The sequence below is a fragment of the Aphelocoma coerulescens genome, chromosome 1 (genome assembly GCF_041296385.1).
Source record: "Aphelocoma coerulescens isolate FSJ_1873_10779 chromosome 1, UR_Acoe_1.0, whole genome shotgun sequence".
NCBI classification, from domain to species: domain Eukaryota; kingdom Metazoa; phylum Chordata; class Aves; order Passeriformes; family Corvidae; genus Aphelocoma; species Aphelocoma coerulescens.
Window position 1 is genome coordinate 102,663,192 of NC_091013.1, and position 121,896 is coordinate 102,785,087.

At 39.5% G+C, this 121,896-nt stretch overlaps 1 protein-coding gene across 1 annotated transcript; it reads left to right on the plus strand.

The window, feature by feature from the left end:
• The first annotated feature begins 3,501 nt into the window (after positions 1-3,501).
• ALCAM (activated leukocyte cell adhesion molecule) lies at positions 3,502-121,695 on the plus strand. Its single transcript, XM_069022108.1, has 16 exons — positions 3,502-3,843; positions 86,061-86,161; positions 88,880-89,099; positions 93,121-93,185; positions 93,566-93,653; positions 94,490-94,672; positions 99,434-99,561; positions 101,226-101,355; positions 106,781-106,893; positions 107,764-107,899; positions 107,974-108,107; positions 109,551-109,683; positions 110,389-110,427; positions 110,710-110,827; positions 117,719-117,833; positions 119,398-121,695. Exons 1-15 carry the CDS (start codon positions 3,744-3,746, stop codon positions 117,804-117,806), a joined length of 1,776 nt encoding a protein of 591 aa, XP_068878209.1. The 5' UTR covers positions 3,502-3,743; the 3' UTR covers positions 117,807-117,833; positions 119,398-121,695.
• The last annotated feature ends 201 nt before the right edge of the window (positions 121,696-121,896 follow it).

Genomic DNA, 121,896 nt, shown 5'->3' on the forward strand with positions numbered 1-121,896 from the left:
CCTGGTGTTTAAAGGTATTCAAGGTACATCAGGGGACTGGAAGCACCTTGTGGATTTCTCCAGTGTCATAAAACATGAGCCAAGTCCCAGATGATTCACTAAAAATTCCTGTAGCTGTGTTGCAACCAGCAGTATGGATTACTATATGCTTAACCCTTGATGTTAGATAATGCTGAATCACATCTTAACACAAATGACAATAATCTATACCCACACAGGTCTCTTCTGAATTAAAACCTTTACCCCAGCAGTGCCCAGCCAAACTAACAGAATCATATTTGCAGAAATGCAAGGCTGGACATTGCATTCCATACTTGTCTCACAATTCACGGGTAGTTTCAACAACAGGTTTCCCCTTTGCAGACTGTATTTTGAGTGCTGAGCCAAACCAGCCTGCAAAGTTTCCTTGAAATAATATTAACAGTCCTCCACTCACTATTAACCACAGATTAAATTACCAGGAGTATTGTGCTCTATTAAACACTATTCTCTACTATTCTTGCTAGAAATTTGCTTCCAAAGTGTTTTATGCACCTGTTGTAAAAGGGAAATGACGTTTCAGCTTAACAAAAACTCTTTGTTATTATGCACAACCACTATTAATGGATTACACTTTTAATCCACTTTGTCACATAAATAGAAAATCTATGGTTTGATAGGATTAAGCATTTAACAAAGTATTATTATTATTGCTTTTCAAAAACAGTTATTTTCTACTAAAATTTTTTTGTACTAGTAAGTGTTTTAACTTCTTCAAAGTAAATGTTTATTTTGGTCTTTAAAGCCAGGCAGTTGCTTCTTTCCCAACAGATCAGTGCTTCACTCACGCTCCTATTAACTTCAATAGGAAGAGGAGCATGCCCCAAGAAAATAATCTGTAGAGAAACAAATCTATGTTCTATCAACCTAATAGACATTAAAAGAATTAATTATAAATCTCAGAACTGAAGATAGTCAAAATGACATAGCATATAAAGATATCTTTAATAATTATCTTAACAATTTCTAATCACATTTAGAATCCTGTAAAGTTATCAAAACCCTTAAGTAATCTGATCTTGAGATGTTTTCTATTTACTCAGAATTCAAAGAGCTCCTTTCATGTGAAAGGTAGAAACAGCTTTGAAGATAAATGACAAAGGAGTGAGGGAAACCCTAAACAAATCATACCTCTGATTAAAGTATTATGTCCTTAATGTAATCTCCCACATTTCTCATATTTCTTACAGACTTTAAACAACACATTCAGAGCAAAATACTCCTCAAATAACTTTTCTCAGTACTATCTTGAGCATAAATTGTAAAATTACTCTGTATGGTTTGCCTGCCTGAAATGTGTAGTTCTATAGCTTGCCTTTTAGTCTCTGCACCATGCTATTGGAAGTTATTTACAATATTCAGAAAGACTTCCTCATCCCTTCTCCCAGTGAGACAGAACATATACTATTCATTATGTTGATGCAAATGAGGCAGCAGTTAATCATCTGCTTTGAAAACAAGGTACTTGGGCATTATTTAATTTCCTAAACCAGCAAACCATGTGTTTGCATTTATACAAATTGTTCTCGCTATTGCTATGTTGAAAAAAAAAAAGCAAACATACTAAATGCAGAGTGAATTCTAGCCTATAAGCCTTTTCCTATGTTTATTTGCATTTAGATAATTTTTAGAGTTGGCCTTTCTGTCTTTTTTTCCCAGCCACAATTCTACTCACTTCAACAAGATTGTCCATATCAATGAAGAAGGCAGAATTAGGCCCTTAATTTGTAATGGAGCCCAAGTTATTGCAAAATCAGCACATAAAATTAAAAGATCTATAAATTAAAAAAAAAAAAACCTAGTAGAAATAAAAGTTTGAACTCCATTAGATGGTCATCTCAGTGCAATTCTATAGAAAGGCTCTCTGAAGATTTTGAGCGGGTCTCCAGGTCTGACAGCAATAAGAATATTAAATATCCCTACTAATGATTACCTTACCATATCTAAACACGCAAGAAAAAAAAAACCACAGAATGGGAAATACTAATTTGTTTCAACAGGTAAACAAAAAGATTATTGATCTTAAAAGTAGTATTTTTTAAATCTGTTTAGTAATACGCCCGTAAAGAGAAATCTGCTGAGAAAACAAAGGATGACAGAGCTCTGCTGAGCAGTAAGCCTAGAAAGTAAAATATTTTTCAAACTGATTGCATGGCATGCCTTACACAATAAGAAAGATAATAATAATAATGTGGAAGAACAGAAGGACTTTTTGAAGTGAAGACAATGCTTTAGACTTAAAGTTCTAAAAGCCAAATATTCTTACTCTGCTTTACAGAAAACAAGCATAATACACAAAAAAGTACACAGGCTGTGTTTTTTCTAAAGGTACTCTATCACTGTAATGTTTAAGTATTTTTAGTTGTTAGCCATCAAGAAAATTGTTTTGAGAATAGCACAATAGACAGGCTAAGTTTGTCTTTCATTTTCAGGAGTTTTGGGGAAGTTCCCGTCCAAGAATTCAAATCATCACATGGTGAAGTGAAGAAACACTTGACACTTCGGATTTCACTACTAGAAAGTCCCTCTGGAGAGACCAAACTATGTGCATTATTCATATTTCAGAGTTTGGACATCAGGTTTACTTCACATGACAGCGTGGGCTACATGTTGATCACGCAGTACTGCTAGCTGAGAAACTTGCTGTGCGGCTTCAGCGTGCTTATTTCCCTCTCAGTGAAAGAGCACTGCTTACTCAGACCGAAACCGGAGGAGAATAGAGCGCTGAGCATGAAAGCGCTGCTTCTGGATTGCATTACTTTGATGAGGAATCTTTTTGACCTTTAGGGCAGCCGACTTCCACAAGTGACGAAAGATCCCTCTTCACCCTGCAGTGCATTTCTTCATGCAGCTAGAGTGTTGTGAGCTCCCTTCTTTTGATCCAATCCTCTGCTATATCAATTAAATCAGATTAAGCTGATCGTTATTATCTTTGCTTCCTTTTCTTTCTTTTTTCATTTTGGCTCAGAAGAGGAACCATCTCGTTTCTATACATAAAACAGAACGGGCACTGCCATTATTATTTCATTTGTTTAGCTGCGGATTTGCAGTACTCGTAACCAACACGCATCCTGAACACAGCACCAGAAACCAGCCCATGCACCGAGCAGAGGCAAAACAGGGGTAGGTGAAGGGGGGATCGGTCTGTCCCGCATGCTCGCCGGCCCCGCCGCCCAGGCCCCCTCGCCTTCACAGCGCCGCCCCGGTGGCAGCGGCGCATCCCGGGGCTGCGGGGGAGGCACATCCCCGGCGGCAGGAGAGGCACATCCCCGGCGGCAGCGGAGGCTGTGCCCGGCGGGGCGGCAGCGGGGGCTGCCCACGGGGCTCCCCCCGCCTGCGCGCCGTGTGCCGGGAGGGGCGGGGGCTCGGGGGGCCGGGCCAGCCTCGCCGCTGCCGCCGCCCGGCTCCGCCTCTACTGCCGCAGCGCTCAGTCCTGGAGCGCCGCTCGGCTGCCAGAAGGGAGCCGCCACCTGCTCCGGTGCGGAGTCGCTCCTCGCTGCGCGCCGAGAGGGAGAGCAGCCGCCCCGCCGCCCGCGCCCGGGAAGTTACCGCTGCTCCTGCCGCCGGGGGAAAGCCGCCGCTGCTTCTTCCTGGCCTCGACGAGGGAGAAGTCGCCGCCGCGCTCCAGTGCGAGAGGGAAGAGCCCCCGCGGGCGCGCCGCCCCGCTCCGCCGCCGCCTCCCGGTCCCGCCGCGGGCAGGCGGGATGATGGAGCCCCCCGCCGCCGCCGCCTGCGCCTCCTGCCGCCGCCGCCCGCTGCCGCCCCTGCTCTGCCTCCTGCTCTCAGCACTCTGCCTGCCGCCAGGTGAGCGCCCGTCCGCCCGCCCGCCCGCGGGAAGCGATGGCCGCGGCCGCGCCGTCCCGGCCGCGCGTAACTTGGCGGAGGGGAGGCCGGGGTGCGAGTGGCGGTGCCCGCCCGCCGCTCCCCGGAGCGCCCCGGAGCGCCCCGACACCTACCGTGGGCTCTCTGCGCGCCGGGGGTGGCTCCGACCGGTGGTGCCCGCTGCGCTACTGGAGGAGAGCGGTCCTCTCCTGCCCTCCGAGGGTGTGCCGGCTGATGCCGCCTTTTCCTGTGGGAAAGGCAGGAGCTGTCCCAGCGGTGAGGGGGACCGAGAGGCGGCGGACTCATCTTTCCCCGTGGGAAGTGGAGGTGGGGTCCCCCCGGGGCGTTGTCAGCAGCCGCCTGGTAGCGCTGCCCCCGCGGGAGCGAGAGCCGAGCCCCGGCGCGGTGCCGGCTTCACTCGCAGGCTGAGCGGCACGTCTGCGCAGCGAGCCGCCTGCAACTTCGGCGCTTCAGCCGCTTCTCCCCTCCCCGCCTTCAGTGGCCGCCCGTGGCCGTGCCGGCAGCCCGCGGGGCCGGCGGCCGCCCGCCGCTTTCCGCTGCCGCTTGGAGCGGTGCCGGGCGCGGCGGGGCAGCCCCGCTGTCGGTGCCCCCTCCGCGGGCGGTCTGCTGGGGCAGCGCGGGTCCCGCGCCTGGGGGCAGCGCTGCGTGCCTCAGGCTGCTCCGGCGGATCGGGGTCGCGTGGGTAACTTCGCTTCCCCTCCCCGCTCAGTCAGTAAAAGCACTCTCGAGGCCCTACGGAAGTAGGAAGGCGCAGAGAGTGCTAAATACCCTAATTGTTCTGGGAATATTTTGGCTATGAGGTGTTTGTAGGCTTTGTTTTGTAAATATTGAGCGTGAAAGTGAAGTATGAGGGAAAAGCTGTGAAGTGAGTTCTGCATTCAGCGCGGGGACCGTCTCATTATTCTTGTAGAAAGAGCGTCAGCCTGTGGTAAAATTTTGTATTGCTTTAAGAAATGGCTTTGCCTCTATGTGCCTTTGCAACAACGGATGGTTTGCAGAAGTGTTGAAGTTGGTGGTGGTTTTTCATTCCTGGCCTCTGCCTGGTTGTTATGTGCTCTCCAGTTTACCATTTACGGCCAGCATGGTCTTGTCGAAATGGAAGAGAAGAGCAGACCTTTTTCACTAGATCATTTATGCTTGTGTTTTACAAGCTCCAAGTAGAAAACCAGCTAGAACAGTAAAATAAGGCTGCTGAATCTATACATTTCAAACAGAGTAGTAAAAAAGCTCCAGACAGAATCAACAGCAATACCGGAACCGTAAGCAGCGTGTCAGGCTGTGCTGCTTGGCTTTTGCTTTGGCAAATACAGTGTATAATCACTGTCGGACATAATAAATATCAGTCCCGGTGGCAGAGCTTACAAAGAATACTGGTTGCTGTGATGCAGAGAGAGTCTTCAGGAAAGATTGTTCATTTTAGGAAATCTTAAAGGCATGTGGATTATCGGAGGGATAAGGATCTTAGCTTCTAAGAAGCAAGACTTGGCCCCTGTGGAGAGATTTCACCCAGTAAATACAAAATGATCTTGCTGATTGTGTGACTGTCTACATTTTCCGTTTGAAGAAAATGTGAAACCGTAAAATATTTTATCTCAAAGGTTGTGTTCATGGAGCTGTATAAAAAGATGGGACTTGACTACCTATGGTCTTAATAGGTTGTCAGCAAAACCATCCAAATTGTTCTTTCTGCTCTTCATTCCTTCTTTGCCCCCTCAAGGAGAAACTCAGGCTTAAATGTAAGGAAACACATGTGGGGAGAAACCAGCCCCACCTCAGCTGGGAAACTTTCCCTGCAGTACTGAAAATACCTGGAAAGCCCAGAAGAAGATTTAAACCTCTAGTTCTCTGTTTATTCTGAGAAATATAAATGATACTTTGAATAAAAATACCTATTAAAAAGTCTTGATACTGCTGTAGTTTTACTCTTTCTTCCCCCTTGCTATCTCAGTGTTTTAGATGATAGCTAGTTTGCTATCATCAAAACAAATTCTGGATGTATTGCTCTGTCATGGTGCTTGGCTTTTGGGAGTTCCATTGGAGCTTTGGATCTAGAAAGCAGTAGATGAGCTATTAAAAGCATATTAAAAGTTTATGGGCCTCAGGTATAAATATCTCTGGCAATATTCATGATGGACTGGAGATCCTTATGAGAAAACGTGGGATTATTTCTTCACAGAACAACCTGCCTAGGAAGATACTCATCTTAAAAAGAGAGAAGTCCAATACACATTTGGTACTAAGAGACTAACTCTAGGTCAGATTAAGTGAGAACACCGATTATAATCTCATACTTCTCTAGAGGAAATGGTTGTATATGAAAAGAAAGTCAACTGTTAATCAGCAGCTAATCATGACCTTTGTAAAGCTTCCCCCTCCCCCTGCTTTCTGGTAGATTGTAACAATGAAGCTCTTAGTCTCTCGTTTTATTACTAGACTTGTTACATATTGCCATATTGCCTTAGCCTAGTGAGACTGAAACGTGTAATCTTATTCACGTGACACTCATTGTGTCCTCACCCCTGACTGCGTTTTTTCCCTGCTATACCTGGTATGGCTTTGAGCAAGGGAAACTGGATTTCTACATTAAGATCTGGAATTCACATGGGTTTTCTGAAACTGAAGTCAGAAAACATCTGCACCACGTGTATATGCTTCAGTGTGCCATGTGTTTGTGATCCAATATACAGGTTACAAACCAGACTCATTCCTAAGTGAGTTATAAATTGTTAAATTGATTGCTTTGGGAAGCATTTGATATATTAAGGGTTTTTTTTTTTTCTTTTTTGGTATAAAAGTCTTCCAACATAAGCTATTTTTTTTGTGCTCTCCTCTCTACTGTTGGGTTTGTAGCACTCAGAAGGCAGAGGGCAACAACAGAAATCATCCAGGTCTGTAAATCCTTGAAATTTCAGCCAAGTGATTTTTATTGAAGAAAATATATGTTGTTATGTTCATGAAATAAATGTCTGTCACAAGTCATATTTAATTTCAAGATATTTTATTTTCACTTTTCAACCTGTGTAAGAGTAATACCCTTTCTTACAGTACCATCTATTCTCCTTCCTAAAAGTAACCTGGGTTGTTAAAATTATTTACCCTGGCGTTATATATTATCTTTCTTTGTAGTAGAAGTCATTTGTTTACTTACTTCCAGCAGAAATTTTTGGGGAACAGAATCTCTAAATATTTATGCAGGATGATACATAAAGGGGAAAATAAATAGAATTAAGTGTTTTGCATAATGCAAATTAGATCTGTGTGATCAGGATAAAACTCTCTTCTCTATTTTCTTGCAACTATCTTACTTATGTAGTGTGGTTTACAGTCTTAAGCTGTAAGAGTGCTCACTGCAGATTTCCATGATGTCATACCTGATTCCGTATGAGATCCTTCTGTGCCAAATGAAAACAGGCATTTCTGTAGCAGCAGTAGCTTTAATGTATTGGCTGCTCATACCATATCACACCATGATGGGCTTTTTTAGGTTCCTACCAGAGGACTTTCTGGAGAGTATTTTTTGGTCAAAGTGTTTTTGGACTGCTTGGGTTAAACTTGAGCAGGTTGCTGAACAGGAAACCGACTACAAAGGAGTAACACTTCTGTATGTACCTGGAGCCTACTAACACTGGAGAGACTGAATGTGCTTATTTTGTAGGAGCTGTAATTTGTAATTGGATCTCCTAACCCTAGATTACCAATATTCAGTCTCCCCTTCTTGTGATCTGTACTATATGACCATAACATGATGATCACAGAAAAGCTGGCTCGAGGTCTGGTCTCCAGTGCTTATTCTGCTGCCGTTTCACACACGGGAGGTTTGTGGCTTTTTTTAATACTACCATGCTGATTGTTGAAACTGTTTTTCCTCATCACTAATAGTATGGTTTCTTAGTATAGTCTTGGTTAGTTCTGCCAACTCTCTTCAGTGCTACTCAAGGTTCCTCTGGGTTGGCTGGTGTGTAGCTTTTTCCTCTGGTAATACAGTCATTTTTTATTAAAAAACATGTCTGTAAACTGAAAGGCCACATTTGTAAGAGAATTGAGGACCTGTTGCAATATTCTGATTTCTCTCAAGTTCCTCTGTCTTCAGGAAAAATAGTTACGCTTCTATGCACTGATGCTCAAATGAGAGACTCTTAAAGAACTGTAAATGCTGTAGGGTGGTAATTAGAAATGACTCAAGCAGAACACCATTTTCCAGGAAAACCTGAATATTAACAACTCCCGTTGATATGAAATGGTTGAGTGTTATCTTCCCAGAAGACAAGGCTTTGACCTACATGTTCTTTATCTTGGTATATTTTCTTTAATGGGAACAGGATGAATATTAAAGGAAGCTGTACATTTCTGCCTTTAATACACTAGAAAATGAATATCATCATTTAGAGAGGAGATTGCAATTCACCTTGTATTCTGACAGTCCTCTACTGTCAGTGATCAAATCAAGTTTCTTCCTTTTTTTCTTCTCTGGTTTTGTTTCCTTTTTCTTCTTCCCCAGTGTGTTTTATTGAGGATGGCTTGAATCACAATCATTCCTACATCAGTGGATGTTAATCTACTGCTTCAAAGTGTTGGCTCTTTTGAGGAATTTCTGCCTAGCTTAAGATCAAATTGCATTTGTTATCATGCATATAGGTCTCCAGAAAGACAAATAAATATTTACTTATTAAAACACTACTACTTCTGCTGAACTAGTATTTTTATTGTTGATAAGAAATACACTTCTTTTGGGAGGTAAAAAATGGGAGAAAATGATAAAATAGTGTAGAGAGCAAGACAAAGCATCTGCAGCTTCAGGGTATGATTTTTAGAGGTTATCAGGGGTTAGAACAGTTCTGTAACATTTGGTTAGAAAGCATTTGAAGTGCTTTTGACAGCAATGGAAGTACTAAGCTGTTCCCTTGATAAGAACTAAAATGTGCAGTTGGTGATTTAATGAGTGTTTCAGTAGTCTCTATATCCATACATTTTGTTTAGGTTGTACTCTGTATAGTTAACCCCTGTTGTGAAGAAAAACTTCAAAAGCTTGAACTGCATGCATGTGTTGTGTTTTGTGCTGTGGTAGCACCATCTGTAGTACCTCCTGGCATCGTTAATCATGGGTGCTGGTCACAGCAATATTGGACCTGAGGGAAACCTCTCAAATAGCAGCCAAGGATAGCAGAAGTCCCCAGGGCTGGAGCCCTGGCACGCAGTGACATTTTGGCATGTGTCAAGGCTCTGTGTGGTGGCTGTCCCCTTCCCTTAGCTGTCTCTTGCATACAGTACATATGATGGGTCCCAGCTGCCCAGGCTGGAGGGTTTTGGGTTTTTAATAGAACATAGATTCTTACCATAGTTGGCATCTTTTAAACTTTGAAGAGATATTGGCAGCTAACTCAATAGAGGGAGCTCCGCTACTTTACTGTTAGAAGCAGCGCGTCTCAGCTTTTCCCAGACCTCTGGCTTCAGCCAGAAAGTTATATTAAAAGTCTTTGTTTCTTCACACTGTTTTGTAGTGGTAGGCTTTGTTACTGCAAGCATCTTACTTTCATCACAGCCTTCCTGTTGCATGAAGGGGAAGGAAGGGCAAAGCCAAATCACATACTAGACAGACCCAAAAAGATGACTCAATCAGAGACGTTCTCTTTTGCTGCAAGGCTTTGGGTGTTTTAGATGGATACACTACAGAGTCAGGTTTTTAAGTGACACTTTCTAGTTGGGGAGGCAGGTGGTGAGATTCATGGAGAAGAATTAGAATAAAAAGGGGGTATTTTCAGGGATGGAATGGGCCAAGAGTGGTGTGGCATGAAATAGGGTACAAAGAGGATAAGGGAACGATTGTACCAGACTTATTGTTGTGGTGAGAGAAAGCTAGAACACGTCCAGTAAAATGCTAGGTAGGACATTTGTTAAAAAAAAAACCTGTTTTTTCAGTAAGTTCTTCTAGGATTTTTTTAAAAGGGGAAGTGGAATATGTATGCCAAAGTGTAAACATGGTCATTGTGAAAGAAGCCATCTTAGGTGTGTGCTGGTATGCTTTTAACCCATTCCATGTCTTTAATGCAGAAAAGCATGCATACAGAAAGCTGATAACTGCTCTGTAAACTTCGGACTTTATATTTTTCATCAATACTTTCCTTTTTAAAATATTACTTCTTATCACATGGTTTTGAAACTAATTATGAAGTCCAATTAAAGAACAGCTCTCCTAAAAAAAATATTCTTTGAGTCACCTTCAAGTAGGCCTGTAATGAACTCAGCATTATTCTTCAATCAGATGAATCATGGACAAATGCCCTTTATTATTTCACTTGCTGCAGAAGTTGCATTTTTTAAATCAGTTTTTCTCCAATTTAACTAAAGAAACTAACCATAGATAGTGGAGAACAAAATAGATATAGCTTGTGTACAGCTTGATTTAAGTGTGGCATTTTATATACAACTGACTTATTTCATGATTTGGTTGTTTTGCCTTTTTAATGTGAGTTTTTGGTGGGGTGGGTTTTGGGTTTGTTTGTGCTGTTGTTGTTTGCTTGTTATTGTTAGAAAATGCAGTGATTTATTTTTTGAGAACTCACTGTTGAGCTGAGTGAGTTTTTCATGCTTAGGAAGAATTCCTAAGACTCATATTTTAAGGATTGGCACAGTTTATCTCTGAGGTGGAATGGTAAATGTTCACTTAAGAGTCAGTAAATGGGTACCTTGCAGAGAATACATGGGTTGAATTGGGCTTAAAAATGGGCCATTGAATGTAACTATGAGATCTCAAAATTATTTGTGAGATGCTGTTCTTTTAATTGCAGCTTCTGAATTATTTTGCTGTTGATGAGATAGCTAGAGTATTAATCTATGCATTTTTCCATTTTGGCACGGAATTTTATTTGTGAAACGTACAAAGCCCCATGTGTTTAGCAAAGTGAGTTCTGTGACTCATCCACATAAAATCATGGCATGTTGATTTATTCTAGTTGTTCTGGAGAGTAGAGATGAACTTAATGGCCTTTACCTACAAAATCATACATGGAACATGGAAAGGACAAATGGAATATTTAGGCAGGATTTGGGGAGCTTCAGTGTAGCTGTGTAACTTCAGAAGAGAGAATAATGCTGAATCAATTTCTTCATTCATGATACAGCACATCAAATGCTTGCCTATGGAGAGGATGATAGGGTAGGTATTATCTTAAAATCCACACAGTGACACCCCACTCTGGGATTTGCTTTCTAAAACTGGGGAAGGTGAAAATTTCTGACACTGACAGCAAAGTAGTGCCCTGACAACTGGTGATGTAAATCCAGAAAATATTTGCATCTTACACTTGACAGCTTTAAAGGTTAGTGAGGGGATAAGTTTTCCAAATTTAATTCGTGACTGAGACTTTTGTCAAGTATTTTTAATATTACTCTTCAGTTTTCAAACTGCTGCACAACTTGCTGCTAAACTTGAGCCCTGCCTACACACAGAAGCAATAAGGAAGTCAGTGTTATAAATGTCCCAGCAGCTTCCAGTTTGAGTGAATTATGTTTCTTACTATTGTGTTTCTGCACAGACAAGAACTTAGTGATTCAAAGCTTTACAGTTAGTAAAGTAATTCTAGTAATTATGATTAGTAATGGAGTCCTGTGGTTTGAAACAGTCACCAATGTATGAGTAAATAATGACAGCTACTTCGCATTGTTTATAAGTTTATATTTTGCACCTTTGTTTTCCACAATATTTTATGTTTTGTTAAATATTTAAAGCTTCTAGAAAATGGTTTGCTCTGGTAGTTTTGCTCTTGAAATGGTTTCTGTAACAGGACTTTTGGAGGGGTGATTATTCCATAGTTCAGTTTGACCTGGCACATCACACTGCTGTTGAATGATGCAACATGTTCTGTTTTACCTTTGAAGTTTAAGTCCTTTACCCTCAAGATTTAACCCCAGTTAATATGAGGTGCCCCACAGCAGCAAATTCTGAAGTGTCTATATGAATCTCGGAGCGTGCCTTCTGGAAGTTCACCTGCAGGCTTGGTAAGGGTCAGGTTCTGGTATTTCATCCAGACTCCCTTGTGTCTGTGGGTCATTTCTTGTCACTTTAAGTACCCTGGGGTTGTAGGAACCCAGAGTGCAGAGAATATTTCTCTCCCTGTTTTGAGGGGTTTCACTCCCCCTGAACAACACAAATTTCGACCTCTGCCTGTGGAAAAAACTGCCTACTCTTAGAGAAGAACTAGAAACTACACTAGTGTAAATTAGGTGATAGACTACTGTGTAAGGTTGTCACAGGGTGAAAAATTTAGAGGTTTTGGGTTTGTTAAGGTAGTAAATAGATAAAAGCAAAAACCATCAAAATGGAGGATTGTTGTTGTTCTCCAAACCTTCTTCTTTTTCTACTACGCCATATTCTGCAGTAAAAGTAGTTTGGGATGATTGGACGAAGAATTCCACAGTTTCTGGCTGTGTTACTAAATAATTGGTAGAAAAGTAAAAATAATGTATGTTTTAGTAACCATTGGTTGATTTACCTTTAAAAAGGCTGTGTAATCTTGATAATTCAACATTCTCCTGTATTCTCTGCTTTGTGCTATGTCTGGAACACGCTAGTGACTCTTTTTTTCTGATAAGACTTAATAAACAACTATCAAGAAGCAGAGAAGGCTGAGAGTCCCATTTGTCTCTGGAACCCCTGGCAAGGACTTTAAAAACTCTCTCCCATCAGGAGAGGTTTGATTACAGCACAATCAGTGTCATGGGGTGTTAAATCCAAAACTTCCGCACAGCTTCCAGGGGCAGCAGGGGGAGGAGCCTAAAACTTTTAAGATAGCAGGAAATAAGTGGTGTGTTGCAAAGGTGACTACCATGGGTATAGAGGCAGGTTAACCATTTCTTAGTAGATTCACAGAATATTTTCTCATCTTCTATGCCTCCTAGCATATTGCCTGCTCCGTAAGAAAGTTCTTTCCTTGTCTTGAAAGAGCCTTAAGCCCTTGGTATCTGCAGCCAGAAGGAAGGCAAACTTTCTGGCCTATGTATATAAACTGCTGGTGTATCTGAGGGCCATAAGAGATGCATTGTGTCTGCCTGAGAGCCAAAGGGATAGGAGCAGGGGAAATGAGAATTGTGGTTTTTTGGAGGTCTTGTGGGGGTGGGAATGTAGCTGGGTGTTGGGGCATGCCAGCAGTGTTAGGCTCTGCAGAGCCTGCCTGGCTGTCATCATCCTGCAAAGGGGGCCTTGGTTGGAATGCTGAGGCAGCCACCAGGGCAGCACAGCTTAGTGTGGGGAGCTTTGGAGTTCTCTTGGACAGCATGCAGCTCAAGAGCCAGCAGGCAGGATCTCCCTGGATTGGTGGTCACCTGTAATTCCATGGTGGCTGTTTCATTTCTGCTGCCTAAGAGGAGAAAGTTGTCTATTCCTCCCGAGCATGAGAAATTCCCACCTTTTGCTGGGGGCATGCTTGCTCTCTGACCTACTGCAGAGAGGTGTCTGCTTACTTTAGAAACATCTCACTTTTTTTTCCTGCTCTGAATGGTTCATGAAGCCCTCTGTGGCTCACTTTTTAATCATTATGTCCATCTGCAAGTACAGCAGTGATATGGAAAGATGGGTTTCAGCACATCCAGCATGCTCACAATCTTTGGCTCTCTTTCCATTGTATCAGTGGCACAGGGCATAGAGGAATGAATAACACTGTGTTTCTTTAGTGAATGCTGAATGGCTGAATGTGAGCTGCCAGCAGCTTTATCCAGAAAGAAGTGGGATATTGGGAGGAGCGATATCTGCACCCAGAGGAGGATAGGCAGGTGAATCATTTCTAGCTGGAATGCTCAGTCCAGTTTTATTTGATGTGGGAGTAGTTTTGAAGGCTGAGGTTGATGGCTCAGTCCAAAAGCTTGTCATTTTTTCTGGGCAGAAGTAGTGCATTCGAAGTGTTTCTCAAAATGATTTATTCTTAGTTTTACATATGGTTACTCCTGAGGGCCACATATGAGCTTCGCACTGGAAATTTTGTGTATTTATAAAAACTTACCCTCTTGGTATGGTGGGATGCCTTGTTTCTGGTGTGGATTCTAATACACAAAAGTAGCATCCATAGCTTGATTTCACTTGTGTTTCAACTGGTTTCTAGTCTTCCTGTGAGGCGCTGTCATCTGTAAACAGCAACAATTGTTCTGGGAAGCTTTTCATGTAAGTGTGAGAAAGCAGAGTGCTGAGCATGTGGGGACCATGACTCCTTGTGAGGAGGCTCTCTTCATGCAATAAAGTCAGTATTTGCTATTTTTTTGGACATGCTGTACAGTACAGATTTTTTTCATGACCACAGAAGGAGGTTGGTGTCTCACAGACTGCAAGTTCTGTGACAGTGTGATAAACTCTACATAAAACTTGAGGGAACTTGTTAATTAAAAATAGAAACTTTAAAAGGAATATTGCAATGAAAATCTCATTTTCTTGCTGGAGCTTTTCATGATGCCTGAAAGGGTTTTTTAGTTGGCTTTTAAGTCACTTCTAGTTCTGTTTTTTGCATTTTCTTTTCCTTCTTTAAAGCTGAACTGTGTCTTTAGGGAAGGATAGCTACTAGAAAACCAAAAGTTTTATTGGGACTTGCATTTAATTCCAGGTGTGAGGTTATGACCTAAATCTTCCAGCTGCTAATAAAATGCTAAGCTCTGCAGTTTTCCATTATCTTCCTCAACAGCAAATTGAAAGTTAAAAAGAACCCAAAACCCATAGTTTCTTTAATTCCCTCTGGCTGGGGAACACTGAGGACTGGACGTGGATTTGGTGTTGGATGGGGTTTTCTTGGTTGGTTTTGTTGGTTGGTTGTTTTGTTGTGGATTTGTTTTTTCCTTTAAGTATAACTTAATGAAAGAGGAAATTGATCAGTGTTCTCTGAAAACAGTGGCACTATATGCCAGGATTTTCAAACAGTGATATTTGTAGAAGCTTTTGTGAGCTGGGACTGACAGTGGCTTAGGAGAACCATTTTTCCCTTGGACATGTCAGCACTCCTGGGTTGTTAAGTCAGGGTGGAAGTACCACAGCATACATTTCATTTGAAAGGATTTGAGTGACCTCTGGTACTTTAGTGGTGAAAAAATTATATGAGATTTATGTTCCTTGTGGCATTTGCTTGAAGCTATGCTTCAAACATAATGGACACTTCACATCCTTTGGCTGCTTGGTAATGCTTCAGTTGCAAGTGCAAGGCTGGATAGTTTGTATGGTCTGCTTCTGCAATGGATGCACATCCTTGATAATTTCTATTGCCAACAAGCTGTTGGTGAGTCTGGAATGCTTAATCTTCTGCAAATCATGTTTGCAGATATACCAGATGAACTGGTACAACATCTGGAACAACCAGGTGTTGAAGAGCTCTCCCAGTGTCAGGGATGGGTGAACTTTGCCCTGCAAGGCTTGGAGTAGGGAAATTGCCTTGTGATCAGAACCTGAACAGTACATGTCCAGGTCAAAGAGCTCAGGGACATCCAGCTCCCACCACCATTTGCTTCAGGAGTAGCAATTCCTGTGAGACACTGTTTCTTCCCAGTGTTGCAGGAAGGGACTCGGCTGAGTATTTTGTGACTCTGGAGGCAGTCTGACAGTGTCAGCTGGTACCACCAGCTACTGCTGCAGCTGAGGAGCATCAGTGTCTGTGATTTAGCCTTGGACTGACTGTCATGTGGGCTTTAACTATGCCTTCTAGGTGCTGTATTTTGTATATTGCCACGTGATCTCTTCTACTGATGACACACACGAGTGAAGGTTTAAAATTTTGTAAAGTGAGTTGGATGATAAAGCTGTGCTTTACTGCCGTTTTATTTGGAGGAGAGTCTGAACCTGACTTTTCAAAATCATGGGAAAGGGAAAATGATGCAAAGATTACTTAAATTCTTACCCACCAATTTTTATTCTTTTGGCAGCTGAAGTTTAAGAGAAAAGGTCTAGATTTCTTGTTTAAAGAAAGCAAAATAACAGAGGTATTTTTGATTTATAAAGCACTTGAACATCAAAAGATATTTGAGAATGTTTCAGGCTGAGAAATAGAATTTTTTTTTTGCTAGCATATTGTTTGCTTAACTTCACTGTCATTGACTAGTGTACGTCTCTATGTTCTGTAGGCTTTGGAGAGTGAAGACTTTAGAGGTCGGAACAATTAAAGCTGGAGTATCTAGGATTGCAACAGCAGCACTTTGGATCTTTGACAGGGTGTATTAATGTGTCTACTTAAAAGTTCACTTTTCTGTCGCTGTTCTGTAAGCAAATATTTATGACTGGAACATTTACAGTCTAGAAAGAGAAGTTCGCTGTTAGTAGCGGTGATCATCGGGCCAAAGATACAGATCAGCCTCTCTCCAGAGCGGCATACCCAAATAAAAGGCAAAGAACTTACTTCCAGCATGTCCAACCAGGTATATCCCTAAAGCCTGTGAAAATAAATAAATAAAAATCATGGGAAGGGGTCTTTGCAATGCAGACCAGGGAGGATACAATGTCATTTGGGAAGCTGGGACAGAAGGGACAGACAGTGTGCGGACAGGAGGAGCTGTAGCTAGCGTGTGTGGGCCTTGCATGTCTTGTGGCTGTGAGTTTCTGGAGAACAGTCGGCTGAGTCTGAGGGCAGCCCTGCTTTTGGATCAGGGTTGTCATGTCCCCTGCTGCTACAGAGACAGGGGGAAGGAGTGTTGGTGGTGGAGAGCCTGGGATGGGAGAGCAGGCAGGGCGTGGCAGGAGGAAGGAAGCAGAAGGCCCTGGCACAGCCGCACAGAGCCAGTGTGTGCTTCCTCTTCCCCTTACGTGGATGGGGGAGGAAACTCCTCTGCACAGAAAGGACAGCTGGATTTGGGCTTGCGAGTGAAACAAGTTGTGACAGGGGAACAGAAAGCATTCTGAGAAATGGTGGGGTTGAGGAGAGCCCCTGATCAGAGTATTTTGAGGGAGAGGAGCAGGGGAGAACCCAGTTTCAAGGTAGGCAGTGCCTGACCTCCCCTGTCTGTATCTTCACGTGCTCCCCTGGGTTTGGCAGTCACACCCTTCCCTTTCACCTGCCATACTTTAGCAGGATGTCCCTTTTGGTAAAGATCATGTTACTGCCATGTCACCATGTCGTTCCTCTTCTGTCAGCCACACAGTTGAGTGATATTTCCTGTCTCAGGAAGCCATCTCTGCTTCCCTACAGGGATTTTGCAAAGCTGACATATTCTTGCACTGGGCATATATGGCTTGTGCTTGTAGGGGAATCACCTGGACTAACGCACCCTTTATAGACAGCCTCCCTTCTCCATCTAGGGTCAGGACAGATAAACTGAAAAGCTCTTCATACTGACAGTCTTTTTGGGGAGGAGGCCCTCAGTGATTTCTTCTAATTGTCATAAGAGTCTTGGTGTATGAGGTAATGTGTCAGGGAAAGGGTGTCATGTGCTGAGCATAATCAGTGGGTGACCTAAATGTCTGTCTCTGTCCTGTTGGGCCACCAGATGTTCTCTGGGGTGACTCACACCTTACAATGTGGGCATTCAAGATGGTCAAAAATCTCTCACTCATGGAAGGAAGCAGCCTGTGTTCTCACAATGCATTTTTACCAGTTCTAAAGAAATGTAACATTAGTTGTTTAGTAAGAACATTGTAATAAATGCAGATATATGATGTGCTGTTACTGAAATTGCAACAGTCAACTATTTTTCTGATCTAAGCCTGTTCATGCTGTGTCTGGACTGAGGTAGGGAGAATCAGCCTGTGGTAGTTGACAGGTGCTGTAAACCTATAACAGCAGCTTTGCTTAGTTACTAAATCCAGAAACTGAGCTAACACAGTAGTGTTGTGCCATGATCCAGCATGTGTTTGAACACCCAGCTTTGAAATTATTTGAGTATTTGAATAGATTCTTAAGGACCTAATTTTTAGGATTGAGATAGCAGGGCCCATGCAGAGGGGGCACAGGAGGACACAGTAAACCATGGTGTAGAGGCTGTTAAGATGCTAGATACTGGCTGTGAGTCATAGGATCTTCTGCTCCTTGCAGAGCCTGTTGAGCTATCATGACTTGCAGAGAAATAGTTTAGGTAGGGGATTGATCTAGTTCAGTCTTCCCAAGACTGATGCAAGTTCAGCTCTTTGGCTGACTTTTTAAAGCCTTCATTTTTAAATTGCACACACATGGTTTTCCCATCTATAAAATATAATGTATGAGAATGAATATATATTTTTTTGTGCCTGTCAGCAGGGAATAGGCAGCTTACTAAGCTTTCTTGAGTATAATTTTAAATGGAGAAAATGCTTCTATATAAACTGAGATTATCTCATCACAATATTTTTATGATAGTTAATTAAAATGTGAGAAAATCCTTTAGAGCAGATTTGCAGTTTTGTGACTTTTATGAGACTTAACATGAGAGATCTATTTTTATAGTTATGCCTTCTTATTAGTTTTGGGATTAGGATATGTTTAAATGCATGGCTATCAAATCCTGTGATGATTACTGTTTATTTTGCAGTGTAGACTAATTCAGTTATGGTCCCATTCATGTGGTTTTGTGTCCCACTTTTCAATGAGATATTGTAGTGCTTTATTGTTATTGCTATTTAAAATAAACTCCCTGAATAGTTTTAATTTCAGCTTGTATTTTTTTAAATATTAAGTTTCAGTGAAGCATATTTGATTAGATTGTTGTGAATAATGGTCATTTAGGTTGTTCCAGCTCCTGGACATCCATTTTCATTATACTGGAAGACTGTGAAATGTAAGTGAAGGAAGGATCACTGTGACTAGCTGCAAGAGACTTAAAAAGTTGTCTAGGCATAAATAAAATCCTGTAAAACCTTGGCTCTCAGTGCATAAAACTGTGATAGGAAGCAAGACCTATAGAAAATTTACTGGGATAAAGCGGGAGTTATTGAAGACTGGCATGTGCTCTGTTCCCTTTGCAGTGGACAGGCACGTCAGTGGAGGATTGATCTCTAGGCATGGTGCTCTCTACTTGAACTCATCCTCAGTCTAAAGAAAGAATGGGCTTAAACAAATACTTTTTTTGTTTTGCATTAACCATGCCTATGATAGCATGACAGCATGAATCTTTTAATCATAGGCTCATCTGTTATTTCAAATAACACCTGGGAGTTTTTTGCAGAATTTCTCAGTCTAGGAATCATTCCATCAGAAGTGAATGTGATGAGGATTCAAAGTCCTTTGCCTTGACCTATTTGTGTGAGTGACCATGGGGAGAGACTTGTGCTCTAGGCCAGCAGGAGATTATGCAAAGGACTAAAGGACACTGCTCTTTTCTCCCTGAGGGTCATTAAACACAAGCTTTAGGGGTTTTGGGACAATCTAGAGAGGAAACACATCAGATAAACATTAGGTAGAATTCTCAGGGCTAACTACCCAGCAGACTTTGCTCAATAGTATAATGCATGTTTCCCTGATGCTTCTATGCCAGCTCCGGTGTGAGCATAGATGTGCTTGCGTAAGCAGACTGCACTGTCAAAAGCAGAGCAAGGGAGAGGAAGAATGGAGAATTGTTATGCTGCCAGGAATACACATGCTAATGAGAGCTATGTTTATATTAGCAGACAATTCTGATACATCTAGTTAATCAGAATTTGTCTACCAAACTATGTCTTGGAGATCTAGAAACATGGGGATTATGAGATTTGCCAGATCTCTGTGGCACAGATCTTCTTGGGAGACTTGTGAAACCCTGACTAATGATTGCTTCTGACTCCTAGATTCCCTCCCAGAAAAGTAGAAACTTAAGATAACCTTGCATCTCATTTTGTCTCAGGCCATTTACCCAGTAGGAACACTAAATACACTGAAGTAGTCCATATAATTTTTTTATGGCAATTTGAGTTCAGTCTTTATTCATAGAGGGGAAAGTAGGCAGTGAAACAAACTGTTAAATAAAATACCAGCATTTCACATACAGGCTTTCATACCAGTGCAGTTGGATGCATACTGAAAGGGAGAATCAATTATATACCTGCTGCTTATCAGAAGTTAGCAAATAGTAAATGCAGTTTCATTTTTATAATCAATTACCTAGCCCTGAAACTTGTTAGCAAAGGTTAGGAGCTGTAATAATTTTCAGTGAATGCCTACACATTATCTCAGTGTATTTCTACATGCTGCATTTTAGGGAGATGAAGGAAAAATGTTTCTTTCCCGAAGTCTTTTAAACTGGCTTCTGAACGATGAGGGTCAAGCCCTTCAATTTCTAAGCTCAATTTACATTCATCCCACAACAAAAATGACGGTGTGTACTTTCTCATTAGTCAAACACCTTGTTTTTCATTTGTAAGCATAGATTACTTTACTTTCAGCTTTGTGAGTTTAAAGAATGCTTGCATCCCTGCATGGTTAGTTCAGCCACACCATTGTTCAGAATTTAAAGATGAGTGGGAGAGTAACAAAAGATAACTTTCTTCTTTTTTTGTTATTTTATTTTCCTCCAACGTTCTCAACCAGGATCCAAAATTCTTTGTATGCAGAAGTTATTTGTTGCTGGTGACAGGCTGTGAGTGCATTGTGCCATGTAATTGTCAATCTTTCAGTCCTGCTAGCCCAGTGTTTGCTGTTTATATGCAACCTTTCATGTTCTTATTTTTTAAGTACCTTCTTATCAAACACTCCTTTATTTTTGCTCAAATGTTCTATAGGTGATGTTTGATTATTAACTCTTCTATGATGCTATTTCTGGAGGCTTGTGCAGGCTTTGTTTCTGGTTTTCTGCTGGATGGCAGCATATCCTGTCAGAGCTGCACACCTCTGCATAGCTTGCTTCACTGAAATATTTAAAAAAATATCTTTTGTGCAGTATAATACTTGAGGGTGGTTTTTTTGTTGTTGCTGGTTTTTTTTTGGGGGGGGGGGATTGGTTGTTTTTTTTTTTTTTTTAAGTTCCTAATATCTGCAGCTATCAGAAATGGCTGGATCAAGTTTCTCCACTAGCCAGATCATGCCCAGTAGGGTATTTGATTTGTTTGTATTTCTTGGTTATTTTGCCCAAGATAAAATTAATTTTGGTGAAACTGGGTGTCTTGTACCTCTTCTTTGTTTATTTCTCTTTGAGCATGGTAAAATCTACTGAAACTGCTTGCTGTTACCAGTTGAGTTTTTGCTCATTTTTAATTACAGAAAAAGCATTCTTGCTCTGTTTTAATTTCATAGTTATTTAACACAACTATTTGTTATTTATTGTTCAAGGCTGATTTTCATAGACCAGTTAGTTTCTGAATCATACAGTATCATAGGCATCCTGTTTTTTCAAAGAGTGTTTAATTGGCATTAGTCAGGCTCTCATTAACTGCATTTTCTGTTTCAGTATTATCTTTTTTGGTAATTGACTTAGTGTCCTCACTGCATCTCTATTTTTAAAAGAGGTAGATAGCATTTGAATCTCTGGAAATGTCCAGTCATTTTAAGTTTGTGGAAGTTTTTCTTCCCAAGTCCTCATTGAGAAACTCAACTGCCAGCTGCAGATTGCAGCAGCAGTGAAAATGAAAACATTTCTTAGGTACTCTTGATACCTTTATTTAACTCAGAAATCTTTATTTAACGGGAAGCAATGGTAAGAATGACAACCTCCTCTAGTCTGACTGGCTCGATGCTCCTTCAGGCCTCGATATCTGTGGTTAGAGGGGCTATTTTTCTATTCTCCGAGATCATGCATGTCTTCTCAAGCTGTCCCAAGCTTCTGCACAAATTAGTCAGGGAATCCAGACCACACAGATGGTTTAACCAACTCTTCAGTGAGCAGGGGGTTGATTGCAGGGCAGGGCAGGTGTCTTCTGGCAATGGTGTTCTGGGGTGCTAAGTGTGCCTGGGGCTGTGCAAGGATCCTGGAATGAGCACAGCACTCTGGAGGGGAAAGATGTAGCTGTGGTACTGTGCTAGGAGTTGATTTATGAAGGTGCTGCTCAGTTGCATTGTCAACAAGGCAATTTTCCTTCTGGTTTTGTTGCTACCTTGTGGAACATCAGCTCAGAGGTGCCCGAGCCATACAAAAGGGGTTGGAGACTTGCAAGACTGTTTCTCAAAGTCCCGTGTGGATAGGACAGGGACATAAGAGTGAGCTCTGCCCTCTGCAGAGATGAGAGAAGGCTATTAGAATGAAACTGGTTTGTCACCATCACCCTCTTCCTGGCCAGGTGGGGTTGTCCCTCTAGCAAATGCTGCTGCACCTGAGGCAGTGCTGCTGCCGGATGCCTGGGGGAGCAGGAGCTGCTTGGTTTGCTGCTGGCCAGGTCGAAAACTCAGTGGAGCTCATTTGTATAATCATCTAAAATGACAGAATGAAAGAATTTAAGTAGCCTGGGAAGGACTCTGTTACTGCATGAAAGGAGAAATTGGATGGAGATGGCAAAGCTAAGTGTAAGGTAAAGGAAAAGAAAAGCAGAGGGAATGAGGGCTGTTGCAGAATTTTTTTTCAAAAATTAAAAAAAAAAAAAATTGCTTACTGACATTAAGTAATAAAGCCCAGGAATGGCTTCTTTGCTATTTTATATTTTACACAGCTTATAAAAATGATATAACTGTACTTCATTTATGCCTATCAATAATTGAGTCTGTAATTAAGGCTTTTATTACCAATAAACCCTTGTGATTCTGTGTGTAGTGAATATTATTAAAGCCCATTTTTCATTATAAATTCCTCCTGTTGATCAGTTATTAAAGTGGTATTTTTTAATTTTAAAATAAATTACATAAAGCATTTAGTTGGCAATTCTTTTTTTTTTTTTGTGAACAAAGAGTAGAAGAGAGTGATGCAACAGAGATGATGATCCAAACACTGCTATCTCCATTTTTTTGTCTCACTAAGAAAACATAGAATTATTTTCTTTTTCAACCTTTAAAATGGGCCTTGGGCAGTGTTGACTGAATGTGTTTTAATTCTCTGTTACTACATTGCAGTTCTTTGTTTTGCTTTATTCCTCAAAAGCTATGCAAGTTCAAATGCAAGGAAAATAAACTGTAGCAGAGGTTTCCATAAGCTGGTTCCTGCAGATTAACATGTACTTCTGCAGATGCCTTTTTCCTTGTGCTTTGTGCCCTATTACTGCACTGTAGAAACATCGTACAGAAGAAAAAAACATAGTGGTGTGAGTGGACTCCTGATCACTGTATTTTCATATAGTGTGACTGGTTTCCTCAAAATGAGGAAATAAAAATACTGCTTAATTATTTGCTGTTACTGTCTGCATTTTAATATTGAAAATACAGGTTAGATAATGTTTTGACTTGAAACTTGGTGAAAGAGAGCATGCTGTGCTGTACAGCAATGGTTTCTGCTCCAGCATGGGTTGTTTCTCAACATCCTGAGTATTTTTCCTCCTACCAAGTGACTTGTTGCTGAAGCTGGAGCTGCTGCTTTGAAGACTCTTGTCTTTAAAAGCAGATCTGTACTTCAGACTTTTTGCTCTTTTCCACAGTTCGAGGAAATTGGCACCTGACTGGGTTTTTTCATTTTCCTCTCCCTCCTTTCTTCCTTTTCTCCTGTCCCAGTCCATGACAGTCTTGGCTGTTTTATTCCTATTTCAGTACAGCTCTCATATTGCCTTGCCTCATCAGCCAAGGTAATGAAGAGGCACACCACACTACTCTCAGGATGCAGTTTCCAGCTAATTGTGTGCTCTTGAATTGTCCTCTTAAGATAATTATTTGCAAGATGGACTATATGTCCCTTTGTAGCCGGTTTCAAAAACACCTTTGGGTGTTAGAAGCTCTAAGGCAGCTGTCCAGTACCTTCTCTGGCTTTAATTCATTTACATGCTCTGGAAGTGGAGCAGCCCGATTACACCTCATCACTTGGAAGGTCACTTTAGCAGCTCTTCCAATTAAGTTGTCTGTATTAGTAAAGCAGTTCTTTTTCCTCAGATTCTTATTTGACTAGCGCTGAAGTCTCTCATGTCCCTTGGGCAGTTGCTGTAAAATATCACCAAGTGAAGAAAAATAGTGATTCCAGGATGTAATGTACTGTTCTTTCAGAACTTTTATGATGTCAAATTGCAGGGTTTGTTTAGTGTAGCAGTGGTGTCCTTAGTGGAAGCTAGGTGATGTGTAGCTTCTGTCAGCTGAAATCAAATCACCTGTCCTGCTGAGTTTTTGCTTGCTTTGTCTTAATTTCTTTGGCTGATCTTAGAAACCATTTAAATTTTTTCAGCAGTGTGAGTTTTCAAAGTGGAATGACTCATACATACATGTTGGTTAAGTTTCATCATTGCAAATAGCCAGGGTTCTTTGTTTTTACTGTTATTGAATGTGCTAAAAAAACAGGGAAGTCCCTGATTATTTCTAATGCTGACAGAGTAATTCTCTGCTGTTACAAGGTGGCAGCTCTGCCCCTGAGATCCCTGTGACCCAGTATCCGCTCTGTGTGTATGTAACTTCTTTATTAAACCAGTGAAGTTCTGTACTGGTGTATTTTAAACACAAAATGACTTTAAATGATACGTTTTTACGATTGTTTCTCTCTCTTCTAGTCTGGCATGAAATGTCTCCTCTAGGATTTTTAATGCTTAGAGCAGAAAGCAGAATAGCCTACCTGCTCTAATACATGCAAGAACATGCCTTGGTGGCTGTGAAAGCTTGCTGTGTTTGTGTAAGATTGATTGCTATACTTCACTTTTGAGTTCTTGTTTTAGTTTTGCCCTTCAGAAGTTTTACTAGAATAGTTTGTAAGTGCCAATATCGTACCTTAAGTGGGTGTGTTAGATATTCTTAGGTGCCATGTTCTTTATTGATGTTTGCAAGTTGCACTAAATATTGTTGGGGAAAAAATATAAAGCTAAGCACAAGAGACCTTTATGAATAATTGTATGCTTTGAGAAATGTTATGGTTAGCTTAATGCACACTTTAATTCTCCAGAAAGCACCCAAGCAAAAGACACAATGCAACAAACTTAATCTCCTTCCCTTCTCCCCTTCAAATTACATCTATCACAGCACCACAAATATTTCTGCTCTTTTTTTAATGCCAAAAAGGTGTGAGTAGATCATGGAGCTGTGGGAAAATTGCAAATTATCTTGCAGGAAGATTTGTGATTAAAGGACAGACGTAAGGAGGAGGATGTTGACGCAAATAAATGAAGTATAGAGAGCAGGAGAAGATACCTTAAAAGAAAGTACATTCATGAAACAGCTACTTACATAAATAAAAATTTATATGATAAAGTAATCTAACTGATCAGCAGGAAATCTGGACCATATGAAACTCTTCCATCAGAGTACAATTTGTCAGAAACTTGTATTTAATATGTAGTTGAGTTTGGTTGTATTCAGTTTGGAGTTATAGGCTAAGTGGAAGGCTGTGCTTAGCTGTTTAATCTTTAGTCTGTGGATAGACTTTTAGATGATGTAAAGCTAAGTTTCACTCATGGTGGATCATCAAATATGATCCATTTAAGTTCTGTAATGAACTCTATCTTTGCTTTTCTGTTTTAGGTGTAACCCTTGACCCTGAAAATCTGCCAAACTGTAACATTAGGCTTCTATGGCTACAGATCAGCTGAGACTATAAAGACATTTAAATTCAGTCTTTGGATAACACTGTAAACAGGATGTGTTTACACATCCTGTTTCATGTGTGTGTGATGGGAAGAGATGTATGTATTTTGCTTTTGATTTGGGTGCCCTTTCTGAAACAAAATGATCTGATATCTGTATGCTTCCAACACAAGATCAGAGCATCTTTTTGGGGATCTAGTGAAACATATTGATCTCTGAGCACATGGCACAGAGCAAGATTCACAGATTTTTGAGGGCAAGAATGGATTACTTAAGCTACTGCATTAACTAGGCTTGTTACTGTCAGGGCACACAGTCCTGGCTCTGCTGTCAGTCACTGGGCTTACAAGCAGATTGGATCAGTAGTGCTGGTGCACACATCTGTGAGCTGTGGTCTAAGTAGGATGATAAGTATTCCCTGGAGAAGGTTGGCTTTCTCTGAACCAGTATGGTGGGTTTTCAGGGCCAGGTTTTGGTATTGGTGGGGCTAAGAGGGTGGCTTCTGTGAGAAGATGCCAGAAACTTCCCCCATGTCCAATACAGCCAGTGTCACCCATGGAGCACATCAGCAATGGTGGCAATACCTCTGGGGTTATGTATTTAAGGAGGGGGAAGAATCTGCACAGTGGAGATTCAGCAGGAGAGAGGAGTGAGAATAGGTGAGAAACAGCTCCAAGGGCAGAGAAGGAGGGGCAGGAGGTGCTCCAGGCACTGGAGCTAAGGTTCCCCTGCAGCCCATGGTATGGCAGCTGTGTCCCTGCAGCCCATGGAGGTCCATGGGGAAGCAGAGATCCACCTGCAATCTGTGGAGAACCTCACAGCAGAGCAGAACCCAAAGGAGGCTGAGACCCTGGGGGAAGCCCACACTGGAGCAGGTTTTCTGGCAGGACTTGTTACCTCGTGGGGGAGTCACACTGGAGCAGTCTGTTCCCAAAGGACTGCACACCATGGAAGGGACCCACACTGGAGCAGTTTGTGAAGAACCTGTGTGAAGGTCATGGAGAACTGTCTCCTTTGGGATGGAGCAGGGGAAGAGTGTGCAGAATCCTCCTCCTGAGGAAGGAGGAGCAGCAGGGACAACATGTGATGAACTGACCATTTCCCATCCCCCTGCACCACTGTGGGAGTAGGTAGAGAATTCAGGAGTGAAGTTAAGGCCAAAAAGAATGGAAGGGTAGGGGCAAGGTGTTTTAAGATTTGTTCTTATTTTCTTATTATCCTACTCTGATTTGACTGGCAATAAATTAGATTAATTTTCCTCAAATCAAGTCTGTTTTGCCTGTAGAGGTAACTGGTGAGTAGTATCTCCCTGTCCTTATCTCAACCCTTGAGCCTTCAGTTGTATTTCTCTCCCCTCTTCAGCTGAGTTGGGGAGTGACCTGTTATCCAGCCAAGGTCAGCCCACCACAACCAGCCACATACCCTGTGGGAAAGAACTGCAGCAAGAAATGGGAGATGTGGGTTGCACTTCTGTGTGATTGGAGCCCTAGAGCACGGTGTTTGACTGCCGGGGTGGGTCAGTGTGTGGAATGGCTGGAAGCTGTTCAGTTCTGTGCATGGAACAAGCCTCTCAAAGTCTTTTGACTTGAGTATCTGCAGGAGTGCTCATTCAAAGAGATTCAGCTCTTAATTAGTTGAAATTTGAAAGGTGTTTATAGAAGCTAAAGGCATGAAGTACTTTTAAGTTGAGTAAAAGCTGCCATAGTTCAGATGAACAATCTCTTCCAACCTTTAATCTACCAGTGGTCATACCAGGAATACCAGTCTGAGGTCATATCTCTGGGCTGATGTCTGGGGTTACAGTTCTTTCACTGAGAGGAAAAGTCTTCACAAAAAGTGATAAAAATGGTCATACCTGTCTCTTAAAGTAGGAAAAAAATTAAATCCCAGAGCTCCTATTTGTCTGTTTTATTTGGCTTGTTCTAATTTATCATATACATAAGAACCATGAAGTTTAATCTGCATATGCCTCATCAGGGTTGTTGGGTTTTTTCTGTCTAGATTAAAATGTAAATATAAGTACAGAAAAGCATGCATATTAAGAATTCAGCGACTGACTTGTTATAATTGAATTTGTGTCTCAGACTGGGCATTTGTGCTTAACTGGTTTAATTTGCATTTGAATGAGTAAGTAGAAACTTTGAATTGGATACTCAATTAGAAAATGGTATGCCGGTACATTCTTCCTTACTGTAGCCTCCAGACACATTTCAAAGTCCAAGTTCTAGGTTTCTTATTCAAAAATTAGGTTTGAATTTAAGAAGTATTGTGAGGGTTTGTTAGTTCTGTTCTGTACCAAAATCAAATCTAGAACTACCAGACTTAAATTAGGACTTTGTTTCCAAAGTGTTGGGTTTTTTCTTTGCACTGAAGAACAACAGTTGTGATATTTTGCTTGCTGGTGGTCTTGAAAAACAGTAGTATCTGGTAAGAGATGTGATTTAAGCAGAGTTGATGCACTGACAAGCCCCAATCCACAGAATCAAATTAGATTAAATTTATTCCAACTGAGCAAAAGAAATATTTTTCTATATATTTAGAACACGTAGGAAAAGGTCTGTAATTTAGAAGTTTAATACCAATTTTATGGGGAGGAACCTTAGAGCTTGGCAACACCAGCATTAGTGCTAAGAAATTGCAGGTGGAAGATGCAAGCAAATAAGTACTTGCGATTAAACCGGCCTATTAAATGCTAAAAACGCCATGGTGTGTTGAGTCTAAAACCTCACTTCAGAATCATTTCTGAAAGAAATGTATTGCAGGGTAAAGAACAAAGGACAGGAAAGGGGAAGGAGAAGGCAGAGTGTGAAGTATGACCAAAGATGGATCTTCCCTCCCCAGTGCTGCATGGAGAGGTGTGAGGGTATCACGCACATCTGGTGCTCCTGGAAGCCTCTAAGGCTTCTGCCTCGACTACTGGGCTACAGCATGTTGTTATAGGCCCAGGAAATTCAGCAGGAATAAATGGGTATTTGAAACAAGAAAATGGTAAAAACACAGGAGAGCAGAGAGGCTACGGAAATTTTTAGTAGATCTATGTTAAATGTGTAAGGGGCTAGGCAGCAAGAAGCTCCTTATAGGGGAATTTGTTTAAAAATTCAGCAGACTGGAAAATTGAGATAGGCTCAGAGGAGTCTTGCATTTCCAGTTCAGGTGTTCAGTGCTAATTTCAGGCTAAAGGGCATGGCACATTTGGGTGAAGCAAGAGGTTTATGCCCACACTGGAATTTCCTTTGGGAAGATTTATACTGATATTACTGAGAGTGGTTCACATTTAAGACTGGAAGAGGCATCTTGGATCACTGAGTCGGTGCCCACATAGTTGCAGATGATAATATAAATTTTGCTTATGAATTGACTGACTCCCTTTAAAAATTATGTTTTCTGTCATTGTTTCTTCCATTCAGAAGGAAAGAAAACTTCAGCTTGTCAGAATGCATTAGTAATATGCATTAGTTTTTTGGCAGTATTTGAACTGTAGCTTAAACACTTCTGTCTCCAATAGGTTCAGATAATAAACTCCTCTCTTAGTCTTCCCTCATGTGATATACTCTTTCTTCTTGCAAGTAAACTATCATTTTACTTGTTCAAGTTAAATCAGGTCTTGAAGATACATTAACAGAAATGAGCTGTTGCGTTTAGGCTTCACTGTGGTTTTGTACAGTGACACTAATACTTTGTCCCTAGGTATAATTTAGGGGATTTTTTTTGTTGAGCTGTCTGACCATAGTTGCTGTGTCATTATCTGTCATGCCTAGACTTATCTACTTGTGCAGCACTTGTGAGATGTTCTGCAGAACTTGGGCTTTTATATCTTTTGTCCCATTTCTATTATTCTACTCCTAAGGCAATCCCAGATCTTCCCATGCAGTGTTCTTTGTTCTAATGGCAGCATCATAGCATCTCTCCACTCTGCTCAGCCTCCCAGTGTTCATCCTTGTCAAAATTTGCTTTGCAAATGAACACAGTGACAGGAGGAGCAGAGCTGTTGACTTGGTTATGAGCTGTAATGTGTCATTGTCTTGACTAAAGCTGTGGTAATTGACACACTGTTTTCTCCACATCTTAACTTTTAGAAGGTGGGTTCATTCATCTGGTATCAGATTCTAAGTGCAAATATGGTGGGGTTTTTGGGACAAAAAACATTGTATTAGTGGAGAAAATGACTGAACTGTGAAAATGTAGTGAATAAAGCAAGATGGATGTGGATAGAAAACTTGATGGAGGCACATGAAAGTGTTAGACTTTTATTCTAAAGACTTACTCATTTCTCTTTATACATGATTTTTCTTATAGCTGTGCAGAACTGAACCTAGTTCAAGTGATGCTGTTTATATCCTATTCATCATCAGAATTTTCATTTTCTGTTCGTTTGCATGCGTGCACGAATATATCCTTACTATAGCTGATTGAAAGGAGCAATCCAAACAAGGATGTCTTGGATCTTAGAACCAATGCCTGACAAGTTAGGACACAGTTTAGCTCATGGTCCTTGACATTACAATGTCCAAGGTGACCCACATCCCTCCTTGGTTTTTGTTTGTTTGTTTTCCCCATTACCTGCTGTTCATTGGAAATAGAAGAATTCACATAGCTGGAGGTACAAAGTTCAGGGAAGTTTTTTGAGACACAGAACATAAAGGAAGTGTGAAGGTAAAGGTGTAATCACTTTTCGCAGCATTTCAAAAGTAGGACATAATTTAATTGCTCTGACTTTATCATTAAAATTAATTTTTTATGCTTTAAAATATCAGTTGCATTAAGGGATAAAATTAACGCATAACTGTTTTATGGAGTGTAAACTCAGTAGAAAAGTAATATAGTGGGAGGCAAAAGAGGTAGACGAGAAAGAAAGGTGTGTGAAAACAGTGAAAAATACCACATGAAAAGTCAGTATGATGTGGTTTCCTACTGTCTGTTATCAATGTCAGATCTCCTGATTTCAGGCATAGACCACAGCATTTTTGTAGGGCAGGTAAGCAGGATCTAAGTAATATGGAAATTTTGATTCCTTGCAAACTTCTGAATTGAGTGAAGAAACCGAAACTGGTATTTCCAATGAGTGACTGTTCTGGGAGAAGACATGCGCTTCTTTTCACACACATCTAGCTCTCCCCCACCACTTGAAAAAGAAATTGTTGCTTTTGCTGCTGAGTAAGGAGACCCTGAGGGAGCAGAGCAGTGAAGTACTAATGAGAGAGGGGGTGGCTGCAGGACTGGCAGGAAGGAGGCTGGACTGAAGGATGCCCAGTACCTGAGAGTCCACCTACTCTCGTTGTCGTTGAGTTATTGTTTGTTTGTTTTCCCCACAAATGTAAGGATACAAGTATTGCACTAGCTGCTTATCTTTTAAGGAGGGGAAATATTTGAGATAGAGAAAGACAGAAAAAGACAGTGGAAGAATATTGATTCCCAACCAGCATCTTGTGAGTAGAATGATCCTGAATGGTTTTGCTCTGATATTCTGTATATTCACCAGTTACTTTGTCCTCGGTATTACTGAAAACAAGCAGTCATTTTTCAGAGTGCCAGTAAAGCAATGCTCTGCTATTTCTCACTTAGCTACTGGAAAGGTTGCTCATTTTATGCACATATGAACCAACACAAAGAGAGAGTTCAAAACAGCCAGGCTCTACTCCCTTGTAATTAGGAAATTAGAATGAATGTTTTCTATTTCTTCACATGCAACATTTCTTGCCATTACCTACACAGTGTAAATGCGGTGATAAAATGAAAGTGAAGGGGGGGAAATATCCTGTGCACTAATAGATTTTAATTAGGAATATGCATAATTCTTTGGAATGACACACAGCTGGACTTAGCTTCCAAAAATGGCATTGTAATGAGACCCATGCTAGCTTTAGCTTTGCCTGCCTCTAACTTACGGCAAAATATTTGTTATCGTATATTATTTCTATGAGACATCAGCTGACTCTGGCTGTTTTAGTGACATAATAAATTACAGAGGAAGTTATTTCTTTTGGATTTACAACAAAAAAACCAAAACACAAACCCTCAAGAAATAAACAACCCAAAAAACTAACCTAAGCCCTGGCAATGCTGTAACAGGGTGGTTGTAAGACTTCCTGCGCTGGAATTTAATGTTTGACTTTGGAGTTAGCAATCAAAACTCTTGTTTTTCATAAGGCATAGCAATATGGAAGATAAACGAAGATAAGTAGAATGTCTTGCTTTTGTATTCATTTCTCCCCAGCAGAAGGAAATTGGTGGTGAGATGATAAAATACAAGGCAGCCAAAGATGATTTGTGCTGCTGAAATCTCATCCTCTGGTTATGAAAGCTAGTTTCCTGCAATGCCAGACAGTGACAGCCCATGCATGTAGCATTTCTCTTAAAGCAGAGGGCATGTGGTCTTGAAGTGCAAAACTGGTTTATTGTAGTGTGTTTATTCAGTTTAGGGGGGTTTGCTGGCTTGGTATGGTTTTCTGTTTTTTACATAATAATGACAAATCCGAAGATAAATCTGAAAAAACATTAAAATATTTTTTTAATTTATATATTGACTTTCCTAGGAAGTGGTAAATATCACTCTTCATGAGGAAAAAATTTACATCAGGGTGGATGGTTTTGTTTTTCCCACGAAGAGTTTAAGAAAAATATCAGATTAGGCTATCAAGAAAAAAAAATACTTAAAACGCTATATTTTACATTCAGACATTAAGCTATAATATGAGCTATGTGACTTTTCAGTTTTTGGAGCTAGCTGATAAATTCAGTTACAATATTTTTTCTTACACTGCAGTAAATATTCAAGGGATAATGGAAAGGCAGGATATATAGTGAAATCACATCTGGCTTTAAAGCAAGTGTAGTGTTAATGTGCCAAACTTCCAAAACTATGTTTAGGTCAGAGAATCGCTTGGGTTGGAAAGGACCTTAAAGGTCATCTAGTCCCAACCCTCCTGCCATGGGCAGGACATCTTCCACTAGACCAGGTTGTTCCAAGCTCCATTCAGCCTAGCTGGTTGCTTCCAGGGATGGGGCAGCCACAGCTTCTCTGGGCAGCCCATGCCAGGCCCTCATTACCCTCCCAGTAAAGAACCCAAATCTCCCCTTTGTCAGTTTGAAGCCATTCCCCTTGTCCCATCACTACATGTCCTCATAAAAGTTCCCTCTCAACTCTCTTGTAGATTTCTGAGAGGCTGCTGTAAGGTCTCCCCAGGGCCTTCTGTCCTGCAAGCTGAACAGGCCCATCTCTCTCAGCCTGTCTGGGTAGGAGAGCTGCTCCATCCCTCTGATCACAGGGCTTAAAACATTCCCTGAAATGGAGCTTAAAACATGAAGGGCTAAAACTGGACGTCTTTCATGTTTAATATGATTGCAAGAATTTTTAGATAAGTCTTACTCAAATACTGAGATTATTAATTGTGTTGTTATGGTTGTGTGGGAAGAGACTGTTACAAGTATAAAGAGCTGTCTTACTGCCTTTATCCTACTCCCACCTTGTGTGGGAGGAACATGGAAGGAAAATGCAGGGACAGAGATGAAACTGGCAGAGACCATAAGTAACGCTATTGGGTTAGAGACTAGCCTGCTAAAAGGAATTATATCTGTTTGGTATCTATGGGGATGAAGACTTTTGGACTTCAGCTGTCTAACCCAGAAACTCAAAAAAATTAGAATCTTCCATGAAAATGAAAACCAATGTACTAGAAATGAGACAAAGTGTGAGCAAATACAAAATAAGTGACTTTGCAAAGCAGATAAAGATGTTCAGCTCAGAATTAGCGTGATTGCTGTTTGCAGTGGTGTGGGTTTTTTTGAGGAGCTGGAGATGTGAGTCTAAATCCCCTTTGCCAGCACCCAACTTGCAGGATAGGGAGGAAGATCTGTACAGCCATCCCATGTATATTTGTAAGTGTTCACTGCAGGGGAAGTGGATCTTGCATATGTCAACTCCTAGGAAGCATCTCAACCCCCAAAAGAAATCATTTTCGTACAGAAGAAGCATGTCAACAAGAAAGACTGAGGGGGTCATGGCTTTCTGTGATTTTCTGGTCCCACAGCTGGGCTTGCTACTGTGAGGTGCTGACATTGCTGCAGTCAGTCAAGGAAGCTGAACCCAAGAGTTGAGGGAGAAATGAAAAGTGCATGCCTATACCTATTTTCTGGTTGGTATTCTTTGTAATGAGCCTGTAAAAAAATTGGTATTGTTTTGGGTTTGTTTGGGGTTATTTTGTTTTGTTGTGGGGTTTTTGGTAGTTCTTGTTTTCTTTCGTTTATTTTTTTTGTTGTTTTTCTTTTGTGTGTGTGTTTTGGTTTTTCTTTAATCTAGTAGATTTTGTTGGGGGAGTCTTTACTTCTAGAACTGGCTTCTGTGTGTGAAGAATTTTTAAAGCATGAATCAATTATTGCCCGGCCATAGCTCCTCTTTCAAACCTTCTGTTTGTGCTAACACACATCCTGTTCTTGTTGCTGAATTGTGGATTATGGCTGTGGTGTGCAGCATGCTTGCATGAATATGGCATGAGAAAAGAGGTTTCTGCTGGGAGGCAAGAGCCTTAGGGATATGAGCCCTGTGCCTTTTTTTTTTTTTTTTTTTTTAGTTGCTTTTCTCTGTGAAAAGGGTGATCGCTTACTCACTATACTGACACAATGTGGAGGCTTTGTTGCCCCGGGAGAGTCCAAGGAGCCCTGTATGTTCCCATAAAGAAATGTGTTTTGACCTAAAAACTGAACAGTTCACTGTAGGCAGTGTTAGATTAACATATTGCTGTGGTTTTCTGATCTGTTGGTTCAGTGGCAGTTAATTTTTTTGTCTTTGCTTTACAAACAAAGGGCTTTTGGAAGTCTAGCCCACAGCTGTATCAGAAGAAATGCCTGTTAATTTTTTCTGTTCTCAGTGGTTATGAAAAAACTAATTTTTGGATGCTGTTACAAACCAATGAAGTAATGGGAGGATATTTCTTTCTCTGCCATCTGAAAGTTGCAAAAAACCCTTTTCATAAAATTAGAAACCCCACTAAAGCCTTAATTACTTGACATCCATCCCTATTAGTGAGCAGACGAGGCAGGAACTGGATAAAATTATTGTCTTACTACTGAGGATTTTTTCTCTTTTTATTTTTTTTTTTGCAGGCTTCAAATTCAGGAGTTGCTTAGATTACCTTTTGAAGGTCCAAAGATGTAATCTTCAGAATATAGGTGGGATTTTTTTCACACAGTTGAGTAGCAGAAGAAATACATTGTATGAAGGCGATCAGGATCAAGAGCATTAGACTGTTTTTTATTGGAAGTGTGAAGTTTTAATAGCCTTTTTAAAAGCTATTGTGAAGCACTATTCATATTCTACAAAGGTTAAGTTTTATAGCTCGCTAAAAAAGGTGTATGCTTAGGTTATAAATGCATTTTGAATTCTCTAGTACCATCTTAGTGTGGTAAAATTGGAACAGTTTTTTTCTGACCAATGACCAAAACAGTGAATTTTTTTTTTTTTTTCTCAATAGACAGTTTCTCCTCTTTTATAACAAGAAGTATAATATATTTTAATAGAGGAAATGGCCACCAGTATGTGAATACATCAAGTATACTGTGTGCTATGAATGGAAGCACTTCAAGCCTTAAATTTCGGTCTGTGAAAAATCGTGAGGGAGGAGATTACAGGCAGCTTTCTGGCAGACTTCTGGTCTGATCCCTTGACATCTGTATCACACTGGACAGGGATTGTGTTGGCCAGTTCTACCTGGTGAATGACTCTAAAATTATCAAGGGATGAAAAAAGGCACATAACACGTGGCTAACAGGGAGATACTTGTGTATCTCTGCAGTTCCTTGAGTGTTTTCAGTCTGAGGAGGCATCTTTGTATGTTCTTGCAGGGGAATTCACCTAAGCATGAGCTTATGAACTTGGACAAAGAAAAGGAATTCTGACTTGTGTCACCTAAGCTGCTTATTTAAGAAATGAACATAAGGGATTGGTTTGGTTTTTTAACTACACACTAGTGAAACATCAGTCTGATTCTAGTTACTTTTGCCAGTTTCCAGTATTTTTCTTAGGATATACATACACAAGATAAACAAGTGGAACTGAGATTGACAATATTAAAAGAGCCTGCTGGCTTTCTTGGACAGAATGTGCTGAAAGCCACAAGAATTCTGTTGTCTTTCTTTGAGGTTTTGTTTGTTTGATGGGTGGGATTTTTATGGTTTTTTGTTTTTTCAAAAAAAGGGGAGAGAGGCTATGCAAATAGTGGTTCCTGACAACCCCGAAGAGCATTTGTGACCTGACATGCTTTGTCCCTCTTCTTCTAGTGTATCCAAGTAACTACAAGTTGCTCCACTTCTCTAAGGCTGTGCTAGAATATGTTTGCTAGAATGCAAACAGTTATGAGTGATTAAAAATAAAATTTCATCTATGTGCACAGTGCTTAATTTGATTAGGGAAATTTTTCTTGGAAACATTCCCCTCAGAATGTCATCAGTCTTCATCTAGTCGTCAGTGTTGTTGCCTGCCTTGCAGCATGTACAGCTGTGTGGCTGACGGTGACTACAGAACTCATTAGCCCTTCTGAAGGGCAGGGTAGCAGTAAATAAAAGGAATTGGGTGTTTCTTTCCTCACCGAACATGAGCGTATCTAGAATCTGGCAAATTTTGTGGCAGATACCAAGAGATACACACTTTCTCTTACTTAGAAGCAGCTTTTCTGGCACAAAAACTTGGCAGCTTTTGTGTCCTCTAATGGCTCAAGTCAGGAGGGCTGGAGCAAAATATGCCTAGTGGGGGATGTCACTTGTAACACAGAAATAGGAAAGCAAACTCTCAAATACTGTTACTGGGCTCCCAACACAAAGTGCTGCTCTTGTTCCCTCTAACTTTTCTATCCTAAGCATTTTTTCAAATTAATTTTGCAAGCTGTAAATAAATCTAGGATTCTGCCACATGTCGAGAATCCTCTGCAAAAACAAAAACAGAAGCAAAACCACCATTTAAACAGGGTCTGACTTTCTGAAAAGGAACTCAGAATTTTTACTGTAGCTACAAATGACTGTGAATAACCATCTATTTGAACTGGTTGTCTGTTTCTAACAATAGATCTTTTCTCTTTCACGGTAACCATAGTGAAATGCCATTCAACTTTACTTGACTTCACAAGAAGTCTGGCATAGAACTTTAAACGGCTAAGCCATTTGTTTAATATAATCTTATGATTGGAGCAAAACTAAAATTCTTAGTTAGCAGTATGTTTTGTGATGCAAAACTTGCTCAGGAAATTCTTGTGAGCTTCTTAATGATTGATTTCATGTAAGTTAGCATGATAAAACTTCAAATATATATTCGTGTTACTGCTTTGAACAGATTCTGAGTTCTTTTCTATGTAATATCAGAAATGAGAATTATTGCCTAATGGGCTAGTCCAAACACTGGGAGAGAACTTTCCTAGCTTGGAATTTTCACATGTCTGTGTTTAGTCACTGGTTTTGTGTGTGACAGCAATTGGCTAATCCCAAGTGTGTGAACGTGTGTGGTTCATTAGGAAAGACAGGGAATAATATTTGGGGTTTTCTTCCTGTATGTTTCAAATTAAAGTAGGCCTGAGAGCTCTTACTGTTTGATGAAGCTGTGAACCTGTTTCTTGTGATTCCCTTGTTAAAAAGTGTACTAGTAGAACTACCAAGAGAAGCACTCAAGCAAGATGAGGTTGAACTGGAAGTATTAAACATGTAAAGGCAGTAATACATGAACTGGAGTGTTGGAACATGCCAGCAACTTTGTATAATTCTAAAAATTTGGTGTCACAGATTAAATTTTGGGTTACTTAGCTCCTTTGGTACTCAGTCTCAGCCCAATGAAGATTTTGCATTTCCTTTTTTTTTTTAAATTATGATGTAAAAAGACCATAAAAATGTCATGTACTAAAAAGTGTAGTACAGTTGTTATCAAGTCTCTAAAAATTGGGGGGAAATGTCTCTTAAGCCTGTAAATCTGCTCCATATTAATTTATGCCAAGTCTAGAAGTTTGATAAGCCCTACTTATGGGAATACACAAAGGATAAAGTGGTCCTGCTAAGATGTTCTCTGCTACGCTGACAAAGCAGCAATTTAAATTGCAAAGAAATTGTGCAGGTTTAGTTTATTACAAAAAAGTTAGTTCAATGCATCTATAATTCCCAATTTTTTTCTTTATTAACTCGTCCCAAGTCTGACCCAACCAGAGCTGGAGCTATTTCTTATTCACATGAAAATAGAGGGTTGCTATGGTTGTATTCTCAAATGGGATAACACCTATTTTTCCATTTTAAAACTCAAAGACCCAGATGGATCATACTTTTATGAGTAAAAATTTGTAAGATTTTTTTTTTTTCCTGCAAACAGGATTAAAGCATTAGTGTGGAGACATGGAGAAGGGAGGAAGGCTTTTAATGACTTTTAATCTCAAAGACTAAATATTTGAGCTCTGTTATCCAGCATTTCCTCATGTTTTTTATTCACCTCCTTTTGCTAGGGATGTGGTGTTTCCTACTGTGTTCCTGCTTTTCCCACCTGATCCCCATTAGGGTTATTGCTGTAATCTGTAGTCTCCCTGACTCCCTTCTGTGTCCACATCCATGCTAGCCAAGGAAAAGGGCAGGTGGTAGAGCATGGAGTGCACGTCCATCACCAAACATCCTGCTAGGAGCAAAATCTGGCAGGTGTAACTTTGCTGTTGTGCATTTGCAGTGGTGACATTTGGGTTTTTTGCTGGGTTTTTTTTTGACTTGTAGAAACCCATCAGTATACAGTCCTGCGAACATAAAAAAAAAAAAAAAAAAAAAAAAAAACAAAGGAAAGGGAAATACAAGACAAAGTTGAAATTTCTAAAGGTGTAAACAACACAATTTGCTCACAAACATGGCTCTTCTCTAGGGCGCTTGGGAGGTTTGCAAGTTTCCTTGATCAACAGAAGTTTCTCACTCACTAATGCTTAGTTCAAAATTGAAAATGAAATAAATTCCATTGCAAGTAGGAGGATTTTTGTTATGGTTTCAGTCCTCCATTGCAGAAGATACTATGTTGTTTGGATCTTTCTGCAACTCTTGTTTGTTTACAAGTTATTTTACAAATTGCAAATGCCTTCTAGCTTATAGTGGGAGTCTAGCATCATCATTAGAAGAATGGGAGGGGAACAAAAAAGCTGAAAAGCTCGAAGCCTTTTCTGTTTTCCCTGACAGTAGCACCACTGCTTGGACAGAAGACAGTTGTAGGCAACAACAGAAACCGTGCGCTTAAATGCTCAAATGCTGTGTGTTTTTAGCATTGTGTTAAACACTTTTGCACAAGACTAATTGTCCTGATCATCTATATGGAGTTTAGATGGTTACTTTCTGAGGCATTTATCCTATAAACCTATAATTAGAGCACTTAAGCACTTGCACAGGTGCGATGTAGCGATGACACAGTAAGAATAACTCTGAAGTTAATTTTGTGTTCAGAGGGTATTTTCACAAGGTTTCATAGTAAGACATATAATTAGATCTTTTGTTGCAGGAGGAAGGTTATGGGGTTAGTTCTAGGTTACAGTACACTGCATTCAATAATTGTACATTTCAGCTCATTTTTGGTTAATGAAAATGAACAATCTTGTGCTCAACAGTATCCTTTTCCTTAATACCTTTCTTGTCTTTATGATACATAATTCATCAAAAACACCCACAGATATGCTCTTTTGAAATTTCAGCATGGAAATGTCAAAACTTAAATACTTGAGCATAAATAGCCTTTCACAAAATTCTGCCTTCTGATCCATGTGAATGCCATCATGAATGTTTCTCAGATGTAATATTTGGGCTTTGCCATTGGAGGCTGTTAAGAAGGCATGGCTTGGTTGAAGAACAGTGACAACTTCATTGCTGTTTTGTGAGTGAGGATTGTGAGGAGCCTGTGTGTACTGTTCAGATTGTTGAGATTAATATGCTGTGTGCCTTGTGTTGATTCTTAAATACCATTGCCATCTTCTTAATACAAACCCTTAAGCAGGGGATTATTTTACCTACTCTTTTTTTTTTTTTTTTTTTTTTTGCCTGATTATGTGCTACAGGGATAATAAACTTTTCAGATATTCAGTGTAGAGAAGCTTAACACTTAGGGCACAGCTCCCTCTCATGCATCATAAAAGGAGCACGGAACTTGTTTCTTTTTAAGGGCTTGTCCAGGCAGGTTTGCTGGAGAAAATTAGGTCACGATAAACAGGTCAGCTCAAGAGCTCAGGGTCATTCTCTACCCCAGAATAGTAGAAATATGTGGAGATTTGCAGTTGTCCATATCAAATGTACTCATTCAGTTGTTTCACCATATTTTTTCTGGAAGTGCAATGGCCTCTAGGAAACAAGCCCTTAAAAAGTGCTTCGAAACCACTGAGTGTCACTAGGCATCTGAAATAGAAATGAGTCCTATCTGACACATTTTCTGGGGTTGTACTGACAGAGGAAAGAGCTCTTCTCTTAACTTAGTCTCCTGACTGCAGGTGTACCCTTCAGCAGTACCTGGGTGTAATTTGCTGAGCTGTGAACTCTTACCTGAGTGTTTTGGAATGTTATTGGTTCGGCATGTATGCTAGGAGAACTTCCATCAGCTACAGGGCATACTGATAGAGGCTTTTGAAAGGCCTTTGGTTGTGTGAACAGTTGGAATGATTGCCTCCAGTTACTTTTAGTTTTTGGAAATAGTCTATGACAAAGTAGGTGGAAAGCTATCTGAGGGAGTTGTGTTGTAACACAGTGTCATGGAAAAGGTGGAAGAAGGTGGTAGAGAGTTTTATTAGTCACAGAAATCTGGAAGATAATTAAAAATGTACTGGAATAAAAATTGCTGTATGATTGAAGGAAGAAGTAAGCGTGTTTGCTTACTATGAAATTAGCTTACCTTTCTGTGTCAAAATTGAGGAAACCAGTTAAACTTTCACTACAGCAAAAGTCACTATACTGCTAGCAGTACAGACTAAGTACCAATCTGTGAGAGAAAATAAGGAAAAAGCCCCTTATAATCTCTGAATCTGTACTTGTAACAAACATACTGTGAGATTATTTTTTTAATGTATTAATTTACTTTTTATTATTTTTTTAATGGCTGAGGATTGATATATTTCTGTTGTAAGAGTGATGGCCATTCAACAGCTTTTGCAATCAGCTGTTCCTTGCCTGATGGTTAATTAAATGTTTTATTCAGTGAGTGATAATTGTTACTGAAGGTCCAATGCCTGCTTTAGCATGTTGTTTGCATGTGTAGCACAGGTGCTCCAGATTCAAGTTTGATCTAAAATTTCACTACGGGGCACATGCTCTCATTTAACTTGGAAGTGCAGGATGCTGAAGAGATCTGTGCTCACATGGGTCAAACAGTGGGTTTGAGAGTCCCTGGTTGGAGAAATGTTGTTAGTACATGAGCATGAAATTAACACTTACAGGATTGGTACATACGTGAATGAAGCTCAATATTCTTAAGACATTCCTGCTGTTCTGTTTTGTTGGGTGATTTTTTTTCTGATGAAAAAAACTATTGCACATTTAAAGTTTCTTATGAAAATTAGCCTTCCAAAAGATAGCTCTCAAATGTTATATAATTAACCACTTTTGGAAACAAGGACAGACAGATTTTTGAATGTGCAATTTACACTGATGTCACAGAATCCATAATTCAGGAGATAAGGGATGGGCTTGTTTGTTCTTGATTGATTGTAATTGCAACCAGATTTAAAAAAAAAAAAAAAGGTTAAAGACAAATTCTAATGGTAATTTTAACATGGAAAAAATAGATGGTACTGGTATGAAAATCGTGACTTTTAACAATATAAATTGACTGAATCTTAATATTACAATATTCAGTGGTGGCATCAATCAGCTTTTGACCTTCTCTTTTATTTTATACTGATCAACCCTTTCTGAAGCTATTATATTTTCATCCCCCTGAACAGCTTTAAAAAGTAGTTATCTGGGGATAGGGGAAGATGAGCGTGCTGGAGCTGTCAGATCTCATGCTCACCAACTCATTGGAAAAAGGGAAATCCGTGACTGCCTGTGGATCTTGTTGCAAGCAGTCAAATGTGTGTAGCTGGAGGACACAGGATTAGCTGGCACGAGCCTCTTGTCTTACACCAGTCTTGTGGCAGGAAGTCCTTTCAAACTAGTGTAATATAGATGGGGCTGTTCAGACACAGAAGGAAAGTTTGAACTGTCCCCTCATAGCTGAGAAGTAGTTTAGTGGAAGATCTGATCTTGGTCATTTTGGGTAAATACAAATGGCTTATAACAAAAGTATAGTACAGGACAAGAATAAACATTTGTACTTGAACTGCTGTGCTGACTGTATTAAGAGCAGGCTAACAAAGGGCTCTGCCCTTTGAAGTGGCTAATAAAACTTTTTATGGCACAGTGAAAATTCTGCAGAAAGTACCAGGTAATGACTTGCTCAGTAATTGTTGCCTTTTTTGAGGCACAGCTTTTTTTCTTTCATTTTTATTCTTTTTTTTCTTCTTCAGAGGAGGAGAGAGGTGTATGGTGAACACAAAAGAGGCAGAGTCTGTTCATTGGCTTCTTGGTATGAATCAGACAGAACTGGCATATCTGGGAGGAGAACTGATGACATTTCTGCAGGAGACAAAGTTGTTTTCATTGAGTGGGAGCAAAAGAATCATTCCGGAGTTTCCATCTTTCAGAGCCTTTCCTTCAAAAGACCTCTCTAACAGTGGATAAACTCATCCCAGTGCTTGCAAGGAAATGTTTTATTTTGTGTTGTATGTGGATCACACAGAAACTATGGAGTGAGGACACATTTTAGTATTCATCTCTTGATATGGAGAAATGAGTTACGTGATAGATTTAGAGGAGGCCATGAAAATAGCCTTATGAGATGAAGTATTACAGTCTGGGATTGGAAATTCATACATTGAAGCAAAGATCTCTGAAATGAGAAATTTGCTGTTAGGTCTGAGAAATGTGAATCAGAGAAAGAGCTGTTGATCATCTCTAGGTGTAAATCTTGTCCTCAAATAAGGCTATAGTATTTAGAGTAGCTTGCTTGCTTTCTCTTAATGATGGCTAGCAGCTGTTTGCAATGCTGAATTTCAGCCCTTGGAGACATGCATAGCAACCAGTAGCACTCAAAAATATGTGATAAACGATTGTGGTGTGGTTTCTCGTTCAGCGTGTGTGCCTTTGTGATGACCATGCCTGAAGTAGGATTTATAATCATATGTTTCCCTTCCAGGGAAAACAGCCATAATAGCCGGCTGGGAAACGCAGTAAGTGATCCTGATCACCCTCCCCAGTGTTTATTCACATTAAAGACTGATGTATGGCAAGCAACCAGTTAAAAGTAAAACTATAAATAATTGTGTTAATCAGTGTATAATATATCTTTGTATTTGTTTATTGCCTTGGGTACTTGATTAGGCAGCTCTAACATACAATTAATCAGTAACCTTCAGTGTTAACTTCTCAGCGCTCTTTAATTAATCAGTTGTGTTGCAGAGGCTCTGCTGGCTTGGAAAGCCAGGAACTGTGCCATGTAAACACTTTTGTTAATGTCAAGTGAAGGTTGCGATATGCTTTTTTTATTATTATTATTAGCTCAATTGAACTAATCAGCTTTTCGGGGTCTAGGTGCAAGTTCTAGAGGTAATTGTAAACACTAGACAAGAAACATGGAAACAATGTGTCCTGTAAATGCTGGGAAGTTTTTGTGCCTTAACCATCATCATAAGTCTTTTCAAGTGTACTGATAAGGACATGTTTGTTAAGTGCCAATACAGCTATGTTGTAATAGCTGTGTATTTCATTAAGAAGAACAATCAGAGGGCTGATTTTTGCCTTTTCTAAACACAGAAAAGCTACCTGCAGATCAAGTAAGCATGGAAGGATTTCATCTTGGCACTGCAGATAAAAACATAGACACAGGTACCTGAAGCATTTTGGATATTGGGTCAAATAATTCAAAATGATTTGGGTTGGAAGGGACTTTAAAGATCATCTCGTTCCAACCCCGTACTGTGGGCAGGGATACCCTTCCATGAGACATGCTGCTCAAAGCTTTATCCCTTGAACCCTTCCAGGGATGGAAGGAGAGTTTGAAGTTCTTCTGCAGGTGTCCAGAAGACCATGAAGAAGCAGGTTCTGGGATTTTACAAAGAAGCTGTTTGTCAAAGTTGAGCCTTGGCTCACCTACAATGTTATTCAGACCTCAAAATAACAAGAATATAACCGACACTGATTTTAAGTGGCAAGTCTTGATTTTTTGTAACAGTTTTGTTAACTTGCAAGGAAAGTTTTACATTTCAGTCAATGCTTTGAATTTAGTTACATTTATCAAGATTGTATGAATGAAGTACCAGTGGAAGAGTTGTTTATATGTGTTTGTGTTTGTGGGAGCGCCAAAAGAAAGATCAGGGTGAGGACTGTAAGAACAGCCTGTCCTGCTAACAGCAGACACAGTTTGAGGATGCCACTCCCAGGACACCATTCCTAGTAGTAACACTGAAGAACATATGGTTTATATAGAGACCAGAAGACTAAGACCTCAACACAGATGAATGCTCAGAACACAGTGTCTTCTGCTGGCAACAGGACGGTGACAAGGTTGCAGAATATCATCTATGTGATTTTTCTTTCCTGGGAGCTTATGAGGAAAAAACAAACACATTTCAAACAAACAAGGGGTAATGGCCAACAAACAGCAACCTGTCCTAAGATTTATGAAGGCTGAAGTAATCAACACTTTGAAGCAAAGGACAGTGCCATAACAAGTGTTACCTCAACTGTTTACATGAGAATGATAATACAGGATGTTGCATTGAAGTCAGTGCTGCACACAAGATATATTGGCCAGACCACTTGGACACACAGGCTTGTGTGGGATTGCTGGAGTGTGGGTCAATGAAATCTTTGAGAAAATGAATCAGGTTGAATCAACTTGGGGATATGATAAATATCACATCACCTTCTCAGAGAGCTCTCTTACAGAATTTTCTGATTATATTTGTCAAGGGCAATCTTCCTGAGAAAGTACAACTCAGGACTTGCTACTGTCCATCTTGATCATGTTGGTTAGAATATACTGGTTAACATGTCAACGTGTTCATCTGCAGGGAGAAGACATAGTAAAGTCTCTTTTCAAACAGCACTGTATTGCCTATCTCACACCTCTCTTCTGCCTTCTCAAGGTCCTGAAACCTTGAGGTCATACCCATGATAACCCTGACCCACATCCAAGGAGAATCAGCCAGACATGAATTAATTTTTCCAAAGGGGAAAAATTAAATTAAATTAAATATGGGCTTCCTCATAGTACTTATCTCTGTTAAATGAGAAAATTGTAAGCACTGAAGAACTTTGAGGCTGGTAGCTGTGTATCAACTCCAAGATATTTTCCGGCCAAAGTAATTAGGGCTCAGCTGATGGATGGGCAGGTACACAGCTCACTATGTTTACAAAAGCTCTGTTTCGATAGGACACCAGGCTCCATATATGACAGTGTTTATTGTAGATGAGCAAAACCTATTGTGGCTTTCATCCAGCTGGATGATAGATGGGGATTCTTCACAGAAAGAGAATGAGAAATAACTGCCAGTACTGACAAAAATGCCAGACTGTGAACTGAAACAGTGAAAAGGTGCTATTGCAAAATCAATGCAGCTCCCATACAGGATAATACAGTGGGGTCATCTGTCTTCTTCCTAGCAGACAGTCATCTACATCAGATACAGCTGAATATGTTAAATGGAAGCCTCATCCAAAAAAAGTATCAAGGATGACAGTGCTAAAAAAGACTGATGTTACTCCTTCTGCCTGACAGTTAGGTTGGGCTGGTTGGTCTCTGTCACACAGAAACACTGCTGTCTAGACATGGGGGTGGGGGAAAGCCTTTTGCTAATAGTAAAGTGGTTATAGAGTGCTTTAGCTGTGAAGGAAATAGTCTCCTTTAGCCTTTCTCATTCAAAAGTTCTATTTATTAAAAAGAAGAATTGGGCAATTTTTATATTTGTTCTTTGAAGTTTAGCATGACCTACAAAACTACCATATATCCAAATTCAGGCAGAGGATTCCTTCCGCCAGTATTTGTGTACTCAAGTGTATATTTTTCTAATACTGCTGAAATGCTGCAAAGTAGACATTTTTATTCATTGCACGCATCTGGTTGCTTTAGATAAACTAAGTAAAAAGAACTAAAATACTGATGAGAGTATTTTTCAGCTCAATCTTTATTTTCCTGTGCTTTGCCATAAGCTTCAATACCGAACTATTTCTCAGCCTGGAAGTTCATATTACATTATCTTTCTAATAGTTGGAATAATATCCAGACACTGAAAGTATTACTGCCTTAAGTCTGGGTACAGTGACCACTGCTATCAAATGCAACTCTGTATCTGAATTCTTACTGTCCCAAGTGTGACTGTGCAAAGTCAAATCATTCAAGTACTAAAATACATTAAAGTCTAGAAGCAGTTTAAATGCATTTTTTCACAAAATCCATCATTTACACCAGACTTAATACCTTAGAATTATAGAATGGATATTGAAGTGGACTTAGAATTACTTTTTTTTGTTAACACTTACACTATTGGACCAGCTAGGGGTAATATTTTCCTAATCTGTAGCTCATGAACAATTAGAAACTGGTGGTGTAATCAATGACTGAAGCAACCACGAAATGATGGAGAGCTAGATTGTGAGGGGATATCAAGGTACCTGGGAAGTTCTTCATGCTGGTATTTTCCTTCCCTCCTTTGGGCTTTCTGCCTGTTAGTCAGCAAAAAAAGTAGGTAGATCACAACTGAGCTTAATTTTGAATAAGCTGTACTGGGGAGGTGGGAGCAGCAGCAGGCTGCAAAGGAGGGATTCAGAATTATTGCACAGGCACACAGTGATGGCGTTAGGAAAGCCAAAGCTCACCTGGAGCTGGAAATGGACATCAAGGACAACAAGGCAATCTTGTGCCACTCGATGGGCAGTAAAAGAATAAGCAAGGAAAATGCTGCCCTGTTGCTGAACAGGACAGATTGAGTGACTGCACATAGATAAGAAGTCCTCAGGCAGACCAAGTCTCCAGAACTTTCTTTTCCTGAGTTTTCATCTGGTTCTCCTAGAGATCTCAATAGGCAAACTGCCCACAAGCTGGCAGTGTGCCCTTGAAGCAGACAGCAAATGCTATATGGGACTTCATTAGCAGAATAGCACCAGCTCAAGTGAAGCAGTTACTTCCTTGAACTGGTATTCCTAGATCACATTGGAAAAACTGCACTTGATTTTGGGCTTGTAGATACAAGATAGATGTAGATAAACTGGAGCAATTGTGGTGAGGGGTCTGCCATGCAGGAGGGGCTCTTATGATTCTATGATCTGCCCAAATAAAACCTTGAGGAGCCTCAAGCGGTCTCATGGCTGACCCTGGTTTGAGCAGAGGAGCTGCACTAGAGGCCTCCTGGGATCCTGTTTAACTTGATTTACTCTGTGATGATTCTGTGAAATAGGTCACTCTCTGGATTATTGTCCTTCATTTGCTTCCCTCCTTCATTCATAGTCTTGATACTGGATATACCTGAAGATTGCGTGAAATGTGTATCATAAGGGAAGCAAGAGATCTTTTGATACCCTGGTTTGGGGGCTTGTCCAATAGTAAATTGTGTTTGAAAACTAGGTATTAGTAGTGAAATGTGATATGCTTGGAGTTGGTCTGAATTGTGAGGTTCTCTCCCTAATGGTAGCTTGTTAGCAATATTCAATCCTAGCACAATTCATTGATTTCCTTACTTATTTGGGAAATGTATTGTGTTCCCTTCTGACTTTTCTCTCCTTCTATACTTTACTACAAAGGCCTGTGTCACAGCATACATTTCTTGTTGACATAAAATAGCAGGAGTATAATGCCATGTACTTGGTAGGCTGTGTGTCATAAGCATTAGATACCAGACACACTGGTGCCAAACTAACTAACAAAATCATTTATCAGATCATTTCAGGGATTTTCCTGCATTTGCTTTACCACTCTTTGAAGTGATGTAATAGGCTCTGCTGACTTCTTGTCAGCAGGGAATGCACAATAAGATGTCTGGCTTTTGTAATCAAACCTCCAAGGGTCTCTATGCAGAGCTGTAATGCGACTCTTGAATTCTCAAATACAGACAAGTCCACTTTCATAAAAAGGCAGTTTAGTATGAATGACACATGCAGAGCACTAAAACTTCACATTCAGTATTCCCCCACTCCTTTTACTAAGAACCGTTTCTCAATTGTGCATTTTTCAGAGGAGGAGTGACTTAGGCCAGGTCCCTTGAATCATTTAAAGCAGACAAGGTGGAGAACTCATGCATGTGTTGTATACTTTGATAAGACAGTTGTGTTTTGTCAGGAGAATGCTCTAAATTGTTAAACTTTGCTCAGTGTGGCCTCTATTTTGTATATGAATGTGTAGTTGTGATGTCACTCCTAGCCAGCAATGAGTTCTTTGTATCTCCTTCCAACAACATTGTATGAAAACATCAATATAAGGAAAATCATATATGCCTTTTGATGCATTTATTCTGCAGGGATCTTTAAAAACCTTTACTTTCACTGAAAAATAGATCATCTAAGTATTTTAATCAAAACAAGCCATTATGTTGGCAGGTATTGTGTGCTTTGGCCTTTTAAGGAGAAAAAAAGTGTACTGAAGTGCCTGTTTCCTTGCTGGCTTTTTTTCCTGTGGCTTCATGAGTAGAGACTTCTGTTCTTGGGCTTTATGTCTCGAGGCAATGATAATTTAGAGGGCATAGTTTAAAACTCCATCTGCTAGAAAGCTTGACAAATTTCATTTAAAAATCTGTAATTTTTTGGTTGTTCAATTTCCACTCCTGAAACTTTTCTTATTTTATGATCTTCCTGAGAAGCTGATGACAACTACAATTAGAAGTATAATCACTAAAGACAATAGTACTCAGCATTCTCTAAATATGCCATTACTTTTTACCTTATTGTTCAAGGGTATTTGAGGAAATTCTGTATTTCAGTTGCTTTATCTCACTCTTACCTGAATTCAGCATCTAAGTAAGGTACCAAGTGTTGTGCTTCATTGCTAAACATCTGCTCAATCTGGATCATGATGATTTTGAACAACTGGAGCAAGATTTCCTGAGCTCTGCAATGTAAACTGGAAAACTAATTTGGCACCATAAATGGATTTATTGCCACATGGGCATGTATTGTCCAAAGTCTTCCACCAGCCTTGCTTTCTGTAGTTTATTATGATCTGTAGTTTATTATGAATATGGAAGCTGTGTTCTCAAGTTCTTGGCCTTTAATCTAGGGAGTATGTGATCTGGACAGGTTAACTAAGTATTCTGGGATGTCATTTTTTCATTTTGAAATGAAGTTTCACACGCTGTGGGCTAACTAATTAGGCCCATTTAGAAAGCAATGAATGATTTACTCCATTTGAAACAGGGTGTGAGGTTAAAGAACCTGATAACTGCTGAAACTAATGCAGAGTGGTTAGGTCCCATTAACTTCACCTTAAAAATGTCAGTCTGTTAAGTAACTTCCTTAGCACTTAGCTTTTGGTGATTACTTAGAGAGTCACCATTTGCATTCCTCTTCCAACTGCTTTGGAAGTGGGAAGAGCTGGGGCTGCCAGGGCTGCCAAGAGCTGCTGTCTCCTTTCAGTGCAGAGCCTGGCACCCATAAGGTCCTTCAGCTGCACCTCCCGTCATGCTTGCTTGTCCCACTGATGTCAGGTCGGTGACCTGAGGTGTTTGTGTGTCTGTCAGGGTGGTGATCCTGTACATAACCACCTTGAAATGAGGGCTGATACAACCTCTTTGTGTTCCATGTTTGGTTGCCAAGTTCATTACTCTGCTAGACATGAAGTCCAGGCTCTCTAAGCTCAAACCTGTGTTAAACAGTTGATTTTTCTCTTTTTATTTTGTTCAGCTTTTGTGCTTGAAAACCAGAAATGGTAATACTGCTTTTTCTGGGTAGTTTATGTAGATGTAGCAAAAATGCCTGTAAACTGGTTAATTTTAAAAAATCTTTGTTGTTTAAAAACAAAATCATATGGAGTATATATCAAATACATGAGGGTCCTTACATTTGCAAATTTTTATATTGACTTCAGCTTTTTTACACTACACTAGTACATGTTTTGCAATTAATTTCAAATGGCAAAAGGTTGAAAAGGCAATTTTTTTCCCCTTTGTCAGCTACTTCTTTTTCTCCAGCATTGTTGAAATCAGTGTAGCACATGTGTTATGTTGTCTGCTGGATTTATAAAGCAGGATGTAATTAATTAAGATGAATGTCTCCAGAGCCAGTTTGTAGATCAGGTGAAACCTCTGCCCTTGTCCTCTGTTTTGAATGTGGTTTTGGTGGGTGGAACAGAGACATCCACAGAAAACTGAGTGGCTTTCATTTTGTTCAGAGTGTCTAGTTTGTTGCTTGGGGAGGGCAAAGTGCAGGAGGAAGAGGGAATGTGGCCAGATGAGCTGTTTGCTTTTTTCTTGCCTTTCCCACTCTTATCTTGGAAACTTTATGGTGAGGAAGTATGGCCTGGGATCCTCTGAAGAGATAATAGGTAAATGTGTGATACTAAGAGCTGGAAAATGAGACAGGAAACACAGGACTCCCTGCTTGAAGTGCTTTGATGCTTCTGTGACCTAATGCTTTTCCTCTGTCTCCTCCCCAGCAGAGCTGGGAGGGTGAATACTTCCTACCAGAAACAGCCAGGATTAGTTATGCATTTGAAGTTCACCAGCAGGAGACCTTCAGGGCTTTCAGACAGCTGCTCTTGGAGCATCGATCATTCATTCAGGTTGTCCCACTGCATGACAAAAATAATTACTATTGGTGAGCCAGTAAGTAAGTATGCACTCTTTTCTTAATTTGCTTTTTGACATCTCTGAGGGAGCAACCAATACACTTAAAAGTGCCCCCAAAATATTTTTTAAGTGCCTCGTAAAGGTAGATGACTTTTAGTCCAGAGTTCTTATGACATGAGAAGACAGCTGTGTCCCAAGTCTCTGTAAAGTACTGTCTCTTCTCTCCTCTCATTTCCTTTAGCATTTCCCACGGTACTAAATTGAAGGGCAGGGGAGTGGCAGAGGCAGGCCCTGGTCTGTTTGCTCTCTTTTTGTGTTCAAAAGCATGTTATCCTGAGTTTGAAATAAAATGTTTCATTCTAATGACCATAAAGAATTGACTTAAAACAGTTATCTATACAACAAAAAATAAAAGCCTGTTCAAACCCACCCAGTCTGTCAGCCTTTGTGATTATCTTCTGTTCTGTACTCAAGAGATTTGCCCACAGCACAGAAGAAAAAGCCAGCTCCTCTTTGTGCATCTAACCCTTGTGGGAGACAGTGCTCTTACTGCTGTGCCTCATCCACTGAATTTAGAGTCAGAGTATAGCAATGGAAGACATCCAGGGCAAAATCACACCACTAAACCTTTACAGTCTGTTACATGTGCCTTACAAAGACAGCTTTCATACTGACTGCAGAAGGGATGTAAAACATGGGTTGTAACAAGGATTTGTTTGCTCTTGGCTTACACACAATTCTCACAAAATGACTGCACAGATATGGGGGAAAAAGGGAATAAAACTCTGGAGATAGTACATGTCCAGAGAATTTTAATACTGTATGTTAATATAATCTGCACCAACTCTGCTCTTTTCCTTGATTCTTGGATGATAGTACAGATTATGCTGAAGATAATCCTATTCAATTGTTACTTCTTTTGCTGTAGGAAGAAAATGCAGGCATAGGTCAGAGTGTGTGAAATCCGTTTTCATCTCATCAATATTATTTCTACCATCAGAATTAACAACACATGGTACCACGTAAGTTATCTGTGGTTGTAGAGGGGACATGACATTAATTTCTATTTGTTACTTTTGTGACCTCACAAAGAAAAAGAATGGCAGCATTTATCCTTCCCTGTGGAGGGCCACATACTGGTTAATAAAGTCTGTATCTACTGATAAGAATGACAGCAGTCAGTCAGTCTGTGCAGATGTGTGAGAAAATGAAATCCCTGGAAACGTCCTCCAGATCAGTAGATACCAGCTAATTTCCCTGTTCAGTAGAGCGGATAGATATCCATCCAAATATCTAGTATCGATATCATGAGAAGACAGAATAGCTGGATAGTCAAAAATGCAGATCCTTCCCCCATCATCTCTCCCCAAAGTGCAAAGGATGCTGATTCAAGTGATACTGATTCACTGGCAAAAGAAATGTGCTCGGGTGTGCTAGCACGGTTTTCAAAAAAGGACTTGTTACCATCAACAATGGCGCATTTAAACTTTGAAACTAGATGTTTCTTGGCTGTGCCTCAAATCAAGTTCCCTCAACTCTTCACTGCTGTGGGAGACAAGCTCATCCTAAGTGATTCTGACTGAAGGCTTCCTTGAAGAATTGCCTGAAAATTGGAAAAATTATGTGTATCAGAAAGTGACTTTAGATCATCAAGAGAAGATCACGAAATCACAAACAGCCTACAGTTCTGTAAAAGATAGTAGCAGCTAGAAAGTAGCAGCTTCCAATGCTTAAGGGAGAGCATGGGGAGGATCACTATGTTGCTTGGGATGGGAGCTAGAAATAGATAAATATTAAAATCTATTGTTAAAATTGCTAGTCTTGACAAAATATTCCTAGATAAATTTTGTCTGAAAACAAATGAGAAAAATTTTGGATTCTTCCCTTGAAAGAGAAACTCTGTCCTTCCTGTGAATTATAGTATCTTTCTACCTCTGTTTTTCCCTTGTGTTGGAGAGCACAATTAGGAGAAATTTTTTTGTTAATCCTGTCTTTCTCACATGAGCAGACTTTCTGTTGAAAAATCAGCTGTACACAAGTTCTTAATTGTTGCAGTCTTTAAACAGATTTTTTTTTCTTGTATACATTTATTTACTTACTTTAAGGGTCAGAAAAGTTCACTAGGAAATTAGTTTGGTAGTTGCTTACAAAAAAATTGTTTCAAATTCTAGTGATTATTAGTTGAAGCTATTAAATGAACTTGAAGAAGTAACATAAACCATTGTGTGCTTCTTTTAATCTTGGTGATTTATGGTAATGGTGATATCTTTTAAAAATTCTGTAGGTTTTTAATTGAGATATCTAGAGAATCTCTGTAAGTAGTTTGCTCAATATCAAGGTCTCCATGAAATAAAGTTTTATACATTGGTGTCATTGTTACATCCTCGAAACATTTTGAACGTTCTATTGCCACAGACTAGATTAAATGCCTGTGCAGTGTTCTCTTCTGTATGCAGTGTCTGGGAAATATCTTCCAATGTTTGTGGAAAGAAATCCATCACTTAACTTATCTGTGAAAAGTAATGCTCTCAACACTGATCTATTACATGATTTTGTAAATTTTTTTTTTTCTCTAGTTCTATAACTTTAAAAATATCAGTAATGCTTGGAGCAAGTTTATGTCAGCATTTTAACTAGAAAACCTTTACTTTTTGTCTGCAAAAATTGTAAAATACTGAAAGTGCTTATTCAGCATTTCATCTTGCAAACCAGTGACTAGAAAAGCAGCATTTGTACCAGTGTGGCAGAAATGAGGATGCTTTTTTTTGCAACCATATGAACCAAATCTTGATAGATATGTGAACAGTCCTTGAAGCTCCATTATGTTATGTGTGTTGGGACTTCCTCAGGCATCCAAAGTCACTTACCTAAGGGAGGAGATCTGCTGCATGTGTAGACCTGCAGCAGTGGCCAGTGTGGATTTGCTGGGTGTCCTTGCTCTGTGGGGAGGACTTCTGGTAGCTTTGGGTTTGTAAATGTTCCTGCCCAAGGGAGAGCTGGAACAGTTCCAGGCTTATGCACAGTATATTTGACTGTCAGCTTCTGCTGATGACTTCCTTAAAAAAATCTGTTTTCTGTTTGGATTGTTTTTGTTTTTGAACAAATATTTTGTGTAAAGTTATCACAGGAGTTTATCTGACCACTTGGGCAGGTGTGCATCTGAGCCAGCTGTGCATCTGAGCCAGCTGTTTACACAGCATCTGCTCACAATCAAGAGGGCATGATTCACTGTGAGGAAGAATATTCTAGTTCCCTAGAAATGCTGTTTTCCCTCATCTGAGCATAAAGGTGATGCTGAAGCCCACACTGAGTGTAATTACAGTTAGGTGAAATAAATTTTACCTGAGTTTACTGCTTTATTAATTTTTCCTATAGTCAGAGAATGGCTATAGATGGTTCTGTTGGGGGTAACAAAAATACAGTGAGATAAATATCCTGAGTTTATGACTTTAGGACTGTGTTTTAGTAACAAATGCTTGGTAAGCTTTACATCAGCATACAAAAAAATCAGTCAAATTTCTAAAAAGCATACTTAGCCCTGATAATACTTACCCTTAAAAGGAGATAAGTGGGAGTTGCTGAGGAGCTGAAATGGGAATTTTACAGCATGAATAGGTAAGCCAGGAGTGGTAGTCTATTCAGCTGCATTTTTTTGGTAGGTTTTCTGTATGCTTCAGATACTGGTGGAAACAACTTTGTACTCAGCTCAAGGACTGTTCATGAACCAAAATTAATTTGTATGCTAAAAAACCAGAGAATTTTGACATTGCTAAGACATATGGGCAACAACATTCAGAAATCCCAACTTACCAAATCACAGTTTGGAGAGATATACAAAAGATACTGGTCTTGATAATTTTCTAAGAAAACCTAACAAAGAATTTTTAAATGGCTTATAGTATCCAAAAGTCTCTTTACAGATTAGCAAGCTTAAGATCCTCAAAGTATTCAGTGATTTAATAGAGTCAGATTAAGCTAGGATTCTTAATTTTTTTCAATGTTCTTTGAAATTTGTTTTTTATGTCATGTAAAACAATTTTCATGGGCCATGTTAATTTTGCCAGTGTTTGGTATTGAATCACTTCAATTCAGTTAAAAATTAATCAGTTTAATTTTTTTTTCTATCTAACCTCTTGTTACTCAGTTGATTCTGCTTCCTCACCTTTTTTACTGGTATTTTTTTCTCAATGTTATGCTTCTTTCAGTGATATTTATGAGAGGAACCTTGACTAACAAGAACAGCAAATTTCACATCCATCTAGAGTGACATTACTTAAATAGTGAATCAGCAATTTTTTTCTCATAATTCTTTTGGTGATATTTTTGCTTTGATTTGTTGCAGTTTGTGTTACAAGAAATGTTACTTCTTAACATTTCCTCACACACACCTAATGGTACAGATCATGCCCTGTCTGCATAAGTGCTAGAGAATGATTTCTTTGATGATCAGCTGTTAAGTTCTTCATCTTTTGGGTGCAGAGTCTATTTCTTTTGCTTCTCAACATCAGGTTCAGAATAGTTAATCTCATCCTCAAGAGATGAAGTGCTCTCTCAGCAACTGCTGATGTGTTTTGGAGACTGGTGGTCTGGCCTATCTAATAACACTGGCGTAATTCTTCCTAACAAGTAGATGGTGATCCTGGTTTCCCACCAAAAGTCTTTGATAAAATCCACAGAGGTGGCTACTGAAAGGGCAAATAGCACCTATTTTAGCAATCAGATGCAGAGTTCAGGGCAGGGGGGAAGCCTTCTTTCACAACTTGAAATCACATTTCTTTCTCTTCTTTTTTTCCTAAAATACTCCTTTTAACAAAACTCACATTCAGAGGATCTTTCTTCCCTGTGGTCTTAATCTGATATTGAGTTTCTTAATGGAAGCAACCTTGGAGTGTTCTAGTTTTGATTGGTTGTAATTCTTCTTTTTCCAAATGCCTCTCCTGTAGTTAGCTGTTCTGCACAGAGAATTAGAGTTTCAGATCTTTCCTTATTCTTCAGGAGACAAATTTTCCTCCTCCTTTCACCTGTTTTTTTTCCAGTGTCCCAGGATTCAGTTGAAAAATTAATTTGCCCTTCAGTTAATCAAGACTCTGTTCTGCTTCCTTTCTCATCAATATCCGGCACATCTTAGCTGATTAGGGCATTGTTAAAACAGATTAACCTTAGCTGTAGATTAAGGACCTAAAGTGTTTGCTGTGATCCTCAAGGGAGAGCCTTACAAGTTTAAAAGAAAAACCTGTCCTCTTCAGTTAATGGCCAGATGCTTCTTGAACAAACTTTGGGATTGACAAAGCCTTAATTAAATTGCTTAAATTCTCATGTGTAGATCTGATCCAGCAGTTGTTGAAGCTGACTGATATCAGCAAGCTTTAGACAGACCCAAGTCTAACACAAATGAGGTATTCTAGTACTGTCTCAACTGTCACACAATAATTACAAAAAGACTCACCAGCTTCTTTCTGTCTCTAGCTGGAAAACAATATTGTGGCTTGTGTTTTACACCAAATGGCAACTGGAATACAAGGTCTCTAGAATGCTCTGGTAAATCTGGAGCTGCATTTTTATTGTTTGTTATCTTCATGTTATTATGAAACTCTAGAGCTAGAGGATACTGGGCATTTTGGAGCATCATTTTAACCTTGCACTGTCTTTCTGTCCTCCAAATTATATTAGAAGTTGTCGTTCCTTGAAGGAAAAAACTTAATATATGAAAATCAGTCAGAATGAAAGGCCTCCATTGAAGTCAACATCCGTCTGGCATCTGAGTGTTCTTCTTGCCCTTGTTACCTAATTTGAAGAGGATTAGACAAAAACATAGTATTTCACTGTAAATAGTTAAGAATTGGCTTGACAGGGCCATACATAATCTGATCTGGGCTTTCCTTTAAACAGAAGGTTGTGCTGGATGATTTCCAAACCCCCTTCAAGCCAGGCTTTGTTATGAGTCTGTGATTCTACACAGTGGGGGCACAGTGGGGACACATCTACCCAGAGCTGGCTAATACTAAAGATGTATCTTTGGCTGACTTTATGCTCATGCTGATCTGTATTCCCATCTCCTCCAAAAACCCCATAAAAAGCAAATCTATAAGTGATGAACATCAGAAGAACTGGGAGTGCTGCTTCTGTACTTGGCAAGAGCAAGCTTTTTAGAACATAGTGGTCTTTGCATCTTAGGCCTGCAAGTAATGAGTTGAAAACCAAAGGAGGACTGGGAGCAGTCCTCCTTTAATGGAGGTCCTGGAGACACAACAGGGTATCCCACTAAGCAGAGTGAGTAAAGAAGTAACTTATTGCTTTCTTCCTTTGAAAATTGTTTGCTGGGCCTTTTAATGGGACATAGAAGATTTCAAGTGTGTGTAACAGCAAAAAAAAAAGTATTTTACAGCTCACCTTTATAGCACTCAGTTTTTAGAGTGCCGTGAGATTATGTGGGAAGAACTGGCATTAGTGAAAAAGCACCTGGCTTGGGTCTGTGATGAGTCCCCTGTGCAGTTTTTTCCCCCATAATGTCCTGTCACGTGTTTCTTCCAGATGGAGATGAGTCCAAGTCAGGTTAGTTTCTAGCTGGGGAAATGTGGGCTGAGTTAACACCTGAACTTTTATTTTATATGCACAAAGAGGGAACACGTGGTGCTCTACACTTTTCTGCAACTGGGCAGGAAAGACAGAAGAGGGAGGGAAGTGTGGAGATTGCAGCTATGAACAACTTGTGTTGTGGATCCTGTTACAGTTGGGGAGTTGCCTGATGACACCTTATAAAAGCTGGGAAAAATCCTTTTAATTTACAGCACATATGTCTGTTTGACATACTTCTGAGGGCTTGTGCTCTTCAGCTGGCTCTGGCATGTTTTCCAAGATGAGGGATCTAAATTCCTCAAAAAACCCACAGACAAAGTTAAACTAAGAAACCCACAGACATAGTTAAACTAAATTTTAAATACCTTTTTACAAATCCTTGTTCAAAAGTTTTGATTTAAAAAATCGAATTTCTAAAGGTGTACAAGGATTTTGTTTGCTTTCCTCTTAAGAAATCTTCAGAGATCTCTTCAAATAATAAAAAAATTTGTTTCTTCAACAACTTGCAGCCATGAATTTGCTGAGTTGGGATGGATTTGGGATATTAGGTGTTTGATTTAGGGTTTTTTTTTTTAATGTCCATATACATTAATTGAAATTCTAATATGATGAATAGAGGATTCTGTAGGTTTGAACCAGTTTTCAGAATTTTGCTTACCCATAACAACAGAATTTTGGGGGGATCCTATGTTGTGTAGAGACCTGATAATCTTAAGCAGCAGTGCAACTGGTTGTACTCAGCCTTGGGATGTCAAGCTGGATATCTTCTCAGAGTGTGACTAAGGGGCAATTCAGGAAATCAGATTTCTCCATTATATGTCACTTGGATCACCCAAAAAGCAGTACTGACTTTCTAAATCAATGTCTGTACTCTCTTGCTCATACAGAAATGTGTCCCTGATGGAGTTAACGTTTTTGAGGACTCTGATTTATAAATGTTCTTTATTAATTTTTAACTCAAATAAAATATCTGTGGCTTATTAAGGCTTATTGTTCTGTAGTTTCTGCTACTTTTATTTCTTCCTCCCTATTAAAAAGAATAAGGTTACTGTCCAGGAGCAGCTTTACCAGCTGCATACTTTTCTGATAAAAAGCAGGAGGTTATGTGGTAAGGGGTGAGTGTTCAGACCTGTCAAGCAAACTGTACATCACTTGCTCATGGCTGATCATTCTGCACCAACAGACTCTGCATCTTTCCTAATGCTTCATTTTTCATAGCCCTTGGTAGCAGCATCCATGGGGATTTGTTAACAGGAGAACTTACGGGGAAACGTCATTTCTGTAAGCCAGACCTGGAAAAGCATGAAATAGCTGTTGCTCTTAGTGTCTCTTTTGTCTGGACCCCTCCAGAGGTGGCCTTTATGTGCTCACAGAGCTTGTGGCTGTGAGCCCAGGACTCAACAGATTTTAATATCTCTTGAATCTGTGAAATGTTCTGTCCCTAGGAAGAAAGCTGTCCCTGCCTCTTAGCCCTTCTCATCTCCCGCAGGCTGCCTTTTCACCATTTAAAACAAGCCAACCAAGGTACCACAGCAATGGCATATTTACAATTGAATTCCTCAGTTAATCTTGTTGGAGAAGGTGATTTCAGTCTCTGTCCCTTTGTGAGAGATGGCTCTACCCCCCTCTGCAATTTCAAGCCTGGATTTGAGGAAGATCATCTTAAAGACTGAGATTTCCATCTGCAGTTGAGGCTGCTGGTGAGCAGCAGGTGTGCCCTGTTCCACGGTGGTATTCCCAGCTCCATGGTACAGCTTCTCACCTCCAAAGCACATCAGTGTCTGCTCACTGGATCCTGCTTCCCATGGCTGCTTTGAGGGCAGGGAAGTGGGGAGAAGAAGTGGAAGAAGAAATGTTTTGCCCTTCATTTTGTCCCTCTGCCTTGCTTGTTTTGCAAGGATTTGTGGCAGTCTGCCTCCAGAGATGTGTAGTGCCTGGTACCATGCAGGCTGAGTCTTCAGGTTGCTTCATGCCACTGTAATAGAAGCACTAACAATTCCAACATTTGAAATGCAGAGAAAAATTGTGATATCTGAGCAGTATGGAAGATTGTAAATCTGTAATAACAGATAAAAATATGCTGACATCTCTAGAACCAAGTAGATTAGATGTGTTTTAATACTTACTCCACTAACTCCTTTTTGCTGTCACATAATTTTTGAACAGAAAATATACAAGAAAGTGTAAAGGAGTAATTCTTGTATTTGCACACAGTGATTTTGAGTATAGTGGAATAGCAAGTTTTTAGAAGGACTGATTACTGTGCTGTAGTGGAAAAGTTACAAAGTCTTGCTTTGTCTTCTCAATTTTCTGACAGGCAGCTGAGTCAAATTAAATTGTGTTTAGAACATGAGGTTAATACCCAGAAGACCTGGAGTTGCATTTGTAATTTAATGTATTATGGGTTTAATTTTCTAAGTAGCCGTGCCTCCAAGTGACACTTAAAAGCACCAGTTTAAAGCTGCTTCTTCCCACATTATGTTTCATGAAGAATGAGCTGAAAGCAAAATCTGTTTTGTTTTTCCAAACCAGAAAATGGTGGTTTTGTTTTCACAGTTGGGTGCCAAATGATAACAATTTTTTTTATTCATGCTATTAAACCTGAAGGTTAGAATTTCAGCAGCACTTTATAAGTTCGTATTTCGACTTGCAATATGTATAGAATGCCTTAAAGAATCATTTGAAAAATTATTACTGTGTTTATTCAGTTTATTTATTCCCCAGATATATAAGGAATCATAAATTTTATGTGTCATAAAAACCCTGAAAAGTCTCACAGAATTGTCACTACCACACCAATTTCAGATTTTTCTGTGGAAATTGGTGAACTTTTATACTAACTGTGCATTGAGAGGGATTATTTGTCAATGCCCATAGAAGCTGGATTAAATAGCAGGTTTTGTGGTTACTTCAGAGGCAGCTACTCCTGCAGTACCCATCCCTAGAGTGGAAATGCAGGTCAGCCAAGGGAGTGCGTGTGCTGTAATCCAATAACAAAGTGTCAGGTAAAACTCAATGTGCCTCGCTGGGCCTGGGCCTCTGACATTGCTTCCTGAGCTGTTCCGCTTTAAACCTGATTGTGTTGGCCTGTTTGGGCAAAAGTCAGCAAAATCACTTAGATCTCTTTGGTTTGTTGTGAAACAAAGACTTCATTAGCCTGAAAGGGACTCAACAGAGAGAGAGAGTCCTGTGAGTTGCTTGGATAAGCCTGAAGGCATGAGAAACCTTTGGGCAAAACTGTGGGGGCTTTTGTCAAGGTTTCTTTTGCTCCCAAAGGATGTGGATATTAGCAAGTTGTTTATTGTGTAAGTGTAAGCATTATGTTTAAAACCCAACCTGGTTTAGAGTTCATTTTGATGTTCAAGGATGTTACAGGACAGGTTTAACCTGGTTCATGATATGTAGGTAAAGCCAACATTCATTAACCAATTATCTACATGCACTGTATACATCAGAGGAAAGCATCAGATAAGAGAACTTCTGTCCAGCTTCCATCTGCCTACTTGGGCACCTGGCTTAGATATGAATATACTTAAATCAACAAAGTAAACGGCTAACCACATGAAGGTAGAGTTATCGCTTTGAATTACTGCTCTATTTTAAAAATAAGGGTTGGTTGTGTGTCTTGGTTCACTTGAATTTCTTATTGTAAAATACAACTTTGGCATTCTGGGTTGGATTTCTTTTCTAATTTTCATCATATAGCTTAGTAATCTTTTAACTCCATGTGTGTTGCATGGGTAACTAAAACCTCTGTGGGTAGGAAAAACTGAGCATAGTAGGCGAACTGTGAAGGAAAATTTTGGTTTCAACCAAAGACAGACTTACACAAGCCCAGAGGGCTCTATGAAGAGCTGTTCTGCCCCACTGGAAGCTTTCTCAGATCATGTGCACAGGATCTGAAGAGTGTGCAGTCAAAAGCAGACAGCTCTAAGCACAGGTGACTACTTAGGTAGATGTACTGAGCAAACCCTCCTGCATGGATAGCAATTGAAAAGTTTCTCCAGTGTAGGAAAGAGATTCCCTGTCAAGGAGCTTTAGCGTTTTCCTAACCCTATCAAAATATTTCTCACACAATGTTTCTTTTTTTCTTTATAATTTCTCCTCCATTTTTGCAGTGCACAGTGGGTGTCACCATTCTATTACTACTGCTAAGCTTTTCATTTTGGGAATGTGTTTTTCTCTGCATTCTAACTTCGGTCTGCTTTAGGGATGGTTTTTATGAGTTGGCTTTATAGTGCCTTGCATACTGAAACTCTAATGATATAGAAAATACAGTAATTGTTTTGCTGTATTGAAATACAAGTATTTGCCTTTATTTCAGAACAGTTTGTCATCATTTGTTATATAACTGCAGTGTTTAACCTAGCAGAGTTTAAAACTACATATTTCATATCAGTAGTCAAATGTTAGATCATTTAACAATATTATCAAAATAATTTTTTTTTATACAATGTATTATTATTTCATCACAAAATACTATAGAGCTGGTTTAAGGGTTCAAAAGTAATTTGCCTGATGCATATTTTATTTTTGGTGGCAGAACAAGAATACAAGTGTCCTTGTTCTTTATTCAGAGCTTTAGCCAAAAGACCTTCCTTTCTCTAGGTAGGTTGTGGTTTTCTATTGATACTTTGCTTGTTACTCCAGTTATAGAACATACAATTTTCCTAGCAGTAAATTATTGAAATTAAGATGTTTGGTTCACATAAAGTCTTTCACCCTGCTTTACATGAAAACTGACTGATGTGTTTAACAGAATAAACCTAGAAGCAGCTTGAAAGATAATGCTGGGTTGGTTGATTGGCTTTAGCAGGGAGAGAAGCAAGGACATACAGATTTGAAATAATTAGCTTTTAGTGCTTTGTTCTGGTGGCCATAACAGACTTTTCCACTGTGATTTAAAAAGTATACATGATGACATTAAAAACGTAGAGCCACATCTTAATTGCTCTAGTATAAATCTGGAATAACTTTTAAATTTCAGTGTTTTATGAAGCTGCAGCTGAAATCAGAACCCAAGCCACAGCTATTGCGTTTCATGCACTTAAAGGGAACTTGAAGGCTGAAATCTCAAGAAACTGTAATGAGTTCACTAACTTGGCCAGGCACGTTGGGTCTTTTTTTTTTAATTTGGAGTTCCAGTAATAAATGCTTGTGAGATTGAAAAGAAGATGTTGTGAAATCCGGCCATATTTATAGTGTGAATGAACACATAGCAGCTGTGTAGGTACATATATACTCTACATTTAACCCACTTTCTCTTTCCAGAAACCTGAAATATAAAATCTCTATTGAATTTCTTTTTCAATTGAGTGCACACAACCTTTTAATAATACTTTGATAAGTCCCATCTTCATCTGAATTTGAATATTTCATATTATTTGATTTGTCCTTTGATGATATCTTACAGGAATATGTAGGTGAAAGTATAATACAGAGATTGAATCCTAATAGATGAAAGGTTTAACATCTTTATAGGCTTCTGCATTGCTATAGATTGAGTTCTGCAGAGTTGTGCAAAATTCTTAATAAATCAGAATTTTTACTTGCCAGATTGTTTGCATTGGAAGAGCTGAATTGGATCCCTTCTCTTGTTTTAGACTCTAAGGGCTGTTAGGTTTCAGCCCATGAGCACTGAAACGTGCCAAAATTTAAAGTTTGAAGATTTGGGGGTTTTGTTGGGTTTTTTTTACACAGGAAAGTGATCATATAAAATTTTGTAACCAAGGAAGAAAGTCTATGTTTAATGATGTGTGTTTAAATAATTCAAAATCTAGGAATATATCATATATATCTGTGAAATGCTGAAATTATTATTTGCAATGTACCTTTAGAACCAGATGTGTTAGCTCCAGCTCATATCAGATATAAACTTTAAAGTTATCCCTGAAAAAATTTGGTAGCTCAACCTTCAATATCTCAAAAAATTGTACATGCACTTCTTTTTAAACTGAAGGGGTAAATCTCATAATCAAAAATATTTTTATTCAGTTATCAGCTATCAAAGTGTCAGTATTTGGCCTAAAATACCCAGTGTAATGCTAATAAGCTCTAGTTTAATTTTCTTTTGGGTTTGTTTTTATTTTTTTTGCTTGGAATAATGAGTGTTTTAACAAAATTTCACATTTATACAACTTATTTCATGTGGATTTGTCTTTTTTTAAACCAGAAAAACAAGTTCTTAATGAAAATAATTTTACTCACTTGTTGAAAAGCAACTGCTATCACAGAAGAATGTAAACTCTGTTTAAGATGGTATGTCCTGTGTAAACAATGAAAATAAGAAATGCTGCATTCTGTGTTCAGTGAAGGACAAACCTCAAGTTAAGGTGATGAACCATAGTTCCGAGGAAAAAATTATTCAGAAGACTGAGGCTTTTTTGTAGTGTAAAATACTAATGCATAAATGTGTAGACATTTTTAAAAACCCAACAATTTACCTAGGATCAAAAAGCTATAGGTCTGAAGATGCCTGCTTAAATGTGTTCTTCACAAAAATTACAATGTGAAGTTAGGTAAAAAAGAAAATTGTGTAAGTGTTATCCTGAATATACGGCTCCTTTGAATAGAACAGAGCCAAAAGGCTGCTTGTTAAAATATGATTCACTTCTCTCCAGTGGCTGTTTCCACAAGACAAGAATAGGATTGTTTCTTTGATAGATGAACAGAAGAAATACAGAAGAGGCAAGAAAGCAGGTGTGTCAGCACATAGCAAGTGTCCTTCTGAAAACAGCTAAGTCCCAGGTTTAACCTATCATTAGGTTTTATGCTTTGAATTAATCTGCACAGTGAAATCTGGTGAAAAGTACAGGGTAAGGTTTTTCAGTAATTACTCCTAAGCATGTGTTTCTGTTATGATAAGTGACTAAGCATAACAATTCTGGCTGTGATGGAAAACAGGGAAAAGTCTGTCCTTGATTTGCATCTGACTGCAGCAGCTGGCATAGGTGTATCCAGCTAGATGTGCCAAAACCAGCTTGGATAGCTATTATTTTACTAAATAGATGCTCTCTGTCTTTTGAGGGTCTATTGATTACCAAAAGATTTGATGTTTTTTTTCTCTTTAGTATATAAATTTAGCAAGCTTACTGATTAAAAAAAAAAATAAATAAACACATTAATTCAAAGATGCATTCATTGTCTATAATACAGTGCAGCTTTCCTCCTGTTAGAGGGGCTTGTTCATAAGCAGTGTAGGTGTGTATTCTGATATTATTTTTTGTTCATGTGATAGCTTTGTGTTTAAGATGAGATAGATGATAAAGTACTTCATGAGGCATCTTCAGTGCCCTGAAATATCATTTGAGCCAGTTTCACTGTCCAGCTCTAATAGTTTGATTAATGGAAGCTCTCTAAGTATAGAAAGTATGGGGTTTTGTTTTACAGAATTTTGAAGGCATTGACTATTACTTTCACTTAAAAACTGTAATTTTAAAAGATGAAGTTGTGAAGACTTGAGAGAACAAAGTTAAGTGCTGACACTAAGAGAGCTTTTCTGCCCCTCTTTCCCTCCCCTGTGAGGGAAGGAGAGGCCAAGGTTGAACAATCCACACCAAATTACATATATTTGGTTTATAATGTCAGAGGATGAGGTGACATTAACAAATACAGCTTTCAAAAACATGTCTGGTCCATGGTGTAAGCTCCACTAGGTAATCCTACTGGGATGAAGGGGAGAGAAGACAGTGTGCAAAAGATGATTAGAGACTAATATGCTAGTGCTGTTAATTAATGCAGCTGACTTTATCTCCTGGTGCTGCCACTTTCACTCTTAACTGGCATCATGCCCTTGTTTTGCCGAGTGTTTCTTTTGCCACCGTTAGGCGCAGTTATGTGAGGTGTGTAACTATTTAAGATGATGTAAACTGCTCTGTTGCATGTATTTGTAGTGGTCAACGCTCCAAGACTGTGGTACCCAGAGAATCCACCTGCAGCTGTGTTCTTTTAAGTTCTTGAAGCTGCAGGTAGGTAACTTCAATTATCAAGAGTGCACACAGATTATGTAGCTTGGACCTTGGAATATTGCCTCACAAGCAAATGAACAAAAGTAAGTAGCTGAAGCTCCTAATCACAAAGCAGGAGAAATTCTGTATTGCTGTGTACTTTAATTTATCTGATGTGTACACCAAAGGCCAGCAATCTGGAGTTTTTGTTAAATCTTCATCATTTGCCCACAGTAGCTTGGTTTTGTCTATTTTTATTCTGAATGTTCCCTCCAGGTTGACTGTTCTTATCACTTGTGTGCTCTCGAGTGGTGTTTAAAAAGTCCTTCTTTTCTTTGCTGTGTCAAAGAAAAATAAAAGCAGAATCCCTGCATCTGCCTTGGTTAGTAGATTGACACTTCGTGCTTCTGGTTCCCACGGTTTGTAAGGAAAAGTACCTTAACACTTCAAATTCAAATGTAAATCTTTTCTTACTCAAGAATATTTTCGGTAAAAAAAAATTATCCTCAGATATTTCTGAGGTAGAATATGAGCAAATCAAACATACTTAATCTTTTTTGGAAGGGACTGTAAGTTTTGTTTAGGTCTGCTTTGGCTCAGAATGGTTCGAGATGGGCTCCATCCCCATCTTTCTGTCAAAGCTTTGCAGAGCTAAGGGGAGAAGGCAAAGGCGCTTAACACATTGACATGGAAATAAGCAGCTCTGAGCCCCCAGCTTTGAATGCCTACTGAGGGCAGGACTAATGAATAAAGCATCACCATTTTTTCATTGCTCATTTTTAGCAGAGTCCCCGCACCTTGGCAGAGATTTAAATAGTAACTCATAAAGATTAAGAGTTGATATTTTTCATCTGTAGCTTTTCCCTAACAAAAACAGTCAGAATTGTACCAACAATTAAAATGAGGTACTGCTCTGCTACAAGCTCCCTGTGCTTTTGTCTTGTATTTATTAGCTGTTGTAACTTTGTATTTGATTTTCTGACTTTTATATGGAGAGGTACGTCTTGGTGTGCAGTGGTACAAAATGAGTGTTTTCTTACAACCTTTCTCTCTGTCAAGGCTCTAAAAGGGAAAAAAAAAGGAAACAATATTGAATGAAACACTAATGCTGTACACTGGTAATGCTTGGATGTACTGGAAGTAATGTGTGTCTCAGTCCACTCCCCTGAAATGTCCCTTAATTCGTTTTAATGTCTCTCTTCATTCTTATTAATACACTTTGTTGTTCTCTATGCTTCTGCCACGTTGTATTACAAGTAGCTACACGTGAAATCTATTCTGCTCTTCTGGCACCTCCAGGTCTTTCCCAGCACAAGGACTATCCCTACATGTCCTCTTCCTTTTTTGCTGACACTTGCTTTGGAATTTTTTTCCCCCATAAATTATGAAGCTTTTTTTTTCCTAGTGTAGCATCTAATCAGGATTTCTATCTCATATTCAGAGTTCTCTGAACAATTCATCGTTGTGATCTCAGCACCATTTTCCTCATATTTTTTGTATTAACACAGTTGCAAAGGTATCTTGACACCTTTTAAATTCTTTTTAAGAGAATGTTGCACAATGTCAGGTTTTATACTTTCAATAGGTGTACCTAAATTACATAATGCTTTGTCTTCCAGTGGGCTCTAATGTTCTTATATAGATTGAAGTCTGCGGTATCTCAAATTGGAGTTGTTTTACCCAAAAAGTTTTAGAAGATATCTAAGCAGAGTTCCTTACATTTATCAAGACCTAAATTTATTGCAATCTCTAAAATAATTTACAATGTGTTTCATGAGCTTTAAAATAAGATTGAATTTTAAAAGCTATGCTTTTTAACTGTTAAAAAAATAGTCAGCTCAAGCTTTGGAGTCACAAGTCATTAATGTTGAGTGAGAATAAAGATTTTAAGCCGTTTTAACCAGAAGTATGTTCTTTTTACACTTCCCCACATTATCTTAACAAAATGAATGAGCTTTCATTAGGAAAAAAGTAAAAAGTACAAGATTAAAGTTGATGAGCTAAATCAAGGTGTCCTGCTTGGCTGATTTAAATCCATGATTAAAATCAGTGACTTGATTTAAATCAATCCACTGTTCTTTCAGCCAGTCTGAAATGAACTGTTCTTCATTTCCTGCCTAATTAGAATTGCTTCTGTAAGATTAGTAAGGACTGTGCTTTGATACAGAAAATCTGCTGCACCCTCCAAATTCCCTGAATTTTGGTTTTGGTGGATGAAGACCTTTTTTCCTCTTGTTTTCCTGCTTCTCAAATAATAGTTTTAATGAAGTGAAACTACTCCTAGAACAGTATACCTCTGTCCCTTAATGGCTGGAGATAGAAAAACAGGTCTACAACCACAGCTCACCTTGTTAAGGATCATTTCAGCTGATGACTTGTTCAGATAGCAGGGAAGGTGCTGGTGCTCACTTGTGTCTTCCTTTCATCTGTCCATTATCCTGGGACTGATGTTCCCAAGTGCCTGCCTCCTGCAGAGCCTTGCCTGTGCAGCCTGGTGCAGGTCACCCTCACCCACAGAAATGACTGAATAAAGGGGTGTGGAGATGTAACTAAGGAAGTGAGGGACAGTAGACATAATAATGGCTATTTTTCCCATGGGCTTCATGCCCATCAGTCCACTGAAAATGAAGCAGGTAGAAGGTCCTGTGAAAACTTGCCTCTTCCTAGGAGCCTTGCAAACTTCACAGGTTGGATGCTCTGGTAGCCTGTCAATTTAAGCTGGTTTTGCGGTCTTTTTCTCAGCTGGCCACAATCTTTGATTTATTTATTCATTTATTTTTCCCTCTTCCCTGTCTTCACGACACTGTTGATATGAACTACTTCTTATATTCCTGTGAAACTTAGGTGGAAATTGTCATTTTCTTAACTCATTGTCTTGCTGTGGGGGGGTACCTGTAAGCATCAGTCACAGAAGCTTCATTTTCCTTTGCTGTAAAGAAAAGCCTGTCACACAGCTCTAAGGAAGGTTATCGTACTAGTTCAGGGTTTTTTAGGCCCACAGAAGCAACCTATGATAAACTACTTTGTTCTCTGAAGTGTAACTAAATAACAATTTCTGTTTGTAGCTATTGCATCCATCCTGAAAAATGAAGAAGTGATTTCATCCTGGTGTGAAGTCCAGGACAAAACCAGATTATTTTACTGCATGGCCTATAAGCAGATCTCTTCAGAAAAGCCCTTAGTTGATTTAATTCCTTTGGTTGTTCTGGAAGACAAGTCATAGGAAGGATGGTCTTCTGCATCACAGCTTTGGAAAACCAACTCAAAGTGATCATCCTGCCAAATGCTGCCTGCCTGGCCTTTGCCCATCATGAGAACTTTGTGCTGTACCTGCCCTATAGGAGAAAATGGGTTTCAATAAGTCTCTTTTCCTTTGATTGTCTTTCTTACTTAGATTGCACAGCTGTTTAAGAGAGAGATTACCATGTACTCTGGATCTTTGGAGTGCCTAATATTGTGAGCTGCAGGGGAAGCATGGAGGCAACTATGAAATATTACTTTATTAGTAGTGTGCAAAGATTGTTTGGAAAAAATACTACTGACAGTTCTGAAAGCTGAAGAATTTACCTTTATGATGAAAATGAAAAATAGGTAAAAGCTTGCTTGTACTTAGAACAAGAAAATAATGTTTTGTTAGCTAGAATATAATTTAAAATATGTTATGGAAATTTACATTTTTCTAAAGAAAGAGCTGCCAAATCAAATCAGTTTTGAATTCAGGAAAACTCTCGTTGAGGGATTCAGACAAGCCATATGGTACTGTCTTGCAAACACCAAGGCAAGGGAAAGTATTGTGTGGGCTTTTATCACATTTTAGTCATTTTGAGAAGAAAATATGTTTTAATATTTTTATGCATACAATTTATATTGCAATTTAATGAGAAAGAAATGACATGTACCTAAGATAAATCTAGATAATGAAAACCTACTCAGATGCATTCAGCTTGATTTAAGGTGCCTTGTTTTGATTTTAGAGCACTTAATATATTGAGGGTTTTTTTTTTTTTAATGGCTATGATGGATATTTATCTTATGTTGGACTCATTTCAATACTGTAGCAGCCAATTTCAGGTACTTATATGGATTGTCTAGAGAGGAAAAATAATTCTTGCAGCAGCTGTTGGTGCACAGAAGGCAGGTTCAGGTGTGAAGCTACTCCTAGGGACTTTTTGGTATCTCCTCCTCAAAGCAGAGGCGTGGTGCTTAGTAAACAGTACTTCAGGATAATGCCAAGGGTATAAAATGAACCACTTAAAACTCTGCAGCCTGGTGGTCTGTCACCCAGTTCAAAGCTGCCTTGTGCCAACTGTCTGTCACTGCTTCGCCCCATCCCAGCTCTGCCACAGCTGGCAGCCCTCCACACCATGGTGTTCAAGGCACTGTATGTCTGGGGACATTTTCTGTGCTGTTTTAGAGCAAGGATAAAAGCAGTTATGTCCAGGAGTATGTGCTTTGAGATTCACTGGTGTGTACAGGAATCTGTAAATGGACAGTTTAAGTTTTCTTACTGACTTCTTTTTAACAGGTGCTTTTTGAGCCCTGCTCCCAGAGGTCCAGGCTCACAGCCCTTGGGTACAGAAGCTGCAGGTCCCTGTTGAAAGGTCTCCATGCTGCTTTCCAGAAGGGGGGATGTCTGGGGATCAGCTGGTGAGCAGGGGGTGCACTGCAGCCCTGCTCGGAGGGCTCTACACCCAACACCTGTATAAGGGCTCAAAAACCCAGCCTTTCACTCGCTCTTCTTGGCCCCATCCCTGTAACTGTTCAAAGCCAGGCTAGACAGGGCTTTGGGCAACCTGGTCTGGGAAAAGGTGACCCTGCCCATGGCATGGGGGTTGCAACTAGAAGATCTTGAAGGTCCCTTCCATCCCAAACCATTCTGAGATTCTGTGGGTTGGTTTAGGCTGTGAACATCTGTTTTTCAGTGTGAATTTGCATATCAAAGGCATTTATGAAAAAGAAAAGCATGAAAAGTTAAACAAATCAGCCTAAAAAGCTGATTTGTACCTGTGAGAAGCTAAAGGCAGCTACTCTTTTGCTGGGGGCTGGCATGGGTTGCTCTAGGGTTTTGATTTGTATGTGGTGGGGCTGGTTTGGCATAGGTTTTTTGTTTGTTTTTCACGAGCCAATTAAGACCAACCTGAAATACCATCAATTCCCACCGTGCACACACAACCCATGCCACATGTGCCATGGCATTCCTCCCTTTGGTCAGACAAGCTGACACTGACAGTTCTGCAAAGACCCTCACCTGTTACAAAAGGCAACTTCTAAAGAATAAAACTTCACAAAGTCACTTTTATCTTCACTGTGTGACACTTGTTTCCCATTAATTTAGAGAAAAAAGGTTTGTTGTCAGTATTGGGGCATTAAAAACATACATCATTCCGTGAGCTGTTCAGAGATGGTCAAAGCTCACATAAATAATTCTCTAGCCTTGGTATTTTAGGAAGGGCACCAGATGGTGCTCCAGAAAGAGGGGAAAAAAAAAGGATTCCAGAACTATTAATTAATTTTCAGGTTGTCTTTAGAATCATTATATATAGCAGCATTTTTTAAAAATATTTGTGCTAATTAGTGCATGTTTTTACAGAAGGTGGGGATGATTATAAATGTTCTTCATCCTCACAAAAGATAGAACAAGGGTTTTTTTGGGGGGTCAGATTCTTTGACCCCCTGAGCCATCCTGGCCCCCCTCCAAATGGTCAGAGGCAGCTTGGAATAGCTGTAAGATTGTTTCTGCCTTTCAGAAGTGTTTTCTGCCAGGTAACCAGCACGATTATATTCCTCTTGGTACAGAGTGGTGATTTGGGAGGGCTGCAGGTAATGGGTGCTCTAGGAGTCCCCTCGGGCATGATGGCTTTAGAGCCACAGCACAGCAGGACAGCTTGCAACTGCCTGACTCAGGGAGGCTTTCAACTTAGTAAGAGCTGAGGCAGTCCCACGCAGACCCCATGTGAATGCAGGTTCTCTGCAGAAAGCACAAGAGTGCTCTTAGCACTCAGTACTGCAGTATAAAGGTGCACATGAGGGCTCTGCTCTTCAGGAGGGGATCTGCTTCAGCCAAGAATTGCTGTGCTTTGCCCACAAATGGGCTACATAGCAAACACCTTGTCTTCAATGGCTGCAAAATGGTCATTCTCTGAGTACATAATTAGTGTCAGAAGATGGATAGCTAGCACTGTACAGGTAGAAGCTCCTGCCACAAATCAAAATAACAGCTCAGGAGACCTGTCCTCTATGCTCCTGCTCAGGGGCAAGTGGTGATATGGACAGCAGCAGCAGTATCTAGACAGGGAAATTGGTAATTATGGCCCAAATGTGTAGGTCAAAACATGATGTTCAAATGTACTTAAAAGTGCATTAATAAAGTTGGGCGTTAACGCAGTTTACAGGAGCATGATGCACTGCAGCAGCTGTCATGCTGACTAAAACACGGCTGCCTTCTCTGCTGAGTTTCTGACAGGTGTATAGAGGAAGCAGTGACTTTCACACCAAGATTGGTGTTTACAGAGAGTTTCAATGACAACATAAGTGCAGCTACTCTGCACTGGAAGCTGTGCATCTAAGGTGGGCTACTCTGAAGGAATTGCTGTTTACTTGGCCATTCAGATCAAAATCTGAAATTTCAAGCACCAGAGCCTGTGCAGCTGCTATCATTTCTGGTACTGCTGTTCAGGACTGTGTTGACATGAGCTGTGTGTAAAAAACACTTTCCCTAAAGCCAGCATAGTGTATCACCCAGGCAGTCAAAGTTTCTCTCTTCCTGCAAAACACGTAGCAGGTTTTATTGGTGGCATAGGCACAAACCTGGAGTTGCGAGGTTCCATTGAGCTGGGGTTATGCTCTGGAAGTAGGAGTGGCTCCATAGGGGTCCTAAAGTGCTCCACATAAGGTTGGTCTGGGCTGGATCCCTGAGCAATCATTTGGTTGTCTCTCTGTATCATCTTACACATGGGGTCCTGGAGTTTCAGGATGCTACCACAAGATTTATAATAATAGGGAGTGAAGCCTAGTCAACATAACTGTTTTCTAGTAGTTATGCTGATATTTCATGTCTTCATCCTCATGCTGTGGCACTATTTGCTCTTGATGATAAATACGTGCATAAATATTTGAAAGATTAATCTTCTTTATGGCTTCCGTTCTCACACACTGACAGTAACTCTGGTTTTGGGCCCACATACAGGCCTTGCAATGTAACCTGCTGCTTTTAAACTTTTTAGCAGCATTGTATTTGCAGAAAGTAATGCCTACATTTTAAAATTCTAGAAAGTAACTCCTGTATTAATTTAAAGCATTAGTAGGAATCATGCTTTGCATTTTCTAACCTTTCATGGCAGCTGAGACTAACAGCAATTTGTTCAGTAACTGGACAGTACCTATATGTTCCAATGTTATATTATATTGGAAAATCACTGTAAGCTGTGACTGCATCCACCATCAATATAGTTTGAACTGCTGTTGTGTGCTCCTTTCCAGCATTGTTTTATATATGCAACGTTATTTTAAACAATGGTTTGGGTTTTGGGGGTTTTTTTGTTTGTTTGTTTGTTTGGGGTTTTTTTATTTGGCTGCTTTTTTGGGGTTTCTTTTGTAAAAAAAAAATTCATGGAAAGCAGGAAAGTAATAGCACATCAGATGCCAGTTGGTATATGCAGGTAGAAATGTAAATACACACGAGGTGGAAGCAGAACGTGATACTTGGCAGCATTTCCTACCCTCACATGTTGGTAATATCCCCAAGCAGACATCATGGGCACTGAAGTCACACCAGGCTTAGATATCTCCTTATCCATGTGTCTACGTTTCACCATTGAATAAGAGTCTGTGTAACCTTTGTTTTTATATATTTGGGTTTATATATTGCTTGCAATTTTTGCTCTTGACACACTTGTGAGTTTTCAGCATACTGGTTAAGAAAGGCAGGCAAAGACAAACTTGCAGAAATGAAGGTGGTCTTGATTTCTCCTGTTAGTGGAAGTGCACATCTGCTTCAGCTCATCCTCCTAAGGCAGGAGACTGTTGCCAGTACCAAGGCTGCCTACAGGCATCTGTGAAATTTAAAAAACTCCATCTGTGAGGAGCCCATTAAATCTAAAGAGTGCCACAGAGAAGATGTCAGTCACGTATTTTAGCATAAATCATAAGGATTTTGTAGCATTATACTTTCAAGGAGCTTTTCCCCTTCCACACTTATGTTGTTGTGCTATTAGTGAAATGATAGGTCCTGTTTTCAGGTAACAAAGACCTGTTGATGATTTGACAAGGCTAAGTTCATCTCATCTGCGTTGCTCTGTCTCCTCCCTTATCAGTAGGGAAAGCAGCCGGAAAAAAGACAGAGCAGCCAAAAGCCTGTTGTCAGCTGCAGGGTGTCTGTCCAACAGGGTCTGTTCAAAGCATGTACAGCTTTTTACACCCACTCAGTGTCATGGAACGATAAATCTGCCCTTCATCTGTGCTCTCTAAAGTTGTATCTTCTGTAAGGCCTTGGCCTTTTCTGTTTGTGTGGCTGGGGTTTTTTGTTTTGAGGTGGTGAGCACATGGTTTTCACCACAAGTTAATGAAGCTCATTCACTGAAAATAATATTCTGTACACATCATACAAATTACAGTCACAGGTTATTATTTTCTCCATGATGAAGGCTAGCTGATTTCTTTGTCACTAACTGCTAAAACCAGCAAGCAGCAGGTCTGGTAAGTGTGACTGCAGTAAGGCAAGTGTGGCAGGACATTGTTAATTAGCTGTGGACCCCACAGCCTTGATAAAAGGCAGGTAGGACAAACATTCTTCTGTGACACACAATATTGGATGTGCAATTTTGGGTGCCTGTCTTGGCAGAGTGTCAGTGCCTTGTGCCCTTCTGTGAGTCACCTATCAAACTTACATTCACCAAATATTTTATTTCTTACTTATTGGGGTGTATGGGATTATTACAGGATTACAATTGAATCTTTTGCAAGTGTTTCAGAGCACTGATAAAGAGAACCAAGAAATGATGGCTTCTCCCCACAGGGTCATCTCTGCTTGCTGGAACCCCTGTTTGCTGCAGAGGTGATTATGGATAGCAGATAGTGAGCCTGTGGTAGAAGCTGAGGAGCTGAGCCTTAGGACAGTTTTGCAGGAGTAAACAAAGGCCTAGGTGGACGTGCAGATAATGGAGAGGGGTACGTTTGCAGATCTGGAGCAGTCAGTAGTAGACATCTGGCTGTTTTCTGTGTTTTAGGATTCCTTGACAGAGCAAATAATGATTTGAAGTAGAGGAGCAACAGGCATAATTTAAAAAACGACACTGCTGGAACCTGTCAGGCACTAATTTTCAAATTGGAAAGATCCTAGACAGGTAGAAGGGAAGTGCCTGTTCCTTCTGACTGTGGGCAGAAAGGACACAACTCAAAGGAGGAAAGTGGTTAGAAGAGGAGGAAAGTTGTTTGCTGTTGAGCTTTCTTTGCATAGGAGGACTCTGGTGGCATTCATTTAACTACATCACTTTTTCTAATTTTTTGTCTTACTTGCCTTTTTTTCCCTAATTCCTCATATTTTTCCTCTGCATTTATTTACTTTTAACTAGAGTGATCAGTGGTATTTTTCTCCCCTCATGCTTTGCAATATTATTTGCTTTATGGTGCTTCAGTTTTTCTCCTGAGACTCCTTCAAGCTTAAATAAGTATACAAAATATATACATGTTTTGGAAAGTTCATATTTTGTAAAATAGAAACAGTTACTAAGCTTTCACTTAGCAAGAAATTCAGGGGTTTTTTTTCAATTTACTTTTATAGTGGGAGATATGGGTAATTCCTATTTATTGCTGTACTTGCCAAACCTTAGGTATGTTATCCATGCAATTTTTGCTAAATGAAAGTGAAAAAAGGCTCAGGGAACAAGTTGGAAAACCAAGTAGCTTTAGTGATGATGTTGGCTCTGGCAGTGTGGCCATGGAGCCCCTCCATGTGTTTGACTGGGAGTAGGAGGATTCAGCATCAGACTTTCCTCTATGATGCTGTAGTCTTTGTGTGTGTCCTTGCATCTGGCCAAGGCCGGGGGGAAGAAAATACTGCTTATTGGCTGCTTTTCAAAAGCTAGGGCTACAACTATTTTTCCCTTGTTTTGATGCAAGAGTTGAAGCATGGATCAATAAGGCATCTGTTTCTTAGATAGTGCCTAACTCCTGAAACAACTGTAATTGGAAGGTCAGTCTTTTCCTTCTCCTCTTACCTGCTTATGCAGCCTCACAGACTAGAACCTAAAGTAAGGTACTTACAAGGGGTATTTGAATGTAGACAAGCTGCCATGTGCTTTACTGGCATGCATAGGCCATAATGTATGTGAAAGAAAACTTTTTTTTTTTTTTTTGGACAGTTGGAGAGGAGCACCCTGGGTCAGGGACTGGAGGGCACTTCTCTTTTTGGTTAGCTGATGGTCAGAGTGAAGCCTTAACTTGGCTCTGTGATTGTGTCTTCCCAGAAACAGCAGCTGACCAAGTGGGTTGCAGTGACCTCCCCCGTGCTCTCTTGCAGTTTCTTCTCGCTGGTTTAATCCTGCACAGGCTGGTGGGAAAAGGTTAATGGGTGTGGTAGGAAGGGAGCCCAAGTGTCTCACCCTATGAGGAACAGTACATTTGCTTGCAGGTGCCCCTGGAAGGAGCCAAGAGGTTTGGACCCTCTTTGCCATCTCCCCTCTGGTGCCTCCATCACCTTTTCCCAGGCTTCTCGCTGAAGTGAAGCAGCAGCACATGCAGGGTGAAGGGTACAAGTGGCAAAAGTTCAGCCTCCTTTTTCAGAAGATCTTGTCTTCTCCCTTGGTGCACTGCCAGTTGGACACTAACTTAAAATCTGGGATAAAAGGGGGCAGCATGATCTTACTTAGAGCACCAAATCAAAGCCTCTCATAATTTTGGTATGAAAAATGTGTGCTGTTTAGCCTTTTATTCAGCATTTTTGTATAAATAATGTGGGTTTTCTATACTACTAACCTGTGAGATATATTGCTCTGTACTGTCAATATCAAGCTAGGAAGAAACAAGAGGGAAAACATCTTTTTTTTAGTATGCTGTCTATTGACTTTTTTTAGTTGGAAAAAAGGGATTCATAGAAGAATACAATGGGGATTTTTAGATAATTGTTTTTGAGCTGCAGGTTTTATTGGACTTAGTAGAAACCTTTAAGTCCCTTTAAGTTATTGGCTACACACCAGTCTTGCTGACTAGCATAATGAGAAAATAAAGAACAATTTGAGTAGTTTTAACAAATGGAGAAGGTCTTTAGAAGTTCAAGTGAGAAGCATATCAGAAATATTCTGCAGGAGCAGCCAGGGGCTAACCTCAGAAACAGTGAGAAGTTTCACCAAGCCACAAAGGCTTTGTTGATTCCATTTTTCCTAATTAGGTATACCCTTTAAAGTAAAAATTCTTTGCAGTATTGACTCAGAAACTGTTTTCTGAGTCATATTTCTTGACTCTTCTCATCTCTTGGCAGATAGCTTGTGTCATCAGACTTTAGTAAGCTATAACTCACTTCCCTGGCAGATGTGTCTGACCACTTGTAAAAAATCACACCATATGTTGGTAACTATTTTAATAAACTACTCTCAATTTCTAGTATGTTAAAAAAAAAAAAATCATAGTTCCTTTAGGCATGGCTACATCTTGAACAGAAGTATTTATAAGGAGATTCATTAGCCATTTTTTCTCTTCCTCTGAATTATGGAAGCTATCCTAAGAAATGTGTAAAAAAATGGCATGAAAATAAATTATTAACCATGGTCTCACAGCTGCAGCATCAGTTGTGGGAAAGAACTTTTTTTCCCACTGTATGGTGCTCATAAAAGTCATAGCTGGGTTTTCTGATGCTGATCACAATTTGCCAATGTTAGACGTGTCTTCTGATGTGGTTCCACCTGGATCTTGTGGAAAGGTTGTCTTTGCTAGCCTTATACTAATTCAAACATTTTTAAGTAGGTAGTTGAGTGTTCTTCAAGTCCAATTTGTAAATATTTGCTTGGAATTACACTGCATTTTTTTCTATTTACAGCAACACTGCCAAATATGTAACTTCTTTTAAACCTCTAAGATTTACTCAAAGAACTTGAAAATTTAAATCTGCAAATATGACTAGTTTTGGATTAGCACTGAATCCAGAAATAGAGTTAAATAATTCTGAGCCAAAAGCAAGGGCTTCTATAAAATAGTGTGATTAGAAGGCCACTGAAATCACAGGTGATGTCTTGGAGTGGTGGTTTGGGAAAAGAAGCTTAGGTCTTTCTCTTTGGAAGGAAAATCTTGCTATAACAAAGCCCATGTGCTACAAAGGCACTGGTGGCTTTCATGGGTTTTCCTTGCAGTTCTTTAGCAGATTTTGGAGCTTTCCTGATTTAAAAGGGAGTGGATTAAAAAGTGGATCTTTTCTGGTCCCATTTCAGAGCTGTTGGACTTAGCAGTTCCCTTTGTCTTCATGGAGCTGGGCATTGGAGCAAGGCTGAGGTGGTAAGGTAGGAAGGTTGATGTGCTGACACAAGTAGTTCATTTGCAGTAGCATTTTGCATCAGTTACTGAGCTTTGAACTGCTCATTTAGTCTCAGGCTTTGCAGAGGGTAGCACTAGGAACAGCTCTTTTATGTCATTTGAAAGCTTTGCTGACTTGGAAGCAGTATCTGTTTTACTTTAAATGACAACGATAATGCATTTAATGATGGCCATTCAAGTTTTAAAGGAGTATGACTACATGCAAATTTCTTTTGCATACCTATCAAAAGTTCTAGAAACTTTTGATGATTATGATCTGGAAAATGTCATGGTTATTGCTTTATATGTAATATTTGAAGCTACTAAGCTGACAAAAGATTATTAGTCATCGTTATTTAGATGCGTTCTTGGTGTTTGGGTACATTCAAAATGAAAAGCTTTTTTTCTGTATGTTCTCCAGCGCAGTGCTTTAGCAATGATGATGATAGAAGATGTTCAGAGAAATGCTCAGTGTGAACCTCCCTAGGGTAAAGCTTGCAATGATGATAATCCTTGTAAACTACGCACTGTGGTATCCACCACAAAACCATCTGCTCTCGAAAGGACATAACTTCCTAAAACCTCTGCCTTGCAAAGAAACTTCCTTCAATCTTCCCAAAAGCTTCTGCTAAAGTAGTTCCAAATCAGGCTACATGCAAATCATACTTAAAAGGAGCATAGAGATAGGAAAGCTGTTTTCTGGCTTGGGAAGTGAGAAAAATAGCCACCAAAATACTGAAACAGCTGGATATTTTGAGATCTTGGAAGAGAAGTAGCCCTCAGTGAAGTTAACAGCAGTTGAGTAGTCTGGTGTTTGAACAAGCACACAGCACTCAGAGCTCTATTTGGTCACCTTGTAGGACTTTGAAAACTGTGGTTAAAGTGATCCATGGGATTTTGGACCTAAGCTCAGAGGCTCAGCCTGGAGCTCACGCTTAGGGCTACATAGAAAGCCAAACTGTAAGCATTTGTAGGAAAACTGTTCATCCCTGCCATTCAAGACTGGCTGAACTATCGAGGAAAGAGCCAGTGAGAAACATGCAATGACCTCAGTCCTCTTGAAGGAGTGGGCTGAGGATTTCTTTATTGATTTAGGTGATAGAGCCCATGTAGCTTTGGCCAGATGGGACAAGTTATCTCAGCTAGTTTCTAATTATATCTCATTTCTTTGTACTGATAAGGAAAACACTTGTTTTATAAGGTATTAGAAAGGAGTAATTGTTCGTATTCATAAGAAAGATGATTTCTGAAGGGTTGACATGTTTCCTTCAGGATTTATTCGTAATTCATGAAGAAAAACTGTGTTTTAAACACACTTAATGCTTGTGTAGGGTAATGCTAGCTGAATTCTGCTGGCATTTATTGCCTACTCTCTGAAAATGTTTTCAGTATCTCTTTAGCTTTAAATACCCTGCCTGTTTGCTGATGTGTACTGCCCTTAATGTTGTTGGGTGCCAAGCTCCATTTCTCTAGCCTGTTCAAGTACTTGCCAAAATCAGTGTTAAGTACATAAGTGCTCCTGTTTGTGTGGGTTTGGCTACTTGTGTCATTGGAATTAGTAAGTGTTTATCTGTCAAGCTTGTCAAAAGCAACTCAACATCTTCCAGAGTCACAACCACATTTTTACCTGGATATTCTCCCCTTCCTTCCCTCCCCCCTCCCCCTGAAAAAAAAAAAAATCAAAAAAGCAAACCACAAACTGTCCCAAATGTGCAAGTTACTTCACATCTTCAAAGAGCTCAAGTTAGCAGTATGCATTCTGAAGGGTAATTTCTGTCTGTTCCATCAGTGCTTATAAGATGATAAAGAATTTTTTTTCCTTTAAAATTGCCTGGGCTCTAATATTATTTAGGGTTGAAACTAATTGAAGGTATACCATGATAAAATATGAGAAATCCTTCAGAAAGTTCTGCTATGTTGCTTTAAAAGTGTTTGGTGCATCAAATACTGATGTGTATGTTCATCTACAATTAGTTTCCCTCTTGGATACTCTTGATGATTCTTTGTAACTAATAGTTCTTTTGATGACCTAGTCGCTCATGTGTGGATTTGTTTCACTATTTAAACAGGTAGAGATAAGAAACAATATACTGTTTATATAACCTGTATCAGATAACATATCAACAAACACATGCACCTTTGTTTTTAATCGTTTTTGTGCAGTGAAGATAATCAGTGTTTGAATTTTCTTGGAAGTGTTTGCCCTGCTTCCCTATTTTCATGCCCAGCATATGAATGATCATACCCACCTAGCTGAAATAGGGGGTTTCCCATGTGTGTGTTTTGATAACATGAGCCTTTTTTTGCCTGCTTTTACCAGTCTTTTGACATCTGAAGTGTGTCTTGTGTTTTCTGTGCTATGTCAGAAAATTAATGAACACTGTGTGATCTGTGCATAAGACTGCCTGTTGTAGCTCATGTGAAGAGTAGTTGTTTTCAGTAGAGCAAGCTGGATCATGAGGATGAGCTTGTTGAGAAAATGGCAGCTGAACCTCTGTTGTAGAGATGTGCACACTCAAGGCTGGGTGGCGTTTGGCTCCCTGGCTGTTGTGGCTAAGCAATAAAGGGTTATTTAAAGGCCCATTATATCCATAAAGGTTTTGTCTCGGTTTTCAGCTGATTTTATGAGGCACAGCTGGCAAAATAAAAGGTCCATGACATATGTGCTGTATATGGTCTTCACTCACTGTTGTGAAAATCTTGAAAGCCTACTAAATGGCTTACTGAAAAAGTGACCTTTTGCCAGCCAATGAGAAGAGAGAGAGAAGGAATACTTAAAAGTTTATCCCTACCTGAGGAGTCCATGCTGCATGGAATGCAGCTCTGGAGAGAAGATCCTTTGGTAGACACAGAGTTGGATATGAGTGATGTACCCATGCACAAGGATGGCTAATGAGATTCTGAGCTGCATTAGGGAAAGTACTGCCAGCAGGCTGTGGAAGGGGATCCTTCCCCTCTGCTCAGTGCTGGTGCAGCCACACCTGGAGCACACCTTTCTGAGCTCTGCAGTATGAGACACATGGGCATACTGGAGAGAGTCCAGGGAAGGGCCACTGGAGCACCTCCCCTGCAAGAAAAAGCTGAGAGAGCTGTTCAGCCTGGAGAGGGGAGGGCTCAGGGGGAATCTCATCAGTGTGTACAAATATCTGAAATGGAGAGTACAAAGAAAATGTAGACAGGATCTTCTCAGTGGTGCCCAGTGACAAGACAAGATGCAGTGGGCACAATCTGAAGCACAGGATGTAACTCTGAACATCAGGAAACACTTTCTTCCTGTGAGGATGACTGAGCACTGGCACAGGTTTCCCAGAGAGACTGTGGTGTCTTCTTCCTTGGAGGTGTGCAGAAGCCATCTGGATGGGGTCCTGGACAACCATAGGTCAGGGCTGTAGATTGCCCTGCTTGAGCAGAGTGGTTGGACCAGTTGCTTTCAAAGGTCCCTTCCAACCTCAATCAGTGTGATTTTGTAAGCTCTCTTAATTTTTTCTCCAAATAGTGCTTTTAATTAAATGAAAAATACTTTTTCGTGTTAAAACCTGCTTTAAGGCATCAACAGTTGGGACAGTAAACACCTGCTGTCAAATCTTGTCATATCCAAAGCAGGAGAGTTTTTTCTAATACATTTAGTATTGTACCAATACTCAGCTGTCATTCATATACTGCTTTGTCTTAAAAAAACCCCAAAATTACTTTTAATAAAAGCATGTTCAATGAGGAACAATTAAGCTGGTCAAGGATATAGAGAACAAGTCCTGTGATGAGTGGCTGAGGGAGCTGAGCTGTTCAGTGTGGAAACTAGGCTTATCACTCTCTACAGCTTATCACTCTCACTACAAGGAGATTGTAGTGAGATGGGTGCGTGCAAGAAATGGCCTGAAGTCGCAGCAGGGGACATTTAGATTGGCTGTTACGAAAAATATCTTTACCGAAAGGACTGTCATGCCCTGTAACAGGATGCCCAGGAAAGTGGTTGAGTCACCATCCCTGGAGGTCTTTAAAAGACTTAGGGACATACTTGAGTGGTGGACTTGGCAGCATTAGATTTACAGTTGGACTCAATGATCTAAAGGGACTTTTCCAACCTAAATGGTTCTGACTCTAAAAGGTGCCTTCCCAATCTTAAGAACATGTAATGGTTTTGTGAAACACTGATGTTTCCTAAAATAAATCGTTTAGGCCAGTACCAGCAATTTAGGCTGGTACCTAAGTGGGAGCCTGGTAGGACCTATGTTTATGCCTGTATAGCTGAAATCCTTTTATGAAGTGGAGTGACGAAAGAAAAGTAGCAAACAACGTAATATTTATTTCATGAGGCAAAGCTTTATAACCTCCCAGATTCTATTTAGTACAGGCTAGTCGGGGCTACTTGGAGAAAAGATGGGATGGCTAATGCCTCAAGTAAAGATGTGGAGTGCTAATCCTAACGTAGAGTTTCCAAAGTAGTTAACTACAGTTTCTGAGGTAGGTGCTAAATAGGCATAATAGCTCTTGAGTTTGGACACTGCCACTGAAGAACCTGCTAATTGACCTCCCCTGCTTGGTGCTGCTGATTGCTGCAAAGAACCATAGCAGCCAACGTGTCCTGCTGTTCTTTAGTAATGAGACTTTGCTCCTTGGGTCCAGAAAGTGTAATAAAAAGCAGCATTGCTGAACCCGCCTGGGCAGAAGCATCAGTAGTAAAAAATGAAGTACAAAGGAAAATATAGGACATCTCTGTAGATGTAAAACGTGATTTAAATCAGTGGATGCCAGTGTACTGAGGGAGGTTTGGCTCCCCAGATTTCCACTGCACTGGAAGTAAGCCCTGCTGTGCAGGCCAGTGCAGATGAGTCTTGGGCAGTACCTGTGCTAGCCAGTTTTCAGATACAGGTTCATAGTCTCACGTGGAGCTCGCTTCTAGTGGGTGTTTGAACAGCCCTTGTTCTGTTTTACATTTGTCCCAAAAATGCTATTGCTAAGAACCTAGAAGACGTGTTTGTGGCAAGAAGTTGTTTCAGTATTGCAAACGGAAGGTAGAGGTAGAAAACATGGCTGCTTTCCACACACTTTCTACAGCTTTTGTTATTTCCTTGGAGAAATATCAGCTTCCTAATTTTTTTTTTTTTTTAGCTCACCTTCTATCCATTCCTCCTACAGGATCCTGTTGATTTAAAAATAATAATTGGTCTAAAGTATGACTTGCCTTGTACTTTTGGTGAGGATCTAAAATAACAACAGCACCTTCTCTGCTGTTAAGCTTCTGTTCAAGATTTTTTGTTTTGTCCCTTGAATATGTGGGTACTGTTTGGTTCTTCCCTTGTAAAACACAGGCAGAGAGCAGGACAAAGAAGGATGCAGTTAGCACTGCCATGGAGACATGGGAAGTTCTCTAATTAAAAGCATCAACAGCTATGTCATCTCAATTTCCCAGTGTCCTGCTGGGATCTTACTCTGAGCCATCATACCTCATGAAGCTGCTGTTTTCTTCCCATGTTTGAACCTGTGTGGAAAAGTTTCATCTGGCTCAGAGTTTCTTCAGCACTGGATCAAAGAGAGGGAAATGAGGTAAATCTCAGCCTGCTCAAGCCTCTTATGTATGTAAAGAAATGGAAGGAAAGTGATATAGGTGTAATTCAAACCTAGCAGGTAGAGCTGCTCTTGGTGTACATGGGGCAAGATCCTGCCTCTGAATTAGTGTGTTGTTAACAGCACTGGCTCAGTTTCAGAAGACAACATCTGAAAATCATGTAAGGAACCTGGCTGAGCTCTTAATTAGCTACAGAAAGGTACACCAGAAATAGAGCAAGGCAGGACATGATGTCTGGTGACGTAGCGTTATTCCCTGCAGTTGCCTTTGCGCCCTCCTGCAGTTAATGAGAAGCGAGGGCCCTGACATTGACCCTGTATCGTGTTAGGGCATGGAGAAATTTGTTATGTATTTGTAGGTCCTGCTTTCATTTTCTTTTTCTTAGCATGAGCTGGAAATTATGTAAAGAGGTCTCACAATATGATGGTTGATGGTAAGCACTGTCATATCGTTAAGCAATAATTTTCTTCTCTTCTTCATCCTGCCATTTTACAAATATGTCTAGTAGCAACAGAGAGAGGAATTTCCAATTCTGTTGAAGTGGTTTTTTTGTTTGTTTCTTAAATGTATAGGTTGGTAGGGTTGTTTTGTGGAGATTACTGCAGTGAAAGTTTAAAGTTATTCAAATAATTTGCATTCCTTCAATGTGCTAGATTTGTTGCTACAGAAGTAGCAGGAGAATATTTTTCAGGAGGACCTTTTGTATTCTTTTAAGGACTATTTCTATGTATTTAAAGTAAAATCTGTGTCTTTTTGGTTCTGTGGTAGCAAATTCATAGAAAACTGTGTGATTCTAGTATAGGCAGAATTTATGGCAAGTCATGATTTTGTCTGTTTTAAGAAAGGCCTTTCACCTGAAAGAGTTCTAAGATCAGAGGTCAGTCTTTCTCTTCATCAGGCCATTCATCAATTACCTGCTCTGAATGCTGTAAAGAGTTTTTTCAGAAACATTTTCATTCACCTCGTGAGGCTGTTTGTTGAGTCTTCAGTTGTGTATGCTTGCTACCTTAGCAATTTTGCAGGAGCTAAATGGGTGTCTAGAAGAGAGCAGCGTTTCAGATCCTGGGGGGTCATTTTGTTTTCCTCTAATGACAGGGAGTATTTCCTCTAATAACAGAGAGTATCTCATATCAGAGAAGCAGTTTTTGGTTTTCCGTGTGATGCAAAACACTATTACAGGTTTCAAATTACTAAATGGCACTTAGCTGGAATTTGAACAGGTACCAACCAGTTTACTAACTGAATATATATTTGAAAGTCTGCTGTAATTTTGCTTCCATGGGAGAGAGGAACCAAAAAAGGACAGCTTTTTTCAGCTGTAGCAAAAAATGAAAATCAGGATTCAGCTTGCAAAGCCAAAGTTGCGTTGCCCCCCCTCCGGTGATCAGAATGAGGATGAGTGCAAGAAAGGGCCAAGGGAAAAATTCATTCCAGCTTTGAATTTTACTTCAATTTATGGCTTGATATCGTAAAACATTGCTTATATTTCCATGAAATTGAAGTTATCGGATCTCTTTAAAAATTTTTGTTTCATTTTCAAAGATTGCTCTTACTCAGCACCATCTAGTGGAATCACCACTATTGTCATTTAGGAAACAGCTGGTTCCTGTGAACCATATAACAAATTAGAGCATCCAGTACTTATAGGGTGAATAATGCACCTAAAGCATGTTTGTGACTAATTAAGTAACAGAATCAGAAAGATTAGTAGTGCTTTAGCTGAAAAGGAGCAGTTGAACGAATGAAAGTTTAAGATAAATGCAGGTAGTGGTGCCTGTTATCTCCTTCGGTTCATTAAGCTCCAGCCTGCTTTTTTGCCTTAACCATGTGGTGCCATCCAGGTTGTAGCTTCTCTAAGGAAAGATTTTGGAGTACTGTTTCTTTGTGCAGTATCACACAGCACAAGCCCTACAGCCGCATTTGTCTCTGTGATACATGTGATAAATACAAGCTGATGTTAAGTGAGCTGTGAAGTCCTTATGTGAGAAAAATGCTCTGAAGTCTTTTTCATTTAAATTGTAGTCAAGGAATTCAGGTTTTGGCTCTTTTAAAAGGCATGACTTTCTTTAAAACAAAAAACAATCCCTTTGAAAAAGCTCCCTATTGAGTGCAGCCATGTGCTCTATAGAATTGTCAGGTCCTCCCAGCAACTGCCTTATGACTTGGGAAAAGCAGAGAGGTGCGTGGCTCAGGTCTTTGGGGGTGGATGGGAACCTGTTTCTTTTCCAGCTATAGAAAGGAAGAGCTGAATCTCCAGAAAAATTAATGTTTCTAGAAGGAATGGATGATCCTTCTCAGAAGCACCTGGCTACATCAGCAGCATCTTAGTTCTCACTCTTAGATACGGTTCCTTTGGCAGCAAGCCCTTGAGCTACAGTTGCAAATGAAAGGGCAGCAAAGGGGGAGATCCTGAGTCTCTGAGCAAAGAATCTGACAGAAGTCGCAGCTGTGCGGCTGAGAGCAGGCAGCCAGCACACTCTCTGGGCAAGCACCAGAGGCAAAAGCTCTCTCCAGTGTAAGGAGCAGAAAACAAGAGGCAACTAAGGAAACTAGAAGCAAAGTTGCATTGTAGTAAATGCACCAAGTTGTAACATCTTCCCCTTTAAGCTTCCTTGCATTTCAGCATTTCTTCACTTTAGGGTCTGTTGGTTTTGTTCAATTCACATGTTTTGGACAATGAAAATAAGTGGGTCAGTTTTATTCTGTAAATTTATATGCATTAGCACAATAACATTGTGCTGAGCCTTACAAAAAAGCTGTTCTTAAATAACTCATAGAAGCATTTCACTTCATTTTTCCAAAATCTAAATGTACAGACTAGGTTTTTTTCCCTCCCAGGTTTTAGGGAACACATTTTAATATTATCATTCTCTTTTCTGTCATCATTTCCTAGGTTTTTAATGTTGTGGAGCAGTCAGAGTATCACTTCTTTGGTGGCCTCCTCACAATAGTGTGTTGCAATGTAACCTTCCCAGGCAGAATTGGCTCTTTTTTCAGATGAAGAAAATAAAGGTTTAGGGATTTTCCCTTTGTACATTTTAAGTTTGAGACAATCCCAATTGTAGGGTAGGTATTAATCTGGTTGAACAGGTGCAGTAGTGTTTGGAAATCCACTTGGCTCCCATTGACTCCGGCAGGAAACATGGGTCCAAAAATGTCATAACATTTACTTAACAAATTTAGTGACAGGAATTCTGTTTTGTTACAGGACTGAGGATAAATCCTACGTGCCTGAAAATAACCATTTGCAAAGGAGCTGCTGTTGCAATAGGTGTGAACCAAATATTATCTAGCATATGGGAATTCAAGAAAACACTTAAAATTGTTTCTTCTCTTTCTGTTTCTCCTCTAGCTCTGGGATTGTACACAGTAAATGCAGTATATGGAGACACTATTACTATGCCTTGTCCTCTAGAAGTACCAGATGGTCTTATGTTTGGAAAATGGAAATATGTAAGTATAGCTTATCTTTATATTTGTTAGAGCTGTTCTAAGATGATGTGTATTTTTGGTGTGTGTGAGATTTTAAGATTCCAAATGATAGGATTTCTGCCTCATATATGAAGCCATTTATTCCCGTGTTTGTAAGACTGCAAGATTCCAAGCTGTATAATTTCTGCCAAGCGTCAATTAGAGGTTTGAGGAATTAATCTTATTGTTCAATAGAAATAATTATTCAGGAGTTCTCTGCCAACCTGTATTAGATATCTGGCATGTTCTCCAGTGGTGTCTTGCTCACTTGACGGAGCCATCGTTGTACATTTGAACACTTTTGAAGTCAGCTGCCTGAAGCAGAGCATGCTCCATCCCTGGGAAAAAGCCCTGTCCCACCTTTGGTTGATCTGACAGTCACTCGGATCTGTTTCAGGCTTCGTTGTGCTCAATGCACAGGGAAGAAGAGAGCAGAGCTGACCTTAGGAGCGTGGCTGGTGGTTTCACTCTGCCATTTCTTGGCAGGGAACAGAGGCAAAAATGTGGGTGCTCTCTAGGTGTGCTGGCCAGCCTGCAGTAGGAACTGAAGGATGAGCTTCTCCTGTATATGATCGGTATCCCACGTCAAAAGGAGAATCAGAATATCAAAGTCAAACGAAACCTGGAAGCATATGTGGATAAAAACACTGGCATACCAAACCCCTTTTGCTTCTCAGACTGGTATTGAGACAAATGGTTTTCCTGCCTCTGTGAAGTTCATCTAAATTTCCTCTTCTTCTCAAAAAAAATGTACCTGGAATAATAGATAATTTCTAGTTTGACAGTGGATTTAAAATTATGTAGCGCTAGCTCTCTCTTTGCAGATGGTATCTACCAGCCTATTTTACAGGAGAATGATCTGCCAGTGGCAGGGGGAGTCCTATTTTCCCGTAGCTCCTTCCTTTTTACCTTCATGTTTGCAGCTTTGGCAGCCCCCATCCACTCAGTAGTTCCTTTTCTGCAAACACGTTTTGGGAAATGAAGTCAGAAGTCTGTGGAGAACATTTCCCCAAAAGGGAGAAGTAAAACTGTTTCATAGGAGCATTCAGAAGATGGAGTGCCTACATTTTGCAGTATCTTTTTCAGTCTGCTGACTTTTCTTGGGAAGACACAAGTCCATCTCTCTGAAGGTGCAAGGATATTCTGAAAAATAGAAATGCGTTATCTTTTTCCATTGCATTTGGATTGCCTGTGTTGGACAAGTACCAAGCAGCAAGTGGAGATGTTGTAGCTTCTTCTAATTGGAAAGGGAGACAAAACCTAACATACAAAAAAGCCTGTCTAAGTTTCTGTTGTATGAAATTGTTGACAGCCCACACAAGCAAGTGAAAGTGATACCTTTTGTCCTGGGGCAGCTCACAGCATGGCAACAGAGAGGGTTGGATTAATTTTTTTCATCAGGTGATTATTTCATTGGAAGAAGGACGAACTCTGTTTTCTTCTCTCCTGCCTTGTGAGGAGCAATTTAGGTTCCTGGTGGGAATGTGGAGGCACTGGGAGACTTGCACCATGGCAGGTGTTGCTCACTTCAGGGTCTACCTGTGTGTGCTTGCAGCTAGGTAGGCTATGGGAGTCAGGAGCTCATTTGCACTTGACAGCCAACTTCCTGTGTATCAAGTCAAGACAGTGTTTTCTTTCCTGTGTGACAGACATCTAGACAAATCCAGCAGTTAAAAGTAGGAGAGGGAGAAAGACTGTAAGGGAATTTAAACTCCACAGCTAGCTGATGCCTCCTGCTTTCTGCCCAGCTCTGACACCACTCATCTCGTCACAGCATCGTCATGCTTTTGTGGGCTCTGCAGTCCAGTTGAGGTATTGTGCTGGGAACACTACTAACACCAGTGCTGCAAGGTATAAGGGATAAAAGAGAATGAAAACCTTTTCCAGCCCCCAGCACAATACAGAACATAAAGATAGAATCAGTGTTTCACCTCTCTTTAAATAAAGGCAGATACCGTCTGTCTCTGCTCTGTGCATGTGTTTGTGTAAGGAGGAAGGAATCAAATCCTGTAACTTTGTCCCTCAAAAAAAGGATTTTTTTATATGAGAGATTTGTGCAAGGCTGTCAACTTTGTATTCCTTCTTGAGATGGCAACTGCATAAGGAGGATGTCTAGAAAATGGTACTTTGCAGATTAACAGTATTTGATTGTATGTATATTCCCATGCTACAAGCTCTTGGGTCTTTTAAAAACAAAGAGAAATAAAGCTAAAAACTAATTTAGAATAAAATAGGCAGTTATGCCTGATTAAATCCTGCATTTGGAATGAAGTTTAAATATCCCAAATAAACAATATGAATATGTAAAACAATAATGAAAAAAGGAAATTGAAGCTGTTGAGACTAGCTCACACATGCGTCTATTTCAAGTACTTTGTCATACAGACACTGGCAAGAGCTGCCAAAAACACCAGCTTTTATTAGAGAAAGCCCTTTGCTATGCTGAGATTGAGCAAAAGGATTGAAATAATTTCTATTGATGATATGCTCAATGTGTACCATGGCAGTCTTAAACTAGCTCTCTTATTACACTGAGTTTCTTCTATGTACAGCAGAAATTAATCAGGAAAAAAAAGCCATCTGATACAGTTTGCAGGGTTTTTTTTTTTTTTAAATTATGGGTTTGTACCAATTGCAAATCTTCAGGAACTTTTAAATGAGTGTTTATGCAAAATAGAGGTGTTTATCCTTTTATTATAGGAAATGCCAAATGGATCTCCAGTATTTATTGCCTTCAGATCATCAACAAAAAAAAATGTACAGTATGATGATGTACCAGACTACAAAGACAGGTTGAGTCTCTCAGAAAACTATACATTATCCATCAAGAATGCAAGAATCAGTGATGAAAAGAGATTTGTATGTATGCTAGTTACAGAAGATGATGTTTCCGAAGAGCCGACGATAGTCAAAGTTTTCAGTAAGTAAATCTAGTTGTTACTACCATTAACATTCATCAGCATCTGAATCATAAATTACAGAAACTTTTGTTTAAGGCAGGATTAAAGCCAAGAAAGTAAGTTTGGCTCAGTAAATTACTAAGACTAGCAAATTTCTGCAGCTTTCAAAAATGTAATCTACTGGTGGCATTTATGTAACAGGACTGCCTGCACTTGCAGTTTATTCATGATAAGTGCTGGCTCAAAGAGAATTTTAGGCTTTGATAATGACTCACTTATGTGATGTCATTTGGCCTTGGAAATGAAAAATGTAAAATTAGCATTGATTATTTTCCATTTGTTCTCAGAGCAAATTTTTCTGCGGGAGGGAAACATTAACCGTGTGCAGTCTGTAGAATTAGTTCAGGCGAGAGGTTTGAAGTGGCTCTAAGCAGCTACTGTGCAACAGCACGAACCGTGAGGGAGAGAGAAAGGGGCTGGAAAATGAGCCACCAGCCCCAAATGCTTGTTTTGTCCCCTGCTGAACAGTAGGAAGGAGAAGTACCAGTCTGCCATTCTCTCCTGGAGCAAAACAAGGTTTATTAGTGTTTGGTATCACTACAGCTCGATGGCAAGGCTGGTCTGCAGTGCAAACCCCAGTCCTCTGAGGCACAGCCCAGCTCAAAGCTCACACAGGAGCGAGGACAAGCCTGGTCTCTTCTTGGTGCTGATTCAGAGCAGAAATGTAATCTATCAAACCCTGAGTCAGCCTGGGGAGGCGTCCATTGTGGATTTTAAGGGACACAGGGCCGTGGCTGCAGTGTCTTATCTTCCTTAGCTTCATGTTTTTATATGGCTTTTGGCCTTTGTTGCTCTTCAGGTGCAGATTTACACAGTCAAAGTAAGTCTGTTGTGGGAACACACTGACTGCAGGTACGGGCAGTTTCAAAGTGATCACACTCTGCTTGAAAAACAAATTCATGTTTTGGAAGGACATTCTTTTGGTTTTCTCAGGTAGAATGTGTCAGGGAGTCCTCAATGATGTCTATGCTGTCAGTCACATAAATGAGTTTAAGGCCAGATTAGGAGCCAATAGTAATTCCCTGGTTTCACTTTCAATTTGACTGCAAGAACAATTGAATTAATGACAACAGGGACGAGTGTGCTCAGAGCACGCATTGTAAACACAGTGCTTCAAAGGAAATGATCAAGAATTATCATGTTTACTTACTGCACAGTAGTAAATATGTAGATGAGGCAGTGGTATATGGTGAAATGAAACACTAACTGCTTGAATTACTGTGTACTCTACTAAGTATGAACACAATGCTAACTCAGCCATGGAGCACAGCTTGTCTGGTTTATTCTGTGCATTAGTTCTAATAGAGAAATCTTCTATTTACTAAGGAAGATAAGACGGGAGGATGCCACACATGTAATATGGCCAACTTAGTGCTGCAAGAAAAATTACCTTTGCGTTCTTTCACTTTGCATTCACAACTTTATTCATGGTTCTCTTAACTTTTCTTCGCATTTAATTTTCTTGAGTCTTGTTTTTAAGTTCTCATTTTTAGTTGTTTGCTTGCTTTAATTGCAGAAGAGTTAAGAGTAGCTGGCAAGCTTTGTTTATTTAGCCAGGGGAGTTTCTAACTCATTGAGCCACAGGTACAGAGCCAGGCAGCTGCAGTGTGACCCTCATAAACAAAACCTTGTGCACCTGAAAATCAGCTGTATCCCAGGAGTCATGGCTGATTCTGGGTTTTGCTGGAGCTTGTTATGCCCTCAGCTGTGCTACCTGATTAACTCAGGATGAAGGAGCTGAAATGGCTCGTTGTGCAGTTACCACCTGCTAATCTCTCTCACCGATTACTCAAACAAGCACTACCAGCTTTCCAGATGGATCCTGTCAGCAACTTTTTTGTGGAATTAAATGGCCAGTTTCCAAAGCAGAGCAGCCCAGCAGACAGAGCTGCTGTCCTGCTGCACTGACACTTGGCTTTTGTAGGCAGTGAACTCTTTTTCCCTCTATTATGAGGCCTATATAGGGTTGAAAAGTACTCTGGCAAGCTCTTAAGCTGAGAGATAAGCAGTGTGCTGAAGTTGCAAACCCACCAAAGTGGGGTTTGCTGCCAAGTTTAAAATTTTTTCTCGCTTCAGACGCTGAGCTGGTAAATGCCAAGTAAGTGTTTTACAGTGAATTACCTTTGTGCACGTGCAGCGGCGGTGGGGGTCTGGCAGCAGGCATTTCCTCTCGGAGGCTGCTCTCAGAGAGCAGGTGGCAGCCTCTCAACTGGAACATCTGCTCAGTCACAGAGCACTCAGAATGAGGAGAGCCCCACACAGCAGCTACGGAGCAGGGGACCTCCCCTTTCCCTTGTAGGATCACTGCAGGGCAGGGGCGTCCAACGCACCAAAAACAGGGTCTTATCTGATCAGTCCTGGGGGAGATGACAGATGAAAAGAAGCAAAGCTGAGGTGGAAGAAGGTGTTTTGGCTTGGTCAGCTGGTGACTGGGACAGGCAGGCAACTATCCCTGTTTATGGGACCCAAAAATCAGACCCAGAAGGCCTGTTAATGGTCTTGTAAAACCACATTTTCTTGAATTGACAGGAAAATATTTTGTCCTTGACTGGTTCTTATATGAAAAAGATTCACCTTTTTCCTTTAAAGCTGACAAAAGAGAAATAAACATGCATATATCTCCTAAAAATAAAGATCTTTATTAGTCTTTTGAAGAAAATATGATGGTTTTAGTGTATAGCTTTGACTGTTTCTTTTGTTTGGTTTTCTTTTTTGCCACAAGCAAAGTTGTTTGAAAATGTCAGATGAATAGGTTCTTTTATTCACTTTCATTTCCCTTTTGACCTGATTTTGTTCCGTCCTGGAGTAGTCATCCAAGTGAAGAGTATCTGTGCATTTGTGTGCACATAAACAAGTGCCCAAGTAAAATGGATTATTGGGAAAACACACAGGTTTGCTACCTCTGTGACAACAGGAGCAGTCCATCTGCACATCAGCAACTTCATCAGTGTGTGTAGAGACCTTGGCAAGATAGTGGTGAAGTTCACTTAGGGCTGGGATTAGCAACATACAAACAGCACTTCATAGGAAGCTTGATTTGGGGAAAGAGTTCTGTAAGTTGACACAGTTAAGAATGTTTCAGTCTGTCAAAGTATGCTTGTTTAAGCAGTATAGATAGGGTGTAGAGGCTCTCCTTGACTGTATAGACATTGATTTATTTTTTATTTCATTCACTCTTCTCCTCTCCTTTTAAAAATGTGGGGAAAACTGTCTCTTTTTGGAGATAAAAATTTGCATTCTGGGCTTCAGGCCAAACTGTTTTAACAGACAAGTTATATAGTCTCTAGAAAGTAGTCTTTTATGATGGAAACACTGATAGATCCTCCACTTTGGCAAGCCAAGAGGTCCATCTACCATAATAAAAGTAAATAAAAAGACTTACTGACACTGAAGAAAAAGTTTGTGTTTTTTTAAGAGAGTTATAACTAACACAGAATTGGTTAAAATAATTACACTTCTCTCTATCATCTGAATTTCTTATATGTAATAATCACAGTAAGGAAAAAATAAACATTAGAAGAATTATTAGGTTGACTTTGTTCCTTTATAATGTTGACAGCGCAGCTACAGTAATATCTGCAGGAAAGCTGCTTTTTTGTTGCCACCACAGTTTCTGTACCACTGGCTCCTTCTCCAGCATGTATATCCTATAAATCGATAGATCAGATCAGATTCTCTCCTCCTGGGTGGTGAACTAGTCTGTCTGGCTAAAAGATGTATTGTCAGAATACATGGAATTCATTATGGAAGGTGTGACACGTTTAAAGTGAGAGTTTGTTCTTCTCAATCCATTTGCCAATACTGAGAGAGAAGTACCTCACCTTTTCTTCTTTTAATGGGAAAACATAGGTAAGGCTGTGATAATCAGGCCAGATTATTCTGTTTAGTTTCAAAAGTTCACATATTTTTAATATTTTTTTTGCTTTTCAAATGGCTGTTTGTGCTCCCTTCACCAGTACTTTTATCCTATTTATGTTTTAGAACAACCCTCTCAACCTGAAATCTTACATCAAGCAGACCTCTTAGAAACAGAGAAGCTACAAATGGTAAGAGAAGCATCTTCCTTCACAGTTATGTTCCTGACAGCTGCCTGAAGTCCCTTTTCAGTCCAGACAGAGGTGATGGCTCAGAGAGGTGAATGAACACCTGCTTGTGAGTCTATAGCCAGGCTGAGCACAGAGTATTTGCCTTGCCACTACTCTATTTATTCCTGCCTGATCTGCAAACAGGGGCTGTCCTGACCTTAGACCCACCACCCTCTTCCAAATTGTACCTCACTGGTTTGATTTTCCCTACTTAAGAAAAGCAGTTGAGGTTAAGCCTTTGAACTTTCTAGAAATTTTTATCCAAAATGGCATAAGTAAAAACAAAATTATGTCAAAACCTAGTGGAGAAAACAAGTGACCAATTCCTGTCTGTTTTGCAGCTCGGGGAGTGCATTGCAAGGGACAGTTATCCCGAGGGCAATGTCACGTGGTACAAAAACGGAAGAGTTTTGCAGCCCGTGGATGATGGTATGTTTTGGTAATGACCAATGTCCCTGGATCCACACATGGCTCAAGAAGAGTGTTTATAAGGGTTGCTCTGCTTTCTTCTAATATATTCTTCCTTTGAGAAAAGCTACTTGTATGTATATACAGATGTAACTGGAAGATGTTTAGCCCTTTCAGAGTACCCAAGCTATGCCACATAATCTTTCTCTTTTGGTACCGGTTCTAAAACCACATCATGGGGAGGAGAATTGCCTTTATTAATGGTATCACAAAGCTATTTTTGGGCCTATGTAACCAATAGAAACCTGTATCTAATTTCCAGCTTCTTATAAGGCATTAACTGTCTCAGTTTCATACCTGTTCAATATTGTGTTTTGGACCATGTAGACCATCATCTTATACAACTATTTATTTTCCAGGATATGTATGAATGACTATTTTTTTCCTTCTTTTCAACTTTGATAGACTGATCAGGCTGCAATATTTTTCCTTCCATAAATCAGAGAAAGCTTAAAAAATAAATTTGATCCTAATTTTTTTGCCATCATTTTTGAGGCCTTCTTTCTGTCTTACAAATCAGGCTGAGATTCGTATTAAAAACCCCACCAGTTTGCAACTAGTTTTTTTTGTTGGATTGGATTTAAAATATCTGGTAGGTTGGGAGTATGTTGTTGGTAAAATGTTCCTTGTATACCTCAGTGGCAGTACGACAGGAAAAGTTTGTACAATCTCTTGGGTGACATGTCATGCTGCTTGTATGTTTGCAGCCTGATCACAAATGCAGAACAGGCAACAACATACAGGAAAAAGGTTTCAAATTCTGTCTGTGTGGCACTGAAACATTATTTCCTTTTCAGTTGTGGTCATAAATTTGCAAAAGATTGTGGACAGAACAACTGGACTTTTCACCATGACATCGTCTCTTCAGTACATGCCAACAAAGGAGGATGTAAATGCCAAGTTCTCTTGCATTGTGACTTATTATGGACCATCTGGCCAGAAAACTATGCAGTCTGAACCAGTTGTCTTCGATGTTCACTGTAAGTTATCAAAAAGCATCTTTTGCTGTACAAAGTCTACCTCCAGGGCAGGGGAAAGCAAAATCAAAAACAGTTTGCAAATTTAGAGTCACTGCTGCTTGGCTATTGAAATGGTTTCTTCAAAGTTGATTTGCATCAAGAAGGTCTGAGTACATTGCCAAGGTGATTTTTATTACCTTCAGATTTACGTGAGATTTCATTTTTCCTAACAATAGAATACTGAATATCACGATTTCGTTGAGAAAAGTGGTAGCCATAAAGAGTTACAGTGAAATGGGCTTTTGAGAATTTTAAGAGAAGTTGTAGTGGTTGATTAGAGTGATTCTGTGCCCCCTGAAATATGCAGTAAATACACAATACAGTTTTCAGTAAACTCAAATGTTTGTCATCTTTGCAGAGTTGGCACCAAGCAGTTAATGCTGGCTGTCTACCTTGCACAAAAAGCTTCTCTACAGCTGTAAGGTGCTGTGTTTTACATTTAAAATACATATTTTGAATATTGGTAGAATTTTAAGTGGAGAATTTGTGTAAATAATTGCTTCTAACTGGACTGAATTCTAAAGCAGCTTCCTTACTGTGTTACTGGCAGATGTGGAAATCATAATGCTCCTTTGAGTAAACAAAACAGGCTGTTGGCAAGGAAAGATCAGAGGAGGTGGCAGCACTTAGAGACCAGGGGAAGAGACATTTCAAAGTCTTGTAAAATGACACTTCTGAAAGACTGTAGAAGGGAGCAGGTCACAGCAGGATGTAGAGGAACCAGAGATAGACAATATATCCAATCAAGTGTTACCTCTCTGCACACTTCAAGAAATACCTCATCTTATAAACAGATTAGTCCCTGTTTTGGGAGTGATAGGGTCTAAGTATACAGCCCAGCATCTATGTCTTAACATAAATTGTATGACAGCTGTGTAATCCAGCTGAATACAAAGCAAGTAAGTAAGGCACTGGATCTCTCCATGTAGTGTGAGTGCACCATTGCCTTGAAACCAAAAGCCATGGGCTGGAAGTGCCATGTATGTTCTGCCTAGATGATAGTTGCTTTTCCTCTAGGTAAAGTTTGTTGAGCCACAGGATAGGGGATCAGTTTTGACCTTGCCCAAATAAAACCAAACCTTGGAGGTTTTTTTGTTTCATCTGGATTAAGGTTGTCTTTTCACCAGCTGGTTCTCCAGAATGACAAGCAGCAGAACTAATGGAGAAGAAAACCCCTGGGACAACTGTTACTCCTGGAAACACCACAGGCATTCCAAGCCTGCAGACACCTATCCCATCACTTTAAAGCTAGAAACATTTCTTATTTTTTTGGTTTTGCTCTAAAGCTGGGCACCAAATTTCACTGTGGCTTTTTTTTCTGTCATTTGTGGAGCCCTATGACCATGAATAACTCCTGCTGTGCATGGCAGATGTTCCCAGGAAAGAAATGTAATGACCAGAAAGCATTTGTTGCTATTACTTGCCAAGAGATGCTGTGCTGTCCTCATTTCCCCTCTGCTTTCATGCATTAGGGCCACTTCACCTGTTGAGGGTGAGGCTCTTCCAGGTTCCTGTGGTGCATGTACTATATGCACTCACAAGTAAGAACTACCCCATGTGAGGGGAAAAGGCTGCAGGGTTGCAGGATGGTCACTGGCCACGTATAGTGTGCCCTCTGTATAAAGATTTAATGTTTGATAAACTAGCTCTTTAGTCCTGGTCTAGTAATACACAATTTAATTAATTCCACCAGTGTGCTGCTAATTAGGAAATAGTGGGAGGCAGGCACACCCTTCAGTACTGAAGAGGCCTCAGGTATGAATTTTGTCTTTAGAGTGTGGAGTTTCCCAACTTTCTTTCTGAGTATTTTCATCTGCTGTAACTTCAGTTCCTTACTCTGCATAAATGCATCTCCAGATGAATTTGTGAAATTCTTTATTATCAGATGTCCAAGCTTCAAGAGATGCATTTGTTGACTGCTGTTAGTTGATGTTAATGGTCTGTCTGATTTGGTTTTGCTTTTTTAGTTTAGTTCAGTGATCCTAATTCATTTCTCAATAATTGTGATTTTTTTAATGAGTCAAATATAATGCAGATTAAAAAAATGTCAGACTCCAACTCTAAGAAATTGAAGTCTTTCAGCCTTTTTTATTCTAGATGGACTGCCAAAACTATGATATTTTGCATCTCTAAACCAATAGAACAAAATCATAAAGACCTACTGCTCATTCCTTGCAACTTATCCATTTATCCTAAAGAAATGGGGAGAGCATGATTAAAATTATGCCAGCAGAAGATTTTTTAAAGATATATCTACTCACTCAGGATCTAAGAAATGTTTAATTGTTTGTTTTGTTTTTTTATTTTATCTTTTGTATTGAGTTAGTGCAATCTTTAGCACGCTAGTTCATGTCCTGGAAGGAGCCAGCCACTGTAACCTAGTGTGAGAAGAGTGAATTAGCTCTTGCTGTGTTGGATGTTACTTGGATTAGGATAATTTAGCTCAGCTAGCAGCAGTTACATGCTTGGTTTTGCAGCTGCAAGCAAGGAAGCTAAGGAAAGCTAGGAGTACTAGGAGAGAAGTCTTAGAAATGGACACTTAGATAGTATTTCAGATATTTAATTATCTAGGCTCCAGTTATGTGGGATTCTCCTCAGCAGTAATCAGTGTAAAAAGATAATGTTTGTCAGGCAGATTTCCCAGTCATGCCCCGTTGTTAGGTGTCTGTCTTGTTATGGATAAACTGCTTTACATGCAGATTAGAGTCAAAGGCACTTCACACTCATGCTGCTTCCAGCATTGGTGTTTTCCTTGAAATGGCACATTGGCTGGGACAGCTCTGGGATAGCAGCATTCATTTGCTAGATGGCTGCCTTTTGGTGCTGGCTCCTGGAATTCTGGTGTTGTAGAAAGCAGAATCTCAGGTTTGCAGAAACACCAAGTCAGGAATATGTGCCACTGAGAGGCAAGATGTGCCTTCACCAGGCTGTTCCTGTTTATTAGTGAAAGCAGGGGAGCACATTACTCATGCCAAACACCACTCTGCGTGGCACTGGATACTATCTTCCTGTTCTCAGGCTGCATCTTCCTCAGAAGAGTGACCTCTTCATCTTAAACATCTTAGTTTAAGTAGTCTTTTACTATTTACTACTGTATGTTTGGGGTTTTTTTTCTAGTTTAGCAAATTAAATTAAAATTTGCTCCTGGTTGTTTACAGTAGATAGAAGGGTAAGATATTTCTACAGAAAAGACTGGTGGTTTGCAAGAATGTTAGTTTTGTTTAACTGTGCCCATTTCATCCAGTTCTGTTTATCTCTGTGGGGAAAACCTGTTCTAGATTAAAGTCCTAAAGTCTTACTCTTTTTTAATTCCTCCCTTTCCAGTCTTGAGACAAAGCCTAAGCAATTCCAGGATATATCTAGACATTCTTTATGATAACTTTACCTTAACGTAAACTTGACAGAAGGAGACACACGTTTTTGCAGCAGCCCCTGAAACTGAGTTTTTGGTCCAGCAGCTACCAAGAGGGGCATGCACGTCCTTCCTGGCCAGCTATCTCATTGCATCTGTTGTATTCCATACCAGCAGGGATGCTGGACTTCCTTTTTCTAAGCAGGCAAAGTTGTGCCTCAGCTCTGAAGGGACTGGGGAAGGAGCTTGTTCGGCCATGGAAGGGAGCTGAGGCTCTGAAGGAGGGAGGGAGGCTGTGGCTGGTTGGAATCCAGTACCCCTCCTGCCCTGAGGAGGGGTGAGGTGCTGTGCTGTGCTGGGGCTCCCAGTCCTTGAGAGGCCCCAGTGAACTGCAGCTCCTGTTATTGAGAAATCCCGTCACAGAAGACAGACGTGATAAATGCCTGGAGGGTTGGAAGGGCTGTAGAGCACACGCTTCACTAAGCACACAAAATCACCTGTCAGCCAGGGCTTTCTTTGCTGTGGAGATTTTTTAGTGCCTAATAAGGTGCGCTGTACTGTATCTTAATGCAAGACTGGCATCTCTGATGGAATTTTATTTATCCTTTGAAATTAAAATGGTGAGAGTTATCTGCCCATATTATTTTCTTTAATTTTGTTCATTTTACTTTGTTTTTTAAAAATTATATTTAGGCCTCTACTTAGAAAGAATAGCATCTGCTAAAGAATGCTTTAAAAATTGTGAAAGTAAAATGTAAGTTATAGTTCAACTTCAGTGAACATGACAGAAGTATGTTACATTTACTGTTCTGTTGACTATGTTAAGGGTCCTATTATGTTCACCAGATTTATCTTTCTGAAAGCCTGTAGTGATCAGCATATAGAATAGGCTGAATATAGTTGCTTAGTTCATATTTCTTTCTTTTTAATGCCAGAAGGCTATTATCTAGTACTAATACATGGTGTTGAGAGCTTCAGTTGTTTTTCTGATTGCTGCAGTCCTCCAAACAGGGAATTTCACAGAGGACAAGTTAATCCCTCATAATGAAATCACACCATGAAATGGTTCATACTAATCAGGATTTCTTTTGCTTTAAAGCACATGACATGTTTGTAATCATTGCTGTTTCAGTTACAGGTATTTTGGAGAAGAAAAATGAATTTTATGTCATATGACTTCTTTGCACTTAATTGGCAAAAATATAGAGAGCGTAATTAACTTCAAGTTCTTTTATGAAAAGATCTACACGTGCAAATATTTTCAGCTGCAGGATGATAAAATTGCATTTTCTTGGGCCATGAATATCATATGCATAGTGTTGCTGTGCGGATTATGCTGAAGCTATTAAATATGTACATTATTTTCACAGACCCAACAGAGAAGGTGACTATTCAAGTGCTGCCACAAAGTAGTACCATTAAAGAGGGCGATAACATCACTCTGAAGTGCTCAGGAAATGGCAACCCTCCTCCACAGGAGTTCCTGTTTTACATTCCGGTACGTCCTGCCTTGCTGTTGCTGCTTAGTGAAATATTCTGTATCATTCCTTCCTACAGACATTGCTACATGTCAGTGTATACGTGGTTTTGTAACAAATGAAGGAAGGAATTCGATGCAACAAACACTGAAGACAGACATTGACCATTATAGCATGCTCTGAGAATGCCTCACCTCAGTTGGCAAAATATTTTTGAAAAAATCTCTCCTTTACCTGAGCCCACCCGAATTTTGCAGGAGTTTAGACCTACTAAAAATTATAAGGCTTCATTTCCCATCATCTGGTATTTTAATAAACAGTTTTGATTACAGCAGTTTAGCACCTTGAAGGAAACCATCTCATCTGTTGTCATAACACAGATCCAGCAGTGAAAGTAGAGCAAATTAATTCAGCTATATTTTGGACTTTCACAGACAAATCTCTGTGCAATTTCTTTTCTTCAGTTAATTAATTAACCATTTGGTGGCATAAAAAAACACAAAAAAGAATGTGTGTGACAGCACAGGAGAACAAATCTGTCAAATGCATAAGACACAGACTGAGAAAAATAAAGGCTTTGTTACCATTAATCTTCTTAGTACTGGTGAAGTCCACAGACAGATGTGGCTTTATATTCTAAGGCTCCTGGTCCTTGTTCCCATGTCCTGCTTCCCGCTCCTATTTTATATGCCTTATTTGTTCCTGCTGCAGCATTGAGCAGAGCTGCTCTTGCAAGAAGCCAGAAGTGGTATCCTTTCAGATATTTCAAACCCAGCATATCACCCTCTGAACATAATTGTCATCTACTCTGGGCTCCTGGCATGTTTGAATTGCTGAAGAGAGCAAGGGGAGCTAGGAGCTGAAGTCCTTATCTCAGAACAGCATTTAGATTCAGTGAGTCATCCTAGAAACTCACTAAATGCTAGTGAAAAAGTGTCTGGTATCTCTCCTTGCTCTGCTATCACAGTGAGTGAGCTAAACACCCAAGTTTGTCTTATCTTTGGGCTCCCTGTCTTTTCTCTCAAGAAGAGCTGCAGTGGGTGATTCCTTCAAAAGGCTCAGAGGTTTTATAAATCTCTTTCTGGATCCAGAGATAGGAATTAGGGTATCATTCTATGCTTGTTTCAAAGCTGATCTAAGTCAGTAATCAGGCGGAAACCAGGGAACTGGACAGCCAGAAAGCAACATTTGCTGGCTAATTCAGAACACCAGTGTCTGTGGAGAACTGCATATAATGCAGTGTATACCTGACCAGGGTCTATACTGTGATGTGGATAAAGCAAGGTTTGCTTGTGCTGTTCAAAAATTTGCAATGCAGTACAAATCAGTTCATGATTTGTCCTAGACTGAATATATCAGAATCAGATTTAGCTACACAATTTGTTTCGGTTTTTTGATTTCTGCAATACTTATTCTGCTAAACTTTCAAATTTTGTATATTAACGTCCTCTTAAAATGAGTTAGTCATTCAATTAAAGGAGTAAGCTCTTGATTGTAGTTGTTTTTTAAAATTATGTTGTCACACAGGAAGTAAACCTCAGTATAATTAATAGGTAATTACACTTCAATGATGCCTTGTCTATACGTACTTTGGAGTATTTAGCTATCCTTATAATTTAAAAAATCCTCAGCAAAAATTAGTGGGTTTAGCAAGCCCATGTACAGTCTTGTTTTCCACCCGCAGGGAGAAACAGAAGGTATAAGAAGCTCAGATACTTACGTAATGACAGATGTGAGACGAAATGCAACAGGACAATACAGGTGCTCTCTGACTGACAAAAGCATGATGGACTCGACCACCATCACTGTGCACTGTAAGTCATTGCATTTTGCACTCCTAGGTAGGATACAAACTGATCTTGGACCTCCTGGGATGGTTTCTCTGCTTTATGTATGTAGCTTAGTGCAGTTACCTACAGGTGAAGCGGTTGGTTTGAAGGAGTGTCCGGTCATTTCTATTTATTCTAATGTATTTCTGTTTGAAAATCTCAACTTTCTCAATTCATTGGCCTAGATACAGTTTCACTTCATGTAATTTTTGTGTAGTATACACTGTCACATACAGTGAGAATTTTGGTATTTGATATTTCGGTCATGTGAACATATATAGGGCAAGTTACTCTCTTCCGGCTGTGCCTTAGAATGTACACAAACATGGAAGCTGATCCACAGGGATATCACTGAAGGCCATTCTTCATAATCAAGTTCACATTCCCTCAATGAGGTTAACATGTAAGGAGTCTAGAAAAGAGACCTAGGAAGTTGTTATGTTCTCATAGGAAAAGTTGCTTTTTTTTACTTTTCCCAGGATCATGAGAGCTACAGAGCTCAGTAAATTTTCTTTAGCTGGATACTGTTTATTCACACTCTCAGAAACACTTCTAAAGCAGCCATTGAACTGGTGGAACCATTGAAGCAAGAGTTGCTTTTAATCTCCCTATGGAGAAGACATGAGCAGGAACTCTTTCAGCCAGGGGTGGTTTTCCACTAAAAATATTGATGGTCTGAAGTCTTCACGGTAGCATCAATAGTTGACAGATTCAGAGGGATCTGATAGATAATGAAGTTTAAAGGCTTCCACAGTTGTTATACTTTACATGAAAACAAACTTCATGTTTTTGTATTTGGTTTTGAATTTTTTTTCCTGGAAGAGGTACAATACATGCATAATATATCTGTACATGAACAATTACACTGTTACATTTAATTAATATTTTGCCTTTAATAAGTTCATCTGCTGTTACCCTGCTCACCCCTTCTGTTTGCCAAGAGTTGGGCATGTAAAATCTGAAAAGAGCCCAGTGCTGCTGCCTCTTAACTTAGCAAAGTTAAGGTAGCAAATGTAGCTTTATAACTGACCCTTTAACTTTTCTCCTAGTGGACTGCATGTCTACTCATACTTTCATAAATAATTAAAAAATCACATCCTCAGCTCCAAGTTATTTTTAACAAGCAAGTTTTCCTTTCTCTTCTATTTTGTCTGCACATTGGAAGAGCTTTACTATGCCAGAGAAGCATGTGTTTTCTAGATGTGAGTCTTCCCAGTGTTGGCAGCTAGTGCAGCTACTCAGAACTCAGAGCTATGCTCTAGTACCCTACTGCTTCACTTTACTTAGGGTTCATTTTGTTTTTCCAAAACACCTCTATCTGCAATAAAGCCTTTGCTTAAAAGAGGCACAATGGCCTGGAATAGTTCTGTAATTCCTGAATGTCCAGACCGTGCCCTATCCTTAAGGTACTTCAGTGTCTTCCTTATGCTGCTCTAAAGCATTTCTGCAGGATGTAGTTTGTCCTTCAGATAGTACTTACTAATGCCTATCAAATCCTACTTTTTCTCCCTCTTTTGCTTTATTTTTTACCTTGTCACATATGGATGAATATTCCTCTCTCTGCTGTTACACTGAAAATACCTTGATTAGGAGTCAGGGCATTTCATTCCTTCCCATCCACTCTCAGTATTTTAGATTTTCTGTTTTCTTTTTTAAAAACCTAACCACAAACACAACAAAAAGCAGGCAATATAATAATTTAAATTTGAGAAACTGTTTACAGTAATTTGTTAAATTTCAACTGTAATGCTTTTTCCCAAAACAATTTTATTGAGCATTCTAATTACCCTGATTTCTTTCAGTGTCTAGGTAGAGGAAGCTTCCTGCTGGTATGAAAAAACATTATAATGCCATATTCCTCAAATATTATTTGCAGAAAAATATTCTGGCTGAATACAGAGCTCCCTTTTTGCAAGTTGAATGTAAATTATGAGACTTACAGAAAGCTGAAAATTGACATTGAAGCATCTGAGTTACCCATAATGTCTAGGGAAATATTTTATTTATAAAGGAAATTGAGGAGGGATGAAAGGACAAACTGTACAACCTGAGTTCTTGCCCTTCGGAGCAGGATCTGTGCAGCCAGATCCCAGTTTAGAGTCCAGCAGAGCTGAGTGCTTGTGGTTGGCGTGATTTGTCCCTCTACAGAGGGAGCAACAGAACAAGATTGATGTTGTGGGTTTGGGGTTTTTTACACTAGGCTGTAAATTCTCTGCCAGCTCTGTTCCTTCAGTGAGTTTGCCCAGGGTCAGATGAGCAAAACTGGCAGGGAAGGGGACCAGAGCAAAAGCTGTTTACAACCACTTACAGAGATGTAGCAGCACTCCCTGAGCGAGGCAAGGAAAGCTCCCTGCAGCAGAGGACAGGTGTATCTTCTCTCAGCTATAAAGAAGCAACTCTTTCAACCCACAGTCCCCTTTCTTTATCTATTGCTATGGGGATTTGAGCAACTTGGCCTAGTGCTGGTGTTCCTGCCCATGGCAGGGGGGTTGGAAGTAGATGATCTTTTAGGTCTCTTCCAACCCAAACATTCTATGATTCTGTAACTGTTTCTGCATGTAAAACCTAGTATGGAGTAAGTAGGTCTGTGGAACTTCCTCTTTGTGATGCTTTCCTTTCTGCTGAAATGGGTTCTGCAAACCATCCAGTAAATTAAAGGTCTTGGGAGTATAGCACTTGTATTTCTGTGTAGATATTTTTATAGCCTTGTATTGACTTCTCTCTTTCAGTAAAGCCATCAAAAATACAGGGGAAATCACCTTTTGAATGTTTCATGGAAAAATATATTCTCAGGATACTAGGAGAAGTTTCTAGTTGTCTGCTAGTTTATTCATGGAGCTCAGACAACAAGCAAGTGCCTGCATAGTTTTCCCAATTGTAGGACAGTACAATCAGGGGCCTCCTTTAAATGCTGGAAGTCTGTCCTAGATGTGCCACAGTTTCCAAACTGAATTGTGTGCTCCAGTCTTGCCCACATTAATTCCATACCTCCCTCACATGATGTGGTGATAGGTGCAGAATGCACTGTTTGTCTCTTCCCTGCTCTACTTGGTATGCAAAGACAGCACTGAAATCAATGCAAGACTTCAAGTGAGACCACATTAAGAGCTAGCATATATTGAAAATGGTGCCTGATGAGGAGCTTGTTTCTGAAGAACATTTCAAAGCCAAATGTGAAATGTACAGAAAAGTCTCACAGAAAAGTTTTTCTTTCAGTGGAGACAAAAATTTAATTTTGACAGTCTTCTGTATGCAAGAAATATTTTCTCCTCATACTTCTGTACCAAAGAGAGATTATTTACTAAGTAGAGAGATGAAGGTAGCTACATCACATTTCTTTGTGGACCCGGCAGATAAACTGGCAGAAAATTAAGCTAAATCAAGTTGCTTGTGTAGAGTTCCTAGAGGGGATCCTATAAGAGTAGCTGAATTCTGTCTTGCCTCACAAGTCATACAAATACTGCTCTGAGTTACGTAGCTCATCTCATACACTGTAAATTTTCCTGAACTGCTATAGCAACCAAGACCATGGTGTGAGAGGGAATGTAGTCCCAGTTACACCACACAAAGGGGCTGGCAGGGCACAGACTATCCTGGAGGAAGACTCAAGGATTGCTCTGGGCTCAGTGTCACGCTTGCCTGAGATGAAGGCAAAAACTTTCATGAATTTTTGCTCCCTATGACAAATGTGAGAGGAACACCTTCTGAATGGTCTTGGTGATCTCTTGGGGTTGAGGTGCTATCTTGCTTCAAAGAACAAGAGGTTTAAGTACATGTATAAGGAAATTCTTGAGGGGAAAAAAGAAAAAATCTTAGCTTTTTCTTCAACCACCCCTCTGCCTTGGTAGAACGTGTTTAAGGGTAACAAAGCAAGAAGAAACACATCCCATACACCATCCAAATCTATATACTGCTCACTGGAGGAGTCTTGTAATTTTATTTCTTTATTTTTCTTCTGGAAGCCACAGGAGAATAATTGGGTTCCATTTACTGGTTTCAGGAGGGAGGATAGGAAATCCCCATAGGAGTACAGAAACAAGATGCCATTTTATCTCATCAAGATCTTTGACAAATTCACAGATGAAAGTACAGTCCTTGTGACCTCTTGGACGAGACACTGGGCTTGTAACACAGATAATAATGCTGCAGACTAGTAGTACAGGCTGAACCCTAGTTGTTCCCTGAAGTTCTACCTCTAATTACAATGGTGTTCCCAGGGCAACCACTGAATGACGCCAGTAGGAAAGTTCATTGTTTTGTTAAGGAAAACTTGCTTTCCTCTACTGTGATTTTTGTCTCAAGCTTTTTTTTAAGCTCTGCTTAAAAGCCAAAAGGAGGCTTTGCAGTACTTTGCCAGCAAGTACTATATTTGTGATGAAGTCATGTGTACATTTGACTGCACATGTTTGTGTGTGCACACACACATCTGTGATAGTCATTCAACCAGGCAACTTGGCTCACAAGCAAGGCACTGTCAGAGGGGAAGCAAAATAGAGATTGGCAAACTCTGCTTTTCTTTCACTGTAGGATTAAAATTTAAAAAAAATGACCAGCCCGTTTATACTAAGAAAAACCTTACATATATAAGGTTTATATTATATATAAACCTTTATACTAAGAAAAATCCAAAGCAGTGTTTTCTGATACTCCTGTTACTGGCTCTCACCCTGCCTTGTGTCAAACACAGCTGTCACTGACTGCAATTTCCTGGGAGCTTAAATATGTCAGGCAGAGCTTGGAGTCTTTTTTGAGGTACATAAAGTGGCACTTTAAGTAAAGGGCTTCATGTGTAAAGGGCCCCAACCCTGTAATTCAGACATCTCACTCCTTCAGTCAGTATCATGTCTCATACACCCTCTTTGACCACCTTCATCTCCTTCAGATTTTGAGGATAAAAAGCCTCTAGTTTTATCACACAAAAGAAAGGTACCCCTTGACCTGCCTTTTTCTCTACAATTACTATTTAGGATAACCTGTCCCCACCTGCACTAGTCCTCCCCTGAAGATGCATTTTTACCTGGCCCATAGCAAGCTGCCCTCACAGCATTCTGTACTTCCTTTTCCAAATTCACATACTTCTATGTGAAGTACTTCTTCATCTTCTTATGCCTACTTTGTCATTCTTTCAGCAGAACAAGGTGAAAAAAATGTATCCATTTTTCTAGTGATTAGTGAGGTTTTGCTTTTCCTGTTAGCCTATAATTACAGCAAAAATATGAATGTTCTGCAATGCCTATTTTAGAATAATTCTCTCATCTCCCTTACTTGTAAAATTGACTTAGATTTTATTGAAGAAATGAAATCTTGAATTTAATGAGTGCAATTAGTCACATTTTCTTTTCTTGGTAAGCCTCTGAAATGGGCCAGGCTTTCTGAGATAAACTTTTTACAAATGTTCTTTCTATCCCAGATTTGGATTTGCAGCTTACTCCTAGTGGAGAAGTCACAAAACAGATTGGAGAGGCCCTGCCTGTGTCATGCACGATTTCTTCCAGTAGGAATGCAACTGTGTTTTGGATAAAGGTCAGTAATTAATCTATTTCACACTTCATCTGAGTGTTCACCCCTTCATATTATTGCTGCTACTTCAGTGTTTTGGGAGGAAGGAAGGAAGGAAGGAAGTTGTTCGTTGGGCTTTTTAAAGAATGTTGTTAAAATGAGTCTTATGCATATGCTTAAAATGAGATCTTATTCACTCACATTGATGACTGAAAATCAGTTACTATAATTATCAGCTCAGCTTTCAAATAGAGAGAATTAAGGCATATTGTAACACAAATACAACTTTCTCGAAATTGTCTATGCAAGGCCTTTTGAGACTAAGGTTCCTCTAAGAAAAAAAGCCCATTTGGAGCAACTTTGGCGCATTTTCTCAGAGGTGAGCTTGGTCTTGGTTCTGATAAACATAGCAAAAAGGGCAAGGGTTGAGAGGTCAGACAGTGAAAAATGCAGCTATTGAAGAAGGTGGCTTTACACCAAACCTCTAGTGCTGGAAACTTACAGTAAGGATGCCTATGGTTGTTTATGAGGATATGTCGATCTCATAAGCCTGGCCTAGAGGAGAGTTGCTTGTGTCTCAAACATGTTTTGTCTCTTGTGGTCTTGGCCAACCCACTAGAAAAGCTCAGAGCTAATAACTGATCCCATTTATGCCCTTGATTTAAAAGCAATATTGTTCAGGAAGAAAGGAGATGGCTTCTATAAATCTCCATCAGTTTCTACTTTTCACGCTGGATATTCAAATGCTAGTTATTAATGGGGAAACAGCTTAAAAGTGTGGCTTTAATTTTCCAAAGCATGTGAAAACTCCTGTTGATAGTAGTCACATCTGTCATTAAGGGGTTAATGTATTGTGAGTCTCTCTCTGTCACTTCTAACTCCTGACTTTATCAGGACAATACCAGAATGCAAACAAGTCCATCATTTTCAAGTCTTCAGTATCAAGATGCTGGAAACTATGTCTGTGAAACTACCCTTCAGGAGGTGGAAGGATTGAGGAAAAGACAGACACTTAAACTTATTGTGGAAGGTAAGCTAGCAGAAAGTTATGATTATTATTGTTCTTTTTAAATCAAATGGTTAACTGCAACATTGTTCTTGTAGGAAAACCTCAAATCAAAATGACCAAGAAAACCAACACAAATAAAATGTCTAAAACAATTATCTGCCATGTGGAAGGTTTCCCCAAACCAGCAGTGCAGTGGACAGTTACAGGCAGTGGAAGCATCCTAAATAAAGCAAGTATTTTTCTTATTACTTTATTCACCAAAAACTAGTGTATAGGAAGTGCAAATTAAAGTCGAGGAACATTTTTCAGATAGTGAGATTGAAGAAAAGTCTTTTTCATTTATCTAAGAGAAGGTTAAGTGGTAGCTGTAGCTACATGGTACTTACATGGATGACTTTTTATGATAAAGCCTTTTTGAATAGAACAGGTGAAGGCAAAGGAGATCCACTGGCTACAAGCTGGAGCTGGAAGGAAAAGAAAAGGTTACAAATGAAATATGCATTTTTAAAATGAAGGTACTTAGTGGTTTTATCTGGGTAATGTGCTGATTTTCACCATTGCATAAAGAATTTGCAAATAACGATGGAATTGTAGAACTTACATTAGAAAGCAAATGGGTACTTGATGTAGGCATTAGCTGAGTGAAGTGTAATGAAATTTGGCATGTGTGAATCAGAAGTTACATTCAGTATAATTCCTTATGGGCCTTGCAGCTTTTATCCTAATATTTATAGTTGTTTTTGTATGGTTATACCTGTTGTTTCTCACATTATGCCCGCATCCTTGGGGATAAATAAGAAGAATTCATATATAGCAGGCAAAATACCTGGAAAATATGCAGACTGAAGTATTTTTATATGGATTACCAAATCCCATGCAGAGCATTGCCACATTTTGCCTTAGCAGGAAAAATAAATGAGACCTCTCTACAGTCAGTGGCTGGAAGTCCAATGTACAGTGCTCCTGTAGATTCCATTACATTTCATCAGGTTCTGCTTTAAGCCTACAGAAATTGTGTAGCTGTCAAAATTTGTCCATTTACTTGTAGGTATAGGACAGCAATTGTCTTGAAGCTATACAAATTATTGAAAATAATTTTCTCTGGGTGTTGCATTAATCCAAGAATAATGTGCAGCAAATTTAAGGAACAACACATCACTATTACAGTGCAGATACTGTAGGTGCTACTAAATACATGGAGCTTGCCAAAATAATGCTTCATGTGGAAACAGCTTGGAAAGCTGGAAACTGGAAAACTTAGAGCAATTCTTTTTCTTATAATGACATAAATGAAAAACAGCAAGATGGAAAAAATAACACCTTAGAAGTCTGAAATTCCCTTTAAGAATTTTGTCATTTGGAATATTTTCTAAATAGTTGAAAGAAAAGCAAATACAGAATGTTGTTAACTTTTTCAGAAAAAACCTTTATTGTCATTAGGCTTACCGTGTGCACTATGGCATCTATAACTGGATATTTTGTCCAGCTTTTTCTTTCAAATATTTGCATTGCCATTTAATAAAAAATGTATTTCTATCGCTATTGTTTGGAGAACTGAAATAATACTTGAAAGTTATTTCCCTCTGAACATTTTCAGTGTGTAACACAATTAATGAGTGTACTGTTCTTTGTGTTTTTAAAGGATACTAATCTTCATTTTTCACCTTTTCAGACAGAGGAGACAAAATATGTTAATGGGAAATTTTCCAGTAAAATTGTAATTGCTCCTGAGGAAAATGTAACTTTAACTTGCATTGCAGAAAATGAGCTAGAAAGGACTGTGACCTCCATGAACGTCTCTGCTAGTGAGTGTCCTCTAAAGATCATTTCCTTAAAGTTACAGTTTCTCATAAAGTACCCATACATCACACTCAAATGAAGAGTAGGTCTGCATAGTAATGTTGATACTAAGATATTTAACCTTTTTGTCTTAAGTCAAGCAATTGTAAATCCACTCTGGATCAGTAGTACATAAAATTTATTGATCGCTTTCTACATGAAGTCACTTAGTCTTCATGACTTTCTTGGCTAGATACCCCTATTTACAAAAGTAAACAATATTACAAAATAATAATACAACATAATAGCACAAAATACTGTGAAGTAATACTTTATTTACAAGACAGAGGTCTTTATTTATTACTAAATTGACAATATCCCTTAGTCCCTAAATTCCAGTTTATTATTACTGGTATGACTTGACTCACAACAGAAATCAGCCATACTGGGCTTTAATCACATCATGATGAAAAGTAGTGAGAAGCTTTGGAAGGCTAGCACAGAAATACTCAGAAATATTTCTGACTTTAATATTACAGTTTTAGGGTAAAATTCTTTTAAGGGATATATTATAGTTACAAAGGAAAGACTTCTGTTTAAAGATGGGATTAAATATCTTGTTTGGCAAACACTGTTCCAGTTTCTGTCACTGGTGTAAATAGGCAATTAAAGGTGATGTTCAGGTCAAATATGTGTTGTCTCTAATTTAATTTTAACATTTTTCATTTCAGTAAATATTCCAGAATACGATGAGCCAGAGGATAGGAGTGGTACGTATGGTTTTCTCTCTGTAACCCTTGCTTTTGATTGTCTCGGTTCAAGACCTGTGTAGAGCTCTGCACAAGTTCCTTAAAGTCCCTTAAAGCTGGACTTGATTTGAAATAGTTAGTGCTGTGATTGACTAAGATGTGACTTTCTTGAAGCTTAAAAACACGTTTAAAGAGCAATGCCTAGTTTGGGTTTTTTTCCATTTCTAGTGAAGATTCGTTAGAAATGTTGTAATGCTTTACTTTATCATAGGTCATCTCATTAACTTTTCTTCTTTGCTTCAGATGACAATAGTGAAAAGGTTAATGACCAGGCAAAGCTAATAGTGGGAATTGTGGTCGGTCTTCTGCTGGTTGCTCTGATTGCAGGTGTTGTCTACTGGCTCTATGTGAAGAAATCAAAGTAAGAATTTTTGTAAAACTTTACACTAAACTGGAAAAAGAACAATGATAAGCAGAGATGTATGTTTACCTGTTTTCCTTCCTCTACAGCATTCCAGTAGTCTAAAGTGGGGAAAAGCTGTTAGAGTAGATGTACTTGGTGGAGAAAGGAAACTTGGTACCCCTGGCTTGTCCTAATGGTTAACAGGACTCATGTCCTAGAGGTGGGGTTCAAAGATTTGCATAGATCAGAGTTGTATTGAGGTCCTTTTCCCTGACAGCCAAGTCTATGCTGACTCTTGCATTTAAATATAGTACTTAATTGTGGAACTTGTGTGGAAGTCTGTGTGGTTGTACTGGTGCTAGAAACTGCCTTCATTTAGAAATTGGCTGGCTTGTTTCCTTTAAAATGGAATAACTTACAGAATAAGGCTCAACCATCTCAGGGAAAAGAGAGATTTGTTTTGTTCACCTATACTTTAAGATTTCTGAAATAAAATTGGTAAAGATAGAGCTTCTGTTGCTGAATAATCTAGAAGCTGAGTCCCAATCTAGGTTTTAGCCATCACAGGCATAGAATAGCATTTTCCAGTGAGGCCTGCTTGCTTTCAAGTTTCTTCCTTGTCACAGAGTCTCCCTTCAGAATATAAATGGGAGGGTCTCAAGAAGTGACCATGTTACTCTGTCCTTTTGAAGCTGGCTGGCTCCATTTGGTCTTATCCCTATACCTTTGTCTCCAGGGAGAACCAAAGGCAGTCAGAAACAGGCTTGCTTTCTGACAGCTCTTACAGCTGCTTCTCAGCACAGGAGGTTAAGTGGTTGTGCACAACAGGCACTGACAAAGACAGGTGTAAAAGCAGTCTTAAAGTTCACTTGGTTTTTGTATGATCTTTCACTAAAATTGAATCAAATGAAATCTAAAATATACCAGTGGGATTTTACTATGAACAAATGTGTTTTCTCTGATGTGAAACTGCAACAAGGAATTCCCCATCTGCTAGGAAATGCTCTTTTTTTTTTTTGGATAATACATAAAAATTTTAGTTCAGCCATAACGGATTAGGTTTTTGAAGTTTTTCAAATATAGAGTTGTTATAAATTACCCAAGCACAGAACCACACTCAGATATTAAAGAGGATTTTTTTGGTTTTTTTCCAAAGCTTATGCTTCTTGTGGTAAAAAATTAAAAGTAACAACATAGTGCTCTTCCTCCCACACTTTGCTACTGTTGCAGTAATATCTAAGATAACTTTGTCATTCCTTTTTGAATGTGTGAATGTGGAGTCATGAAACTGTGGTACACTGGTTTGGGTTTCTTTGGATGAGGTGGTTTGATTATAACAAGGGCAGAGAAGGTAAAATACCTCTTCTTGCACCATTGAGTAGTGGGGGGAGAGCTGACAGGAATCATAGAATATAGCATGAGATGAATTTATGAATTACAACATTTTTTTCTGCTTCAAAGATAGAATATAGCATATTCTAAATGGACAACACTCATTTTTCTCATGCTCAACTTCTCTTCCTAAAGCTTAGAGGAAAAATTAGAGCTAGAATTGATTAGACAGGTTCACTGGAAACAAAAATACCTTTATAGTTTAATAATAGTCTCTGTATTTGACATGTGGTTGCTAGCTTCAAAACCCCTTAATTGATGTATCATCATTGACAATCTCCTGTTCTCTGTACATGTTTAAATTGATCTGTTGTTATCCTCCCTGCTTTCTGCACACCATACTTGCAGGAGCAAGCAGAATGTCAGTACCTATTCTGACAAAGTTTTCATTATGAATCATAGCCTAGAAATCAAAGCAGGCCTTGCAAAAAGCACCTTACACCTTTAGGCACAACTCCATCCAGGCCAGCAGGTAGTAGTTATTTTTTGAACCCACCCTTGACCAGTAACTCACCTAATCTCTATCCCCAAAGTGACGCCAAAGGAAAGTCTGAGAACGCAGCAGCACAGAACTTTCCAAGTCTGCCGAGGCAAGAAAAACATTAATTTTTTTTTTGTTATTGGTGTTGTGGTTTGTATAATCTTCTATTGTCTTGTCATCCACACTAAGTAGGAATTATACTTGTAGCCTTGGAATATATTCCCAATAAATCACTTGTACAGTTACTCACTGCCTCAGCTCCACTTGATGGAAAAGCTGATTATTGCCACATATTCTTTTCAGTGTGAATATTATCCCATAAATCAGAGACTCATCTGTATTCCACGTCCTGCAACCAGCCTCCTCTTGAATAAAGAGTTGAGGCTACCTACTCCAGCATGCCTTGTTTCTCCTTCATCTGAGCAGAAGGCCAAACACTTGTTTTCTTCAGATTTCTCCTTTTTCCAAAAAGGGTATTGTAAACTAATATGCACTGAACAGAATATAACTCATCACTTCAGAATCTTTCTAAAATTTTTGTGTCAGACATCAGTTGAGAGATTCCAGGACACCCACGCTCAGTAAATGCTTCATATACGAAATTTCCACCTTGCCAGAAACAGCTGAGGACATAGCAGGAATTAAAGATTCAGAAAGGAAATAGTGCACCCTGTACCCTGCCTCTCTAGTCATGAAAGTTTGCACGTAGATTGGACCCTGGCCCCATTTTTGTCCCTGGAGTTTGGAGGTGCCCAAATCTCAAGTCACAAGGCTAGATAAAGGTTAAAGTGGTTCAACATCCATTGAAGGAAACTTCAGATGGACCAGCTGAATCACAGCAGCAGTCTTAAAATTGTTCACACTCAGAGCACATCAAACTCTTGAAATGTTTCTTAGGTCACAGTAATGACAAAGATTACTGGCATCTCTGAAACTGAACATTTGAAGCATAAAAATTCTGCTTTTCTGATACTTTATAGCAAACAAGCATATGAGTCCACACATGGTGGGCCAAAAAAGTAGGAAAGTCACTATGTTTTCAACAAGACTCAGCATTTGTATTGGTTTTCACTCAGTTCCCTTCCAAAGAAAAGACATGGTTACAAACATCTCTGAAAGTGTCAGTTCATGTCAAAAAACTAATACAAAAGTGACACAAATTAAAAACAGTCACCCATTTCCTGATGGTTGGAATATTTTTCTAGTATCTCTGTGTTTTTTCCTACTGATGGACATTTGAAAACAATTGAAGAAAGTGGAAGGCAAGGTTGGAGTAAATAAGGACGTTGCAGCTAGTCCAGATTGGGATGTATAAAACCATTAGCTCCTAGAAAATCTTCTGCAACAGTGCAGTTGAGTGTAGTTTTAATGAAATTCATGGCTCCTGCTTCAACACCCAGAGCTACACAGATGTGCATTATCTTACCTGTCATTATCACAAGATTGAGTAACAAGGACAAACAGCACTGCATACTTTCTTCCTTAAAGAGCGTTGAGGGTGAGGCCTAGACTTGCGAGATTAAAAGAAATCAGAAATTAAAATCCTACTGCAATTTTTGGGTCACCTATATGTAGTCTGTGTTTACACTACACCAGGAAAAACAGTTATCATGGAAAATGATCTTCATATTACAAACAATGCTATGAGCATCGTTTAGTATCTGAACAAGATCCATGAAAATAGTGGTCCCTCAGTACATACAGGCCAAAGAATGCTAAAAACCTCACTTTGGTGCTACTTACAGAGAGATTTTGATTAGGATTCCCTGGGGATAATTATTTTCCTGAAGAGTAAGCATAGATAAATATTAAATATGAGTCATAATTTTAGCAAGAGCTCGAAATGATCCATGATTTACAAATTAATTTAAAGAAAAAGAGTTGAGTGAGTAAACTCATATTTATACAACCAACTTCTCACTCTTCAGAACAACAGCATACAAAGGTGTGGGCTTTTTTTGTGGAGCTGCAGATAATGACAATGTGTGAGAGTGCTCCAGGCCTGGGCAAAGTGGGCTGTCTTCCCTTTTTGGCAAATCCTTGGGAATACTTCTATCTGTTCAGACTCCATTGCCCACCTGCTCAGATATTATCAGGAGTCACTCTTGAGTTGAAAATGGAGCAAGCTGACAAGAGTCAATGCACAAAAAACGTAAGGAACAAGTGTTGTTGAATGTTAAGCTGAAAAGGACCATTTGTCCTGTGCCTGAAGTCACCCCAGGAAGTGATGGAACCTGTGTTTTGAGATATTTCTGTTACAAACCCAAGCCACATCTGTCAAGCCCTGGGGATTGGTGCCATGCCAGGGGTGGCTGTGCCTCTGCTGTTGGCAGGGCACTGCCACTGGATCACACTGCTGCAACTCTGCAAAATAACTCCTGTGTCTCTCAATGACACTATTTGGATAGCACTAAAAAAGGCAGCAGCATTGTTTGTGCTGAGGTGGTGAATCTGCCTAGATAATGGTATTTGGGGAACAAAAAAAACAGGTCAGCAGGATCACCAAACCACCATAAATAAACAGCTGCATTTCAGTCTCAGGCACTGAGAATTGAAATCCATCTGATTGTCAGACATGAAAAACTGCTGCTGCTCTCATTTCAAGCAGGTGGTTTGTAACATCCTCCAAAAGAGTTCTGGAGCACCTGCCTCTTTCAAAGTCAGTGTTGCTCTTTGAGTGTCCCATTTTTGCCCATTGTGTCTTTAGGAAAATAAAGGTGACATTTAGTTTCACTGTGTGCAGAACTAAAATAGATTACTTTCAAAATCAAAACCTGATTGCATTGCAGAATATCCTGACATTAGTTATTGAATACTTTTAACCTAATCGAAGACCAAACAGATCCCTCTGCTGTAAGTGTCAGGTCATATGAGATTCAGTCTGCTTTGGGCACTGTAAAACTCTTGATAAGAGGCCAAAAGAAAAGGATCCCAGTGAGCCATGCCCATAATCTATCCAGTCTCCAAGAGCAGACATTAGCAGTTATATGAGGACAGATGTGCATGATACTGCTTTCTCACATCCAACTCATTTCAGCTCAGGTAATTGCCTGAGTCCAGACTCTTTCAGCTTTTAATCTCTTTTCCTATTGTCTCCAATTTTGTGGGACTTATTTATGGAAAAGACTCATTAGCCACATGACAAGCCAAATTATGTACTCAACCTAAACCAAACATGGTTTAAATTTAAATTAAAATTTTTTTTAATTTTCAAGGGATTTTTTTTTTTTGAGGGGTTCTTTCCTTTTTGTTAGGATTAAAGAGATTTGTGAAAGGTTATTAAGCTCACAGAAGGTCAGTCTCTACCAAAGCACTGAATTTTCTTCTTCATTGCATCTTACATCCTTTCCTTTTATGCATGCCATGTGTTTCAGGTTTTGAATACCAGAAAAAAATAGAATGTTACTGCCCAATGGAAATATACCACTGTAGAACAAGTTACTTTGTAATACTATCTCAGCACTTTTAAAATTAAATTTGCCTGTAATAAAGAGGAGCTCAGATCTTTGCAGTAAAATGGGTTTTCAGGATGACACCTTCCTGTCAGTCACACAAATATAACAGAGGCACCCTAAACCAATAGGAAAAGGTAAATGCTGCTTTAAAATGTTAAAACTTGTAGCCCCTCAGGAAATAATCTCCTCTAAAACCAAAAAGATTTTAGAGTGGTCCCTTGCAGTGTAGCCTGTGGGATTTGGGATCCAGAATCCCATGCTCCCCTGGCACTCCACCTCCAAGCCGTGCTCCCCAGCCCGGAGAGCAGCATTTCAGCAGCACTCCCCGAGCTGGGGGGGGTCAGGTGCATTGCCCCCTAGGAGCTCTTCAGAGACAAAGACTAAACAGTGCTGTCTCAGTAGCACTGCTCCAAGGGTATTCCAGCTCAGGGCACACAGGGCAGGCAGCCACAGCTCCCGGCCTTTGCTCAGATGGAGGATGCACACAGGAGCGCTGCACTAGCGCGAGCTCTGCCCGCTGCTTCGGGAGGTGCATACCTGCATGGTGTCAGCGTGCCATGTCACACTATCTCCCTAACCTGTGTCTTCATTGTATTTTGCAAGTCAGCGTCACTCCGGGTCTTTACCCTGCAGCAAGGGTGAGCATATGCATCAATCTGTCACCACAGACCTCACTTTTCTGTAGGGGAAACAAATTATCTGTAGAGAAAATGCAGCTACGATAATCTGCTTTGACACAAGGGATTTACTTTGTCCCACTCAAACACATTTGCCCATTTACATTTTCAAAATTGGGACCTTCAAAATGTTATCACAGCACTGCAGGAATCTTTCACCTTGGCAGACAGTGAGGCTTCTCACAGATTAAATGAATGGCATAGTGGTTTTATTGTGCTAAGCTAAACTAAGCACTTAACTCATTAATTCATCACCACTACTTGCATTAAGGAAGACCTGCTATTTTAAATGAGGCATACCTCTTTTTTTTTCCCCCCCCCTCAAACATTTACACAATCTCATCTTTACCCAAAGCTTGTCAGTCATAGCTAGCACAGACCTAGAAGCTAGAGTGGGATTTTTTTTCAGTGTTGCCAGAATTTTCATTAGTTTCTTCACATTTAAAGAGCTTCCGTTTGGCACGGGCTCTGAAAGTCATTTCCTACGAGTACACAAAAGATTGCTGTGTTGATCAAGATATCTCAGCCACGCTTGGAATGTTTTAGCACGCCTTAAAGCAGGCTCGTGTTTATTGAAACAAGCTGCACAATCACTTTCTCAAGAAACGTGGATCTCCACAACTGGTTTAACCTTACTAAATGTCTGCTAGCTCAGACTAATTCCGAATTCCTCAGGAGGTAAATCAAACACACAGAGCCCTGCTGCAATACTTCTTGTGGTACTCACAGCAGCGGGGATCTGGTGTCACTGGCCTATTTACAGACATATGCAAACCTGTTGCTCTGCTCAGAACAGAACTGTCAAAATTTTCTGTTTACTGTGAGGGGAGGAGGCAGTGTCATGAATATGAGGATGGAACAAAATGCTGTAGACATGCAAAAATTCCCTTCCTTTACATTATAGGACAGCATCAAAACATGTAGACAAAGATCTTGGAAATATAGAAGAGAACAAAAAACTAGAGGAAAACAATCATAAATCTGAAACTTAAGAGAAAATGTGTCAATCATCATTCCAGGTAAGTGTTTCATGTTACAGCATTAACATCTCTTTGTCCACCATTTCTCTCTGGTGATCAAAGCTGTAGCTTGGGCTGGTGCTCACCTTCCAGAGGTGAGGCAGTAGGGTCGTTGTGTGGTGTAGTTTTAGGACAGACAGACTCAAGCTTTTGGCTAGGTAAGAATTCAGAGCTGCACACAAAAATATAAAAAGAAGCCTGACATTCAGATGGAACTTAATATTTGGCTTTATTTTAATGTATGTGCTCAAGGAAATGAAAATATAGATTTGTATAATGTATCACTGTGGTACATATGTGTATGTAGAGTTCAGAAGGTTTCAAGCTATGACTTGAAATGTTTACAGGAGCTTCTTCCCTTACTGAAAGCAACAGTTTCCAAGTCCTTGGTCACTTTTTTCATCATTAATGCAAAGGTCATGAAGCTTACTTCCTTTAGAACAAAACAATTCTCTTAGTCTAGATTTCACACACCTGTACTGTGATCATTTCTATCCTGGAAAGAGACACTGTCCATTACATTAGTAACAGGTTTGAAAGTTTCCCCTGCTGGGATCTGTATGAAGTAAACTGTTTACAAATGATCTGGCAGATCCCCAAGTTCTGCTGGGAATTACAGGAGCACTGCAAAGCACCAAGAGCACCACCCTGTGCTCACACATATATACACCACTGCTGCACCTCTCATCTTAGTACCCAAAGGAGGGGATTAGACCATTTTTCTGGCCAATTTAGGCCATTTAAAATTAACACTGTGATAACACAAGAGTCTGAAAACCAGCTAACCATAGAGAGGTTTGTTTAGTTTGTCATCAACTGTTCTTAAAAATGAGAGTAGTACATATTGAGGGGTGTTTGCATTGTAAGCTCCTCCACAGGAAACCTGTAGACAGCCCTGATTCTCAGTGATCTTAAGCAAATAGCACTGGATACTTTCTTGAGGTAAAAGGGGTTTAAAGCATTTGGAATTATATATTTCATGTTTACATAACAAGGTTTCTTATTTCAATGAATGCAACTCTCATTAATAATGTCAATATGTCAGTATGTCTGAAATTTTCAAATACCAGTCACAAGTTTTTCACTAAATATTCAGAATTCATTGGATTTTATAGAGCAATTACATAGTATACAAAGAGATGCAGCATTGCTGTAGGCACTTTACCAGCAATATCAGTGTTTTACTAGTTTGGAAAAGGGAGTTGGGAATATCAAAATTATGGCTTAGGAAGGATTTAAAGGTGGAAAACAAGTCAATTTGGATGTTGAAAAGTTGCAGTGTAAATACATTGTGTGCCTTCAGTGCAATCTTTTACTCTGTATTCCTTCAGAACAGTAGATCTACATAAATGAAATGGACATAAATCCATTACTTACCAGATAAATTTGTTCCCAGTACATCCAGTAACAGTGATTGTTGTCATGAAAGAAAGTGTTTGCATCACTGAGCTGCAGAAGAAAGTACTATTCATGTATCTGTTTATTTGAAGTTTACATACAGAGTAGTCATGATGGGTAACATATTTTAAAATGTTTAACTGGCTTTTATCTTTCATATTTTCAGAGAATACATATAGACCAATTGAAGCATGAACGTGGATTGTATTTAAACATATACAAAGAAGTGACAGCTATTCATGGTTCAAGTATTAAGCAGATCATACTACCAGGTTTTCAAAGGATTTTAGACACAATTATCTCAAGCTAAAAAAACCCCACAAACTAATTTTGGCAACAGCCATGATAATAGGTCACCATGTTGTGTTCTGTTTGAAATATTTTTTTGTAAATGTCTGCACTGAAGATTTCTTTTTGTTTGCCTTTATGTAAATTTTTTACGTAGCTATTTTTATACACTGTAAGGCTTTGTTCTGGGAGTTGCTGTTAATCTGATGTATAGTGTAATGGTTTTATTTCAATTGTTTTTATGACACCCTTCGAGCAGGTACATGTCTAATTCCGGTTGTTATCAGTGAAGCCTCTGCTTTGTAGCAAGTACCTAGAGTGTAAGATGGTCGTAAAGGAAAATGTCAAACTCCTTTTTCATTCTTTGAAATCGTGGTAAAGCAGAAGGGTGACAGCTGTGACAAGAATGAACTAAATTGTTAATGAAAAGGAACATTTTAAAAAACCGTGCAAAGCTAAACAGGCTGGAAAGGGAATAAAGAGTTTCCCTGAAGAAGTCTGGGTATTGAGCAAGGAACACTATGAAAAATTCCTAGCCTACATACAGCTGGTGGCTAATAAATCTTTTTCTTCTAGAGCAAGACACGCATTTTATTGATGGTTATCAGTCGTCTTTCATGTTAGCATTAGGATAAGGAACTGGAATTCTGGATTAATTTTGATTCCTTTATGTTATTCGCTGCCTTAAAGTACTGTACCTTTTCTTCATTTCAGAGAGATACCAGTCAGAATTGGAAACTTTTTTTAAAACGTGGTCATATCAAAGCTGCATTTTTCCCACAAAAATAGAATATATATATATTTTTTGTGTGTTTTTGTTAACTATGCTACAGATATTGAATGCACCTTGAGATAATTTTAGTGTTTTTAACTGGTACCTAATTTATCAAACAGTACATATAATTGTAACAATGAAATGTCTATGTATCTTTAGTTACATTCAAGTTTGTAACTTTATAAACATGTTTTTTGCTTGAGGGAATTTTTAGAATGGTACTTGATAAGAAAAGGTTTTAGGGTGAATGGCCAATAGAAAGTTGTACTTAAGGGAGATAAGTTTCATCTTATCTGGAAAGTTAGTTTCTGGAAGAAGGTAGCAGGCAACTTTGATGGAGAGGAACAGTAGAGTAAGCAGAACATCAGGTTTCCATTTACAAATATCCAGGGAAAAAGTAAGTTTTTATAGACTGGTAGGCAAAAATAAATAAATAAATAAAAGATAAAGATGGACGTTAGGAAATGTATTTTGCCACTTTTGCATTATTTAGGGGGAAGAAAACACTGTTACTTGTAAATTTGTAAAATGTTAAATGTCTGGGCAGTAGTGACTGATGTCTTAATAAAAGCTTCCTGTAGTGCATTGGCATGGATTAAATACATAAGATGTCCTATAAACTCTATGCTGTATAAAATATTAGAGGGAAATCCTGTTATATGCCTCTAAACTTTAATTTGTTACTGTTTTACTTGGCAAAAAGAAAAAAAATTATAATCTTGGTCAATATTTAAACCAAAGTAAAATGGGGGAAAAACCAAAGTAATTTGTTTTGCATGGCTAAGCCATTCTGTTATCTCTGTAAATATTGTGATTTTTTTTCTTTTTAGAATTTTGTTAAAAAAATTCTAAAATTTTTAAACACCTGTTTTTCCAAAATAAAACGTGAACACACAAAAAAGTTACTTTATATATAAATATATCTTTTTCTTTTGGTGCAAGAACACTGCCAAGCGATACACGTTTTTTAAAAGAAAAAACAAATTCAGTGGGCATGACTCTGAACGGGAAAAGTTGTACCAGAGTCCTGTGAAGGAGTGTGCATCTATCACCTCTCTTTGTTTATAACACTACAAACGGTTCTTAAATACAGAGAGGAATCTTCCAAAGATAGGGAAAACTCCAAAGGGAAAGCATAGGGAAGGGCTGAAAATTTTCATACCACTGTCAGGGGAATATAGGGCAAAGGAGAAGAAAAAAAGTCCTTCAACTTTCACAGCTACAGAAAAAGGAATATAAACAACTCCTCGCCTTTGGGATTCTGCTTGATCTCCTATGCACTTTAAATCGTCAGTCCGAGGAGCTGGGTTTTTCACTGCTCCAAGTTCATTATAGGCAAGTCTCAAGAACCAAGAGTGCAAAAGAATTAATGTTTCTATCCATGCCTAAACAACAATAAAACTGAAGTATTGTCTTCACTGGCTTGTGTGAAATCTCAGTTTACAAGGACACGTGTGAGCCCAAGGGAAAGCGCTTACCCAGAGCTCGCGCTGCTGCTGCTGCTGCTGCCTCTGGTCCTGCAAATACAGCCCTGTAGAGTCTGGCTGGCAGGAAAAGTCATGGGGGGGTGCTCATTGTGGGTTTGTGGAGCTTCTCCTGGCC

What these genes read in the sequence shown, in the direction of transcription:
- ALCAM (XM_069022108.1), top strand. Translation starts at nt 3,744, where the DNA reads ATGATGGAGCCCCCCGCCGCCGCCGCCTGCGCCTCCTGCCGCCGCCGC. An exon ending in TGTTTGGAAAATGGAAATAT is followed by an intron (nt 86,162 to 88,879) that starts GTAAGTATAGCT and finishes CTTTTATTATAG; the next exon opens with GAAATGCCAAATGGATCTCC. An exon ending in GTGGAAGCATCCTAAATAAA is followed by an intron (nt 108,108 to 109,550) that starts GCAAGTATTTTT and finishes TCACCTTTTCAG; the next exon opens with ACAGAGGAGACAAAATATGT.